Source organism: Loxodonta africana, chromosome 11, assembly GCF_030014295.1.
Source record: "Loxodonta africana isolate mLoxAfr1 chromosome 11, mLoxAfr1.hap2, whole genome shotgun sequence".
Classification (NCBI taxonomy): domain Eukaryota; kingdom Metazoa; phylum Chordata; class Mammalia; order Proboscidea; family Elephantidae; genus Loxodonta; species Loxodonta africana.
In genome coordinates, this window is record NC_087352.1 from 98,327,083 (window position 1) to 98,471,261 (window position 144,179).

Below are 144,179 nucleotides of genomic sequence, written 5' to 3' on the forward strand. Positions count from 1 at the left end.
AACTGAATTAGCTCTCTTAGGCAGCTTTTCCCAGTTGAGGGGGAATAAAAACTGTAATGTCCGAATCCTGAAGCAGTGAAGATGCCCAGAGCACTGAGAAATGGCTGTGCTACTACATTTCTCCTGTGAAGTTAGCACACTGAGCCTACACTCAAGGATAAATACGTTCATTTTGCCTGATCCTTGAAATCTTTGCTTACAGGGGTGCTCATATTCTTCTGAATTGGGCCTAGGAGCAGTTTTGGTCAGATGAAGGAGGCAACGCTAAGGTGGTGAGATAACTTCAGACGCAGAGTGGACATGAGGAGATCCAGTCTTTGAGTGGTTAGCTCAAGTCCCCTGGAAGGTATGTGGGGAGGGTAGTAGTGGGGACAGCTTCTAACAGCAGAGACCAATGCGTGTAGCCTATGTAGGACCACAGGCTTTCTACTCTTATCAGGAATGGAAAATCATCATCTGAGCCTCAGTGATGGAGGCAGCAGCAACAGTACCCTAAACAAAGGCATTTCCTGGCAGAATAACAAGTTCCAGGGTAATAGTGCACCCAGCTAAACGCCAAATCTTTTGAACTACCAGCCAGTCAAGTAACTCAGCATTAATGAACTTAATAAATGAAAACCTCTCACTTTTGTAGGGACTTAACATACTTAAATAAATTTAAATAGATAGTTTCATTTATTTAAAGCTTTTCCATCCAGCAGTCTTTCCCATGGATTTAAAGATTTACGTCTCTTAACACTCCTTAAAGACATATGTACATACTAGGCCTTTATCCTGCACGGGAGGGAAACATTGGGGTGAGCATCTTCATTTCTCCATTTCACCAGTAAAAGATTTTCAGTTAAAAGCAATTTCTGTTATATCAGATTCTCTCTCTGCCTTAATGTTTGATTACTGGAAATAGATGAGCCTCCAGGTTATTTAGACTGAAGCTTGGCACTGAATGATGAGTATTCCAAAAAAGAAAGGGAATGAGATAATAAAAAAAGAATCAAAATGAGGGATAAAAGAAAAAAACACAACGATAAATCAGTATAATCTGTAACATCAAGTAAGAGATTTTGACACCTTCTCCTGTCTTTACAATCCCGTAGAGAACAGCTTGAAAACCATCTCACCCCTTAAACTGGGGTAAACTGGTTATTTTAGAGCAGATTTTTTTTGAGGCTGAGAGTTTAGGAAAAGAGACAAAAAATTAATCTAGATTTTATTTAGAAGTTTAGAAAAGCAACAGCTCAAGGAATTTATTTTCTAGTTTTACAAAAACCTGAATATAAATTTACGTGAAAGGAGAAAAGATCGCTCATATAGAAAAGTGCTCAAGGTAGTTAATAGCAAATGAATTTTCAGCATGTGTACCTCTTTGTTAATGTGCGTGTCTATGCCTACCTTTGGTTCATTTGGTGAGCTGAAAAGTTACTTTTTTTTTTTAATTTTTAGATGCATGTCCTAAGTTCCTAGAATACCAGATTTCTGAAACTTACCATTGTGTTGTTTCATGGGTATTTGTTGGAGATGATTTTGAATTTCTCTAAAAACCACACACAAAGGAAACCAACAATCCCACATTAAACAATTCCACCAAAGAGGAAATACAAAGAGGAAGTCAGTTTAAGAGTGTGACAGGGCAAAAGTGATTTCAGCAGAACCAAGCTAAACCCGGTGCATCGGGTGGATTCCGACTCACAGCCATTGTATATGACGGGGTAGAACTGCTTTTTAGGGTTTCCCAGGAGTGGCTGGTGGATTCCAAGTGCTGACCTTTTTGGTTAACAGCTGAACGCTTAACCACTGCGGCACCAGACCCCAAAAGCTTCAATGTGCAGCCCGTTCCAACCTTGACTAACCCTTATCTTTATCTCAGTTTCTTCTGGGTCCTCCCCAGTTTCCTCCAGGGACTGACTATAGGCAAAGAGCAAAGATGATGGGATTCAGATGGACACGACTCTAGTTGTGGCTGTTCCAATTTCGAGGTCGCAGCCTCAGTTTCCACAGCTGTCAAACGGGGTAATAATATCATGTCCCAGCTCTCTCACTGGGTTGTTGTGAGAATCAGATAAGAAAACCCCCACTGCTAGGAGAGTCCTAACAGAAGTCAGCTTCGGCCCCCCTCCAGGAACGCCTGGTCGACCTACAGTCAACAGGAAGCTCCGGGGCAGGGACAGTCTGCCGGCCTCGGATGGAAGCCAGACTCGAACGTTTTTGGACGGCGATCAGGATGGTGTTAGTAACGCCCCCCTGGCTCCCGCGGCTGCGCTGAGATTTCACTATCAGCGACAAAGGGTGTGGAAGCACAGTACTGCAAAGCAAACAACCGACAGACACAAAACCCTCCACCCGTCCGTCCCCCCGAAAACAAACACAGCCCCCCGGCCCTCACACAGCGGGGCAAACGAGAGAGAAGGGCAGAAGGGGGCGGGATCCGCGCCCCGTTCACTCTCCCGCCGCAGCCCGGCCGGCCGCTCCGAGGCCCCCGGGGGCGCGCCTGGGGAGGGGGCGCTGTGGCTCGCTCTTCGGGGTGCAGAAGCGCCTCCTCCTCACGCCCCTCAACCTGCTCCGCCTCGGGAATCGGCCCCGGACCCCGCCGCCATGTTGGGTCGGGATCAGTGACTCGGACTCGCCGCCGACGGAGAGCGCGCCAGGGCGGCCGGGCCCCGAGGGGCGCAGGCAGCGCGCCGAGGCCGGAAAGGGCGCCGCGCCGGGCCCTGGGCGCCAGTTCCGGTAGACGGCCCGCCGCGCGCAGGTAGCCGGACCCCCGCCCGGCCCGCGAGCAGCGGAGGGGCGGAGCCGGGAGGGGGCGGAGGGCGAGGCCGGGGGCGGGGAGCCCGGGAGTTCCCTCCTCCTGAAGGAACGAGTCCGGGTCCGGCTCTGCCGCCGCCGCCGCCGCCGGGCGCCCCGGACGAGTGGCTGGAGGAGGGAGAGGGCCCCGCGGGCCCCGCCGCCGCCCGCCGCCCCCTCCTCCCCGCCCCGAGCCGCAGCAGCAGCGACTCAGGCGACGGCGGCGCGGGAGCAGGTAAGACCCGGCGGGCCCCCGCGGCGCGGCGAGGGGAGGCGGCCGACCCGGCCGGGACAGCGCTAGGCCCGGCGTCCGCCCACGCCCGGAGGCGCCGCCGCCGCTTCCCGCCCCCGCGGGCTCCCGGCCGGGAAGTTGGGGGAAACTTCTCCCCTCCCCCGGCCCGGCTCGCCCGGCGCTGCGCCCTCCCCCCGGCGGGCGTGTCTCCCTCCCGGGGCTACCTGCTCGCCCCCGGCGCGGTCTCCGCCCCGTCCCGCCCGAGTCCGACCGAAGGTCCTCGCGGCTTCGGACGGGGGCCCCGCTTCATGTCGTGGTCTGCTCGGCTAGGTGGGGGGAAAAAGCGGGTTTATTTTGGCTCCCACGACTCAGGTAGGGGACGAGGCAGGCGACCCCTTTCCGTCCCAAAGGTTGGGGACCTGTGTGTTGGCTGACACCGGGTGGCGACCGTGCTGGGAGAGAAGGCGAGGGTGTGGGGCGAGTGGCTGAGCCTCCCGCTTCGCTCGGTTTGATTGAAAGCCGCAACATGTTAAAGTTTCCCTTTGTTTTGGGTTGGGGGTTGGGGAGGAAATATGCCATTCAGGACCCACTTCTACGATGTTATGCTTCTCCGCCTCCTGTTTGGTTCGGTTCTCTGTGCACATGTGGTGGAGAAAATTGGTTGTGAAGTGTGTTTTTCTTTTTGGTGATTGCTCCCAGCTTTTGCTTCCTTGGTCATGTAGGCAGAGTTGTTTTAAAACGCTCTTCAGAAATCAAGTCTGATGTAGGGACTACTTTAGTATTTGTTTTGTAGGGAGTGGGGCACAACGTAGTTCGAATTTGGTTGAATTATTTCATGCAAAATTAATTGATAGAGGAATGGAATAGCATACAGTCTAGTAAATTACAAATTGTTGAAGAGTCCCTGGTAGAAGCACAAGTTTATGTACACGCCATTTATTAGGTTTATATGTCTCATTAGTGTCTGCTTTCCCATACCGGCGTATCTGTGCATTGTAACGGTAGGGTTACAGTGCCGAAGAAGTTTGATAATTCTGAGTGTTTTAACTATCCTGTTAAATTTCTATAGTTAAAATATACACTAGGGAAAATATTACTAAATGTGCACACGTGATTGTAGGTATTTAAGGCAAAGTAAATAGTGAGTCTAATATCTAAAGTAGCATAGTGCTTGACACACAGAGGACAGTAAACATTTTGAACGGACAGGTAATGGAGTGTCTCGCATCACATGTGATTTTCATCCACTGTATGGTTATGTGTATAACAAATGTGTGAGACTCTTTGCCTTAATTGACATTTAAGAAAATGAATTTTAATTTGGGAACATTAACTACAAATCAGTAGTGATTTTAAATGCTGATTGGCAATTCAGAGGGTCCTAAATTTTGAATAAAAATACATTGCCTTTAATCCGAATATAAATACAAGATACTTCATATCCCTATTTCCGGGATAAAAGAAAAAAGGACTCTTAAAATATGTACCCTGCTGTAACCACCATAATGTTGTTATAGCTTTAATTTTGCAGTATGTTTTTGCTGACTTCATAAACCACAAAATTGACTCCTTTCTGTTCAACCAAAGTGAAATTACAGCTTTGACTATTTTCCTGGGGTAGGTGGAATTTGTCTTATGGCTGAAGTATAATATTAATACATGGTTTAAGTTTTCTTAATTCAGGAAATTTGCAACCTGAAATATTAATGTCTCTGCAGATAAATCTGCATGATACGCAATGTTAAAAGAATAAGTGTTCTAAAAGAGCAACAGTGGCCCGTTAAAACTCAGTTATCAGCAACCCAGGGTGTAAGACTTGTTCGTGCAGAGTTCCAATTTGAATCTTTTCAGGCAGTGAATAATTTGTTAATATGGGTGATTTTTCTTCACAAATATATTTAGTTCTCAATCTAGTGAGTCTGTTCTGTGTAGGTATCATTACTTCCTATTAGCATTAACAGAGAAGCTTAATATTAAAGTTTTAAAGAGCAGTACAAAACTGTAGCATCTAGGAAAGCAAATTTCGGTGACAAAACTTTTAAAAAAAGTGGAAGAAAATGATTTCTATAAAAATACAAATATGAGAGGAGGGCAGAGATTGTGATTGGGGCAAACACATGGACCAGATTTCTGGAGTGGTGGCAAAGTTCTGTTTCTTAACCTGGTGGCAATTGCAAGGGTATTGGCCTTAGTATAATTCATTAGGCCATACATGTGTTTTGTGTGCCTCTCCGTATCTGAGTTTTATTTTCCATAGAATTATTTTATTAAAAAAGACCGTGAATAATAATGTACTGTTTAAGGTACTTTGTTTAAGAACTTAATATTTGGTAACTGTCTGGACTGCCCTTGCCAAACGGAATTGATTTATTTTTTATTACTGTGCTTTAGATGAAAGTTTACAGAACAAACTAGCTTCTCATTAAACAATTAGTACATACATCGTTTTGTGACATCAGTTACCAACCCCACAGCATGTCAACACCCTCCCTTCGGGACCTTGGGTTCCCTATTACCAGCTTTCCTGTCCCCTCCTGCCTTCTACTCCTTGCCCCAGGGCCGTTGTGCCGCTTTAGTCTCTTTTTGTTTTATGGGCCTGTCCATCTTTTGGCTGAGAGGTGAACCTCAGGAGTCACTTCATTACTGAGCAAAAAGGGTGTCCGGGGGCGATACTCTTGAGGTTTCTCCAGTCTCTTTCAGGCCAGTAAGACTGGTCTTTTTTTGTGAGTTAGAATTTTGTTGTACATTTCTCCAGCTCTGTCTGGGACCCTCTATTGTGACCCCTGTCAGAGTAATCAGAGGTGGTAGCTGGGCACCATCTAGTCATGCTGGACTCAGTCCAGTGGAGGCTGTGGTAGTTGTGGCCCATTACTTCCTTGAACTGTAGGATTAAGTCATAATTGTCATACCAGCTAGTGTATACAGCTACCTTGAAAATGTTAACATACTTCCAGATATGCAACAATTAAAGGATTTTGAAAAAATATTTCTAAGTGACTATTTAGGAATGTAAATAAATTTGTGCTTCATTTTCTTTAATACAGTAGTTAGTATTTTCAGGGAAGATATCAGGGTTTACATTCAGGTTTTAGAATCCTCTTCAGCTTGTTTCATGGTACCTGAGAAATAGTAGGTCATCAAAGTGTTTATTGGACTAATGGATGCTGTACTGTCATCGAGTATAAAATACATCCAGTTTCCAGAAAAGTATGTAACATGACAATTAAAACTAAAAACTGGCTTCAAGGGAGTAAGTTGACTTTTATCCATTTCCAATTTTCTAGAACAGTAATTTTTTTCTAGATCAGTGATTTCTTCTGGGGTTTTGATAGCCTTAAGGATATTATGAAACTCAGCGTAAAAGTAAGTTCCCATTTCCTTAAACTCCGTGAAGATGTGCTGTGTAGTACCTCAAGGAGGAACACATTTTATTTCAAAAGAAAGCAAATGACTGTGATGCTGGGGTTTTGAAAATGCTGAGAATCATTGTGTTGTGTTACTTGACCTGCCTTATATAATGGCTTCATGGTTTATTGATTTTTGATGTCGTTTTGCATTGTTGTAATGCAGAGCTGAAAAAGAGCACATCAGTGCCAATTCTTATCTCACAGGAATTTTCAATCATGTTATAAAGGTAATGTTTTGTGACACTGGCTTTTTTGTGTGAATATTTACAGGAAGTTTTAATAAGATCTTGCTTTGTTCAGAACCTTACATGGTTTAGGTCATCTTCAGTTCACACTTAAAGAGGTTTATAGTATAAATATGAGTTTCTCTAACGGGGCACAACTGCCTTCTTTAAAGAAAATAAATTGTGTGTGGCTGTGGTAGAGTATGTATTATCTCTTTTCTTCCTCTCAGCTGCTCCAGCACCACAATTAGGCTGAGTATTGCTCAGCTGCAGCTGCTGGGTGATTATGAACCACCCAGCTCCTGTCTAAGCTCAGAGGCAGATTTAGCAAAAGGAGCTATAGTAACAGCAGAGGGTGAAAGAGCAGAGCCGCTGCGGCTGCCAGTATCATTTTAACATGTCTGTGTGCCAGGAATCCTTGGCGGTCACAGCACTACTGTTGTGTTGGAGCTAGCCAACTCGATGGCAGCATACCCTGCTCTGGATTGGGATTACCTGGTGTTTTCTTTAGAATCTTGAAGCTCACTCTAGGAAAGAGAAAATCTTGTGTTCCAGAGTACAGGATCATGTACTGATGAGGTACTGTTGGACTGAATAATAAGACTCGACTCCTTTTTTTTCCTAGCCTGGTTTAACAGTTTGCCTTATTTGAACGTACAGTGAATGGCAAGACCACAGCTTTCCAGAAGCATGTACCATCTTGCTTTCAGATAGATCTCTCAGAAACACTGCTGCTGTTACTGTCGTCTGGGGGGTGGCAGGAGAGCTGATATGCGTGTTCTTTGAACTCTGTACTTTCTCCCAGGAAGCGGAAGGCCTTCAAGAGGATTATCTTAGAGTTAGCTACAGATTGCATGTCCCCTCTGGGGTCCCTAGGTTATTTTTCCTGTTGTTCTTTCTTTATTCCTGGCGTATGAGAAGATGGGTATTCACATATGCAGCTACAATATCAGCTATACATGGCAAGCTCCAGGATAGAAGCTGCCATGGGCAAATTTTGCTGCTTCTGAAGTGTTGCTCAGTGTGTAAACATGCCAACAAAGAGCAGCATCTTGCCCTCTCTTTTCTACCACTACTGGAAAATCTGCAGGGACAATTCCTTTTGCTAATCCTGGCTTTTGAATTTGGTGGTTCAGGATATGGCTCATTCGGGATGGGGGCTTTGTAGTATCGGGAGAAGCAATGTCCAAACTTGTGTAAGCAGTAGGAAGAGGTACAGGAAGACCATACACTTGAATCTTAACAAGCACACGTTGCCAGTGTGGCACAGACTTAGGAAGACTTTGATGTGGTGACCCCCATCTTTACTTCCAGAGAACCCTTACATCAGCGTGAACTTACTCATGCATTGTAATTATTTCTTTCCATGACTGTCTGTTATACTTGACCCTGTGCTCGCTGTGGCAAGGAGCTGTTTTATATTCGTCTTAGAGAACAGCTCCTAGCACGATAAATGCTTAATAAATTTTGAGCTGTGTACAGGGATGTGTGGCCCTGGTAGTGCAGTGGTTAAGCATTAGGCTGCTGACCAAAAAGTCAGCAGTTCCAAATCCACCAGTTGCTCCTTGGGAATCGTATGGGGCAGTTCTGCTCAGTCCTATAGGGTTGCAATGGGTCGGGATCAACTCAACAGCAGTGGGTTTTAATGAGTATACAGGAATGTGGGTCTGTGTCTGTTTGTATTACTTTGTAACTACAGAGTCCTCCTGGTACAGTGGATAAGAGCTACGGTTGCTAACCAAAAGGCCAGGAGTTCGAATCTACCAGCTGCTCCTTGGAAACCCTTCGGGGCAGTTCTGGTCTGTCCTGTAGGGTCCCTATGAGTCAGAATCAACTCGACAGCAACGGGTGTATTTTATAATTACAGACTTTTTTCCACATACAACACAATTTTTTATCACACTTTGTTGAAATTTTATGTAACTAGCTAAGTGCTTTTTAATAAGTTAAAGTTAAACTCTTTAGGTTTTTACCCTCAAGTATTTGCTCTAGAAAATAATTTTGTAAAACAATTTGAACACTTTTGTAAATATGAATTTAAAAGTCATTTTCCTAACATACACTGGAAACTCGTTGAAGTTAAACTGGTCTTTAGTAAGATTTATTTTAAGGAAATATTTTTCACTATATCAGTGAATATGTTGCTGTTGTTAGGTGCCATCGAGTCGGTTCCGACTCATAGGGACCCTGTGCACAACAGAACGAAACACTGTCCGGTCCTGAGCCATCCTTAAAATCTTTGTTATGCTTGACCTCATTGTTGCAGCTACTGTGTCAATCCACCTCCTTGAGGGTCTTCCTCTTTTCCGCTGATGCTGTACTCTGCCAAGCATGATGTCCTTCTCCAGGGACTGACCCTTCCTGACAACATGTCCAAAGTATGTAAGACGCAGTCTCGCCATGCTTGCCTCTAAGGAGCATTCTGGCCTCGCTTCTTCCAAGGCAGATTTGTTTGTTCTTTTGGCAGTCGATGCTATAGTCAATATTCTTCGCCAACACCACAATTCAAAGGCGCCAAGTCAACTCTTACTCGGTCTTCCTTATTCATTGTCTAGCTTTCACATGCATATGATGTGATTGAAAATACCATGGCTTGGGTCAGGCGCACCTTAGTCTTCAGGGTGACATCTTTGCTCTTCAGCACTTTGAAGAGGTCCTTTGCAGCAGATTTGCCCAACGCAATGCGTCTTTAGATTTCTTGACTGCGGCTTCCATGGCTGTTGATTGTGGATCCAAGTAAAATGAAATCCTTGACAACTTCAGTCTTTTCTCCGTTTATCATAATGTTGCTAATTGGTCCAGTTGCGAGGATTTTTGTTTTCTTTATGTTGAGGTGTAATCCATACTGAAGGCTGTGGTCTTTGATCTTCATCAGTAGGTGCTTCAAGTCCTCTTCACTTTCAGCAAGTAAGGTTGTGTCATCTGCATAACGCAGGTTGTTAATGAGTCTTCTTCCAATCCTGATGCCCCGTTCTTCTTCATATAGTCCAGCTTCTTGGATTATCTGTTCAGCATACAGATTAAATAGGTACGATGAAAGAATACAACCCTGGCAAACACCTTTCCTGACTTTAAACCAATCAGTATTCCCTTGTTCTGTCTGAACAACTGCCTCTTGATCTATGTACAGGTTCCTCATGAGCACAATTAAGTGTTCTGGAATTCCCATTCTTCACAGCGTTATCCATAGTTTGTTATGATCCACACAGTCGAATGCCTTTGCATAGTCCATAAAACACAGGTAAACATCCTTCTGGTATTCTCTGCTTTCAGCCAGGATCCATCTGACATCAGCAATATCCCTGGTTCCACGTCCTCTTCTGAAACCAGCCTGAATTTCTGGCAGTTCCCTGTTGATATACTGCTGCAGCCATTTTTGAATGATCTTCAGCAGAATTTTGCTTGCATGTGATATTAATATTTTTCTATAATTTCCACATTCAGTTTGATCACCTTTCTTGGAAATAGGCATAAATATGGATCTCTTCCAATCAGTTGGCCAGGAAGCCGTCTTTCATATTTCTTGGCATGGACAAGTGAGCACCTCCAGCACCGCATCTGTTTGTTGAAACATCTCAATTGATATTCTGTCAATTTCTGGAGCCTTGTTTTTCACCAATGCCTTCAGAGCAGCTTGGACTTCTTCCTTCAGTACCATTGGTTCCTGATCATATACCACCTCTTGAAATGGTTGAATATCAACATTCTTTGTGTTATAATGACTCTGTGTATTCCTTCCATCTTCTTTTGATGCTTCCTGCATCTTTAATATTTTCCCCATGGAATCCTTCACTATTGCAACTTGAGGCTTGAATTTTTTCTTCAGTTCTTTCAGCTTGAGAAACACGAAGCGTGTTTTTCCCTTTTGGTTTTCCATCTCCAGCTCTTTGCACATGTCATTATAATACTCTACTTTGTCTTCTCGAGAGGCCCTTTGAAATCTTCTGTTCAGTTCTTTTACTTCATCAATTCTTCCTTTTGCTTTAGCTGCTCGACGCTCAAGAACAAGTTTCAGGGTCTCCTCTGACATCCATCTTAGTCTTTTCTTTCTTTCCTGGCTTTCCAGTGACCTCTTGCTTTCTTCATGGACGATGTCTTTGATGTCATTCCACAACTCGTCTGGTCTACGGTCACTAGTGTTCAGTGCATCAAATCTATTCTTCAGATGGTCTCTAAATTCAGGTGGCATATACTCAAGGTCATATTTTGGCTCTCATGGACTTGCTCTCATTTTCTTCAGTTTCAGTTTGAAGTTGCATATGAGCAAATGATGGTCTGTTCCACAGTCGGCCCCTGGCCTTGTTCTGACTGATAATATTGAGCTTTTCCATCATCTCTTTCTACAGATGTAGTCAATTTGATTTCTGTGTGTTCCATCTGGAGAGGTCCATGTGTATAGTCGCCATTTATGTTGGTTAAAGAAGGTATTTGCAATGAAGAAGTTGTTGGTCTTGCAAAATTCTATCATTCGATCTCTGGCGTTGTTTCTGTCACCAAGGCCATATTTTACAGCTACTGATCCTTCTTCTTTGTTTCCAAATTTCGCATTCCAATCGTCAGTAATTATCAATGCATCTTGATTGCATATTCGATCAATTTCAGACTGCAGCAGCTGATAAAAATCTTCTATTTCTTTATCTTTGGCCCTAGTGGCTGGTGCGTAAATTTGAATAATAGTTGCATTAATTGGTCTCCCTTGTAGGCGTATGGATATTATCCTTTCACTGACAGCGTTGTACTTCAGGATAGATCTTGAAACATTCTTTTTGACAATGAATGCAACACCATTCCTATTCGAGTTGTCATTCCCAGCATAGTAGACTATGTGATCGTCCAATTCAAGATGGCTAGTACCAGTCCATTTCAGCTTACTAGTGCCTAGGATATCAATGTTTATGCATTCCATTTCATTTTTGACGATTTCCAATTTTCCCAGGTTCATACTTCGTACATTCCAGGTTCCGATTATTAATGGATGTTTGCAGCCATTCTTCTTATTTTGAGTCGTGCTACATCAGCAGATGAAGGTCCCAAAAGCTTTACTCCATCCACGTCATTAAGGTCGACTCTACTTTGAGGAGACAGCTCTTCCCCAGTCATCTTTTGAGTGCCTTCCAACCTGGGGGGCTTATCCTCCAGCACTATATCAGGCAGTGTTCTGCTGCTATTCATAACGTTTTCACTGGTTAATGCTTTTCAGAAGTAGACTGCCGGGTCCTTCTTCCTAGTCTGTCTTAGTCTGGAAGCTCAGCTGAAACCTGTCCTCCATGGGTGACCCTGCTGGTATCTGAATACCAGTGGCGTAGCTTCCAGCATCCCAGCAACACACAAGCCCCTACAGTAACACAAACGTGGGGGTCAGTGAATATAGAAATCTAGGATTTTTTTTTTTTTGGCATAATTTGGGCTTTCAGTGAATATAGAAAGCCCATATTATGCGAGAAAACAAAAAATCCTAGATTTTTCTGAAATAGTTTGGTAGTGTATGTATAGTGACAGTATTATAATTATGACATATTCACATCCTCTTAGGACAAAAAGAAAAAGATGGCCTGATTTTCTTGATGAAATACGTATAATATATAGTTCATAGGATATGTCTGCTGGGTTATTGAGGGTGGAGGAGTGGGGTCAGGAATTGCAGGAAGGGAAGAACTGACCGCTGAGACTTGGAGATTGTCTGGTTTTCAGCCTGGGTTCCTAGCCATGTGTGAACTTCAGGTGATCCTAAACTGGGTCCACAGGCAGTCCCTTCTCCAGTTCTCCACCGTAGCCTTCAGTTCCTTAGCACCGAGAGGCAGCTGGCGTGGGGTGGAGAAGCGTTGATGGCTTTTGCTGCGTTAAGTGGCAGGTTTATTGATTTTTATAACATTTGTTCTGACAGATATCATGCTAGTTTTGATGTTATAAAAATGAGCGTGGCATGATTGCTGCCCTGTGGGAAGTCACAGTTGGGGAGACTTGGCTGTGTTTGTAAGGCTGTTACACATTTTGTAGATTGGTAAATCTTCTTAGTGGACAATCCATTACAGTACTTCTGTGGCTTTTTATGCCAATAAGTGTGTGATATCTTTGAAACTTTAATAAATCCCTTTGTATTAGATATTTAGCCTCAAGTAAATTGATCCAATTCTCTAGGCAGGAAGGCTTGATTTAATGTTTTTTGGAACATTAGTTCATTTCAAATGTGACTCACATACTCTGGCTCCACAATGCTTATGTAGAAGTTTTATTATAAGAAGACACATTTGAAAGTGAAGATTTCTAGACATTTCAGATATGTTTTGCAGTAAAATTACAAAAGACATAATCTTTCTATTGATGCGTAATGTTGTGATGTCAGTTAGCAGGTTAATCATGGCTTTTGGATGACACTTTTGCCACGCTGTATCAGGAAAATAGCAACTATCATTAAAACTCACATTTGATTTTTTTTTTTTAATTGGCAGAGTGCAAACTAATTGTTCTAGGTATTTTTATTTAACACATGTAGTTAATATTTGGAGCCCTGGTGGTGCAGTGGTTGAGAGTTCAATTGCTAATCAAAAGGTTGACAGTTTGAATCCACCAAGCACACCTTGGAAAACCCTACGGGCAGTTCTGCTCTGTCCTGTAGGGTTGCTGTGAGTCGGAATTGACTCGACGGCAGCGTTTTTTTGTTGTTGTTGTTTTTAGTTAATATTTAGAACAAAACAAGTATGGACATTTGAAAGTAGCTAGCCTTTTAAGGTTTGCAAAATACAGTTTTCTTAAAAAACAAAATTATAAGTGGATTGTATTCCCCAAGTTTGTCAATCATTTCTTTGAAAATCAAAATCTGTTTTCCCCAAGTCTTTTCTGTATGGTAGGCCTTTTTGGTTAGATTTTTAGTCAGTGCATTAGCCTTAAGCTATAAAAACATAACAAGCAGATATAACAATGTTTCAGTGGTAAATGTATTCTAATTGATTTTCAACTTGTTATTTTGTTTTTTAAATCTCCTGAGCTCTTTGAGTGAATGAAATCTGTAGCTTACTAAATGCTCCAGTTATGAGATGGATGAACCCCTAGCCTTGCCTACTCACTTTCCCTTCCCACCTTCCCAGCTCCTCATTATTTAAAAAATCATTTTGTTGTGAGTTGCTTATTAGGATGCTGGGACACTCTCAGTGAATCTTGGCCTTAAGCTGAATTTAGGTACAGAAGCTTCACTAGTTTCTTCCAGCAGCTTGCTAGGCACTGTGAAACCTTCCTCTTCCCCTAAATCCTAAAAAAAAAAAAAAAAAACCCTAGAGGACAGTATAAGGGGATGGAAAACCCCAAGAGATTGAGAATGAGAAACTGAAATAAGGAAAGCAGGAAAGGGATTGGGAAAGTGAGGTGCAGACATAATGTGGAGTTTATAATTTTCCCTCTTGGCTTCCTTTTTTCTGTGTCCCAGCCGTTCACGCCTTCTCTTAGGCACTGCGTAAGGAAAGAACAAAGCCCGTTGTGTAACAGGTGCTCTCTGCTGCACTTTCATATGCATCATTACAGCTAATTTAAATCTTTGAAATGCCTTTCTTAAAAACATAGAAAAATTGTGAATGACACAGATATTTACTACACATGAAGAAACTGAGATGAGAAGGTATGTGTAATTTGCTTAAGGTCAAAACCAAAAACCAAACCCAGTGCCGTCGAGTCGATTCCGACTCATAATGACCCTATAGGACAGAGTAGAACTGCCACATAAGTTTCCAGGGAGCGCCTGGCGGATTTGAACTGCCAACCCTTTGGTTGGTAGCCATAGCACTTAACCACTATGCCACCAGAGTTTCCTGCTTAAGGTCACATGATAGTAATTGGGTAGCACTGAGGTTTGAATCTAGGCTGACTGACTACAAGCCTGTGCCCTATACTGTATGTTCCTTAGGGATAAGGAGCAGCGATGGAAAGAAGAGTTTCTTATCTTTCCCCTTCTTCCCTAAACTGTACGTTTGAATTGGAGAGGAGAATTTTCAGTTACTTTTTTTTTTTTTTAATGGAAATAGCATTGTAGTGTGTATTTCATAAAAGGTAGGTGTCAAGGTCTGGTTTTAATTATATTAGCTTAAAGTGATGGGTTATTATACTAAGTATAGCAAATACTGCCCTTTTGAGGTTTTGGGTTTGTAATGGAAAATTGATACGCTAATTCCAAAACATTCTTTATCATTCCATTAAATATAAATAAAATAGAATGTTCACCCCAGATTAACAGAGTTTTCCTAATCATATTTCTTTTTTCTACCTGAATACAGTTTATGAAAAAAACAAAGAATGATTGCTAGAGATACAGTATAAGATACAAAGAATAAAGAAAAAACAAAAAGACCCCAAACCCATTGGTGTTGAATTGATTCTGACTCCCAGTGACCCCAGGTGTTATAGAATAGAACTGCTCCATAGAGTCTCCTTGGCTGTAATCTTCCCGGAAGCAGATTGCCAAGCCAAGCCTTTCTTCTGTAGTGCCACTGGGTATGTTCAAGCCACCAACCTTCATGTTAGTAGTCAAGTGAAAACCACTTTTGCTACTCTGGGACTTCAAACAAACAAACAAAAACCCATTGCTGTCCAGTCGAATCCCGACTCATAGTGACCTTCTAGGAACTTAGAACACCCTTATTGTAGATGGGCAACTATCTGTATGCGTAGTTAAATACCTTTTGTACATCTTTAACGTCTACGAGTCACTGCCTCATCAAACCTCAGCATTTCCATCAGACTTTAGTTGAATGCTTATTTGAATTCCTCTTGAGCACTGATGTCTCTAATTTAGCTCTAGGCCTGCCACTCTAAGGAATCTTGAGTGAAACATCTGTGGTTACTGCATGAATTTTTAGTGAGGAGCTATTTAGAGCAGGAATGTCAGCTAAGTAGCACACATATCGTCATCCCTTCCTCCCATGCCCGTCAGCAGACTTTGCCAGCTGACTATTGGCACTTACCTACATTCAAAAGTATTTAATAAGTGCCTACTATGTGCCAAGCAGGAGTCCTGTGGCACAGTGGTTGAGCACTTAGCTGATAACCAAAAGGTCAGCAGTTGAAACCCACCAGCTGCTCTGTGGGAAAAAGATGTGACAGTCTGCTTCCGTAAAGGTTTATGGCCTTGGAAACCATATGGGGTAGTCAACAGCAACAGTATTGGTTGTTTTTTTTAGGTGCCAAGCATTGTTCTAGATGCTTGGGATAACCGTAATAACCAAAACAAAGATCCGCCTACCCTCACGGAGCTTATATTTAGTGGCAACCATTCCGTTCTTTTAGAGTTGGCATAACGCTTAAAATCTGGCTGCCAACCCTAACCCTAAAGACTTAATAAACATAGGCAGTGATGGATGTTGAGCTGATATGTGGAGTTGTATTGTATTTATCCTGTGTGGGATAGTATATGCTACAAAATCAAGCTAGTATTGCAACCAGAAAGCAATGCTCCAGGTTATTAGAGGAGAAAAAGGGTACATCCTTAAATACAATTGAAGACATAAAAGAAGGAAACCAAAGAAGAAAAGACTTCCAAGGTGGTGAAGGAAATCCTTGTCAGTGGAAGAACATGACACAGTGGCAGAAGGGTAGCAAACCTAATTTCCATTTGGAGCTCTGGATGAGACTCTTCATCCGGAGAGTGAAGAACTCATGTAACAGTAAAGAAGATTTATAGGAACAGGCCAGGATGGAATAATCTTCCTGTTTCCCCCAGGAGGAAGTGAAGTGGTAGTTGAGTTTGTACCAAAACCAAACCCAGTGCCGTCGAGTCAATTCCGACTCATAGAGACCCTTTGGGACAGAGTAGAACTACCCCATAGAGTTTCCAAGGAGCTCTCCTGGTGGATTCGAACTGCCGATCCTTTGGTTAGCAACCGTAGCACTTAAGCACTACGCCACCAGGGTTTCCAAGTTTGTACCAAGGGGTAGGAAATTGCCATCCTGCCAATGGGGCAGGTTAGAAAGAGTGCTCTGTGTCTGCAGCATGTGTATGAGATGTGATGGAGAACCATTTAGACAGCGCAGACCTTTCACCTGTTTCTACTCACTCATCTGGGAATAAATGATATCAGTAGTAGAATCAGTGTTGTAGAGTAGAAATTGATCCACCTTTTGAGTCCGCGTCTCATATCTTGAGTACAAGCTATATGTAATATGTACCCTGTAAGTAAGTCACTTAAATTGTTTAAGCCTCATTTTTGTTCATCTGTTTACTGCCCTACCTACTTTGCAGGGCCATTGTGAGTTCATTCATTCATGCATTCAAGTCAATTATTATTTATATAGTTTCTGATTTAGTCCAGGAGTACCTAGATCTGTCTACCTGTGCACAAGGTCCCTGTTCTTGTAGAGGTTTCACATAAAAGGGAAAGAAAACAAATAAGTGAATAAGAGCCCTTGGAGATAGGGAACATTACATCTTGGGTTTATGTTAATAGCAGGGAAGGGGATTCTAAAATCAGTAAGATTCTATGACTAAACATTCTAATGCACAGTACAACTCCTAAAGGAATAAGTAAAGGAATGGACGTCTAAAATTGCCTCAAACTTTTTAAAAGGAAAAGCCTGGGCATCACTCTGGCTAGGGAGGGATTGTGTCTGCATTTACATTGCAGTTTTAATGGCTAAAAACATACATTAATTAGCCATAACAAAGAATTCGGTGGAGGTGGTGACTGGTGGAAATTACAGTGGAGCCCGCATACTCTATACCTGACACTTCGCCCTCTCTGTCACCCCCACACCCTATCGGCCACTCCTACGGGAGCTCAGTTGTTTTTTTTAACGAATAAAATATAAGTCAGAGGAGGAATTAATAACAGACGTCAAGTAGAAGAGAGGGTCATGAACCTCTTAGGATATTGTCAAGGGATGAATAGAACTTTTAGAACGTATAAGGAGAAGAAAAATCTAATGGCAATATAGATGATTCTTAGAGATAAATTCACAGCTAGAGCACAAGGACGCCGTGGATCTACAACTTAGGAAAGCTGAAATAGGGAACAGAGAACACCTAGTATAGCTCCTTTTTATCTTCTAATTTCTGTAACAAGAGAATGTTCTTCAGTTGAGAAAAGGTAGAACAAAAAATAAGAAAATAGAAAGTGAAAGGGTAGCTAGCTTTAAATGAATTCTAGCCCGTAGGTCCAGAAGAATTATACCTTAAGGTTCTGAAAGACATTTCTGATATTCCCAGGGCTCCATCACTCATAGAGAAATCATGAAGACAGGTGGATATCTCAGAAGAAGAAATTATTAAACCATGCCTTTTAAAGGGTGAATTTTAGTAAATGTGAACACTAAAAGTTTCCTTTGATTCCTGGTAAAATTGCAGAACAGTTTAGTAAGCAGATAGTTTGTTGCCACTTATAAACAGTTCAAAGATTATAAAGAAGTAATTTTTAACAATTACACTCTTCCAGCAGTACCTCATTCAGTCATTGAAGCGCCTCTCTCTGGAGTTAGAGTAAATGCTGATCTCGATCCTCGCTCTGTCATTTGAGTCTTCTTTGTGTCGGTGAGCGGTCGGACCTGCTGAGCTTAGTTTCCGTCAAACAGTAAAGTTCGGTGATTCTTTTTCTACTTCACTCTCTTGTTTTATTTTCCCCTTTCCGTAATTAAGCCTTCTAATGACACGATTAGCATTGCTTTATCTTTTTGGTGGTTTTCAGAGCCAGAGCTATTAACAGGTTTAAAGCTCCATTTCCAGATTTTTTTTAAAGGAAGATTGAACTGGAATATATAAGCATGCTTGTTTATCCATAATAATTCTGAAAACATTGATGTGTTTTTATTTTTGTTATATATGTGAAATATATACATTTATTCTATATTTCACATATATAATTAACAAAAATAAAAGTAGAATAATGTTTGCAGAACTATTATGGATAATAATGTTATTGGATTTATTACATATTATTTTTATTAATCCATTATTGTGGATTGACACGATGGCAGCAACAGTGGACTCAAACATAGCAGTGATTGTGAGGACGAGGCGGTGTTTTGTTCTGTTGTACATAGAGTCACTATGAGTCGGAACCAACTCGACGGCACCTAACAACAACATATATGTGAATAAAAATACCTTAAAGTCATTTAATTTGCTTTTTCATTTGGAGGCTATGGCGCATTTTTCCATGTGTTCATAACCTTTGCCATTTTGTTCATAACCTTTTTTCATAAATTTGTTTATAGTTTTGCATAGTTTTGTTCATAACCTTTGCCAGTTTTGCAGTTGGGTCATTTGTCCTTTTCTTACTGATTTGTAGGGATGCTTCTTATAATACGAATAGCAAATCTTTTGTTTTACGTATTACAAACACTGTCCATATCTGTGCTTTTCTGTATTTTGTTTAATACCTTCCTTATATCTTTCATTAAAAAAGAAAATTTAAAATAAATTTCCTCGTATACCTTTGGAATTTTCATGTTTTGAGAATACTTTCCCTAACTGAAGATAATTTTTAAAATTCTACTTATAGGTTTCTGTTATGTTTTATGCTGTAAATCATTTAGTTCTTTACCCTGGAATATATAGCTAACCAGTGCTTATTTATTAAGTCCATCCTTTTCTACTTATTCAAAATGCCACCTTTAAAATTCATAAATTCATTCACTGTCAGGTCTGTTTCTGGGCTGTCTTCCTTGCCCAGGGATTTGGTTGTCTGTTCCTGTGCCAAAACCACATAAGTGGTGATCACAGCAACAACAGCACCAGCATTATATTGAGTATTTACTATACGCCAGTTACAGTCGTAAATAACTTATCTTCATTTCTCACAAAACCCTATAAGTTACATATTCTTGCTTTTTTTATTTTTGCAGATGAAGAAATGAGGCTTCAAGAGGTTAACTTATCCAAGTTACAATTGGGGACTGTAACCCAAGTCTGTCTCTAACTCCAGAGCCTGTACCCTTAACCACTAGGCTGTGATACCTGGTAGGACAAACACTTTCCCTCCCCACCCCCAAAGGAAGTTTGGCTATTCTTATGCATTTACTTTTCCATATGAACTTCGTTGTGATTTTGATGTTGATAATGTTAATTATGTAGATTTATTTAGGAAGAATAGACATCTTTATAATAATGAATCTTACCATCTGAGAAATGTGATATGTTTCCATTAATTGAGGCTGTCCTTTATATAGTCACAATTTTTTTTTTTCTTGATTTAGACAGAACATTTTTTTGTTAAGCTTATTCATAGGTATCATTTTGTGTGTGGTTTTTAAAAAACTTGTTATTGGAAAGAAGAGTGTTAAGAAAAAGCACCAAGAACTCCTGGACACGCCTCGCCCAGATTGACCAGTTGCTAACATCTTGCCACGTTTGCATTCTCATTCCTTCCTTGTGTACATGTGTATGTATTTTTTCGTGGACCACTTGAAAGTTAGTTGCAAACATTATGTCTCAGTATCCTTAAATATTTCCAAAAAACAAGGACATTCTCTTATACAACCGCGGTACAGTTATTGAATTCAGGAAATCTTGCATCACAGTCCATAATCAGATTTTCCCAGCTGTCCAAATAATGTCCTTTAGAACAAAAATCCCATATCCAATCCAGGAACACTTGTTGAAGTTAAATGTCACATCTCCTTAGTCTCCTCTAATCTGAACAGTTTCTCAGCCTTTATCTTTCACGACATTAATATTTTTGAAAAGGCACACAACTCGTTATATAAAATGTATGTCACTGGGGATTTGTCTGATGTTACCTTGTGATTAGATTCAGATTGTAAATTTGAGGCTGGAATACTACATAAAAGGTGTTGTGTTCTTCCTAGCTCATTAGGCACACTGTGTTAGTTTGTCCCATTATTGACAATACTAACTCTGATTGCTTAGTTAAGGTGATATCTGTCAGGTTTCTCCACTGTAAAGTTAGCATTCTTCTCTTTTTAACTATTAAGTGCTCTGTGGGGAAATAGTTTTAACTTCTATCGATGATTCTTACCTGCACTGATTATTGCAAAATAATGTTTTTCCAGTTCTGCTATTCCTTCTACATTTATTGGTTAGGATTCTGTAAGGAAGAACCTTCTGTTTTCCCCCATTTATTTATTATCACAGTAACTTACGGATTTTTTAAAACTGTGGTAAAATATGTATAATATAAATCTGCCATTTACCCTTTTTTTTAAAAATTGTTCTTTAGGTGAAAGTTTACAGAGCAAATTAATTTCTCATTAAACAATTAATACAGAAATTATTTTGCAGCATTGCTTGCCAACCCCACGATGTGTCAACACTCTCCCCTTCCCCGCCCTAGGTTCCTGTTTCCATTCGTCCAGTGTTCCTGTCTGTTCCTGCCTTCTCACCGTTGCTTTTTGGCTAGCGTACCTATTTAGTCTTGTGTGCCTGATTGAACTACAAAGCATGTTCCTCGCTTGTCTTATTGCTTGCTCTATAGACCTGTCTGATCATTAGCTGAAGGGTGAACCTCGAGAATGACTTCAGTACTGAGTTAAAAGGGTGTCTGGGGGGGGGCCATACTCTTGGGGTTTCTCCAGTCTCTGTCAGACTGGCAAGTCTGGTCTTTTTTTTGTGACTTTGACTTTTGTTCTACATTTTTCTCCCACTCTGTCCCGGAACCTCTATTGTAATCTCTGTCAGAGCAGTCAGTGGTGGTAGCCATCTAGTTGTTCTGGGCTCCGTCTGGCTGAGGTTGTGGTAATTGTGGCTTGTTACTCCTTTGGACTGGTCTTTCCATTGTCTTTGGTTTTCTTCATTCCTCTTTCTTCCCAGCCAGGGTGGGACAAGTAGATTCACCTCAGGTGGCTTTTCAAACCCCAGAAGCTTCTCATCACAGCCAGATGTGGGACATTTTCTTTATAAACTATGTTGTGCCAATTGAGTGAGATGTTCCCCTAAGACCATGGTCCCCAGCCCTCAGCCCAGTAATTTGGTCACTCAGAAAGTTTGGATGTGCCTTTGAAGCTTCTGTGACTTTGCCTTGGTCAAGATGTACTGAATTCGCCAGTATTGTGTACTGTCTTACCCTTCACCAAAGTCACCACTTATCAGGTATCTAGTTAGTGTTTTTCCCTACCCCTACCTCGTAACCATCAAACATGGTTTCTTTCTGTATATAAACCATTTCTTGAGTTTTTATAATAGTGGTCTCACAGGAATCGACTCGACGGCAGTGGTTTTTGTACGTTATTTGTCCCTTCATGATTGCCTTACTTCATGAAGCACAACATCTTCCAGTTTGATCCATCTTGTGAGATGTTTCGCAGATTCAGCATTGTTCTTTATTGTTGCATAATATTCCATTGTGTGTATGTACTATAGTTCGTTCATCCATTCATCTGTTGATGGACACTTGGGTTGTTTCCATCTTTTTGCCTTTGTGAATAATGCTGCAATTAGTGTGTGTTTGCTTATGTCTATTCTTGTGATGGAAACCCTGGTGGCGTAGTGGTTAAGAGCTATGATTGCTGACCCAAATGTCAGCAGTTGAGATCCACCAGGAGCTCCTTGGAAACTCTGTAGGGCAGTTCTACTCTGTCCTATAGGGTCACTATGAGTTGGAATCGACTCAACAGCAACGGGTTTTTTTTTTATTATTATTGTGATTATTATTGTGACAGCTCTTACATCTCTAGGATATATTCCTAGGAGTAGGATTGCTGAACCATATGGTATTTCTATTTCTAGCTTTTTAAGGAAGCATCATATTGTTTTCCAAAACAGTTGTACCATTTTGCATTCCCTCCAGCAGTGCATAAGAGTTCAGTCTCCCTGCAATTTCTTTCTGTTTTTTTATGTTTGTGCTAGTAATGTTGGGGTGAGATGGTATCTCATTGTAGGTTTGATTTCCATTTCTCTAATGTCTAATGATTGTGAGCATTTCCTTACGTGTCTGTTAGCCGCCTGAATGCCTTTCTTTGGTGAAGTGTGTGGTCATATCCTTTGCCCATTTTTTAACTGGATTGTCTTTTTGTTGTAGAGGTTTTGGATTTTCCAGTAGATTTTAGAGATTAGACCTTTTTTGGATATGTCAAAGACAGAAATTTTTTCCCAGTCCGTAGGTTGTCTTTTCACTCTTTTGGTAAAGTCTTTTGATAAGCATACTCATTGCCGTTGAGTTGATTCCGACTCATAGCTACCCCGTAGGACAGAGTAGAACTGCCCCATAGAGTTTCCAAGGAGCGCCTGGCAGATTCGAACTGCCGACCCTTCGGTTATCAGCCATAGCACATTAACCACCGTGCCACCAGGGTTTCTTTGATAAGCATAGTATTTAATTTTTAGAAGATCCCCGTTATCTGGCTTATCTTCTGGTGTTTGTGTATTGGTAGTAATGGTTTGTATCCTATTTATGCTGTACAGTTAGGGCTGCTAGCATTGACCTTATTTTTTCTTCTGTGATCTTCATAGTTTTTGTTTTGTATTTAGGTCTTTGATCCATTTTGAATTAGCTTTTGTATGTGGTGTGAAGTATGGATCTTCTTAATTTTTTTACAGATGGACATTCAGTTTTGCCAGCACCATTTGTTAAAAAGACTGTTTTTCCCCATGTAATACACTTCAGGCCTTTGTCGGAGATCAGGTGGCTATAGGTAGATGGATTTACATCTGAATTCTCGATTCTGTTCCATTGCTCAGTGTTTCTGTTGTTGTACCAGAACCAGGCTGTTCTGATAAGCATACCCATGGCCATTGAGTCGATTCCTACTCATTGCGACCCTGTAGGACAGAGTAGAACTTAGCTGTATAATCAGTTCTGAGGTCAGGAAGTGCGAGGCCTACTTTGTTGTTGTTCTTCAATGGTGCTTTACTTATCTGGGGCCTCTTTCCTTTCCGTATAAAGTTAATGATTAGTTTTTCCATTTTGTTAAAGAATGCTGTTGGTATTTGGATCGGAATTGCATTGTATTTGTAGATTGTTTTTGGTAAAATGGATATTTTCACAATGTTGAGTCTCCCTGTCCATGAACATGATATGCTTTTCCATTTATGTAGGTCTCTTTTGCTTTCTTGCAGTAGTGTTTTATAGTTTTCTTTGTATAGGTCTTCTATGTCTCTGGTTAGATTGATTCCTTAAGTATTTTTTTTTAGGGGCTATTATAAATGGTATCGTTTTCCTAATTTCCTTTTCATTGTTCTCTTTATTGGTATCTGGGAATCCAACTGATTTTTGTGTGTTTATCTTTTATCCTGCTACTCTGCTGGATCTTTCTCTTAGTTCCAGTAGTTTTCTTGTAAAGGTCTTTGGGTTCTCTAGGTATAGTATCATATCATCCACAAATAGATATAGTTTTACTTCTTCCTTACCAATTTGGTTGCCCTTTCTTTCTTTTTCTTGCCTTATTGGTCTAGCTAGGACTCCCAGCACAGTGTTAAATAGGAGTGGTGATAAAGGGCATCCTTGTCCTGTTCCCATTCTCAGGGGAAGTGTTTTCAGCCCTTCTCCACTGAAAATGATGTTGGCTGTTGGTTTTGTATAGATGTCCTTTATTATATTGAGTGATTTCCTTTGTGTTTTATTGAGAGTTTTTACAAGGAATGGGTGTTGGACTTTATTGAATGCCTTTTCTACATCAGTTGAGATGATCATGTGATTCTCGTTTTGTTTATGTGGATTACGTTGGGTGATTTTCTAATTTTGAACCAACCTTGCATACCTGGTATGAATCCCACATGGTTGTGGTATATTATTTTTTTTGATATGGTGCTGAATTCTGTTGGCTGCAATTTTGTTGAGAATTTTTGAGTATTTCATGAGAGACATTGGTCTGTAATTTTTTTTTTTTTTTTTGTGGTGTGTTTGCCTGGTTTTAGTGTCAGAGTTATGCTGGCCTCACAGAATGAATTTGAGAGTATCCCCCCTTCCCTGTTCTAGTCATTTACCCATTTTTACGGCTATAATTTAGCGACATTAATTATATTCCCAGTGTTGTACAGCCATTACCACTGTTTGTTCCCAACGCTTTTAATCATCCCAAATAGAAACTCTGGGTCCGTTAAAAATTAAGTCCCCATTTCCTCTTCCCCCAGCCCATAAAAAAAAAACTGCTAATCTGTTTCTTTGCATTTGTTTGTTTTATACATTCCATAGATACTCTGTCTAGAGTGTTGTAGGTATTTCGTGCAAGTAGGATTATACAATATTCATCCTTTTGTGTTTGATTTATTTCATTTAACATAGTGTTTTCAGGGTTCTTCCATGTCATAGCATGTATTAGAACTTCATTCCTTTCTCTTTTTGACGGAATAATATTCCATTGTATGTGTATACAGGTAGTCCCCGACTTATGACAGGGTTCTGTTCCAACAACTCCATTGTAAGTTGGTTCTGATGTAAGTCGACTGCCTTTTTTTTCGTTTGTTTCCATTATTGTTGCCTTTCATTATCAGTGTCTTTATAAATCTGATCTTTATTTGCCTTTGGGGGTTGGAAGCATTATGTATTAACTTACAGATATTTTTAATGCATACATACATAGGTAAAAAACAGACAAATCATAAAAATCTCCAATGAAGAAGAGTTGAACAATGTTGGCATTTTGTCAGTTGCAGTAATAACCCCATTTGTGGAAGATACTGGATCATCTGGATTATCCCTGAGAATGGGGATAGTGTTTCTAGTCAGAAAATTAGTGAGAGTTGTCTGTATGGTCCTTTTCTTTTTTCTGTATATATTTCATGGTAACATCTTACTGGTACCCAAATCTGCCTAATTTCTTTAGCAAAGTGATCAGCGCTTGGATCCATGTTTTCAAGCAACTAAAGCCCCTCATTTAGTTTAAAAAAAAAAAAAAATTCAGCTAATCCTTTCACTAAAATTTTTTGGTAACTTCTTTCCTTTTTCTTCTTCATTATTTCTTTATTCTTCAGTATTTCTTTCATCTTCAAAAGCCATTAAATCCTAATCCATCAATTCCCCTTCTTCGTGATCTATAAGCTGTTCCACATCGGCAATATCAAGTTCTGAATTCAGTGTTCTTGCCATATGGATGATTTTTGTCTTACCACCCTGATAAAATGCTTGGAGCATGTTCACATAACTCAGCAATTTTTTCCAAATTTCCTGCATGCATTTTCCCATAACTTCCTCCAAGAAAGATGCAGTGTTCCAAATACACTGAAGAAAAAATAGACAGTTGTAAGTGCAGTTCATCATAACTCAGGTATGTCATAAATCAGGGACTACCTGTACTACTTTCTCAAGCCGAAAGTACTGAGGGAAAAATTCATTTCTGGAGTTGCAGTACTGAAGGGTTCTATGGGCAAAATATTGGACAGTGCCGTAAGCATCAAAAGGAGATGGAAGGAATACACCAGTGGTATTGAAGGAAGCTGCACTAAAGCCATTGGCTAGAAGCAGGGCTCCAGGAATTGATGGAATACCAATTGAGATGTTTAAACAAACAGATGCATTGCTAAAGGTGCTCACTTGTATATGCCAAGAGATCCATATTTGTGCCCATTCCAAAGAAAGGTGATCCAACAGAATGTGGAAATTATCAAACAATGTCATTAATATCACACACAAATAAAATTTTGCTGAAGATACTTCAAAAGCAGTTGCAGCAGTACATTGACAGGGAACTGCCAGAAATTTAAGCTGGATTCAGAAGGAAACATGGAACATTGCTCATGTCAGATGGATCTTGGCTGGAAACAGAAAATACAAGAAAGATGTTTACCTGTGTTTTATTAACTATGCAAAGGCATTTGACTGTGTGAATCATAACAAATTATAGGTAACATTGCAAAGAATCAGAATTCCAGAACACTTAATTGTGCTCCCGTGCAAAACCTGTAATAGACCAAGCAGTAGTCATTTGAACAGAACGAGGGAATACTATGTGGTTTAAAATCAGGAAAGGTGTGCATCAGGGTTGTATCCTTTCACCATACTTATTCAGTCTGTATAGGGTCGATGAGTCAGAATTGACTCAACTGCAACGGGCAGGTAACAGGTATTCAATCTGTATGCTTAGCAAATAGTCTGAAAAGATGGACTATATGAAGAAGAACATGGCATCAGGATTGGTGAAAGACTCATTAACAACCTGTGACATGCAGATGATACAACCTTGCTTGCTGAAAGTGAAGACGACTAAGCAATTACTGATGAAGATCAAAAACTACAGCCTTCCGTGTGGATTACACCTCAATATAAAGAAAAAAAAAACCTTCACAACTGTATCACTAAGAAACATCATAATACACAGAAGAGATTGAAGTTGTGCAGGATTTCGTTTTACTTGGATCCACAATTAACACTCATAGAAGCGGCAGTCAAGAAATCAAACAGTGTATTGAATGGGACAAATCTGCTGTTAAAGACCTCTTTTAAGTGTTAGAAAGGAAAGATGTCACTTTGAAGTCTGAGGTGTGCCTAACCTAAGCCGTGATATTTTCAGTAGCCTCATATGCATATGAAAGCTGGAGAGTGAATAAGGAAGACCAAAGAAGAATTGATGCCTTTAAATTATGGTTTTGGCAAATAATGTTGAATATGCCATGGCCTGCCAGAAGAACGAACAAGCCTGTCTTGAAAGAAGTACAGCCAGAGTGCTCCTTGGAAGCAAGCATGACGAGACTTTATCTCACGTCCTTTGGACATGTTATTAGGAGGGATCATTCCCTGAAGAAGGACATCATACTTGGTGTAGTCGACTGTCAGTGAGAAAGAGGAAGACCCTCGACGAGATGGATTGACACAGTGGATGCAACCATGGGCTCAAACATACCGATGATTCTGTGGATGGCACAGAACTGGGCAATATTTCATTCCATTATGCATGTGGTCGCTATGAGTCAGAACCGACTGTATGGCACCTAACAACAACAACAACCTGTACTACATTTTGTGTACCCATTTATCTGTTGATGGACATTTGGGTTGTTTCCACCATTTCACTATCGTGAATAATATTGCAATGAACATTGGTGTACAGGTATCTGTGTGAGTCCCTGTGTTCAGTCCTTTTGGATACATACCTAGAAGTGGAATTGTTGGATCATTTGGTAATTCTATGTTTAACTTTTAGAGGGACCGCCACACTCTTGTCCACAGATGTTGGACCTTTTTATATTCCTGCCAACAATGGATGAAAGTTCCAATTTCTTCATATCCTTGCCAATATTTGTTGTTTTCCATTTTTCTGATAATAGCCATCTGGGTGGAGGTGAAGTGGTATTTCATTTTGGTTTTGATTCGCATTTCATTGAGCCTCTTTTTATGTGCTTCTTGGCCATTTCTATATCTTCTTTGGTGAAAAGTCTGTTCAAGTCCCTTGCCCATTTTTTGATGGATTTTGTTGTTGTTGAGTTGTAGGAATTATTTATATTACCTGGGCATTAAACTCTTATCAGGTATAAAACCCAGTATAGATTTCCAAATAATTTCTTCAATTCTGTGGGTTGTCTTTTCACTTTCTGCCCAAAGGTTTTTGATTTTGATGATGTCCAATTTGTCTTATTTTTTGTTGTTGTTTTGTTGTTATTTGTGCTTTTGGTATCGTATCTAAGAATTCATTGCCAAATACAAGGTCTTCTAAGAGTTTTATGGTTTTTAGCTCTTTTATTTAGGCTGTTGATCCATTTTGAGTTAATTTTTGTATATGGTGTGAGGTAGGGATCCAGTTTCATTCTTCTGCATGTGAAAATCCAGTTGTCCCAGCACCATTTGTCGAATAGACTGTTCTTTCCCCCGTTGAACATACTTGCACTCATGTTGAAAATTAATTAGCCGTAGATGTCTGGGTTTATTTCTGGACTCTAAGTTCTATTCCATTGGTCTATGTCTATTCTTATACTAGTGCCACACTGTTTTAATTATTGTAGCTTTGTAGTATGTTTTGGAATCTGGACATTTGAGTTCTTTTCCTTTGTTTTTTGTTTTTCTATCCTTCCCTACGATGTGTCAGCACTCTTCCCTTCTTGACCTTGGGTTTCCCATTACCGGCTTTCTTGTCCCCTCCCTCCTTCTCATCCTTGCCCCTGGGGCGGTGTGCCCATTTAGTCTTGTATTATGGGCCTGTTTAATCTTTGGCTGAAGGGTGAGCCTCAGGAGTCACTTCAGTACTGAGTTAAAAGGATGTCTGGGGGGCCATACTCTCAGGGTTTTTCTGTTAGGCCAGTAAGTCTGGTCTTCTTTTCTGTGTGTGTGAGTTAGAATTTATTCTATATTCTTGTGCAGCTATGTCTGGGAACCCGTATTGTGATCCCTGTTAGGGCAGTTGATGATGGTAGCTGGGCACCATCTAGTTGTGCTGGACTCAGTCTGGTGGAGGCTGTGGTAGTTGTGGTCCCTTAGTCATTTGGGTAAATCTTTCCCTTGTGTCTTTGGTTTTCTTCATTCTCCCTTGCTCCTGATGGGGTGAGACCAGTGGAGTATCTTAGATGGCTACTTACAGGCTTTTAAGACCCCAGACGCTTATCGCCAAAGTAAGATGTAGCCCATTTTCTTTATAAACTATGTTACGCCAGTCGAGCTAGATGTTCCCCTGAGACTCTGTGTCTATCATCATGTACCGTTCATCTTTCCTGTTTTTTTTTTTTTTAAATCTTGTTGTGGTAAATATATTTGAAAATCTTTTTAAATAAAATATTTTTTAAAAAATATTTTAACTATTTTTAAGGGCAAAATTCAGTGACAAATTACATTCACCATGTTGTGCAGCCATCACAACTCTCTATTTTCAGTAGTCTTATATCATCACAAACAAACTCAATACCCCTTAAGGAGTAACTTCTTGTTTATCCCTCCCCCCAGCTGCTGGTAACCACTAAAAAACTTTTGTCTCTATGAATTTGCATACTAGATTTTTTAGATTTTTTTTTTTGTGGTTACCATGGGGATAACATTTAACATTTTAATATATAACCTAGTTTAAATTGATACCAGCTTAATTTCAGTAACATACAAAAACTCTTACTATATGGTCTCCCCCATTTATGTTGTCACAAATTTTACATCTTTATGCATTGTTTAAGTTATATGTATACAATTTATATTTTATATATATATACACACACACACAAGGAGCCCTGGTGGCACAGTGGCTAAAGCGCTTGGCTGCTGACAAAAGGCGAGCAGTACAAACCCACCATCCGCTCTGCGGGAGAAAGATGTGGAAGTCAGCTTCCTTAAAGATTTCAGCCTTGGAAACCCTATGGGGCAGTTCTACCGTGTCCTATAGGGTTGCTGTGTCAGAATCAACTCGATGGCAGTAGGTTTAGTTTTTTGTATAGTATATCGTATATAAACAATCGGTATGAGTTGGAATCGACTCAACGGCAGTGGGTCGGGTATTGTATATAAATTGTATACATCAATTTATAATAATTATTTTTTATGCGTTTGTCTCTTTTATCATGCAACATAACAAGTAGAATTACAAACCAAAAGTACCACAAAACAGGCCTTTATATTTATCCATAAAATTACTTCTACTGTGGATCTCTTTTTTTTTTTTTTTTTTAATACAGCTTGGAGTTACTGTCTGGTGTATTTCATTTCAACCTGAAGGACTCTCTTTACCAATTCTTACAGGTCAGCTCTCATGGTGATGATTTCCCTAAGCTTTTGTTTATCTGGGAATGTCTTAATGTCACCCTAATTCTTCAAGGACAGATTTGCCAGTTCTTTTCTTTCAGCACTTTAAATATGTCATCCCACTGCCTTCTCGTCTTCATGGTTTCTGAGAAAAATTTTCACCATAAATCTTACTGAGAAACCCTTGTATGTGAAGATTTGTTTCTTTTTTGCGCTTTCAATATTCTCTCTTTGTATTTGGTTTTTGAGAGTTTGGTTCGAATGTGCCTCAGTGAGATTCTCTTTGCATTTGTCGTACTTGTGGTTTGTTGAGCTCCTTGTATATGTAGATTCTTATCTTTTATCAAATTTAGGACACTTTTGAGCATTATTTCTTCAAATATTTTTTGAGACCCTTTGTTTTTCCTCCTTCTGGGACTCCCGTAATGTGTATGTTGGTTCACTTGAATGGTATTTCACAAGTCCCTTAAGCTCTTTTCATTTTTTGTTTTTGCTCCTTAGACTTGATAATTCCAATTTTCCTGTCTTCACATTTCCTTATTCTTTTTTCTCCCAGCTCAAATCTCCCGTTGAACTCTTCCGGTGAAAATTTTATTTCCATAATTTTGCTTTTCAGCTCCAGTAAATTCTGTTTGGTTCCTTCCCCCCTCCCCACCACCCTGGGTGGAAGATCTTGAGTTTTATAGCAAACCCTATTGTATAGACCCAGGGCTTAGCCCCCCTGGATGCCCCACTGCCCCCCACCCATGCCAGGCTACCTTCTCCCCTTTCCCCAAGCAGCCTCATCCTTAAGCCTGTCACGATCCCTGTGTCCTGCTTCTCTCTGGCCTTCGGTCCACACAGCCACTCTGCCCTGTTTGGCTCCTTTTTATAATCTCTGTTTTTATATTGACATTCTTGTTTTGTTCATATATCACTTTCCTGATTTCTTTTCGTTGTTTGTCCATGTTTTCCTTCAGCTTTTTGAGCATATTTAATAATGTTTTAAAGCCATTGACTAATAAGACCATTATCTGGCCTTCTACTTGGATGGTTTATGTCACTTTATTTTGTTCTTCTGAATGGATCATCCCCTCCTGTTTTGTGCACACTTTGTGTATTTTTTGTTGAAACTGGGACATTTGAATGTTATAATGTGGTAACTCTGAAAATCAGGTTATTTTCCCTTCCCCAGGGTTTGCTGTTTTTTATTTAATTATTTAAGGCCTGTCTTAGTTATCTAGTGCTGCTATAACAGAAATACCACAAGCGAACGGCTTTAACAAGCAGAAATTTATTCTCTAACAGTCTAGGAGGATAGAAGTCTGAATCCAGGGTGCCAGCTCCAGGGGAAGGCTTTCTCTCTCTGTCGACTCTGGGGGAAGGTCCTTGTTATCAGCCTTCCCTGGTTGAGGAGCTTCTCAGAGCAGGGACTCTGGGTCCAAAGGACACATTATTCTCCTGGCTCTTACTTCTTGGTGGTATGAGGTCCCTTTTATATCTCAAAAGGGATTGACTTAAGATACAACCAAATCTTGTAGATTGAGTCTTACCTCATTTCCATAACGGCCTCTAATTCTGCCTCATTAGCATCATAGAGGTAGGATTTACAACACACAGAAAAATCACATCAGGTGACAGAATGGTGGGCAGTCACACAATACTGAGAATCACGGCCTAGCCAAGTTGACGCACGTTTTTGGGGGACACAGTTCAATCCATAACAAGACCATAGTTGACCATTTGTTTAGTGACTCCTCCGAACTATTTTTACAAAGAACACCTTTACTGGACATGTGTGAACACTGAATTTTCGGTTCCTTAGCTTGTAATTAGCTAGTTTTTTGGCAGACATTTGCTTCAATGCCGGGGACCAAAAAAACAAAAGCAAAAAAACTCTTCTAATCTTTGCAAATTGGTTGTTTGTCTGGGACTTCCTTCAGTACTTACCTAGGCTTGCACTGAGCTTAGGACTCAGTCAAAGGTGAAGGTGTAGGGCCTTCATGGGTAATGTCTGAGCATGCGTTTGCTCAGGGCATGTGTATGACTTCCTAATTCCCCTGTATATGTGATGCTTTTGAAAGCCTTAATTAAAAAAAAAAATTGTCCCTGGCTGCTGCTTCCAGTTTTTAGGTGCTTGTTGTATGCCTTAATCACACTCTTTGGTCCCAGGTTACTGTAGGTGGTTACAGCCTTGGGTTGTTGTCTTCTGTCCCTCAGCCCTGGCTCCAGGACTGGCCAAACTGAGATGAGCACCTTGCTTCAGCTCCCAGGCTCATCTAGTCCCTACCTTGCTCTAGCCTTGGCATCTGCCATCTGTCTTAAGGAACACTGGTTCCTTTTAGCAGGTGTGTGTAGTTTTGAATGATTTATTTTTTAATTATATTTTATAACTGGTTATTTTGGATATATAAAAAAGCTACTTTTATGTATGTTTTTGTAACTGCTCTACAGAAATCTCTTGTCTGATGGTTTTTCATTTAATTATCTTCATTTTTTTCCAATAAATAATCATGTTATTCAGAAATAATCATTATAATTCTGATTCATTTCCATTATCTGCCCGTCATATTTTGCTCTCATGTCTAATTACATTGGTTAGCATTTCAAGAACAGGTTAAATAATCGTTGCAGATTTTAATGAGACTATTTTTTGGGTTTGTCAGCCAGCCACTGATTTGAGCTTTAGCTTTAAATTTCTAATATCATGGAAGTGGTCTTCTGTTTTTATTTTCTTAGGGCTTTTATTTTTATTAAACAGGGATGAGTGCCGTTTTTTTTTTTTTTTTTTTTTTTAATTTTCTGGGCTTTTTTTAGTAAATGGTTTTTCTTGTCTTATCTTTTAATATGATGAGCTGATAATACTAACAGAATTTCTAGTACTAAATCATTCTAGCATTCTGAGAATGAGTTATATGTATTTTTAGCAGAAGAGCACAGAAGAGTGGTTATGAGCAGTGTTCAGTGCAGTAGTCACTAGCCATATGAGACTGGTGAGCGCTTTATATGTGGCTTGTCTGAATTGAGATGTGCTGTAAATTTAAAATACACACCAGATTTTGAAGGCAATATGAAAAACAACATAAAATATCTTAGTATTTTATATTGATTACGCATTGAAATGAAAATATTTTGGATATGTGAAGTTAAATAAGATGCATTATTAAAATTAATTTTACCTGCTAATTTTTTTTAAATGTGCCTGCTGGAAAATGACTCGCATTTGTGACTTAGACTGCATTTCTATTGACAGCATTGCTCCAGAGCCAGACTGCCTGACAGTATCTGTGCTCTTGGACAAGTTACATAGTCTCTCAGTGCCTCAGTTTCCTCATCTTTAAAAGGGAAGTTAAAATAACCCTTAAATCATTTGGTTGTTGTGAGGATTAAATGGGTTAACTTGTGCAGAGTACTTAGAAAAATGCTCAGCATAGGGTACCTACTCCCAGTTGCTATTCTGAATAAGAGTGCAAGTTGTGTGAGGGCTGGGACTTTGTTTTGTTCTCTGCTCTCTCTCCACTTTTGAGGCTCTCAATAAATATTTTTTGAATAAGTGAACGAATACAGAGAATTTTTTAGTAGCCTTGGTAATGGTTGGGAAGGAGGTTGCTTGATAACCTAGAATATCTGTTAAAAAGCACTGCAATTAGTGATCTAAGTGGTGGGAAGGAAGAGGCTGCTGCTGGTCGTTGCTGGTTATGGTGTATTGGGATCTTTAGTGTAGTTGCTTCCCCAGAAAAGCTGTCTAATTAGTCAGTCACTGATGAGCGCTGGTATTTGCTGTGGGTAGTTGTCCAGCAGAGAATTCCTAAGGGTAGGAAGAGAGATTAACCTGACCCAAACCGCTCCACTGTTATTTCCCTTTTTCTGTCAACTTCTTGGCTCCACGGAGACCCTAAACCATCTTTGTCAGGATTTAACTGTCAGCAAAGAATAGGAAGGAAGATTTGCCTTTCTTCTATGCCTTGAAAGAGATTAAAGAACGTTTAAAAAAAAAAAAAAAGTTGATGTGGAGTCAGTTCTGACTCATGGTAACCCCGCATGTGTCAGAGTAGAACTGTGCTCCATAGAATTTTCAGTGGCTGATTTTTCAAAAGTAGATTGCCAGACCTTTCTTCTGAGGTGCCTGTGGGTATACTAGAATCTCCAGTCCTTCAGTTAGCAACCAAGTACATTAACCTTTTACACCACCCAGGGACTCCTTAAAGAGCACAGACCGATTTATTCTTGAAAGTTTCAGATAATTTACCATGAAAATATATATACTTGTGCTTTTTAAATTATTTTCATGGTTATTCATTTAGGTCTTCTATCTATTAATTTTATCAATTTTTATTTTCCTAGAAAGTCTCTATTCCATCCAGTTGTTAAGTATTTATTAGCAGAGAGCCATACGGAGTTCTCAAAATCTTTTCAAATCTTCTGTGGCTTTCGTACTCTTTTGTCTTAATTAAAAGAAAAAATAATGAGTTAGAAACAACAGAAAAAGAAAACCCAGTATGATTTACAAATAAAAATCTTGTTTTGGGGCTTATTTTGTTTTTTTCTGAGTTCTGAATACTTAATTCATTTATTTCTTCTTAGTATTATGTGTAGAAGGCTACGGATTCTGCTTTGAATATAGCCTTTGCCATAGCTCATTAATTTGGTAGAAAGTTTTTTTTTTTGTTATCTTGCTTTGCTATTTTATAATTATAGTTTCTGTCCTCTTTGGCACAGTAATATTAGATCACAAAAAACTATGTGTTCATTTTATTTGCCTTTATAGCATATATTCTGTTGTCAACACTGAGTGCTAAAAACAACATGAAAAAATTGTTTTCTGTCAGAAGTAATTTATGCATGTATATGTAACTTAATGGAAACCCTGGTGGCGTAGTGGTTAAGTGCTATGCTGCTGACCAAGAGGTCAACAGTTCGAATCTGCCAGGCGCTCCTTGGAAACTCAGTGGGGCAGTTCTACTCTGTTATATAGGGTTGCTATGAGTTGGGATCGACTCGATGGCAGTGGGTTTGGTGTATGTAGCTTGCTTAATGGTGTTTTAAGTATTCATTCCCCAAACAAATACTATAAAATGTGGGCCATAATAATATGACAAATGTTGATATAATTGAGTTCAACAAACTTTTTTATATACTTCCCCTGAGCAAGCAAACACTGCTGAAACTGTTATAATATCTGATGAGAGCACAAAATAGTACCAGGATTATAAAAATTCTTAAATGAATTCTCACACAGTTTTGCACAGAGTATTTTTAGCTTTCTGGTTGGAAACTTTCAGTCCTTTCTATAATAAACTTTGAAAATCAAAATGTGTTCTTTTCAGTTTTTAAATGCTAGCTTATATACATAGGTATATGATTATTATGTACATGTTTTAAAATATTATTTCAGGGCTGAAATAGCATAGCATAGAAGTAAGGAACATTTCACAAACCCTGTTCCAATGTTCTGGCTTTAATTGTTAGATCATGCCCAGGAGCTAGAGACTGAGTGTACATTATGACTTCTAGCCCAGGGTAAAGGCTCTTCGTGTGTGATGGACCTAGAAAGAAAGGAAACATCAACTTTTCTTTGATAAAAAGTCATGTCTCCCTTTTTAAAAAAATTTTTCTTGTACTTTAGGTGAAGGTTTACAGAACAAACTAGTTTCTCACTAAACAGTACACATCGTTTTCTGACGTTGGTTAATAACCCCGTGACATGTCAGCACTCTCCCTTCTCAACCTTGGGCTCCCATCATGTCTCCTTTTTATGTGAGACCTTCATCAGACCAGAATAAAACCATTCATACTATTTCCACAGTAATTTTTTTTTTTTTAAATAATAGTGTTCTCACTGAAGGTTTACATAACAGTTAGATTCCCGTTCAACAATTTCTACACATCCACATTAATTTTTTTATTCCAGTGTGAAGCAAAAACCAAAGCAGGCAAATTCATACTGTGTGGAGATTTAAAAGGTAAATGGAATAACTTTCAGAACATGTCCCATGCAGATCTGTTTGACTTCATGGCATAGATAACCCTTGGAGTTGAGCTGTATAAAAATTTGTTATGTACCAAACCCCACTTTCCCATAAATTTTCATTTCTTCAAGTGTCTTTAAGATTCCTACCTACTTCTAAGGGGAAATAATAGTGGTTGCTAAGTAATAAGTAATACAAATTACTGTTCCTATCAATTGCTGTTGCCACCCTGAACAGGTGCAATGATGTCGAGTGGCTGGAAGTGTCCAGGATGCATTTTACCTCACATCCAGCTGCTGCCGCCTTGTCAGCTTCTGTTTGTGCCTTATGTTGACTGACGTTTGGAGGTGAGAGCAGTCATTGAAGTCGTAAGCATTATGAGGTCTTCACAGCTTAAAAGGAGATGTAGATAATTGGGAAGTTAATCTGACATATGGTAATCTGCTATAGACCGTTTTTACTTAAACGGCAATTTTTTATTTTATTACATTCTTTTTATCTCCTTTCTCCTCAGTTAAAGAACCCAGGTTTAAACTTTTAGGTTGAGTTCTAACTGTTGATGGGAAAAGAATCTGTAACCCAATTCTGCAAACTTTAATAAAAAAAAAAAAAGTTTATCTACACCATGCAAGGCACTGTGGTGTTAAAGCTTATCAGGAGCTTAAAGGAAACTTTGCCCTTTCACATTGATTAAGTATAACACTTCTTCAGATAACCTGAGAGAGATACACAACTGGAAGCGTTACGATGTTGAGTTTTGCACGGTGGTAAACCGCTGGAGCTCTGGGGTCTTAACTAACCAAAACCGATTGCCATCAAGTTGATTCTGACTCAATGGCAACCCTGTAGGACAGAGTAGAACTGCTCCAAAGGGTTTCCAAGGAGTGGCCAGTGGATTCGAACTGCTGACCTTTTGGTTAGCAGCCAGGCTCTTAACCACTGCGGTTTTTACTGCTTGACTGTAAAATCTTGCTTTGCAACTACTTGCTGTGTGAACTTGAATGAACTACTTAACCCTCTTTGCCTCAGGTTTTGCATTTGTAGACAGGGAAATTAAGTAACTGTTTCTTAAGGTTGTTTTGAGAATTAAGTGGTTAGCTGGATTATAGAAATAATCCAGCTAATGTACTGAGCACAGTGGCTGTCACATAGTAACTGGTCACTGAGTGTTAGCTGTTGTTTTTGTAGTCATCATTGTCATCACCTAATTAAAAGAAAAGTAACTTTTGTGCCAGATTATAGTTAGATTTATTAATTATTTTGCCGTACATGCTTAGTCAACTGGAAACCCTGGTGGTGTATCAGTTAAGTACTACAGCTGCTAAGCAAGAGATCAGCAGTTCAGACCCGCCAGGTGCTCCTTGGAAACTCTAGGGGACAGTTCTACTCTCTCCTGTAGGGTCGCTGTCAGTCGAAATCGACTCGACAGCAGTGGGTTTGGTTTTTTTGGGGGCTTGGTCAACTACTTCTTGGTATATTAACTTGTGTTTAGTCACTTCCTTTACTCATTCATTCTGAAACGTTTTTGAAATGCAATGAATGCATGATATTAAAAGCCAAAACCAAACCCAGTGCCATCGAGTCGATTCCGACTCATAGCGACCCTATAGAACAGAGTAGCACTGCCTGATAGTTTCCAAGGAGTGCCTGGCAGGTTCGAACTGTCCGCCCTTTGGTTAGCAGCCGTAGCACTTAACCACTACGCCACCAGGGTTTCCTGTGTGACATTACCAAAAAAAAAACCAAACCCAGAGCCATCGAGTTGATTCCAACTCATAGCGACCCTATAGGACAGAGTAGAAATGCCCCATAGAGTTTCCAAGGAGCGCCTGGTGGATTAGAACTGCCGACCCTTTGGTTAGCAGCTGTAGCACTTAACTACTACGCCACCAGGGTTTCCTGCATGACATTAGATATCTAAAAAGGTATGTCATAGCTACTTGCTCTCTAATTGCTCACAGTATTGGTTTTTGTTTTAGTAATAACTAAGTACAGGATCAGTAAACTCAGTTAATTCTATTTGGGGCAAAACAATTTAATGTAACAATTTAGTTGAATGAATTTGAATTCACTTACAAATGTAAAAATTGGTATAGAAATTGTCAGGGGGTTTTAATTAACTTAAAGATATAATTAACTTTAAAATAGCAAGAAGTTGTACTTTTTTGCCACTTTTTTAAAATTTGTTGTGCTTCGAGTGAAAGTTTACAAATCAAGTCAGTCTCTCATACAAAAAGTTACACATACCTTGCTGTGTACTCCCAGCTGCCCTCCCCCTAATGAGACAGCACATTCCTCCTCTCCACCCACTATTCCCTATGTCCATTCAACCAATTCCTGGCCCCCTCTTCTTTCTCATCTTGCCTCCAGAAAGGAGCTCATGTAGTGCCATATGTCTACTTGAGCCAAGAAGCTCACTCCTCACCAGTGTCATTTTCTATCTTATAGCCCAGTCCAATCCCTGTCTGAAGAGTTGGCTTTAGGAATGGTTTCAATCTTGGACTAACAAAGGATCCGGAGACCATGACCTCTGGGGTCCCTCTATTCTCAGTCAGACCATTAAGTCTGGCCTTTTTATGAGAATTTGAAACCTGCATCCTATTGTTCTCATGCTCCATCAGGGATTCTCTGTTGTGTTCCCTGTCAGGTCAGTCATAGGTGGTAGCCGGGCACCATCTAGTTCTTCGGGTCTCAGGCTAATGGAGTCTCTGATTTATGTGGCCCTTTCTGTCTCTTGGGCTCATCTTTACCGTATGTCTGTGGTGTTCTTCATTCTCCTTTGCTCCAGGTGGGTTGAGACCAGTTGATGCATCTTAAGACCCCAGATGCCTCTCACCAAAGTGGAATGCAGAACATTTTCTTAATATATTTTGTTATGCCAGTTGATCTAGATGTCCCCTGAAACCATGGTCTCCAACCCCCATCTCTGCTACTCTGGCCGTCCAAGCATTTGGTTGTATTCAGGAAACTTCTTTGCTTTTGGTTTAGTCCAATTGTGCTGACCTTTCCTGCATTATGTGTTGTCTTTCCAAGAAGTTGTACTTTTAAAAACATTTTAATAGTATACAGCATTTTAGATTTTTTTCTTTACAAGATCCATTATTAGAAAGAAATTTAACAGTGTATCACAGTTTTTAAAAAAACACATTTTTTGACCCAGGTAGAAGAAATATATATCCAAACCAAACCAAACCCAGTGCTGTTGAGTCGATTCCTACTCATAGTGACCCTGTAGGACAGAGTGGAACTGCCCCACAGTTTCCGGGGAGCACCTGGCGGATTCGAACTGCTGACCCTTTGGTTAGCAGCTGTAGCACTTAACCACTACACCACCAGGGTTTCCAGAAAAAATATATATATATATATGTATAGTAGTAAATGTTGCAGAATGCCTTCTGGACTAACTCTAACAATAGACAAAGATCCTATTTCAGGATTCTTTGTTTATCCTGCATCCATCACTTAAATTAAGCACTCATATAAAATACCCCTTCCCCTAACTCCAGGAAAAAAAAGGGAAAATGCCTCTGTATTTGGTGTTGTGATGAAGAAGGAAGTCACCCACTTACTCTCCCATCTTTGAATCCTAGTAATTTGGTTCATGGTGCGCTCTAGACCAGCTTCCTGTTGAATTCTCATTGAGGGGCATTTGAAGAACAGTCGCGTTTCAGAGTGTCATCTGGACAGGCTGGACATAGTGCCTACCACAGCCCAGTAACCAGGACTCAGACCTTTTACAGCTTTTCTCTCTCCTTTCAGCCACTTAGAACAAGAGCAGCTCACCTTGTTCCTCTCTCTCCCCCAAAGGCTAGTACTTCAGAAGCTCGATGAGGGAAGGAGATGATGATAACTCTTACTGGCTTGTTTCCTTTTAAGACACAGTAAGATGAATAAGTTGTTAACTCCATTGATTCAGTGACTTTGTTTTACTTCAAGAGATAAATTAGCAACGTTATGTTATTTAGTAGAGCCCTAGTGGCACAGTGGTTAAGAGCTCGACTGCTAAGCAAAAAGTCAGCAGCTTCTGTCCTATAGGATTGCTGTGAGTCAGAATTGACTCCACGGTAATGGGTTTCTGAATGGCTATGTTACTTAGTACACAGTTAGCTTTAAACTGTGATACATTTTTAACCAAAACATGTACAGTGTCTGAACCCTAACAGATCAGTATAACTTTTAGAGTATGTTGATTGCAAATAGGAGCACTGCGGTGGGCGGAATAATGGCTCCCCAAAGATGTTCACATTCCAATTCCTGGAACCGTGAATATGTTATTGGTGACATGGCCAAGGGGAATTAAGGTTGCCAATTTAAAGTTGACTTTAAAATTATCCTGGATTATCCAGGTGGGCCCAGTATAGTCACTAGGGTTCTTAAAAAGTGGAAGAGGAAGGCAGAAGAGTCAAAGAAAGAGATGTAATGACAGAAGCAGGGTCGGAGAGATACAACGTTGCCAGCTTTAAGATGGAGTCAGGTGTCCAGGAGCCGAGGAATGCAGGCACATAGATTCTCTCTTAGAGCCCCCAGAAGGGAGTGCAGCTCTGGCCAACACCTTGATTTTAGCCCGCTGCCACCTGTGTCGGACCTCTGAACTCCAGAACTGGAAGGTAATAAATTTGTGTCTCTTTAAGACACTAAGTGGAAACCCTGGTGGCGTAGTAGTTAAGTGCTACAGCTGCTAACCAAAGGGTCAGCAGTTCGAATCCGCCAGGTGCTCCTCGGAAACTCGATGGGGCAGTTCTACTCTGTCCTATAGGGTCTCTATGAGTCACTAAGTTTGTGGTAATTTGTTATGGCAGCAATAGAAAGTCAGCATAGGCACTGAGACCAACCCAAAACCAAACCAGTTGCTGTGAAGTCGATTTCAACTCATAGCGACCCTATAGGACAGAGTAGAACTGTCCCATAGGGTTTCCGAGGCCGAAATCTTTCCAGAAGCAGACTGCCACATTTCTCTGCCACTTAGCAGCTGGCGGATTCATACCACCTACCTTTTGGTTAGCAGCTGGGCACTTTAACCACTGCGCCACCAGGGCTCCCTGGCACTGAGACCAAAAAAAAAAAAAAAAAAATTTCACTGTCAGCTCCTGTCTCTGTCACTTACTAGTTTTGTGACAAAGTTTTTTAACTTCTTCATCCCAGTGTCCCCATGTATTCCTTGTAACAGTACACATCTTCAGTGGTTGTTGTTTGGATTAAATAAATCAGTGTGGGTCACGCATTTTTACTTTATGTACACTTTCTGTCTGTATTGCTTGAGGTTTAATACGCACATACATGAAATTTACAGTAAAAAAAGAAAAACCTATTTTTAACACAAGAAGGAACTGGAAATTATATTTAGTAAATGTCCTATGGACATTTAAAATTACAAGAAAAGTTTTGGCCATATATAGGGCAAAACATATCTTAAAATGGACTTTTTTTTTTGCCAATATGAAATTTAATTGTGAAGAGTCATTCAGTAATTCAGCATGCCTGTTTTGTTTAAAGTAAGAAAAATGGGTCATTATATTATCCTTTTTTTTTTTTTAATTATCCTTCAAAGATAAAGATATATAACTTTTAGAGTTAATTGCATATTACTAGTATTAATATCAGGTGAAAAATTAACCAGCTTGAAGGGGAGTAGATACATTAGCTTGGTTCTCATTTTTTTATCTGGTTTTCCCAGTTCAACTAAATTGAGTTTTCAGACCCAATTTTGTTATAACGTTGCATCTGTATTTATTGTTAAGAAGCTGTAAAAGGTTATATAATGATTTTTCCCAGTTTGTTTAAGGTTTTCTTTTCTGTTCATTTTTAAAAAGTCTTTTCGAGACCTTTTCCCAACTTTCTGCTTGGCTGTTTAGCTAAGTATGCTGTATAACTTTTAAACATTTTCTTAGAATATCCTCCAATCCTTTGTCTTTACGTTTTTTTAACCTTGTGTAGTAGTCTGTTTTGTAGCATTAGCCATTGAGATCAGAAGCTCGGGAAGTTAAAATTAAAAAGGAAAATAATACTTTTTACATGCCTTATGTTGATGGCACACATTTCCCTTCATATAAAATTTAAAATCATAGAAGTGTAACTTTAGACTTGCAAGTAATTACTAGTACTTTCTTATTGTAACTAGTTCACTTAAGTAAAATAATTGTCTTAAAATATTGCTGGATTTTATTAATGAATGGAGTAGTGAACCCTAGATGTTTTGATTGCTTAAACTCTTATTTTCTAGGACCTTTTCTTATCATCTGTATGGTTAAAGTGTGACCTGCCATGTTCAGATAGTGACCACCCCTTTTGGCTAGAGATGATTGACCCAGAGGCACGCATCTGACCCAAGTTGGCCAGAGTCCTTTAGGAATTTGAAGCTGATACTTAGAGTCCCTAAGTTGAGCTGCTCTTTAAAGTGGTGATTCTAACTTTGGAACTATTGGTAGCTGAATTCTACCACATGAAATAAAAAGCAGAAAAAGCCATTCTGCTGCAGGAGTGAAGAATGAAGCTGATGAACAGAGCAGTAGAGGTGAAAGATTAAGAGAGACTGAGACACTACACAAAGAACTAAGCTTGCAAGCTGCCACCCAAGGCACAACAATTGGTCTCCATTCACCTGGAACAACAGAGGAAGGAGAATCAGGAATAGGAGGAGGATACACAATGTGCGGCTAACTGCCTTCCTGAACAACTGCCTCCTTTGCCATGAGCCCAGAACTGGATGGTGCCCAGCTACCATTACTGAACATTTTGATCAAATATTCCATAGAAGATTTCTGATCAAAAGGGGGAAAACGGAGAATGAAATTTCAAATTCTCACGGACTCCAGACTTCCTGGATCCATGAAGTTTGAATGAACCCCTGAAACTGTTACCCTAAGATAATCTTTAAACCTTAAGCCAATGATATCTCCTAAAGTCTTCTTAAAATCAAACAACAGTTTAGCTTAACTAGTAAAAAATGTCTGCCTTGAGCTCTTTTAAGAACTGTGTGGGATCAAATTGACAACAACTCCAAAGGTGAGATAGGAACCTTAGGGGGCAGTGAGTTTATGTTAATGTAGGAAGAACAATTCAGAAAAGGAAGGTGAGAATGGTTACACAGCTTGAAGACTGTAATCAGTGTCACTAAATGGTACATGTAGAAACTGTTCTGTTGGTATGTGTTTTGCTGTATATATTCTCAACAACAATAAAATAACATTATATTCAGAAATGCTATGATCATATGCATACCAAAAAAAGAGAGAGAGACTTAGACAAGTAGTGGAGAAGGGCAGAGGAGATAAGGAAAGAGGGAGTGACAGAAAGAATAAACAACTGCAGTGTGATTGATTACTTTTGTGTGACCTTTCTGGCTGTGGACTTGTAACTCCCACCCAGAATATTAGTTGGGACTGTGTGATAAGGTAATTGTAGCCCACCAAGGGTATTGGTCAGTTTTGCTTTAAAAGAGAGCTATTTCCAGAACAGAGAGGAGGATCCTACCACCACCAAGGAAGAACAGCCAGAAGCAGAGAACACGTCCTTTGGACCCAGGGTCTCTGTGTTGAGAAGCTTCTGAGAAAGGGGGAGAGAGAGAGAAGGAGGGAGAAAGGGAGAAGAGGCGAGAGAGAGACCGAGCAGCAGGAGATGGTGTAGTGGGCTTTCCGGCCCATGGAGAGAGAAAGCTGAGCGCCTTTGGGGAGAGGCTGAGTGCCAGGGAGAGGATTGGTCTGTGAGTTCTGTTTGACCATTGCAATGAATTATCGAACCCAGCAGAGATGTAGAGTATGCTTTGTGAGGGATGGTTGGTGTCAGAATTAGGAAAGATGGCGAAGAGAGGAGGCTTCTCTAGCCTCCACCTCATGGGAGTCAGCTTTGCGCTGTTGAACTTGGTTCTCTTTCCCCCTCGTGGGGTTGGAGGAGGTCAAACACTGCCCCACCCATGCCATTTTTATAACCAACTTTAAGCTCTCTGTAGTACTTAGGTTCCTGGTTCTAGTTTTCTTTTATAACTTGAATTCAGTGGATACTCCTGTAACCTTTATAAAAAGTTCCTCTTCTTGCTTAAGCTGCCTCTGGTCAGGTTCTGTCCTTGCAGCCAAAAGAGTCTTAACAACAGTGAACACTCGCTTCTGTTAGGTTATGTACTAGCTGCTTTACATCTGATATCAGTTAATTCTCATAACAACCTTGCGAGGAAAAAAATGAGGAAACTCAGGCTTAAGAGAGACTAAGTAATTTGATCAAGAATCACAGCTAGTAAGTGACAGAACCAGGATTGAAATACAGGTCTAACTCCAAAGTTGGTTCTTACTCATTCTCATTTAAAGTATTTATTAGGTATCTGCTATGGGCCAAATTTATTTATTAACATTTATGCACCAACCACTGAGGCCACAGATGAAGAACTTAAAGATTTATGCCAACTTCTGCAGTCTGAAATTGACTGAATATGCAGTCAGGGTGCATTGATAATTACTAGCAATTGGAATGCAAAAGTTGGAAACAAAAAAGAAGGATCAGTAGTTGGAAAATAGAGCCTTGGTGATAGAAACAATGCCAGAGATTGCATGATAGAATTTTAGAAGACCAATTACTTCTTCATTGCAAATACTATTTTTCACCAATGTAAATGGCAGCTATACACGTGAACCTTGCCAGATGGATACACAGAAATCAAATTGAGTACATCTGTGGAAAGAGATGATGGAAAAGCTCAATGTTATCAGTCAGAACAAGGCCGGGGGTCGACTGCAGAGGAGATCATCAATTTCTCATATGCAAGTTCAAGCTGAAACTGAAGAAAATTAGAACAAATCCACAAGAGCCCAAATTGAAGCCTTAAAAATAGCCCACCTGAATTTAGAGACCATTACATGAATAGATTTGATGTGTTGAACACTGGTGACAGAAGAACAGACAAATTGTGGAATGATGTCAGGGACATCATAAGTGAAGAAAGCAAGAGGTCGTTAAAAAGACAGGGAAGAAAGAAAAGACCAAAATAGATGTCAGAAGAGACTTTGAAACTTGTTCTTGAACTTCGAGTAGCTAAAGGAAGAAGTGATGAAGTAAAAGAGCTGAACAAAAGATTTCAAAGGGCGTCTTGAGAAGATAAAGTATTATAATGACATGTGCAAAGACCTGGAGATAGAAAACCGAGAGGGAAGAACATGCTCGACATTTCTCAAGCTGAAAAAACTGAAGAAAAAATTCAAGCCTCGAGTTGTAATAGTGAAGGATTCTACGGGGAAAATATTAAATGACTCAGGAAGCATCAAAAGAAGATGGAAGGAATACACAGAGTCACTATACCAAAAAGAATTGGTTGACATTCAGCCATTTCAGGAAGTATCATATGATCAGGAACCGATGGTACTGAAGGAAGAAATCCAAGCTGCACTGAAGGCATTGGAGAAGAACAAGGCTCCAGGAATTGACAGAATATCAATTGAGATGTTTCAACAAAGGGATGCAGTGCTGGAAATGCTCACTTGTCTATGCCAAGAAATATGGAAGACCGACTGGAAGAGATCCATCTTTATGCCTATTCCCAAGAAAGGTGATCCAACTGAATGCAGAAATTATCGAATAATATCATTAATATCACATGCAAGTAAAATTTTGCTGAAGATTATTCAAAAGCAGCATAGCAGTATATTGACAGGGAACTGCCAAAAGTTCAAGCCAGATTCCGAGGAGGATGTGGAACCAGGGATATCATTGCTGATGTCAGAAGGATTTTGGCTGAAAGCAGAGAATACCAGAAGGATGTTTACTTGTGCTTTATGTGTCTATGCAAAGACATTTACTATGCGGATCACAGCAAATCATGCATAATGTTGGGAAGAATGGGAATTCCAGAACACTTAATCATGCTCATGATGGAACCTGTATGTGGATCAAGAGACAGTTGTTTGAACAGAGCAAGGGGATTCTGATTGGTTTAAAGTCAGGAAAGGTATGTGCCTGAGTTGTACCCTTTCACCATACCAGTTCAGTCTGTATGCTGAGCAAATAATCTGAGAAGCTGGACTCTGAAGAAGAAAGGGGTATCAAGATTGGAGGAAGACTCGTTAACAACGTTTGTTATGCTGATGACACAACCTTGCTTGCTGAAAGTGAACAGGATTTGAAGTACTTACTGATGAAGATCAGAGACCACAGCCTTCAGTATGGATTACAGCTCAACTTAAAGAAAACAAAAATCCTCATATCTGGACCAATAAGCAACATCATGATCAACGGAGAAAAGATTGTTAAGTTGTCAAGGATTTCATTTTACTTGGATCCACAACCAGTACCCATGGAAGCGGCAGTCAAGAAATCAAAAGATGCATACTTTGCAGGGCAGAGTAGCGGGGTCAGGGGTCTGGGGACCATGGTTTCAGGGAACATCTGGATCAGTTGGCATAACAAAGTTTATTAAGAAAATTTTCTGCCTCCCACTTTGGTGAGTGGCATCTGGGGTCTTAAAAGCTTTCGAGCAGCCATCTAAGATGCATCAATTGGTCCCAAGCCACCTGGAGCAAAAGAGAATGAACAACACCAAAGACACAAGGAAAATATGAGCCCGAGAGACAGAAAAGGCCACATAAACCAGAGACTCCATCAGCCTGAGACCAGAAGTACTAGACGATGCCCAGCTACCACCAGTGACCGTCCTGACAGGGAACACAACACGGAGTCCCTGAAGGAGCAGGAGAAAAGCAGGGTGCGGAACTCAAATTCTAGTATGAAGATCAGACTTAATGGAGGACATGGATCCTGGACTCTCTGTTAAGCATTCCCAAAGCCAACTCTTCAGACAAAGATTAAACTGGACCATAAGACATAAAATGATACTCATGAAGAATGCGCTTCCTAGTTCAAGTAGATACATGAGACTAAATGGGCAGCTTCTGTCTGGAGGCAAGATGAGAAGGCTGAAAGGGACAGGAGCTGGTTGAATGGAGTGGGAAATCTGGGGTGGAAAGGAGTATGCTGTCATATTAGAAAGCAGCATAAAAATGTGTGTATAAATTTTCGCCTGAGAAAGTCACTTGAGCTATAAACTTTCACTTAAACAATTTAAAGAAAAAAAGATGCATTGCATTGAGCAAATCTGCTCCAAAAGATCTCTTTAAAGTGTTGAAAAGCAAAGTCGTCACCTTGAAGACTGAGGTTCACCTGACCCAATCCATGGTGTTTTCAGTAGCTACATATGCATGTGAAAGCTGGACAGTGAGTAAGACAGACCGAAGAATTGACGCCTTTGAAATGTGTTGTTGGGGTAGAATATTGAATATACCACAGACTGCTAAAAGAACGAACAAATCTGTCTTGGAAGAAGTACAACCAGAACGCTCCTTAGAAGCAACGATGGCAAGCCTGCGTCTCACAAACTTCGGACATGTTATGAGGCGGGATCAGTCCCTGGAGAATGACATCATGTAAAGTAGGTAGAGTGTCAGCAAAAGAGAGGAAGACCCTCAACAAGATGGACCGACACAGTGGCTGCAACAGTGGGCTCAAGCGTTAACGATTGTGCGGATGGCTCAGGATGGGGTGGTGTTCCGTTGTCTTGTACATAGGGTCACTATGAGTCAGAACCGACTCAGCAGCACCTAACAACAACAACGATGGGCCAGCTTCTCGGCTAAGTTAAAATATAAACAGAAGCCTTGCTGCCCCAAAGCTTGCAGTTCCGAGAAGGATAGAGACAAGCAGGCTGTAACAGTTCAGTGTAGTAATGCTGTAGGGAGGGAATAAAATGTGCTCAGAGGAGCTCATGGGAGGTCAGGGAAGATTCCTTTAACATTTAAGCTAAGACCTGAAGGTTGAGTAGTCTAGAAGCCAAGCATAAGAAAAGAGGTAAGTTGTGCCAAGCATTTGTGAGAAGAATATTGTGTATTTGAGTGTCTAAAGGAATTCAGTGTGCCAGGAACATAGAATGCAAGGAAGTGAATGGAAGGAGATGAGCCAGGAGAAGGAAATAAAGAAAATCATGCAGGGCCTTTTATTTCTTATTAAAGAGTTTCAACTTTATATTGGAAACAGCGGGGGTCTGGGCCACTGAAGGCTTGTAACCAGGTTTTCTTTCTAGAAAAAAAATAAACATTCTCCACAATACAGCCAGAAGAGATTGGAGAAACTGTAAGACCAGAGACACAGAGGTCAGTTAGGTGGCACTTGGAACAATCCAGACAGTAAACGGTTGGTAGCCAAGGGAAGTAGTAATTAGCTGAGGGAGAAGTGGAAGAATTTTAGAGATTGTTGTTGTGTGTAAGCGAGTCTATTCTGTCCTACTGGGTTTTCTAGGCTATAATCTTTACGGCAGCAGATTGCCACATCTTTCTTCCATGGAGCAGCTCGTGGGTGTGAATTGCTGGCCTCTCAGTTAGCAGCCAAGTACTTAAGCGGTGTACCACCCGGCTCCTTTTTATAGAGATTAGAGGGTGGAATTGTAAATCATGGTGATTGATTGGCTCTGTGGAGCATGGGAGGGGTAGGAGTTAAGAAGGACTCTCAGGTTTCTGACTAAAGCGGGAACACTGTGTTTACCATTGGCCAAGACGTCAGCGACAGAGAAGGAAGAATGGATCTGAGTGGGAAGGATGACAGGTCTTATTTTCGTTATGGTAAATTTGACATTCCTGGAAGATAGCCCAGTGGATGCCCAGTAGACAGCTGTACTGGCTATGAGAGCCTCCTGTAGATACTGTATATTTTGACATAACGAGAACTCATCTTTCATCTTCTCCCTTTTGGTTTCTGGAAGAGAATTCCTGTAACTGTCGTATAGGTTCTGATGTTTTAGAAGATCTGACTTTTCCTTTTTTCCATTAATTTAAAAAGTAAGGTCATGTTCTTTTCTAACAAATTGCTAGAAAATCTTTGCTTATCCGTTGTACTCTATAATTACTATTCTGTAGAGTTTTATTTTTAGAAAACAAGCTATTTTAAAAAGCAAAATTGGCACTTTACATATCCATTTACGAGTAGATACCCATGGAAATATACTGGCATGGATTTTGAATGAAACGAAAGCTAAGAAATTTGAGTAATAAACATTAATACTAAGTACCTAGTGTATGCCAAAACTGTGTAGCTTTTTTATTTATCAATAACAAGACTGCATACTCTTACTGAAAGTTAAAAATTGAAATAAAAAGATTTTTAATATATTTGGCAATTAAAATTTTGAAACAGACATTTTAAAACTTTGCATTAAACTCTAACCAAATCAAAATAAACTGTTTACTTCATTTTTTAATAGAACATCTTGCTTGAGAAGGGATATTAGCAAAATAATCATAAAGAACAATATTTTTAAAAAGTGGATATAACACTTTTATAAATCTGGAATTATTTTAAAATAAAATTTTTTAAATGGATAAAAAGTTAAAAAAAATTTTTTTAATTGTATTTATCTTGTTGCTGTTGAGAATATACACAGCAAAGCATACACCAATTCAACAGTTTCTACGTGTACAGTTCAGTGACACTGATTACATTCTTCAAGGTGTGCAACCATTCTCACCCTCCTTTTCTGAGTTGTTCCTCCCACATTAACGTAAACTCACTGGCCCCTAAGGTTCCTGTCTAAACTTTTGAGTTGGTGTTGTCAGTTTGATCCCAGATAGATAGTTCTTAGAAGAGCATAATGCTCAAGGCAGACATTTTTTACTAGTTAAGCTAAACAAGTATTTGGTTTTCAGAAGACTTCAGAGGATATCTTTGGCTTGAGGTTTAAAGATTATCTCAGGGCAATAGTTTCAGAGGTTCATTCAGCCTCTAAGGAAGTGATTTTAAATGTGTATAATATGCTCAAGTTACAATTAAATGTTGGATACCAATCAAATTTATTTTTAAGAACTTTTTTATTTATTACTAGAAAAATTAGATTGAAGATAGGAGAGGATTAAGGCCAGGAAGATTCCTAGTCTCTGAGAACTGTAACAGAATAACCTGATTGACTTCTTGCCTTGCTTCCCCAAACTCACCTTCAGCCATGCTCACCATCATGCGCTTATTTTGTTTTCTGAAACACACCTGGCTATTTCTTGCTTATTACTTCTGTTGCCTAATCCTCCTTGCTGCCAGATCTGCTGCATTAATTTTGTTTACAGTTGTATACATTTGATTACTATATTATTAACTGAATCTTATTAAGTCTTAAATCTGTTAAATAAAATATACATTAAAACTCAGGGATTTGGCGACAGCACCAACAATATGGCCAAAAAAATGAATTACGGTCACATACATACGTATACAGGTGTACGGGTACATACAGATGTATGCATATGTATGCACAGATAGAAGTATTTATATGTACGTGGTGTAAGCACATTTATTCATAGGAGACACAATTACAAACACTTCTCAGGCATAGCCAAACACCTCACAAGATTGCCTTTCTAGGTTTGAAGGCTTAGAACCTTAGTCTTATGACTTGTTGGCATAATATAGTTCACAAAGTTCATGTTCTACATTCTAGCAAAGTGAGTAGTGTCTGGGGTCTTAAAATTTTGCCAACAACCATCTAAGATTCAGCTATTTGGTCTCTACTCGTCAGGAGCAAAAAAAGTCAGAAAGAAACCAAAGTCTCAGAGAGGAAACAAGTCTACAGGGCCAAGAGCCTACTCAAGCCACAGCCTGGTCTACCCTGAGACCAGAAGAGCTAGATGGTGCCCCGCTACCACTGCTGGCCATTCTGACGGCTCGCGATAGGTGGTCTCAAATAGAATGGGAGAAAAGTGTAGAACAGAACTCAAATTCTTAAGGCCAGACTTACTGGACCATTTGAGACTAGAGGACTCCGTGAGACTGTCACCTGGAGATACTCTTTAAACCATAAAAAAAAAAAAATTTTTTATACCAAAACTATCTCCTGTGATCACCTTTTAGCGAAATAATAGAGTGGCACACAAAATAAGGGATATTACCCATAAATATGGTGTTCTACTAAAAAAACATCTATATGAGACCATAAGGTCAACATTTACTCTAAAGCAGAGAAGATACGGGAGCAGGGAAACTAGAGTACTGGAAACGGAACAGTCGGAACACAATTAAAGAGAAGACACGTTGTGGAAAATGTAACTAATGTCACTGAATAGTTTGTGTAGAAACTGTCAGATGGGAACCTAATCTACTGTGTAAAGTTTCATCAAAACACAACAAAGTGTTATTTGAAAATATAACAAAAAAGTAAAGGAAGTGCAATAATCACCTGAGTTTTGCAAGAAAATGTTAACTCACTTTGGTTTGGGCCAAAAATATGAGAAGTTTCTTTGAAATGTATAAAGTTTTTAGTATTTTGAAATGTGTTCTTATAAAAAAATAGATAGCTTTATGAGGAAAAAACTCAGGCTACTGTCACAGCAAAAGGATGGTGGAAATAAATACTCAGGAATTTGGGAAAAACTAAAGGGTTTTGGGCCAGTTTTATAAACTAATGTTTCCAAAAAAATGTGTGTATACCTAATTTCTCCTGTGCTTTAGTCTTACTAAAGAAATAAAAAGCAGAAGGGACATGCACTGTTTTAATGAAACAGTTGCATTGTATGTTTTTAAGATTTAAAACCCCAGTAAAGAAGAGTTTGTACAGTAGTTTGAGGAGCATTTAATTTACATGAGACTTGAAAGTAGAATCTAATTGTTTAATTTGGTGGTCAGAAATCTTGACAAAGGGTAAGAGATAAGGTATGAATATCTGAGAGGATAAAAATTCTTAAGCTAGGTATAAAATCTGCTTTAGAGATTAAGAGACTAAATTTGCAGAGAGAATGATACCTAATAAATAGTTTACAGGTGCCTTTGTACCAACAACCCAAAAGGCCAGTAGTTTGAATCCACCAGCTGCGCCTTGGAAACCCTATGGGGCAGTTCTACTCTCTCCTGTAGGTTGGCTGTGAGTCAGAATCGACTCGACGGCAAAGGGTTGGGGTTGGGTTGGTTTCTACCAGCAAGCTGTTTTAGTAATTGCCTAAGGTGGCTAAAGGTGATTAACTTTTACCTGGGATCATCATAATTCATATCTGTTCTATGTTGAATTTAATAAGTTTTAAAATATCTTGAGGCTTTACATTAATTTGTAAGTTATTTTTATTATAATTTATAACATACAGAACTTGTCAGCATTCTTTACAGTTTTTTAAGTATTCCTGATATCAGGTCCTTCTCATAGACTGATCGTATGCCAGAGTTCCTTAAAGAAACTGTGGGTATCAGGAATTTTAAATGAGTTGGCTTATTTTTTCTAATGTCAAAGGCTTGTATACCTCAACTGAAAAATAAAAAGGAACAAGATGGCGGAAAATCGCCATCACCAGGGAGCACTGCAGGCTCAGTTTCCATTGCTCACATTTTCTATTCTCCTTTGGCTCTTGGAAAATTAAGTTCTTTGTTTGCTTTTACAAGTCAGAGTTCACGCCCTTTATTAGTCTGCTGTTTCCTCCTCTCTGCCTGTGTTTTCTGTTCTTTCCTGGCCCTTCCTATCCTTTGTGCTTGAGGCTAAAGGGAGTGGATTAAAAGTGAAAGTTAGAGAAAAATGCTTATGTTCATGGCTGTAGAGCACTGTGACCTATGAGACTGTTGATTTCATATCTTATGTAATTAAGTCTATAAATTATATCTCTAGGATTTCTTAAAGGTTTAAGACCCAGAGTGGTAAATTGGAGCCATGTGGGCAATGCTAAATCAGGGCCTCCCCCACCTCTCACCCCCAGTTGGATGTAGTATATAATGTCACAGTTGGCTAGCTTTCTAGAGTTAATTTATAGAAGTAATGTACATTTAAGTGTTTTTTTTTAGAAGTTCAAAAGTACATTAAATCATTTGGGATTTTTTGATTAACTATTACGGTGGAGCGGGGTAGGACACTATTTTCAAAGTTAGTAGATTTGTGTCCTAAGTCTAGCAGTGAAGCTGACTGCCAATAGTGTTATCATTGTAATGTTTTCTAAAGGGCTAATATTTAGAAACTTAGCAGTGAACAGAAGATGTTATAACAAGACTTCATAAGAGGCTGTATGGTGGAAAGAACGTAGGATAGAAATCAGAAAACCTGGGTCCCTAGTTGTGTTCTCTTTTAGCCTCATCTCCTTGAGCAAGTCAGTTAACCTCCCTAGGCTGCAAGTTCTTCAGATACAAGAAGTGGAAAATAATACCTACTCTTCTTCTGGTAGTGTATTAGGATTACTGTGGGATCAAATTAAATCATAATAGTAAAATACTTTGGAAACATAAAGCACTATCAAACTGTAAAATATTATTAAAATCAAATACTTCAACACATTATATAAAGTAATAATGTATTATCTGCTTATGATTGAGTTAGATGCATTATTTCAAATTTGTTTCAGCTCTGCTAAATATACTGTCATAAAGTGGATTCTGATACACAGTGTAAGTAATTCTGATATATGACCACCTGATATAAAGTTGAAAAACTTATCTGACGGAATTGATAAGTTAGGAAATAGTTGGATAACTTAACAGTTGTTGGTAGAACTCTTGCTGTGCTCGACTTTTGGGGGAGATGTAAATGTTAGGTGCATTGGTGGGTAGAATTAATCAGGATTGAATTGAAATTCATTCTTTCAACAAAAATTAAATGAATGCTCATACATATAAAGCAAATTATGTTAAGTAGAAGTAAATATATAAGATCTTTTGTAGCGTAGGCTTTGTCTCCTGCTGCTGTCTATTCCAGCCTCCATCTTTCCCCTTCTTAGTCTTTCACGTTGTACTTCACCAACACTGAACTACATATAGTTGTAAAAATAATTTGCATAGTTAAAATCTAAATGACTGTTTAGTCTTCCCTAACCCCAAATCCGTGTTTTGGAAGGAGAATGGTGTTGATAGGGAAAGTAAATTGGAGAAATTAACTTGGAATATCCAGTTAAGGAATTGGGATTTTATTCTGTAGGTAGTAGGAAGCCATTGAAAGATTTATCCTGAAGAGTGTTATAGACAGAGCTCTACTTTATAAAGTTTATTAGGTAGTCAGCATATTAGAGCTGCCTTGGATTGGATTAAGGAGCCCTGGTGGTGTAGTAGTTAAGCACTTGGCTGCTAACTGAAGGGTCGGTGGTTCGAACCTACCAGCTGTTCTGTGGGAGAAAGATGGGGCAGTCTGCTTCTGTGAAGGTAACAGCCTTAGAAACCCTGGGGGGCAGTTCTGCTCTGTCCTGCAGGGTCACTGTGAGTCTGAATTGAGTCAGTGGCAGTGGATTTAGTTGGTTTTGGGTGAGTTGGATTGGAGGTTGAGAATTAATAGTCAGATTATGAGGCGAAATTATGGAAATGGGATGATTAAAGTCTGAAGGAAAGCAGAGTAAGCAGTCATTTAAAAAATATTTATCGGTGATTATTATGTTCCAAGCCCTTTTGTGAGGTCTGGGGATACTGGAGTGAAGAGGAAAAAAATCCCGCTTATCGGTACTTAGAAAATAGAAAGAATGCCTTATAAACCAATAAGAAAAAAACAGTTCTGTAGAAAAATGAGCAAATGTCTTGAACAGGCATTTCACAAAAGAGAATGACCAATAAACATATATAAAAGTGTTCATTAATAATTATGAACATAAAATTAAAATCATGAGAAACCACTGCACACTCAGCTAGGAGAGGTAAGTTTAAAATATTGAAAAAAACTATCTGGGAAGATGTGAAGCAAGGCTTTGAATCTGTTCATTCCAATTTGAACCCCTACTGAGAATTTACATTTCTAACAGGTTCCCTGCTGAGAATTTGTATTTCCACCCCAGATACACTGAATCAGATTCTACATTTTAACAAGATCCCCTGGTGATTCTTATGTATAACTTCTTGGGAACTTGTTAGAAATGCAGGTTTGAATGAACTGGTTTGAAGCCCTGACATGAAGCAGTGGTAACTCTCATCCTCTACTGGTGAGAGTACAAACAGGTACACCTGCTTTGGAAAACTGTTGAGCAGTGCATACTGTGACCCAGCAATTCTACTTCAGAGTGTATTTCCAGCAGAATGCATGTATGTGTATACCAAGAGATAGTTCAGGAGTATTCCTTACCATCATCATAGTAATATTAAGCAAAATACTGAAAACAGCTCAAATTCTTTACCAGTGGAATGAATAAATAACTGATGGTACATTTATATAAAGAAATGCTATATGACAGTGAAAATGAACAAAGTATACCTCACAACAGTATGGATGAGTCTTACAGACATAGTAAGTAAAAGAAGCCAAACACAAAAAAATTGCATGGTTTATGATTACATTTATAAGAAGCCTTAAAAACAGGCAAAACTCAACTGTAGTGTTTGAAGTCAAGATGATGATGTTGTTAGTTGCCGACAAGGTGATTCCAACGCATGGCGACCCTGTGTGTATAGAGCAGAAATGCTCCATAGGGTTTTCAAGGCTGTTTAACGTTTCAGAAGCAGATTGCCAGGCCTGTCTTCCAAGGTGCCTCTCCAGACCCGTTGCTGTCGAGTCGATTCCAACTCATAGCGACCCTATAGGACAGTAGAACTGCCCCGTAGAGTTTCCAAGAAGCACCTGGTGGATTCAAACTGCTGACCTTTTGGTGAGCAGCCATAGTTCTTAACCACTATGCCACCAGGGTTTCCAAGGTTCCTCTAGGTGGGTTTGAACCACCAACCTTTCGGCTAGTAATCGAGCGCTTAACCATTTGTGCTACCCAGGGAGCTCCAAGATTAGAGAACTTCGTATAAGAGATGAGGCTGATAATGAAATGTTTTCTTGCATGTAAAATTACAATGTAGAATGGTAAGCTTTATATAAATTAAAACCACAGAGAGATATCTCTACACACCTATGAAGATGACTAAAAATAATACTATAATAAGTATTTGAGAAAGTGCAGAGCAACTGAAATGCTTGGTTTGATGATAGAAATGGAAAATATTAAAACTGCTTTGGAAAAGTTTGCTAGTTTCATATAAAGTTACACATACACTTTTCATACAACTCAGTAGTTTTGTTCCTGTGCATTTATTCAAGTGAAATGAAAGCATATGTTTACAGAAGAACCTGAATGTGTATGTTCATAGTAGCTCTACTTTTGATTTTCAAAAAGTGGAACCAGCCCACATGTCTCTCAACTGGAGAATGGTTAAACAAGCTGGTATATGCATACACTGGAATACTAGTCAGCAACGAAAAGAAAGGAACTGCTGATGCTCGCAGAAATGTAGCTGGATCTCAGAGACGTTATGCTAAGTGAAAGAAGCCAGGCTCAAAAAGCTTCATACTGGATGATTTCAACGATAGGGCATTTGGAAAAGGCAGAACTGTAAAAACAGAAAATAGATCAGTCATTGCCTGAGGTTAAGAGGGGAAAAAAGAGGAGAGGTTGACTGTAAAAGCACACGGCAATTTTGAGAGTGATAAAATTGTTGTTTTCTCTTCATTGAGGTGGTTGCACAACCATATGCATTTGTCAAAACATGCAGACCTGCACACTAGTAAGGGTGAATTATTAATTTTTTTTAAATTTTTTTACATTGTACTTTAGATGAAGGTTTGCAGAGCAAACTAGTTTCTTGTTAAACAATACACGTACTGTTTTGTGACATTGGTTGCCAACCCTACAACATGTCAACACTCTCCCTTTTTTGACCTTGGGCTCCCCATTACCAGTCCTTGCTCCTGGGCTGGTGTGCCCCTTTAGTCTCATTTTGTTTTATGGGCCTGTCTAATCTTTGGCTGAAGGGTGAACCTGAGGAGTGACTTCATTACTGAGGTATAAGGGTGTCCAGGGGCCCTACTCTCACAGTTCCTCCAGTCTCTGTCAGACCAGTAAGTCTGGTCTTTTTTTGTGAGTTATAATTTTGTTCTCATTTTTCTCCAGCTCTATCCAGGACCCTCTATTGTGATCCCTCTCAGAGTAGTCAGTGGTGGTAGCTGGGTAGTATCTAGTTGTACTGGACTCAGTCTGGTGGAGGCTCTGGTACTTGTGGTCCATTAGTCCTTTGGACTACTCTTTCCCGTGTGTCTTTGGTTTTCTTCGTTTTCTCTTGCTCCAGGTGGGGTGAGACCAGTGGAGTATCTTAGATGGCTGCTCACAAGCTTTTAAGATCCCAGATGCTACTCACCACAGAAGAGTGTAGACCATTTTCTTTATAAACTATGTTATGCCACTTGAGCTAGATGTTTGCCAAGACCATGGTCCCTACAGCCGTCAGCCCAGTAATTCGGACCCTCAGGGAGTTTGGATGTGTCCATGGAGCTTCTGTGACTTTGCCTTGGTCAAGTTGTGCAGACTCCCTTAGTATCGTGTACTGTCTTACTTATAAGGGTGAATTTTACTGTTTGTAAATTATAACTTTTTAAAATGGAATTTAAGAAAAACAGTGAGAAATTGATACATCGAAGTATTATAAACCAAAAAACCAAACCCGTTGCTGTCGAGTCGATTCTGACTCATAGTGACTGTATAGTACAGAGTAGAACTGCTCCATAGAGTTTCCAAGGAGCACCTGGTGGATTTGAACTGCTGAACTTTGGGTTAGCAGCCGTAGCATTTAACCACTATGCCACTAGGGTTTCCTGAAGCATTATAGATATGAGAAAATCTTTATGATGTCTTAGTAATTATGTAATCTTAGGTTGCCATTGAATCTAACCTAAATGTAGAAATGATATTTGAGGATAAGTTGCATTTATTAGAAGACTGGGAAGGTTGGACAGATTTTCAAATATCAATTGGGCTTTCATATTTCTTTTTGTGATTTGCCTTTTAATAGGCATTCCTAATTTTCTCTGAGCTTCCCCCCAATATGTAAGAGTTGTCTATATTAAGAAGGTCAACCAATTTTTATATGTGTATGCGGAGAGAGCGAGTTAAAGCATTAACGAATTCAAAGCTATTTTCCGTATTTGGCATGTCTTTAGCTTCACTCAAGTGTTCTTGTCTCCACACCTGCCCCTCATTTGGAATAATAATAGTTAGATCTATTAGTTGTTGTTTTAATTTATGTCATGCTTGAAAAGACTTCTTCCAACCGAAGACCGTGAAATGATTCCCCTTTAGTTTCTTCTAATGCTTTCAGAAGCAGTTGCTTGTGTCTATTTAGTTTACGTTCCCTCACGTTGTTTTCAGCGTGTATTTAAATTTCAGGTCCTCCCAGTTGTGTTTTGATGCTTGCACTTAAGTGTTGTATTTTTAGAATGTACCCTTTAAGGTGGTGATCTGAAGATGTTCCAGCTCTGAGATTCTGAGAGTATATCTATTTTAATATTTATAGCTATATTTTAAACTAATATCATGTAGCCAAGGTTGTAACTGTTCAATCTGAGGCACTCATCTGATTCACCTACTTCCCTTTTGAATGTCATAGGAAGGGATGAAATAGACAAATAAGAATGAACTTTAAAAATAAGTGAATTAATGAAATCTACATTAATGCTTCTGCAGAAAGTGAATAGAATAGTGCAGATTTTGTAGTGTTAGTAAACCTACTGTCTTCCAGTCACATTGGTAGGCAGTACAGTGGATAAGAGATGAGTCAAGCACAACGCTTGCTTTTGAGAAATGTATTGCCAGTAGCTTGGTGGTGGGTTGGAAATTAGACTGGAGTCTTAGTTATCTAGTGCTGCTGTAACAGAAATACCGCAAGTGGATGGCTTTAACAAAGAGAAATTTATCCTCTCAGTTTAGTAGGCTAGAAGTCCAAATTAGGGCATCAGCTCCGAGGGAAGGCTTTCTCTCTGTAGGCTCTGGAAGAAAGTCCTTATTATTAATCCTCTGTGGTTTAGGAGCTTCTCAGCACAGGGACCCTGAGTCCGAGGATGCACTGTGCTCCTGGCACTACTTTCTTGATGGTATGAGATCCCTCTATCTCTCTGCTTGATTCTTTCTTTTATATCTCAAAAGAGATTGACTTAATATAGTCTAGTCTTGTAGATCTAGTGTTGCCTCATTAGCATAACTACCTCTAACCCTGCCTCATTAACATCATAGAGATAGGATTTACAACACATAGGAAAATCACATCAGATGACAAAATGGTGGTCAGTCATGCATTGCTGGGAATCACGCAGTGCTGGGAATCAAGTTGACACACGTTTTGGGGGGACACAATTCAGTCCATAACATTCCACTCTCTGGCCCCCCAAAATTCATGTCCTTGCCACATGTAAAACACAGTTACTCCGTCATGTCATAGCAGAAGTCTTACTTCAACTACAAGTCCAAAATCCAAAAATTTCTCTTCATCGGTGAAACCTAGAATACAAGTTATCTGATTCCTGGTTCCTTGGCCCCTTGGCCCCTCAGGCATCTCTGCCCACGTCTGCCCTGCTAGGGCAAATATTCCAAAGCCCTTTAGCTCCACTGATAAGTTCCCCACTCCTCTGTAAACTTCGGCTGGAAGGCACTCAACTCTCTCGCTGTGTGAGTCAGATCAGCAAGCCTACCACCACTGATAAGTGCCTGGATGCGTCGCACTCCACCAGGAACCCTCCTGTACAAAGGCACGCAGCGCTCTCACTCCGTGGGTTGGCTCCAGTGCTGTCTGGCACTGGTCTCTTGGTTCTGCAGCTGCCATTTCTCTGCTGCTGTCAGTACTCTGTTGCTGCTTCTTGCTGTCTGTGCCATCTCCAGTGTGACAGCTCTCCTCACTTCCTTTTGAGTCCTCACCAGAATTGTCTTTGATGTCTGTAATCCCACCAACAGTTTCTTCAAAGCAACAGTCTAGGCTTTTACCTTTAAACCTGTTGCCATCGAGTTGAGTCTACTCATGGCGACCGTATGGGATAGAGTAGAGCTGCCCCACAGGGTTTCCAAGGAGTGCCTGGTGGATTCGAACTGCTGACCTTTTAGTTAGCAGCTATAGCTCTTAACCACTATGCCACCAGGGTTTCCAGGCTTTTACTATTAAGCACTTTAAAACTCCTCCATCCTTTACCCATTCACAGCTTCAAAACTGCCTCCATATTGTAGGTATCTGTTAGAGCGGTACTTCACTCTCCCAGCACCAAATTCTGTCTGTCTTAATCTAGTGCTGCTGTAACAAATACCACAAGTGGCTGACTTTAACAAGGTGAAGTTTATTCTGTCACATTTTATGAGGGTCAAAGTCTGAATTCAGGGCTGCAGCAGCAGGGAAGGATTTGACCTTCCCCCAGAGTCAACAAGAGAGGGAAACCCTTCCCCTGGAGCTGGCACCCTGAATTCAGACTTTTAGCCTCATAAACTGTGAAAGAATAAATTTCTCTTTGTTAAAGCCATCCACTTGTGGTATTTCTGTTGTAGCAGCACAAGATAACTAAGACAGATAGTAAGCAAAAAACAAGATATGAAATAGAATAAGCTGAGAATCTCATACAAAAATCTCCCTAAACGTACATTGGAGGCTTCAAGGAAAATGATTTTTACCAATTACAGGGAAAGCCTAAATGGAAAAGTAATGTTTGTGATAACCATCAGTGAACAGACAGGATCTTAGCAGGTAGAGATGTGGGGAGAGTATTATGGACAGAAGCAATTAGAGGAGGAGAAAAATAGGGAAGCTCGGAGCATATGTATTTGAGGAACAGGTGTTTTTTTTTTTTTTTTCTTGAGAGCCTAAGTGTGAGAAAGTAGGAGCTAACTTTGGAGAGATAGAACACTAGGGTGAGAATTGTGCTTAATTCTGCAAGCACTGAGGTTGTGTCTGTTGATGGTAGCTGCCCTCGAATCGGCTCCAACTCACAGCACCCCCGTGTACAATGGAGCAGAGCGCTGCCTGGTCCTGCCCCATCCTGTGATCTGTTGTGGAGTGGACCTTTGTGATCCATGAGATTTTCACTGGCTGATTTTTCTTGGTTCGTCTTAGTCTGGAAGCTATGCTGAAACCTGTTCAGCATTGTAGCAGCATGCAAGCCGCCGCAGACAGAGGGGGCGGCTGTGCGTGAGTGCGTCAGCCAGGAATCCAACCTGGTTCTCCCAAGTGGAAGTTGAGAGTTCTACCTCTGAACTACCAACTCCTCCCATGTCTGTTGTTAGGATAGAGAAACGGCGTGGTGCTACACTGTCCCGTATGGTAGCCAGCAGCCACATACAGTCACTGAGACCTTGAAATGTGGCTGGTCCAATTTGAGATGTGCTGTAAAACCCACACTGGATTTCTAAGACAGTACAAAAAAAGAAGGTAACATCTCACTAACAGTGTTTATATTACGTGTTGAAATGATTATATTTTGGATATATTGAGTTATAAATAAAACATTATTAAAATTAATTTCACCTGTTGCCTTTTTACTTTTTTTTAATATGGCTGCTAGAAAATTTAAAATTATATATGCAGCTTGCATTTGTGGCTTGCACTATGTTTTTGTTGTACAGTGCTTGTATAGATAGAAGGAATAGGATCAGTGTTTGTTAGCACCTACTATGTGCCAGATGTTGTCTAGTACTTGTAATGAAGTTAATCCTCACAGGAAGCCTATGTCATTTTCCAAATTAAAACTGTCTCCTCTAGGTTAATTAAAATGTGAAAATTCTTTGAATTGGCTAATTTCATCTATCTTAAGTAAATGAACATTCTTGGCCAGAAAATGTTTGTGAGAATATACAAAACAGAAATGGTAGGTGATATTATCCCCATTTTTTAAGTTACTGAGGTGAAGAGAGGATAAGCAACATACTTGAAATTACTCTGGTAGTAAGTAGAAAGCCAGGACTCAAACTTGGGCCTCTCTGACTTCAGAGCCCATAGTTTCCCCAGCACATTGCGGCCGATAGTTTCCCCAGCACACTGTGGCATATTGTCATTGAGCCAGTGAAAGTGGTTGAGCTGGAGGGTGACATGATTGGAGCAGTGCTTTAGCAGAATTGGAATGAAGATACATGTGGGGGGAAGTTATGGCTTAATGTGTACAGAATTTCTGTTTGGGGTGATGAAAAGTAATAGTAATTTATGAATATAATGCCACTGAATTGTACACTTAAAAAAAGGTTAAAATGGCAGATTTCATGTTACATATATTTAACCACAATAAAAAAATTGAAGTTACATTAGTTGTAACAAATCGGAATAAATAATATGGCTAGTCATTTTAATCAGTTCAGCATGCAAGAGTGTGCAGTAAGGGGCCACCAGTTACAATGCCACCTGGGTGCAAACCACCCGGAGCCGTACTTGCAGAGTTGCCACCATCATTGCCTACTAGACTCTCACCTTGATGACTGTGTTGGTGAATATCATCTGTCTGTAGCCTCAGGGTTCAAAAATGGCTCTTTTGGTTATTTACTGCAAGACTTGGTATGTGCTTCCAGAGGTTTCTACATAGTCGTGGGACATTTATGATCCTAACTCCCGACCCCTTCCAAGATAAACCCATCTGACGTCTCTGTTTGCCGATGTTGGTTCCTGGTCCCACCCAACTAAACGGTGATGCTCACCTCCTGCACTGTTGCTCTCTGTGCCAGTCAACAACAGGATACCGTTAAAGAGCTATTCCTCAGGAGAATCTGGCGCACTGCGAAAGGAAGGGCATCTTGGTACTTCAGTTGTAAATCCTCTATAAATCTTACTGTAGCTGATCACATCATGGTTGTTTAGGATTCCAGCTGTATGAAACCTGACTCTAAAATTGATAAACTTGCTCTGTACCAGACTCTTAGGCCTGCTCTTTACCTCTACACATTTAAAGTTGACGTAGTGGGATCTGACACTGAAGAAAGGGGACAAGACATGTCTGAGATCCGTGAGCTGTGGATTCACTGAGGACTGGATGCTGCCTTAGGGGCAGGCCCTGCTTCCCCAGTGGAGGAGATTTGGTTCTGTAGATTCTAGCAAACATTTTCTGGTCAAGAATGGTCATTTACTTAAGACACATGGAAATACATGCTTTAATTAACCTAGAGGAGAGATTTTTAATTTGGGAAATGACATTGTTTGTAAAAAAAAGTCTTTGATTCTTTAATTGCAAACCATGAATTGACAATTCAGTGCTACTTTTTCAAAAAAGTGTGAATAAAGTACTTCACATTAAAAAAAAAAAAAGATAAGGGAAGGGAAGAGACTTCATTTTTAGCCTTTTGGTTTTTTTGTTTTGTTAATGATACTTTTTGCAGAGAAAAATGCCTTGTCTACTTTTGAGTTGAATCTTTTGAAGTATCCTGTATGTTAACGGCTTTCTCAAAATATTTACCTTATTGCTTTTGTAGATTTTATAATGGGCTGCATTAAAAGTAAAGAGAGTAAAAGTCCAGCCGTATATAGAACTGAAAATACTCCAGAGCCTGTCAGTACAAGTGCCAGCCACTATGGAGCAGAGCACACTTCAGTGGCACCATCGTCTTCAGCCAAGGGGACATCTGTTAATTTTAGCAGTCTTTCCATGACACCGTTTGGAGGTTCCTCAGGTGTGACACCTTTTGGAGGAACGTCTTCCTCATTCTCAGTGGTGCCAAGTTCATATCCTACTAGTTTAACAGGTGAGATTTCAACAGACAGTTCTGTTTTCAGTTTGAGAACATGACTTTGGGCAATACCTACATAAGGTTTGTTGTAAGAAAAATAACTTTCTTGGGGACTTTTAAAGTAATTATATGTGAAAATTATAGGCTCTAACAAAAATTGAAGTCTTATTGTATACATAATTGTTGTTCTGGGAGATTTGGTGATAATCAGATGATGATTATGTAATGGGTTATATTATTTTCTATTTCATTAATTCCTTATTCAAATGTTTATTGCATCTACTGTGTGGCAGGCTCTGGGGATATAAAAATTAAAAACATACCCCTCCCTCAAAAATCTTACAACTTCTCAGAATTGTAAAATGCTATCCACTATTAAAACATTATAGTAATCACTTAATAAATATTAATTAAATGGCAGTGTACTGATGATAATACAATTTTTCCACCAGATACTACTGATTTAAAAAAAAAAAAAATCGTGAGGCCTGGACAGTTTAAATTTTTTTTTTTTCTTTTTTTTGGAGTCACAAATAATAAACAGTAGAGTTTAGATTTGATGTCCTAGTCTAGAACTTCATTTATTATAACATCTTTTCAGAGAACAGGAAGAAGGAATAGCTGACAGCCTTTCATGGAGACAGAAATGCTGTAAAAACTAGGTTCAGAAACTTTAAAATAGAGCAAGAGAGCCACACTCTTTTGTAAAGGATCCCATATCAGCATGCTTTTCCCTGAAAGAAACAAAACTCAAGTGGCTTAAACAATAACTTAGGGTGAGTGCCAGGATTCCTTGATACAGCAGCTCCGTGATGTCAGTAGAGACTCAAGTTTCTTCCTCGTCTCTCCTGCAGTCCTTGGAGTGTCAGCTTTATCCTTTGGCTTGGCAAAACATTTACCACCATCAAACTGAGCAGCATGTGCCCTTATTAACAACCAGTAGGGCAAAAGAGAAGTCTCTTGTCCAAGCATGGACTAAAAGTTTTCCCTTCAGTCTGCCCACCCTTGGACCAGTGGCGGTAGCCAGAGGAATGCCATACCCTGATTATATTAGACTGTTCATTTGGGAGTTAAGATTGTAATCAACTGCTTGATGTCTGTAACACATAATTCCAGCCCCCAACCTGAAAGTGGTGAAGCCTTGGTGGCATTGTGGTTAAGAGCTTGGCTGCCAACCAAAAGTTCGGCAGTTTAAATCCACCACCTGCTCCTTGGAAAACCCTATGGGGCAGTTCTACTCTGCCCTGTAGGGTCACTGTGAGTTGGAATAGTCTTGATGGCAATTTTTTTTTTTTTTTTTTAACTCTAAGGTGGTTAAGCACTGGACTGCTAACCAGAAGGTTGACTGTTCTAACCCACCAGCTGCTCCACAGGAGAAAGAAGCAGCAGTCTGATTCCGTAAAGATTTACAGCCTTGGAAACCCTACGGGATGATTCTGCTCTATCCTGTAGGGTTGCTGTGAGTTGGAACTCGACTTGGTGGCAGTGGGTTAGGTTTGTTTATGGTTTAACTCTACCTCAGTAATAGATAGGTATCCATGATGATATTCTTCAGTCATTAGCAAAAGTTTAAATTATTTTCAGGATTATATTTTTGGGAAAGAGAATCATCCAAAATGGTTAAAGTTCATGTTGATACTTAAAGATATACTTCATTTACCTAAAGCAGTTTATTTATGTGAAATACTACACTGACAGGTATTCATTTATTAATTCAGCGAACATGGAGTATCTGTGTGCCAGGTGTAGAGAGGTGAGCAAGACAGACAAGGTTTCTGCCCTAATGAGGTTTACTTTATAATGAGGGTCTGGCAGCAGTTACCAAGTAAACAGCTTAACCGGATGGTTAATCATTCTTAAATGCTATGAAGGAACTACCTAGAGTGATCGGTGAAGGCCCTTTAGGTGACCAGGGAAAGGCACATTGAGGAGGAATCATTTGAGCTGAGGTTTGTTGATGAGAATGGCCTAGCCATGTGCAAAGCTGGGAAAAGAGCATCCTAGGGAGAAGGAATAACGTGTAATAGTCCAGGAGGTACGGGGGGCTCGGAAGTTTTGAGGACTAGTGGATAGGCCAGTGTGAGCAGAGAGAAAGGTATGATGGGGGACCGAAAGGTTCAGCAGAAGCCCAGGATTCCTCAGGACCCTGTAGACTTTGGTAAGAAGCCAGGGTTTATTCAGAGCCAGAAAGAAGCTCTTGAAGAGTTTTAATCGCAGATGTGCATGATTGAATTTCCTTTCTTTAAAACTGGCAGCTGTGTGGAGAATGAATGTTAGGAGTTAGAAGGCTGCTACTCCCAGCAGCCCCAGCGAGAGATGACAAGGACCTTTGGACTAAAGTGGCAGCGAGGAAATGGAACGAAGTAGATAAATAATGTATTTTAAAAGTAGAACTGACAGTCCTAGTAATGGGCTTGGCTTAAGCAACTGATACTAATGTCGTTTGTTTAGGTGGGAAGATGGAGGTAAGTACAGGTTAGGGGAGAAAAATCGAGAGTTTTGTAGCTAACAAGTTTTAAATTAGACATTCAAGTAGGTATGTCAAATAGGCACTTGATACATGGCTGTGGAACTCAGAGGAGAGGCCAAATAAATGAGAAAAACTGTGCGTGATTATATTTTTACCTTTGATTTTCTGTAACTTTGTATTTGGAACACCAAGTTTTATATTTCACAGCATTTTTACTTGTTAGTGTTCTTTGTAGTTTTACTACCTGCCTTTTATTCTACCGTTTTTTAAAAATACTGATGGATATTTTGAAAACTAATCATTGATTTGACAAGTTAATGGAATTGTAATGAGTAGAGCATGTAGACGTTCAGATTAAGAATGTCAGTATATTATGGGATGTTTTAACATGCCTTGAATAATTTTTAACGCTGAAATGCCATGCATATTGTATAAATCTGTTCTCTTCTTACTTTGTTTGCAAAGAATAGTTTGACTGTTCAGTGTGCTGATCGCTGAAGCATCTGCATGTAATGCTAACTGTGACACAGTTCTGTTTAGAATATGTACTTTATAATTTGTGTATCAGCCGTGCCGTTTAGTTTGTAAAGAAAAACTTGCCATTTTTACCTTTGTGTTAAACATGTAATAAATAATCTTACAAAAACTCAGTTATTACTGTTAATGATTAGTCTTATGAACAAAAACGTTCAGCCATTCATTGTCTGTAGGACATTGGGCAGGTCAACACCAAGAGTTTATAATACTCATTAGTGCTTTTTCTGCCAGAGAATTGATTTGAAATCTGTCTTCCCAAGTCAGAGATGTTGCTACTTTGAATCAAAATTAAATTTGTTTCTGTGGGTCTACAGAATTTTGGAATTTGTGGAGCACAAGTAGTTTCATGGAATGTGTCAAAAGAACATCTTATAAACTTGAAAACTTCGGCTGCCCAGAGCCCCAACTTCTAAAAAATGGATTCTGGAAACTAGGAGAAAACTATCCTTAAGTTTTTTCTTTTTTTTCCTGACAGTAGTGTTCTATTTCTTCTTTGTTACCAATTTACCATGGCTGCTTCTTTTTCTCCAATAGGTGGCGTTACTATATTTGTGGCCTTATATGATTATGAAGCTAGAACTACAGAAGACCTTTCATTTAAGAAGGGTGAAAGATTTCAAATAATTAACAATACGTAAGTGTTCTGAGTGTTTTTTGAGGGAGAAACACAGAGAAAACCTGGTCTTCACGCTGAAACAGCTGGGCTGGTTGGTTGTTTTTGCTCACTGGTCAGGCAGTGCGCTTGGTTTCCTCAGATATGTGGCGAGTACGAACGCCCCAGCCAGAAGCCACTGCTGCCCCAGGTTGTGCTGCTGCGGTTCTGCCGCAGACGGTGGAGACTTAAGGGGCAAGGTCATTGACGGGTTATATGCAAATAGGTACATTACTTTTTCAAAAAAATCTTCATAAAGAGAATTTTATGTTCTATTGATCTAAGTACAGATGATTGAAGATCTTACCTGTTTTCTGTTAAAAAAAAAAAAAAAAAGGAAAAAGCCTGAGTAAAACACTCCTGTACTCTAAAACTGACCATATTAAGTTGCTTTTTCCTTATGTGACTCTTGGAGTTTTTGTCATTTCAGTGGCCCATCATAGAAAATTTGTTGTTTGTTATGGAAAATAGATTCCATAATTTTGTTGATAGGCATAAGAAATCACTTTATAACTTCTGGAATAATGTATCTGTTGTCTCTTGTTTCCAGTCATGTTTTCTTCCATCCCTAGTCCCCATCTGCTACCAGTTGTTGTTCCTGAACATAAAACATGATCATGCCTCTCTGCTTTAAATTTCTTCAGTAGCTACCAGTTGTCTCCAAGATAGAACAGAAGCAACAGCGGTCATAGCCACCTTTCACTGCGAATTTACTGTCTGCCCCTTTCCTTTCTCACTCCACTGCCCAGCCACACTGAGGCGTTTGCACTGGGGTTTCTCATCATCTCCATACCGTCACACATACCAGTTATTTTTCCTGGAATGTGACTTCTTATCTCTCACTCCATTTCCTTCCTTTATCTCGCTAACCTCATTCATCCTTTCAAAAAAGTAGTTCATATATCCTTTCTCAAGGAAACCTTTCCAGTCTTCTTCCCCATTCTGTCGGGCCCAGCCCCCACCCTTGCTTGATAGATTTCCCTCTTTTGTGTTTATATATAGCACCACCCTGTGCAAACCTCAGCCATAGCTCTTAATACAACTTTGAGTTATAATTTGTCACTTGTCATTGTCTTAGACCAGTGATTCTCAACTAGAGGCTGTCACCCAGGGGACATTTGGCAATGGCTGGAGACATTTTTGATTGTCACAGACCAGGAGGCTGCTACTGCCATTGAGTGGGTAGAGGCCAGGGATGAAGTTAAATATCTTGTAATATATGGGACAGCCCCCCACAACAAGTAATTATCCAGACCAAAGTGACAGTCGTGTTGAAGTTGAAAAGCCATGCTCTCAGGTCGTCCTTGAGGGCGAGGACTGTCTTTTTACCTGTTTATAGCACACACTATCATAGTCTGTCACTTAATTGGTATTGTAATAAGTATTTGAATGAACCAGTAACTGGGTTTTGTGTGCCATCAAATCAATTGCAACTCATAGTGACGCTGTATGACAGAGTAGAACTGCCCCAGTGGGGTGTTTCAGGCTGTAATCTTTACAGAGACAGATTGCCAGGACTTTTCTCCCTCGGAGCAGCTGGTGGGTACAAACCACTGACCTTTTGGTCAGCAGCCAAGTGCTTAACCATCGTGCCACCAGGGCCCCTTAACAATTGCTTAGCAGGATCAAATGCAAAGTTTTCAGTTTGCATATCTGAAAGTGCTTAATATATACTACCCCTTGCCAATGACTCAGTTCTGACGCATAGCGACTCTACAGGACAGTAGGGCAGTGTAGAACGGCCCCGTAAGGTCTCCACAGAGCAGCTGGTGGATTCAGACTGCTCACCTTTTGATTAGCAGTGGAGCCCTTAACCACTGCACCACCAGGGCTCCAAATATATACTAACCGAAACCAAACCTGTTGCCATTGAGTTGATTCCAACTAATACCGACCCTATAGGACAGAGTAGAACTGTTCCATAGAGTTTCCAAGGAGCACCTGGTGGATTTGAACTGCTGACCTTTTGGTTAGCAGCTATAGCGCTTAACCACTGTGCCACGAGTGTTTCCTAATGTATACCAGGAGACTGCAATTCTAAGAGACTACAAACTGAGGTATGAGTTTATAAATATTTGAATTACCAAAGAATTTTCTTTTCATTTTCTAGGGAGCAACTTCACCTCACGTATTTGTAAGAGGAGCCGTGGTGGCATAGTGGTTTAAGTGCTCAGCTGCTCACTGAAAGGTCAGCAGTTTGAATCCACCAGCTGCTAAAATATCAGTTTAGACAGTATGTTTTCAGGGCTTATCACTAGTAAAGCAAAACACGCACTTAATCTTTAGTAGTTGACTGTAAATATCTCGTCCTCACTAAAGACTGATAATATTTGCTCTTTTCACATTAATTTTGAAAAATTAGGACTTACATATTACTCACATATAGTTCTCAGGCCCTGAGAACTATTTAATTTTAGTCTTATTTGGACAATATTTTTGTAAATATACTTTATTCCAGGAATTCAGTTTTTTAGCATCACTGCCCATTGTTAATATTTTGGCTATAGGAGTGCTAGGGCACCCTGACTTTTTTTCTAAAATGACTTTTAAAAAATTTACAATTTTATGTACTGTTAAAAAGAAAAATATTTGTCAGTAAAAAAAGAATGAAGTACCAGTATGTGCTACGATATAGGTGAACCTTGAAAAAATTTCACTACGTGAAAGAAGGCAGTCACAAAAGACCACATCTTGTATGATATCATTTATATGAAGTGTCCAGATAGACAAATCCATACAGAGAGAAAGTAGATGATTAGTGGTTGCCGGGGCTGTGGGGAGGGGATGGATGGGAAGTGACTGCTAACGGGTACTGGGTTTCTTTTTGGGATGACGAAAATGTTCTAAAATTGATTGGGTGGATGGTTACACAACACTGTGAATATACTAAAAACCACTAAATTGTACACCTTAAATGTGTGAGTTTTATGGCACGCAAGTTATATCAATAAAACTTTCAAAAGGAAGCATTCGGTCAAAAACTGAGTAACTGGAAAGATTTACCTCCCAAATTGCTTTATTTGGTATGGTATATCATTTTAGGTTGAAAGAATTATTATAAAAAAGAGATCTTATGACTGAAGTTAAAATGTGATTTTTTTTGTTGTTATTTGGAGATGTATGCAATTATGCTTTGCTTCTTATTCTCTTAATTCATGTAACCTATTTTTGAATATTCTTTGAGCCTAATTCTTGGTTAAATTAATGTATCAATAAGACCTGGAAATAATACCTCTTGTCTACTTCAGGTACAAGACAAAGCTGCAGTATGTTGTGTCGTGGGAAGTATCCTGTGTTGTGGTAATTGTTGTTTGGTGTGTTGCAGGGAAGGAGACTGGTGGGAAGCAAGATCAATTGCCACAGGAAAGAATGGTTACATCCCTAGCAATTACGTAGCGCCTGCAGATTCCATTCAGGCAGAAGAGTATGGCATTACTTCATATTTTATTAATTATTTTGATTTTTAAAATGTTTTAATGCCCATCATACTTGGCCACACTTTACACACACACGCTCACGCACTCGTCTTAACACGGCTAATGTATCGTATTAATAGGAGATGTTACTTGGAAATTAATAACTAAGGCATGGCGTCCACTTAGAGGAAGATCTTAATGAATCTGCATTAATAACAGTACAAGTTGTACCTGGTCTCTGTTCTTTATTATTCCGCTTGTTTTTTAAAATTCCGTGAACGTTTTCGCGTCCTGCAGATTTTCTCACTTCAGATTTGACCTTCAGTTACGGTATTAGATCAGCGGTGACTGGTGGTGGTTGTGGTTATGTGGGAGAGTTGTCCTTGTCTTTCAGGAGGTACACACTGAAGTAGTTAGGGGTAATGATTCAACATTCTTGCAACTTAATTGGTTGAGAAAAGATACACACATGTATGTACACAACCCACGTGTATGTACACATAGAGAGAATATGACAGTAGAATGTTGACAATTGGGGAACCTGGGTGAAGCATATGTGGGAGTTCTGTGTACTATTCTTACATCTTTTCTGTAAGTTTGAATTTATTAAAACAAAAAAAGTTAAAAGTTCACGTTCAGTGACAAATCTTACTTCTAGGTCAAACCAGGTTCATCCAGGATCCATAAATACCACTTCATTTTCATATCACAACACTTAACACAGTGCTCTGTACGTACTAGGTGCTCTTTCAATATTTGTTTGCTTTTATTAATGATATCGTGTAATTTGCCTCCGTAATGTTCTGTTCTACTATGGCACTAGTTTTCTGTTTTGTTCTTTTGTCTTCGCTATTACCTGAGCTTCTTAAAAGCAGAGACTGTCATTTTTATTCACAAAATTTATTAAATCAAACCCAAACTAATTTAGGATTCCTGATAATTTGGGTATGGTACACATGGGGCCACCATGAGTCTGAAGCAATTTGATGGCAGGGGGTTTTGTTTTTGTTTGTTTTTTAATACTGGCATCTTATTGAACACAGATTATCACATTGTTGCCAGCGAACCACTTCGATTCTTCCTGTTGTAGTCTTGCTGTTTCCATCTTCATGACAGGAAAGATCTGTCTGTTACTGCTGCCTTGCCTTCTGCGCTTACTATTCCTGTGACTGACAGGGAAAGTTCAAGAAACATGTTCAGTAGTCAGTACATGGAAATAGTATGACAGAATATCCTGCCTCAGGTTTTTTTTTAATATTCTTATTTAATAAATAAAAATCTTTAATTGTGCTTCATTATATTTTAAACTATGTCCCATAACAGCTAAAAATTTTACTTAGCATTCTAAATCTGTTCTTTGTCATCCTCCCTACCCTACTCCGTTCTTTGATACTGCTGTATAACTTTTTTGGCCCTTACACCTTTCCAACTGAAAACACTTCATTTTTTCCAGATGGTATTTTGGCAAAATGGGTAGAAAAGATGCTGAAAGATTACTTCTGAATCCTGGGAACCAACGAGGTATTTTCCTAGTAAGAGAGAGTGAAACTACTAAAGGTACGACTATTGTTACACTAACATAAATATAACAATTTCCTTGGGCAGTATTTTGAGAAAGATATAGTAAAAGTAGTCATTTTTCCTCATAGGTGCTTATTCCCTCTCTATTCGTGATTGGGATGAGGTAAGGGGTGACAATGTAAAACACTACAAAATTAGGAAACTTGACAATGGTGGATACTATATCACAACCAGAGCACAGTTTGAGACTCTGCAGAAATTGGTGAAACACTACACAGGTAAGTGAATACTTCAGAGGTAACAATCATTTCCTTCTGTTTAGGAGGACAGAATCCATCTCTTCTTACCTCTTAATGTTTAGCACAGTACTTCACACACACTATACGCTCAGTAAATGTCTTTTGGAGGAACAAATGTAAGGAACATAACGAAAATAAGGAACAAGTATACTTGATTTATAACCTGAATTGTGTTCTTGGTTGATGTGTTGAAATCAGGCAGTCATCATTTGAGTCCTCATATCTTATTGGCATAGTGTTTTGGAGTTCCATTTCATAACACAGAAATACCAAGATAGATGGTGAACATAAATTTAAGAAGAGCAAAGCAAGTATTTTATTTATGTATACTTATTAAATTTGTAAAACTAAACATTTAACATAAAAAGCTATGTCAGATGTCCCTTGGGTCTCCTTCCCTTGACAGACTAGAGCATATAAGAATTCCTGAAGACCAAATCCACTGAAATTTGGTCTGAAGATGCATTTTCCTGATGAATTACCCTGTGGCAATTACAGACATCCCTGGTAATGTCTTCTTCAGTGACACCTGACTTTACACTGAGTCTGTCAGGTCTCTGCAGTCTCAACGTTGATCAAAAGCGTTACCAAGCAGTGCCATCATTTTGTAATGGCACTGATTAGAATGTGAATTTTTGTGATTACTTAATGAGAATGGGAGGGAAGGTGTCTTATTTACAATAAGAAAGTAAAAGCAGAATTTGCAAGTCAACCCATTATGAATGCAAGATTCCCTATCTTCGTGTCTCTTTTATTTAAAAATTAATCCCCTAACCTGGAAGGCATTATGCTGAGTGAAATTAGTTGCAAAAGGACAAATACTGTATAAGACCACTAGTATAAGAACTTGAGAAATAGTTTAAACTGAGAAGAAAACATTCTTTTGTGGTTAGGAGAGGGGGGAGGGAGGGAGGGTGGGAGAGGGACATTCACTACTTAGATAGTAGATAGGAACTACTTCAGGTGAAGGGAAAGACAGCACACAATACAGGGGAGGTCAGCACAACTGGACTAAACCAAAAACAAAGAAGTTTCCTGAATAAACTGAATGCTTCAAAGGCCGGCGTGGCAGGGGTCTGGGGACCATGGTTTCAGGGGACATCAAAGTCAATTGGCATAATAAAATCTATCAAGAAAACATTCTGCATCCCACTTTGAAGAGTGGCGTCTGGGGTCTTATACGCTAGCAAGCAGCCACCTAAGATGCATCAATTGGCCTCAACCCACCGGGATCAAAGAAGAATGAAGAGCACCAAGGACACAAGGTGATTACAAGCCCAAGAGGCAAAAGGGGCCACATGACCAGAGACTACATCATCCTGAGACCAGAAGAACTAGATGGTGCCTGGCTACAACCGATGACTGCCCTGACAGGGAACACAACAGAGAACCCCTGAGGGAGCAGGAGAGCAGTGGGATGCAGACCCCAAATTCTCATAAGACCAGACTTAGTGGCCTGACTGAGACTGGAAGGACCCTGGTGGTCATGGCCCCCAGACCTTCTGTTGGCCCAGGAGAGGAACCATTCCCGAAGCCAACTCTTCAGACATGGATTGGACTAGACAATGGGTTGGAGAGGGATGCTGGTGAGGAGTGAGCTTCATGGATCAGGTGGACACTTGAGGCTATGTTGGCATCTCCTGCCTGGAGGGGAGATAAGAGGGTGGAGGGGGTTAGAAGCTGGTGAAACGGACACGAAAAGAGAGTGGAGGGAGAGAGCGGGCTGTCTCATTGGGGGAGAGTAATTGGGGGTGTGTAGCAAGGTGTATATGGGTTTTTGTGTGAGAGACTGACTTGATTTGTAAACTTTCACTTAAAGCACAATAAAAATTATATAAAAAAATTAATCCCATAAATAAAGGACATTTTCCTTGATCTTTGCCATGCCTCTTAAAGGGCAGTGGTTATTAGAAATAACAATTGATGGTAGCATTCTCTTTGGGAAGAAATGAAGCAGAGTGGTTAAAAGCACAACTTTGGACTGAGGTTTGAGAATCAGCTCCATCACCTACTAGCTGTGTGTGACCTCAGGAAAGTTGCTTTACTTTTCAAACTCTCATTTATATTAGATATTTGTTAAGTGCTGAATTAGCATAGTAACTGGAACATAAGTATTCAGTAAAGAATAACTTTAAAAACATATTTAGCAAGTGTTATTTTTTTTAATTTTTTATTGTGCTTTAAGTGAAAGTTTACAAATCTAGTCAGTCTCTCATACAAAAATTTATATACACCTTGCTATATACACCTATACTCCTAGTTTCTTTCCTTCTAATGAGACAGCACACTCCTTCTCTCCATCCTCAATTTCCTTGTCCATTCAGCCAGCTTCTGTCCCCCGCTCCCTTCTCATCTCCCCTCCAGACAGGAGCTGCCCACATAGTCTAATGTGTCTACTTGATCCAAGAAGCTCACTCCTCACTAATACCATTTTCTGTCTTATACTCCAGTCCAATCCCTGTCTGAAGAGGTGGCTTTGGAAATGGTTCCAGTCTTGGGCTAACAAAAGGTCTGGGGACAGTGACCTCCGGGGTCCTTCTAGTTTCATTCAGACCGTTAAGTCTAGTCTTTTTATGAGAATTTAAGGCCTGCATCCCACTGCTCTCCTGCTTCGACAGGGGCTCTTTGTTGTGTTCCCTGTCAGGGCAGTCATTGGTTGTAGCCGGGCACCATTTAGTTCTTCTGGTCTCAGGCTGATGTAGTCTCTGGTTTATGTGGCCCTTTTTGTCTCTTGAGCTCATAATTACCCTAGTGTCTCTTGTGTTCTTCATTCTCCTTTGCTCCAGGTGGGTTGAGACCAATTGATGCATCTTAGATGGCTGCATGCTAGCGTTTAAGACCCCAGACGCCACTCTGCAAAGTGGGATGCAGATTGTTTTCTTAATAGATTTTATTATGCCAATTGACTTAGATGTCACCTGAAACTATGGTGCCCATATCCCCGCCCATGTTATGCTGGCCTTCGAAGCATTCAGTTATATTCAGGAAACTTCTTTGGTTTTAGTTTAGTCCAGTTGTGCTGACCTCTCCTGTATTTTGTGCTGTCTTTCCCTTCACCTAAAGTAGTTCTTGTCTACTATCTAATTAGTAAATACCCCTCTGCCTCCCTCTCTCCCCACACTCTTAACCATCAAGTATTTTCTTCTGTATTTAAACTGTTTCTTGAGTTCTTCTAATAGTGGTCTCATACAATATTTGTCCTTTTGCAACTAATTTCACTCAGCACAATGCCTTCCAGATTCCTCCATGTTATGAAATCTTTCACGCATTTATCATTGTTCTTTATTGATGCGTAGTATTCCATTGTGTGAATATACCATAATTTATCCAGTCATCCGTTGATGGGCACCTTGGTTGCTTCCATCTTCTTGCTGTTGTAAACGGTGCTGCAATAAACGTGTGTGCATATATCTGTTTGTGTAAAGGCTCTTATTTCTCTAGGATATATTCCAAAGAGTGGGATTGCTGGACCGTAAGATAGTTCTATTTCTAGCTTTATACGGAAGCGCCAAATCGATTCCCAGAGTGTTTGTACCATTTTACATTCCCACCAGCAGTGTCTAAGTGTTGCAGTCTCTCCACAACCTCTCCAACATTTATTATTGTGTTTTCTGGATTAACGCTAGGCTTGTTGGCGTGAGATGGAATCTCATTGTAGTTTTGATTTGTATTTCTCTAATGCCTAATGATCGTGAGCATTTCCTCATGTATCTGTTAGCTACCTGAATGTCTTCTTTAGTGAAGTGCCTGTGCATACCCTTTGCCCATTTTTTAATTGGGTTATTTGTCTTTTTGTAGTTGAGTTTTTGCAGTATCATGTAGATTTTAGAGATCAGACAATGACCAGAAATGTTCTAGCTAAAAACTTTTTCCCAGTCTGTAGGTAACCTTTTTACTCTTGTGGTGAAGTCCTTGGATGAGCATAGGTGTTTCATTTTTAGGAGCTCCCAGTTATCTAGTTTCTCTTCTGCATCGTTAGTAATGTTCTGTATACTGTTTATACCATGTATTAGGGCTCCTAGCGTTGTCCCTGTATTTTCTTCCATGATCTTTATCATTTTAGATTTTATATTTAGGTCTTTGATCCATTTTGAGTTAGTTTTTGGGAATGGTGTGAGGTATGGGTCTTGTTTCTTTTTTTTTTTTTCCAGAAGGATATGCAGTTATGCCAGCACCATTCATTAAAGAGACTGTCTTTTCCCCGTTTAACTGACTTTGGGCCTTTGTCAAATGTCACCTGCTCATACGTGGATGGATTTATGTCTGGATTCTCAATTCTGTTCCATTGATGTATGTATCTGTTGTACTAGTACCAGGCTGTTTTGACTACTATGGTGGTATAATAGGTTCTAAAATCAGGAAATGTGAGGCCTCCCACTTTGTTCTTCTTTTTCAGTAATGCTTTACTTATTTACCTGGGGCCTTTTTCTTTCCATATGAAGTTGGTGATTTGTTTCTGCATCTCATTAAAAAATGTTTTTGGAATTTGGATCAGAATTTCGTTGTATCGACAGATCGCTGTTGGTAGAATAGACATTTTTACAATGTTAAGTCTTCTTGTCCATGTGCGAGGTATGTTTTCCCACTTATGTGGGTCTCTTTTGGTTTCTTGCAGTAGTGTTTTGTAGTTTTCTTTGTATAGGTGTTTACATCTCTGGTAAGATGTATTCCTAAGTATTTTGTCTTCTTGGAAAACTAAAAAAAAAAAAAAACAAACCCAGTGCCATCGAGTCAATTCTGACTCCTAGCGACCCTATAGGACAGAGTAGAACTGCCCCATAGAGTTTCCAAGGAGCACCTGGCGGATTCGAACTGCCAGCCCTTTGGTTAGCAGCCATCGCATTTAACCACTACGCCACTAGGGTTTCGTATCTTCTTGGGGGCTACTGTAAATGGTGATGATTTGATGATTTCCTCTTCGATGTTCTTTTTGTTGGTGTAGAGGAATCCAACTGATTTTTGTATGTTTATCTTGTATCCTGATACTCTGCTGAACTCTTCTATTAGTTTCAGTAGTTTTCTCGAGGATTCCTTAGGGTTTTTTGTATATGAAGTCATCTGCAAATGGCAGTACTTTTACTTCTTCCTTACCAATCTGGATGACCTTTATTTCTTAATCTAGCCTAATTGCTCTGGCTAGGACCTCCAGTACAATGTTGAGTAAGAGTGGTGATAAAGACCATCCTTGTCTGGTTCCCATTCTCAAGGGGAATGTTTTCAGACTGTCTGAATTTAGGCTGATGTTAGCTGTTGGCTTTGTATAAATACCCTTTATTATGTTGTGGAATTTTCCTTCTATTCCTTTTTTGCTGAGAGTTTTTTATCATAAATGGGTGTTGAACTTCGTCAAATGCCTTTTCTGCATCAATTGATAAGATCATGCGGTTCTTTTGTTTTATTAATATAATGGATTACTTTGTTTTTCTAATGTTGAACCTTCTCTGCATACCTCCTATGAATCCTACTTACTCATGGTGAATTATTTTTTTTGATATGTTGTTGAGTTCTGTTGGCTAGAATTTTATTCAGGATATAGGTGTGTAATTTTCTTTTTTGTGGAGTGTTTACCTGGTTTTGGTATCAGGAGTATGCTGACTTCATAGAATGAGATTGGGAGTATTCCGTCCTTTTCTATGCTCTGAAATACCTTTTGTAGCAGTGGTGTTAACTCTTCTCTGAAAATTTGGTAGAACTCTGCAGTGAAGCTATCTGGGCCAGGGCTTTTTTTTGTTGTTGTTGGGAGTTTTTTGATTTCCTTTTCAATCTCTTCTTCTGTTATGGATATATTTAGTCGTTCTACCTCCATTGTGTTAGTTTAGGTAGGTAGTGTGTTTCTAGAAATTCATCCATATCGGTTTTCAAATTTGTTATAGTTTTTCACAGTAGTGTAATATGATTGTTTTAATTTCAGTTGGGTCTGTTGTAATATTGCCCAATTTCTTATTCAGGTTATTTGCTTCCTCTCGTGTTTTTCTGTTGGCAGTTTGGCCAATGGTTTATCAGTTCTGTTAATTTTTTCAAAGAACCAGCTTTTGGTCTTTCTCTATTTCATTTAATTCTGCTCTAATTTTCATTGTTTGCTTTCTTCTGGTGCCTGGGGGTTTCTTTTGTTGATTGCTCTTTGTTCAAGTTGTAGGGATAGTTCTTTGATTTTGGCCCTTTCTTCTTTTTGTATGTATTCATTTCTTGATATAAGTTGACCTCTGAGCACTGCTTTAACTTTGTCCCAAAGGCTCTGATAGGAAGTGTTTTCATTCTCATTGGATTCTGTGAATTTCTTTATTCCATCCTTGATGTCTTCTATAACCCAGTCATTTTGGAGCAGTGTATTGTTCGGTTCCACGTGTTTGATTTCTTTTCTCTGCTTTTTCTGTTATTGATTTCTACTTTCCTGGCTTTATGGTCAGAGAAGATGCTTTGTAATATTTCAATGGTTTGGATTCTGCTAGGGCTTGTTTTATGACCTAATATGTGGTCTATTCTAGAGAATGTTCCACGTGCACTAGAAAAGAAAGTATACTTGACTGCTGTTGTTTGGCGTGTTCTGTATATGTCTGTGAGGTCAAGTTGGTTGATTGTTGCATTTAGATCTTCCGTGCCTTTATCGAGCTTGTTTCTGGATCTTCTGTCCTTCACCGAAAGTGCAGTTTTGAAGTCTTCTAATATAATTGTGGAGCTGCCTATCTAACTTTTCAGTGCTGTTAGAGTTTGTTTTATGTATCTTGCAGCCCTGTCACTGGGTGTATAAATATTCAATATGGTTATGTCCTCCTATTATATTGTCCCTTTAATCATTATGTAGTGTCCTTCCTATCCTTTGTGGTGGATTTAACTTTAAAATCTGTTTTGTCAGAAATTAATGTTGCCGTTCCTGCTCTTTTTTGATTGTTGTTTGCTTGATATATTTTTTTCCATCCTTTGAGTTTTAGTTTGTTTTTGTCTCTAAGTCTGTGGTGTGTCTCTTGTAGGCAGCATATAGACAGATCGTGTTTTTTAATCCGTTCGTCCTCTCTCTGTCTTTTTATTGGTGCATTTAGTCCATTTACATTCAGCATAAATACGGATAGATATTAGTGCTGTCATTTTGATGTCTTTTTTTGTGTGTTATTGACAGTTTCTTTTTCCCACTTAATTTTTTGTGCTGAGTAGTTTATAGATTGTCTTTTTCTCTTATCCGTTGTTGATTTTGTTTTTGCTGAGTCTTCATTTTTTTCTTGTATTTTATTTTGATGGGTAGGATTATTAGTCTCCTTTGTGGTTACCTTAATATTTACCCCTATTTTTCTAAGTTTAAACCTAACTTTTATTTCTTTATATTGCCTTTACTTCCTCTCCATGTGAAAGATCTGTGACGACATTTCTTAGTCCCACTTTATCGTTTCAACGTTATCTTCTTTTACATGATGACATCGCTGTTTCCCTGTTTTGAGCCTTTTTTTAATCTCGGTTTATTTTTGTGATTTCCCTGTCTGGATTGACATCTGGTTACTCTGCTCTGTGTTCTGGTCTTCGGTTGATATCAGATAAATTACTGATTTTCTTACCAGAGATCTCCCTTTAGAATTTTAGTTTTGGTTTGATTTTTATGAATTCCGTAAACTTTTGTCTATCTGGAAATGTCCTAATTTTGCCTTCATTATTGAGAGACAGTTTTGCTGGATATATGATTCTTGGCTGGCAGTTTTTTCCTTCAGTGCTTTATATTAGTCACTCCACTGCGTTCTTGCCTGCGTGGTTTTTGCCAAGTAGTCCGAGCTTATTCTTACTGGCTCTCCTTTGCAGGTGACTTTTCGTTTATCCCTAGCTGCTCTTAAAATTTTCTCCATTTCTTTGGTTTTGGCAAATGTGATGATAATAAGTCTTGGTGACTTTCTTTTAGGAATCTACCTTACGTGGAGTTTGATGAGTACCTTTGATAGATATCTTCTCATCTTTGATGATACCGGGGAAGTTTTCTGCCTAGAAATCTTCAATAATCCTGTCTGTATTTTCTGTTATCCCTCCGTGTTCTGGTACTTCAGTCTCTCGTAGGTTATTTCTTTTGATAGAGCCCCCCATGATTCTTAGGGTTTCTTCAATTTTTAAAATTGTTTCAACTTATTTTTCTTTGAATTTATTGGTGCCAAGTGTTTTTTCTTCAGTCTCACTAATTCTGCCTTCCACTTCCTCAGTTCTGTTCCTTTCTATTGAGTCATCTAATTCTGTAATTTTATTGTTAATCTTCTGAATTTCTGATTGCTGTCTCTCTTTGGATTCTTGCAGCTTATTAAATTTTTCATTATGTTCTTGAATAATCTTTTTAATTTCTTCAGCTACTTTATCTGTGTTCCTTGGCTTGTTCTGCGTTTTGCTTGATCTCATTCCTGATGTCTTGAAGAGTTCTGTGTATTAATCTTTTATATTCTGCATCTGGTAGTTCCTCGAAGACACCTTCATCCAGAAGATACCTTGACACTTTTTTTTGAGAGTTTTTTGTAGCAGCCATGGTCAGCTTCTTTATATGATTTGATATTTACTGTTGTCTCCGAGCCATCTATAAGTTATTGTATTAATTTATTTTATGCTTGCTTACTGTATCCTAGCTTCTTGCTTTGTTTTGTTTTGATATGCCCAAATAGGCTGCTTGAGTGAGCTATCTTGATTATTTTCGCCTTTGATGCTCTACCATCTTGTCACCAGATGGCTAGAGCTGTTTCCAGATATATGAGCCTAGGAGTCCATTCACTTTTCTTGTATCGATTCAGCTCAGGTTTCTAGGTAGCTCATCATCAAGTGTGTGGTACAGGCTCTGTCCTACAGTCTTAGAGGGGCAGGGGTGATTGGTATAGGTATAGGTATCTGGTTGTAGCTGGAGGCCACGCTCTGAACAAGGAAGGGGCTAACAACCATCCCCCGAGTGTCTGAGAGAAAAGCGTGTTCTTGTTCCCTAGAGCACACAGGTGGGTGGGTTCTGCAGGTGGACTATAGGCACCCAGTGATTTTGGTTGTAAGGACTGGAAGGTACCACTTATCATTGAACCACTGTCACTGGTGGCTAGGTGACATGGGTGAAGCCACCAGTACTTAGGCCCTTGACGTGGGCAGGCAAGGAGTCTGTTTTCTTGGCAAAGTGGCGTCAAACGTAAAACACCCACCTCTCCACCGCACAGCTGAAACAGTTGCGTTTTGCCAACAAGGGTCTGTTCTTCTGAAATGGGCATACACAGGTCTATGCAGGATTGAAAACTCTTCGAAGTCTGCAGACTGTACCTGGACAGGAACTGCTTCTGTCCTGAGCACCCCAGCTTAGTGGAGCTGGCAGATTACCTTTTCTCGCAATTGTGAATTTATTCCTTCTCCATGGCAGGGAGAGTGGCTCAGGGCGCGCAGCAGGACCAATCTCAAGCCCAGAGAAATTGACAGGCGCTGAAGCCAGCTTGGGGGCTGGGGGTGTGGTAAAATAAACACAAGTACTTATCTTTTGCTGAGTGCACCGTTCCTCTCTGGTTTCCGAGGTGTGAGTTAGCTGTGCAGCTTGCTGTCTTACTCTGAGGAAACCACGTCTGAAATGCTACTGCCAACCCTGCTGAGGTCGCTACAGGGAACGGTGCCTGAGGGTTCCTGGCAATTCATGTCCAGCAACTCCTTGCCGCTTCTGAACAGTCTTTCCCTCCCCCTGCCACTCTGTCCATTTTCTAAGTTTGCCTTTGATGTTTAGGGCTACTGGCTTGTCATATATATAATCGTTTCACTTGTTTTTTCGGGTCTTTGCTGTAAGAGGGACCACTGGAAGCGTTCGACTACTGTGCCATCTTGGCCCCGCCTGCACAAATTTTATTTTTTACCTACATTTCATATATTTTGCTTCTTATATACAGCATCCTTTTTGTGTATGTGCTTTTAAAGTAAAACTGATAGCACATTATGTTTTTTATTTTAAGTTCTGCAAGTTAAACTTTTTAAAACATTGATACATGTACCTTAATTTTTATAAGTAATTAATTTTAAAATGTGGCTTATTCATTTATCTAGAACATGCTGATGGTTTATGTCATAAGTTAACAACTGTGTGTCCAACTGTGAAACCCCAGACTCAAGGTTTAGCAAAAGATGCTTGGGAAATCCCTCGAGAATCTTTGCGACTAGAGGTTAAATTAGGACAAGGATGTTTTGGTGAAGTATGGATGGGTAAGAAGCCTGAATTTTTATTTTTTGTTATTCAGTCATAAAGTAAAATGCCACAATTTTTGTTAAAATAAAATATGTCTAAATATTTAAAGTAACAGCTGTTCACTGAAGTTTGGTCAAAAATCTGCTAAAATGAAGATTAAGTATAGAATTTGTTGTTTCTTTAGGAACGTGGAATGGAACCACAAAAGTAGCAATCAAGACACTAAAACCAGGTACAATGATGCCAGAAGCTTTTCTTCAGGAGGCTCAGATCATGAAGAAATTAAGACATGATAAACTTGTGCCACTGTATGCTGTCGTTTCTGAAGAGCCAATTTACATTGTCACTGAATTTATGTCAAAAGGTACATGTATATTCCTCAACGTCTTTGTAACTCTTAGGGTATTTATGTTGATAGATTTTTTTTTTAAACAAGTCTTCATTTCTGTGTGCATGTACATGTTTATTGTATGGTGATTTCTAATTTAAGATTTTTATGTAAACATTTGAAAAGAGAAAAATCTGACACTTTGTTTAATGTAATAGTGATTAGTTCCAGTTATTGAGAGGATAATAAAAAGTTTAAAAGGAAAATTAGGTGGGCAGAATTTATTTGGAATATAGATTTGACTAAAGGAAATTGAATAGGTAGGAAGTAAAAAAGAAAAATAATACTTGTACAAATTGAATTAAAATAATGCAATCAGATACTTGTATCTTTAGTACTATAGCTATCAGGTAAAGTTAAGGAAATTAATTTGATCTCACTTTTATATAGACATAACCCCTGGTGGTTCAGTGGTTAAGCATTTCACTGCTAACCCAAAGATGGCTGTTTAAATCCATTCGGTGCTCCTTCGAAACCCTCTGGGGTAGTTCTACTCTATCCTGTAAGGTCACTATGAGTCGGAATCGACTCGACAGTAATGGGTTTGGTTTTTTGGTTTTGGAATCCCTATACTCAAGACTCTAGAAAATTCTCTTTTCCACTACTGTCAATTGAAATGTCTCCATTCCCGTAAACTTCAGATGCCACGGTGGGATCTTCAGTAATAGGGTTGATTAGGGCCAGGATTTTAAAAAAAAAGAAGTTTAATTGCTCTTTCTTGTTTTTCCCTATGCTAATGGATGCTTTAGAAGAGGAGCCAGTAAGTCCTGGCAGTCACATTTCCTGATATTCTTCCTTGGTTCTTTTTCTAATTGTCCTATATACCAATTCTTAATTCACCATGTGGTTAATGTTGAGTGGCTTGGATTGACTAATTCTTTGGTTAATTGGCCCTATGTTGAGATCCTAGCTGAATACTTGGCAGGCATAGTTAAAAGCAATTACTCACCCACAGTCCAAGTGCTTTTATAGAGCAAACATTTGATGAGTGGTCATTATACACTGTGTCCTGTACTGGATGTTGGCATAGAAGGGTAAGGCACTCTTCTTACCTTCAAGGAGCTTATTTTTTGATTGTCCTCTGAGCCCCCACCACAACAGTAAGTTTCCATGGTGTGGGTTAAGCCACAGAAGATCTGTGTCCACTGGTTTCAAATGAAGGTCTGCACACAGTATTTCCCTCTTATTATGAACACTCAATTTCTTGTCAGTCACTTGTGTTTCTAAAATTAACAAATATGCTGATAGGAATGCTTTTCACCTATCTTGAATTTTTTTTAGTTTTTGTTTTTTTGAGTGTGTGGTGAAAATAAACACAACAAAACGTTCCTTCATTCAACAGTTTCTCGATGACTTTTTCAGTGACATAGATGACATACTTCATGTTCCATGCTCCCCAAACGGAAATTCCCCCCTTCTCCCCTTCCCACACCTACTGATGATAATAATCTTTGGTTTCTAAATATTTGCTTATTTCATATAAGTGAGATCATGTGATATTAGTCCTTTCGTGGCTGGTTTATTTCCCTCAGCGTAGTGTTTTCGGGGCTCATCCATGTTGTGGCATGCATTAGGACTTTTTTCTCTTTATGGCTGAGTAATAGTCCATTGCATGTATATACCGCATTTTGCTTATGCAGTCATCTGTTGATGGATTGATATTTCAGTTGTTTCCACCTTTTGGCTATTGTGAAAAGCACTGCAATGGACATTGGTGTACAGGTTTCTGTTTGCTTTCCGGCTTTGTCTTCTGTGCATATACCTAGGGTTGGGATTGCTGGGTCGTATGGCAGTTCTATGTTCTATCTTCAGTTTTATCTGTTTTCTTTTCCAAATAGCTTAAACTCTGTAGTTTAAGCCACAGACTTATGTCACCCTGTCCAGTAATCCTGGTGACATAGTGGTTAAGTGCTATGGCTGCTAACCAAAGGGTAGGCAATTTGAATCCACCAGGCACTCCTTGGAAACTCTATTGAGCAGTTGTACTCTGCCTTATGGGGTCGCTATGAGTCAGAATTGACTCAATGGCAGTGGCTTTGGGTGTTTTTTGTTGTTGTTGTTGTTCTCCAGTAATCCACCTTGGTCAGTGATGTAGTTCCACCTAGTGGTGACAAGGGTAACTACAGGCTACACATTTGCTATGGAAAATCATTTTCTCCCCCGAAATGGATTGGAACCAAAAGTTAAGAACTGATAATACGGGCTATTAATTGATAGTTAAAACATACCTAAAGCCCCAAAGTACATGACACTTTTGGGAGGGATTTCAGCTGATAAATAATACCACTTCAAAGGGTGCAGTGGGTGAACTAGAGTAGGAAGGGAGAAAAGGGACAAGGAGTAAGTTGGAATCAGAATATTGGTTGCAGAAGAAATATAATGTAGATGAAGCCAATCATTCATTATCTTTGTTTATTGCAAAGTTATTTAATGAGGGAACATGGGAGAATTCTGTGTTGTCAGATCCCTGGGCTAGGTGATTTCCTGATGGGAGATTAAGAATGCAAGATCATAAAAGTCCCTTCTAGTTTTAAAACTGTTGATTGCCCATCTCGGTATTCAAGTACTTAGCAACCAGCCCTCTATAATCCACTCAAACTCATTGCTTCATGTGCCGCAATATAAGCCCACTCTTCTGGCCAGGTGGGTCTTCTTCTTATTGCTCTTTGTTTCCATGATCTTGTTCATGTTATTTCCTTCATCTGGAATTTGGTTTCCCTGATTCTTGACCAACCTACCAACTACACTTCCTTCAAATTCTATTTAAGTCAAGTGTTAGAAGCCTTCCATTAATATCCCAATCCATTGTGATCATCGTATCTTGTTAAATCTTTACGATCAGACTCTTCTAGAAGTTATTATCGGCCAACATATATTGAATGCTTTTAATATACAAGGCTTCCTGCTAGGTATAAGGTGTCAAAGAAATAAAGCCACCTGAATAGCTTACGTCGAATCTGGAGAGAAAAGACCTATGCTTCTGAAGAATTTTTAGCATAATAGTTAATAACAGTTCACTATAACCCCCCCCCCACCCGAAGCTACAGGTAATTAATTACCAGGTATTTCATACATTCAGTAGATACAATAGAAATTGAGAAAGAAATCACACATGCTGGAATAAATTGAGAAAATTGGTGGAAAAGGCAGTGCCACAGAAGAAAGGCCCGTCAGTCTGCTTCCATAAAGATTACAGCCAAGAAAACCCTATGGAGCAGTTCTGCTCTGTAACACATGGGATTAACGTCAGTCGGAATCAACTAGATGGCAGCAGGAAGACTACTATAGAAACTTAATATTCCTTTTGTGCAGTTTTGACCTGCTACCCTAACTTCACTCCTCAAATTACTCTTGGATTGATTGCTTTCTCAGCATAAATCAGATCATATTGCTTCTCAGCATAAAACACTGTGTATCTTGGCTGGAAGCAGAGAATACCAGAAAGATGTTTACCTGCATTTTATTGACGATACAAAGGCATTCAACTCTGTGGATCCTAACAAATTATGGATAACATTGAATGGGAATTCCAGAACACTTAATTGTGCTCATAGAGCTTGTACGTAGATCAAGAGGCAGTCGTTGGAATAGAACAAAGGGATACTGCATGGTTTAAAATTGGAAAGGTGTGTGTCAGGGTCGTATCCTTGCTTGATCTGTATGCTGAGCAAATAATCCGAGAGGCTGGACTGCTGGAAGAAGAGCAGGGCATTAGGACTGGAGGAAGACTCATTAACAACCTGTGATATGCAAATGACACAACCTTGTTTGCTTAAAGTGCAGAGTACTTGAAGCACTTACTGATGAAGATCAAAGACTACAGCCTTTGGTATGGATTACCCCTCGACATAAAGAAAACAGGAATCCTCACATCTGGGTCCATAGGCAATGTGATGATAAACAGAAAAGATTGAAGTTGTCAAAGATTTCATTTTACTTGGATCCATAATCAACACCCATGGAAGCAGCAGTCAAGAAATCAAATGACGTGTTGCGTTTGGTAAATCTGCTGCAAAAGACCTCTTTAAAGCGTTGAAAAGCAGAGATGTCACTTTGAGGACTAAGGTCCGCCTGAGCCAAGCATGGTGTTTTTAGTTGCCTCATATGCATGCAAAAGCTGGACGATAAATAAGGAAGATGGAAGAAGAATTGATACCTTTGAATTACGGTGTTAGCGAAGAATTGAAAATACCATGGACTGCCCCAAGAAAAAACACTTCTGTGTCAGAATAAGTACAGCCAGAATGCTCCTTAGAAGCGAGAGACCAGTTCCTGGAGAAGGACATCATGCTTGCTGAAGTAGAGGCTCAGAGAAAGTGAGGAAGACCGTCAGTGAGGTGGATTGACACGGCAGCTGCCACAGTGGGCTCAAGCATAGCAACGATGGTGAGGACGGCAGAGGACCAGGCAGTGTTTAGTTCTATTGCACATAAGGTTACTATGAGTTGAACCAACTTAATGGCACCTAACAACAACACACAAAGGATAAAGTCCATTTACGCATTGTTGTCTGTGTTCTGTTTCCTTCCTCTGCGGCCTCATTCTCATCAGTTCCCATCTGTGTACGCTGTGTTCCTGTGTTGGAAGGACTGCCTTCAGTTCCTGGAATTTACATGCATTACTACCTTTGTACTTACTGCTCTGTCTTCCCGGAGCTTCCTGTCTGCCTCCGTTTTTCTTTAAGATGCATCTCCTCTATGAAGCCTTTTCTGACTTCTTCACAGAGTTAACCACATTGTGTACCCACTGTAGTTTGTACAGTAACTGTTCTAGAACACCCACTGTATAATCTTTTCAAGGACAGGAACTGTGTCTTAGTTACTTTGTATCTCCTGTACCTTTTACAGTGCCTCACACATAGCAGACCTCCATGTTTGAATAGGCAAATAGGTGGACAAATGCAGTAACGTGTTTCCCTGGGGTAGGTCGACAGACCAGAAGAAGGATATTCTCTGACTAGGAATCTATAAATGAAGAGAATTATTCTGTCAACATGGAGAGTTTTTTTGTTTTTTAACTTATTATTTTGACATAATTTCAAACTTACAGAAATGTTGCAAAATTAACACAAAGAACTCCTGTTTACCTTTCAGCCAGATTTACCAATTCTGAACTATATATATATCTGTTAGTATATAAGATATGATGGTTTTTACCTGAACTGTTTGCGACTGTGTTGCAGACATCATGCTCCTTTTACCCCTAAATACTTCAGTGTATGTTTCATAAAGGCGAGGACGTTTTCTTAACCACAGTACAATCAGTGATCAAATTCAGGAAGTGAGTACAATCCTGTTACCTAATACGCAGTCCATATTCAGATTTCACCTGTTCTACCAGTGAGGTTCTTAATTATTACAATGTTTTCTCTGATGCTATACCCAATCCATGGTCAGAAATTGCATTTAGTTGTCCTTTTTCTTTAGTCTCCTTTAATCTGGAGGAGTTCCTCAGTTTGTCTTTTATAAGGTATTTTAAGAGAACACCGCAGTTATTTTACAAAATGTGCTTTATTTCGGGTTTGGCTGATATTTTCTCTTGATTAAATTCAGGTAAATGGTAAGTTTTTAACCACTATTAGAAGAGAAGCAACCAGATTTTCTCTTCTTTCTCTCTGTTACTGTTGATGCTTTGCTGTTCCATGGTATCTGAAATTGAGAGAAGTTGGTTGAGCCAGCACTTCACTGCAACTCATTTAACCACCTAGATTTAGTTTTATGTACCCCAAGATAGTCCCAGTTGTTTGAATTCTTGATTTAGATTGAATTTAAAGTATACAAGTATCTAATACTACTTTTTGGATCAAAATTGGGACCACTGATCTTGACTAAAGCAAAGAAAGAATGCCTTTAATCTGGTGAGGTTACTGCCTTTTTCCTGTTTTTATATATTTATTATGAGGAGAAGTTTTACAGTTTTCAGGGACCTCTTTTAAAATCTTGGAAGGTATTATTCAGAAATTCCAACCTGCAAAAAATATTAAAGAATGAAAGCTAAAATGTTTTGTTACGGTTTGGTGGTGTATTTGGGGGTGGGAAATTATTTCAGTCCTAACTTAGGATCTGCTTGTTTTCCATGAATATCTTGCTTTGTCTTACAGGAAGCTTATTAGACTTCCTTAAGGAGGGGGATGGAAAGTATTTGAAGCTCCCACAGCTGGTTGATATGGCTGCTCAGGTACTTGTACATCAGTCAATTTTAATTAAAAGTATACATTAAAGATGTAGAATAATCTTAGTAGAGTATTGTAGTTTGTATAGTGAAATCATGGAGTTTTAGAAATGGAAGGAACATCTGATTTCCTTAGGCTAGAGGTAATACAGTATCTGAAAACCAGAGGTATCTGAAAGTCACATAACTTGTTAGTAGCAGAAGCAGTATTAGAGCCAGACATATAACTCCCAGTTGAATGCTGTCCTATATTATATGGCCTTTCAGAAAGCATACACATCTAACATATAAAATGTATATGTATTTATATTTCAACAGGTAAGTGTTAAGAAAGTGAGTGGTTGTTATTGCAAAGGAAATATTGGGAATCTAAGGTATATGCTGAATTTTTAAATTTAATATACAGTCCAAAAACAGGAATTAAGATAGCAATATATAGTTAAAAATTGACAAGTGGGATATTTTTACCTTTCCGAATTTTTGTTTTTAAATATAAAGTGAAAACTATTAAAAGTTGCTATTCTATGGTAGGTATTTGAGGGGATTTTTATTGGCTTTGGTTGACATGTTGGTTCTAGGATGCCTGTCTCTCAGTAGATATCTAAAATCCACAGAATCTGCCTATTGAGAGAAACTTTATAATGAGAAACTGTACATACGAGACTTTAGCATATGCCAGGCCTGGTTCATGTTCCTGAGTTCAAGACTCTTAGACACTCTGTGGTAGGAGGTGGCACACCATTTTTGTAAAGGGCCAGATAAATAAATACTTAAGGCTTTGTGGTCACACACTGTTTCTGTTGTATATTATTATTAATTTTTTTTCCTTATTTCATCCTCCTTTCTTCTTTCTTCTTCCTTCATTATTCTTTCTGTTCCCATCATCTTCCTTCTTTCTTTAAAAATGTAGAAATCACTTTTAGTTCCAGCCTATACAAAAACAAGCTGCAGACCAGATTTGGCCAGCAAGCTTTTGTTTGCTGACCTCCTACTCTGTGGTTAAGATCGTTATCACTAGGACATCTTGGATCTGTGTCTGATGTGGACCTTTATGGGCTTGTATTCAGAGGCACTAAATAACCCTGTGGCTTATCTCTTTTAACTACTCACAAAAGAAGACACTAGTTCATTATACCCCAAATGGTGACTGAGTGTGACGCCTGGTTGAAAATCTTGGCCTTTCAGTTTTTGAAATCTGAATTTAACCTTTACCCCTTTTTTTTTTTTTACAATGTTTACGGTTTCTTCCATTATTTGCTAGAGACTAAGCCCTCTTACATTATCTCCTTTCAAGATACAGGATTTTTCAGTAATCTGACTTAACATTAACTAAACTTGTCTTTTCCCTGTTTTTCTTTGTATCATTTTTTTTCTTTCCAAGATTGCAGATGGTATGGCATATATTGAAAGAATGAACTATATTCACCGAGACCTTCGGGCTGCTAACATTCTTGTAGGAGAAAATCTTGTGTGTAAAATTGCAGATTTTGGTTTAGCAAGGTTAATTGAAGACAATGAATATACTGCAAGACAAGGTAAAATGACTTTTAAGTAAATGCGTGTAACCTGATGTTCTATGGATTTTTTTTAGCACTCTTGAATATACAGAGTTTTATAGAATAAGACTAGTTCTAGGTCCCTGCAGAAGTCACAAAAACATTGATTTTGTTCATAGAATTATGTACAGTAAATAATACCATGGCTTTTTCTGATAGATATTTCGTCCAAGGAAGAACTTGCTGGGTGTTCTTTGCATTATAGGTATAGCAAGTAGTACACTGCTCTTACACTTCATTTGGCATACCAACAAATAAACATTTTTTAATTCCACTCATAACAAATTTCGTGAACCACCCAGATTTTACTACACTAAGGACCAGAAAAGGTACATTTGAAGCCAGTGTAGTAAATTGTTTACAGGGGGTGGAGCTAAGATGGTGGACTAGTCAGACTCACCAAGACATCCCTCTGCAACAAAGATCCAAAAAACCAAGTAGAACAGATACAGAAGTCAGTCCTGGAACCCTGAACTTTAAATGACAGGATGAAGTATTAGATTGGAAGCTGCTAAGAAGAAGAAACTGATCAAAAACAGCAAGTGAGTAGAGATAGGGAGCAGCAGATACCTACCAACTGGCACAGCACAGTGCAGCCATCTTGAGATAAAGCCAACAACCCTATGTGAGGAGCACAGAAAGGCATCTTCGTGGAACTCCCGATAGGACATAAAGGAACTGTGCAGATACACCCAGAGTGAAGTAAGGTCCTTTTTGCTAGCTACAGCTCAAGGAAGTACCCAGATGCTCTCACCCAGTAACCAGAGGAGCATGCTCCTCCAGCTCCCACCCTTCTGGCGAGTAGTGGCATGAACTGCCCTATCCCAGCAGCCCTTGACTACCAAGGACCATAGTACAAACTCCTCCTATTGTTCCCCCTTCCCCCCTTCCTGCCAGCCACACCCCACTGCACTGCAGCTGAGCAGCCAGGTCCTGAGCCTGTCCCTTCCCACCAGCCCCATTCTGGTGTGTCACAGTGGAATGACCAGGTGCCACACCCCTCCCTCCCTACCGGCCCTATCCAGCTGCAGCACAGCTGAGTGACTTGGCCCCACACCCGTCCATCCCCACCAGCCCTACCCTGGTGCAACGCAGCAGAGCGATGTGGCCCCATGACCCTCTCTTCCCAAGGGCCCTGCCTAACTGGGCCACAGCTGAGCAATCAGGCCTCATGCTCCTCTCCCACAGGTCCTGCACAGCTTTGTTGCAGCTGAGCGACCCAGCACCATACTTCTCCCCTTCTGCCAGCGCCACCCCTCATGGCCATCTTGAAACTCAGCCAGCAGCGATCCTGGACAGGGAGTACAGGAAGGCAGCTTCACAGAGCTTCCAACAGGAGACAGAGCACCTGGTAACCAGAGACACACTTACGAGCACTTCACACTTCTACGCTGTATGCCTTCCCTCCGCCCCAGTGCCCCGCAATGCATCAACATGGCTAGAGCACCCCCTGTGCTCCAGCCCATTGCTGCACTGAGCCTGTACCGGTCCCACCCCTCTTGTCACTCAACCAGCTGCAGAAGGATACCATACCACACTCCCCCTCCACCATCCCCACCCATCTGATGAGGGGCTGTGAATGCTTCCGCGCCACTGGACCGACATCGACAGTCCACCCTCAGCCACCTTGCCAAACCAGTGTGTGGCACAGCAGACTCATCTTGCCTGCTGCTGCCCTGCCCACACAGACAAGGTATTCACAGCTGTGCCGTCAGACAAGCAAGCAGCAAAGCATGTCTGGCCCACCCACCCTGACATACCAAAATGAAACAAAAAAGCAGGTCAAAACAAATAAATGTACAATCAATAAATACAGGAAAAAAATACTTTAATGTCTTGTAGACAGCAGACAATATCAAAACATACAAAAAGCAGGACAAGCTGGCCTCAGTAAGTGACCAAAATAAAGAATCAGATAACCTTCCTGTAGAAGAAAAGACATTGAAGTTACCTGATATGGAATTCAGAAGTCTAATATTCAGGACCCTCCAAGAGATTAGGAAAGAGATCAAGGGAAAAATAGACAAAATGGTGGCAAACATTGGCAAAATCAATAAAAAGAGTTAAAATCAAGGAAAACAGACAAAGCAATAGAAGAATTCAGGAAAACAATACAAAAACAAAACATCAAAATAAATAATTGGAAATCATACAAAAATAGCAACTGCATATCTAAAAGATAACAAAATTTCAGAAATGAAAAACTCAATAGAAGGTTTTAGGAGCAAATTTGAAACTATGAAAGACAGAATCACCAAAATTGAAGACAAAACCATTCACGCGACTTTGTGTTGAGGAAATGAAGATAACCTAAGAATTACGTGGGACACAATCAAGAGCAAAACTTTGCGTGTGATCAGAGTTTCAGAAGAGGGGGAGAAAATGAAAAACATAGAATTGTTGAAGATTTGCTGGCAGAAAACTTCCCCAGTATCATGAAAAATGAAAAGCTGACCATCCAAGAAGCTCAACAAGTCCAGTATAGGATAGACCCCAAAAGAAAGTCACCAACTCATATCGTAATCACACTTGCCAAAACCAAAGACAGAATCCTGAGAGTAGCTTGAGAAAAACAGAAAGTCACATACAAAGGGGAAACAATAGGACTAAACTCAGATTTCTCGGCAAGAAATTACGCAAGCAAAGAGGCAATGGGATGACATACATAAAGCCTTGAAAGAAAAAAACTGCCAATCAAAAATAATACATCCTGCAAAACTCTCTCTCAGATACAGTGGTGAAATTAGGGCATTTCCAGATAAAAAGTAATTAAGGAAATTTGTAAAAACCAAACTTATAAGAAATATTAAAGGGCGTCCTTCAGTTGGAGAACTAACAAAATCAGACAAAAACCTGTGTCTAGGATGCAGGACTGCATCAACCAGATATCAACCCATATAAAGAACTCTAAATAATAAAACAAAGTTAAAACATTTAAAACAGGGAAACAGACATCAGTCTGTAAATGACAAGAATGTCAAAACAATAAAAGGGGGAATAAATGGTGTAGGTATAGAACTTTCAAATGGAGAGGAAGTCAAGACTACATCAAGTAATAAAAGACTGGTTCAAACTTAGAAATATAAGCATAAATTTCAAGGTAACCGCAAACAATGTTAACAACCTACGCATCAAAATAAAAAGACTCAGTAAACAAATCTATAATAAGGAAAGAAAACGCACAAACAAAACTCACCACAGGAAAGTGAAAGAAACAAAGAAAATGTCAGCATCACAAAAAAAAAGCATAATATGACAGCAATAAACTCCTACATATTGATAATCACAGTAATGTAAATGGCTTAAATGCACCCGTAAAGAGAGAGTGACAGAATGCATAAAAAAACAGAAGCCATCAATAGCTGCCTTACAAGAGAACACCTTAGTCAGAAAAATATAAATAATTAAAAAATCAAAGGATGGGAAAACGTAACGGTAGCCAAAAAAGTACAGGAGTGGCAATACCGATCTCAGGTAGAATAGACTTGAAGGCAAAATCCATGGTAAAAGACAAGGAAAGACATTATATAGTGATTAAGGGGACAATCCACTGAGAAGACATAACCGTAATAAATACCCACGCACCCAACGAGAGAGCTCCAAAATACATAAAACAAACTCTTAATAGCGCTGAAAAGAGAAATAGACAGCTCCACAATAATAGTAGGAGACTTCTACACACCACTCTTGGTAAAGGACAGAACATCTAGAAAGAAACAAAGATACAGAAGAACTAAAGGCCACAATCAACCAACGTGAGCTCACAGACATATGGAACACTCTACCGAACAAATGTGCAGAGCACACATTTTTCAGTGCACATGGAACATCCTTTAGAATAGGCCTCATTTTAGGCCACAAAGCTAACCTCAACAGAATACAAAAAATTGAGATAATACAAAGCATCTCTGATCACACCACCATAAAAGTGGAAATTCATGACATGAAAAGCAAGGGAAAAAAGTCAAATACATAGAAACTGAACACCTTGCTTTAAAACTACGGGGTAACAGAAGAAATCAAAGATGGAATCAAAAAATTCCTAGAACCAAATGAGAAAGAAAGCACATCATACCAAAACCTCTGGGACACTGCAAAGGCAGTGCTCAGAAATCAATGTATAGCAATAAATACACATCAAAAAATGACGAAGGACTAAAATCAAAATGTTAGCCCTGCAACTTGAACAAATACAGAACAGCAAAATAAGCCCACAGTCACCAGAAAAAAAAGAAATAATAAAGATCAAAGTAGAAATAGAGAACAGAAAAACAATAGAATCAACAGGACCAAAAATGGGTTCTTTGAAAGATCATCAAAATCGACAAATTGGTCAGAAGGACAAAAGAAAAACAGGAGAGGAACCAGATAATCCAAATAAGAAGATCAGAAACATTACAGCAGACCCAACTTAAATTAAAAGGGTCATAACATAATACTATGAAAAATTGTACTCCTACAAATTTGAGAACCTAGAGGAAATGGACAAATTTTTAGAAACACACTGCCTACTTAAATTAACACAAACTGAGGTAGAAAATCTGAACAGACCCATACAAGATAAGAGATTTAAGAGGTAAAAAAAAAAAAAAAAGAAAAACTAGCCGCAACAAAAAAACTCCTGGCCTGACAGCTTCAGTGGAGAATTCCACCAAACATTCAGAGAAGAGCTCACATCAATACTACCCAAAACTATTTCAGAGCATAGAAAAGGAAGGAATACTCTTAAATTCATTCTGTGAAGCCAGCCAGCATAACCCTGACACCAAAGCCAGGCAAAGACGCCATGAAAGAAGAAAATTACAGACCCATATCTCGCATAAATATAGATGCAAAAATTCTCAACAAAGTTCTAGGCAATAGAATTCAGCATCATATCAAAAAGATAGTTCACCACAACCAAGTGGAATTCATACTGGGTATGTAAGGATGGTTCAACATTAGAAAATCAACATAAGCCACCACATAAATAAAAGATCATCTCAGTCGACACAGGAAAGACATTTGACAAAGTCCAACACCCATTCCTGATTTAAAAAAAAACTGTCAATAAAATAGATATAGAAGGGAAATTCCTCAAAATAATAAAAAGCATCTGTACAAAACCAACAGCAAACATCGTTCTCAACGGAGAGAAGCTGAAAGCAATCCCCCTAAGAATGGGAGGAAGACAAGCATGCCATTTATCACCACTCCTGTTCAGCACTGTGGTGGAAGTGTTCGCTAGAGAAATGAGGCAAGAAAGGGCATCCAGATCGTTAAGAAGTAAAACTATCCCTAGTCACAGATGATATGATACTACACATAGAAAACTCAGGAGAGTCCACAAGAAAACTACTGAAACTAGTAGATTCAGCAGAGTAGCTCGATTCAAGGTCAGTATACGAAAATGGTTGCCTATACGTCAACAGAGAGAACTTCAAAGAGGAAACTAGGGAAACAATATAAAAGCCCCTAAAATGATAAAATACTTAAGAATAAGTCTAACCAAAGATGTAAAAGACCTGTACAAAGAAAACTATAAAACACTGCTGCAAGAAACCAACCAAAAGAAACCTACACAGATAGAGAACCGTACCATGCTGTCTTAGCCACCTAGTGCTGCTATAACAAGAATGCCACAAGTGGATGGCTTTAACAAAGAGAAATTCATCATCTCACAGTTTAGGAGGCTGTAAGTCCAGATTCAGTGTGCCAGCTCTAAGGGAAGGTTTTCTCTCTCTGTTGGCTCTGGGGGAATGTCCTTGTCATCAATCTTCCCAGGTCAAGGAGCTTCTCAGCATAGGATGCTCTTCTCCTGGCTCTTGTTTCTTGGTGATACGAGGTCACCATGTCTCTCTGCTGAGACTGACTTAAGTAACAACCTGATCTTGTAGATTGAGTCCTGCCTCATTAACTGCCGCTAATCCTGCCTCATTAACATCAGAGAGGTGGAATTTACAACACATAGGAAAATCACATCAGATGACAAAATGGTGGACAACCACACAATACGGGGAATCATGGACTACCCAGGTTGACACACACCTGGGGGAAACAGTTCAGTCCATAACATGTTAATGGATAGGAATACTCAACATTGTGAAAATGTCAATACTACCCAAGGCGATCTACAGTTACAGTGCAGTCCTGATCCAAATACCAACAGCGTTCTTTAACTCGATTAGAAAGCTGATCACCAGCTCTATGAGGGAAGGAAAGAGGCCCTGTATAAGCAAGGCATTATAGAAGAAAAAGAACAAAGTAAGAGGCTTCACACTACCTGATCTGAGAACCAACCATACAGCAACCGTAGTCAAAACAGCCTGGTATTGGTACAGTGATATATACATAGATCAGTGGAGCAGAATCAAGAACCCACATATAAATCCATCCACCTCTAGTTAGCTAATCTTTGAAAAAGGGCCAAAGTTCATTAAATGGGGAAAAGACAGTCTTTAATAAATGGTGCTAGCAAAACTGAATGTCCATGTGTAAAAAAAAATGAAACAGGTCCCCGTACCTCATACCATACACAAAAACTAACTCAATATGCATCAAAGACCTAAATATAAAATCTAAAACTGTAAAGATCAAAGAAGAAAAAATAGGGACAATGCTAGGGGCCCTAATATATGGCATTAATGGAATACAAACCATAACTAACAATGCACAAACACCAAAAGATAGATAGCTGGGACCTCCTAAAAATTACACACCTTAAGTTCATCAAAAGACTTCACCAAAAGAGTAAAAACAACTCACAGATGAGGAAAAAAATTGTGGCTACAACATATCCAACAAGGATCTAATTTGTAAAAAACTTGAACGTTTCGACAGCAAAAAGACAATCCAGTTAAAAAATGGGCAAAGGATATGAACTGACACTTCACCAAAGAAGACATTCATGCTGCTAACAGGCACGTGAGGAAATGCTCCTGATCACTAGCCAGTTGAGAAATGCAAATCAAAAGTATGAGATACCATCTCACCCCAACATTACTGGCACTGATCAAGAAAAGAAAAAAATAACATGTTGGAGAGGTTATGGGGAGCTTGGAAGTCTTACGTACTACTGGTGGGAATGTAAAACAGTACAACCATTATGGAAAACGATATGGTGCTTCCTTAAAAAACTAGAAATAGAAATACCATATGACCCAGCAATCCCATTCCTAGGAATATATCCTAGAGAAATAAGAGCCATCACACGAATAGACATAATGCACACCCATCTTCGTGGCAGCATTATTCACAATAGCAAAAAGATGGAAACAACCTAAGTGCCCATCAACAGATGAAAGGATAAATTATGGTTGGTATACACAATGGAATGTATTACACAATGGTAAAGAGCAATGATGAACTTACCAGACATCTCACAACATGAATGAATCTGGAGGGCATTATGCTGAGTGAAGTAAGTCAATCACAAAAGCACAAATATTATATGAGACCACTATTATAAAAACCCAAGATTTACATGCAGAAAGAAATAACCTTTGATGATGTCAGTGGAGGGGAGGGGTGGGGAGGGGAAATCACTAACTAGATAGTAGACAAATTTTAACTTTGGTTAAGGGAATGACAATACACAGTATAGGGAAAGTCAGTACAACTTGACCAAGGCAGAGTCATAGAAGCTTCCTCGATACATCTAAAAACTTTGATGGACTGAGTTACTGGGGACCGTGGTCTCGGGGGGACATCTAGGTCAATTGGCATAACATAGTTCATAAAGAAAATGTTCTGTGTCCTACTTTGGTGAGTAGCTTCTGGGGTCATAAAAGCTTGTGGGCTGCCATCTATACTTCTGTTGGTCCCATCTCATCTGGAACAAAGGAGACTGGAAAAAAGCAAAGGCAGAAGGAAAATACAAGTCAAAGGATTAATAGACCACTTGAACCACAGCCTCCACCATCCTGAGCTCAGAAGAACTAGATGGTGCCCAGCTACCACCACTGACGGCTCTGACAAGGATCATAGTAGAGGGTCCCGGACAGAGCGGGAGAAAAATCTAGAACAAAATTCATACTCATGAAAACAAGACCAGACCGACTGGTCTGACAGAAAGAAGCTGGAGGAACTATGGCCCCTGGGCACCGTGCTATGAGAACTGAAGCCACTCCTTTCAGCTAAAGATGAGACAGGCCTCTAAAACAAGCAGTAACACAAGTGAGGAACATGATTCTTAATCAAGTAGATGAGACTAAATGGGCAACACCTGCCCAAAAGCAAAGACAAGAAGGCAGGGAGAGGCAGGAAGACTGGGCTAATGAACACGGGGAATCCAGGGTAGCACGGTGGAGAGTGTTGACACATTGTGGGCATTGCAACCAATGTCACAAAGCAATTTGTACATAAATTTTTGAAGGAGAAACTAGTTTTCTCTGTAAACTTTCACCTAAAGCACAATAAAAAAAAATTTTTTAAAGCCATACAAGCTCATTGTCAGATACTTTAAGTGTGTGTAAATAAGAGCATGCAAATCAGCTACCATCTAATACCCAGAGATCAGCCATGGTGACGTTTTTGGTCAGCCTTGATTTTCACTCTTGCACTGCCCCTTACCAACCTGACACCTCTTTGAATGTTGCCTCCCATCCGAGAACTAGCAATAATACCTACCTTAAGAACTAAATGTAAAATGAAGGAGACGGTATGCAAAATCTTTGGCAAATAATAGATCCCAATTAAATATAAGTTCACTCAGTGATGCCATTGAAAGGCATAGGAGGTGAGTGGGTAGTAGGGAAAAAAAAATCTCTGTTCCTCCCCCCCCCCCGCCCCGTTTTAAGTTTTGCCATTAAATTCCTTTGAAACAGGTAAAATAGAGACAGAAAACAGATCAGTGGCTGTCCGGGACTAGCAATGAAAGATGGGTGGATCACAAAGGGGCAAGAGGAAATTTTGGAGATGTTCAAACTGTTCTATATCTTGATTGTGATGATTGCTGTACACCTGGATTGTCAGAACTCATAAAACTATACACTAAAAGGGTAATTTTATTGTATATAAATTATACTTAAATGGCTTTTTAAAGAATTTAATACAAAGTTTTAAATCTCTTCATTGATTTTGAATTGGCCCTTCCAGTTCCTCTCAGCCTTCCCCCTCCAGCTCACTTCTTTTCTAGACACTTGAGGCTTTTTACCTTCCTGATGGCATTTTCAGTGCTTACTTAGCTCTCCTGTAAATTGTTTCCTGTCTCCCAATTTAACTGCATATTTTATTTCCATCTTTTGAATTGACACTCTGTTGGGCTAATCTCAGCTGTGCTCAGAGAACGAAATGTAGGGCTGCTTCACTTGTTCTTCTTGTGCCAGTAGAGGTCTGATCAGGGCAACTAGTTAATTATAATGAGTGAGATAGGAGAAAAAGTTGATCCTGAGTCCTTGTATCAGTGGTTAAATAGAAGTCCTTTAGAATCTTCTGGATTGTTCCTTCTGCCGTGAACAAAGGACTTGGAATAGTGGGTGGTTATTAAGGGGTACTGGGTTTCTGTTCAGGTGGGTAAAAAAAAAAAATAGTGGCGGTGATTACACAGCATGGTGCATGTTGTAATCAAGGTCACTGAACTGTACACATAGAAGCAGTTGAAATGGAAAATGTTTTCTTATATATTATATAAAAAAATTTTAAAAAGGAGATAGGGAAGAATGAAGGAAAAAAATGGTTTATAGTATTATAAAGGCTTTGGAAACCACGTCTACTCCAGATTTATAATAAGTCTTTATTATATATAAAATTGTGCTGAAAACATTGGAAGATTGACACTGTAAAGAATGAGTGAACATGGGTTGGCTTTTCCATTTGGTCTGTCTGTAATACTCATTTGCTACACAGTTAATGAACAGATATAATACATGAGGGCTACATTGCATATGGAAAGAGTATGGACTTTTGAATCTCAGTCCATCTGTTATTAGCCGAGAGATCTCACCCAAGTTAACTAAGCTTTCTGACTGAGCCTCTGTATCCTCACCTATGAAGACTAGATGGTAATACCTACTTTCCAAGATTGTTGTAAAACTTTAATAAAGGATGTTTAGAGCCTAACAGTGCCTGCCTGGCACATAGTAGATGCTCAGTAAATGTTAGCTACAATTACAGTTTAAAAGCCACTAGAGACTAAGTTGCTTGTACCAGAAAAACAGAGATGAATAACACAGAGTATCTGCCCCCAAAGGCACTTACATTTTAATGGGCAAGGTAAATCTATATATAAATAATTGTCATAGATTGAATTGTGTCCCCCCAAAATATGTGTCAACTTGGTTAGGCCATGATTCCCAGTATTGTGTGGTTGTTCCCCACTTTTGTGACTGTAATTTTATTTAAAGAGAATTAGCGTGGGCTTATAACACCCTTACCCAGGTCATGTCCCTGATCCAACGTAAAGGGAGTTTCCCTGGGGTGTGGCCTGCACCACCTTTTATCTCTCAAGAGATAAAAAGGAAAGGAAAGTGAGAACAGAGAGATGGGGGGACCTCATACCACCAAGAAAGCAGTGCTGGGAGCAGAGCCTGTCCTTCAGACCCAGGGTCCCCGCATAGAGGAGCTCTTCATCCAGGGGATGATTGTCAAGGAGACTGATAGAGAAAAGTCTTCCACTAGAGGTGATGGCCTGAATTTGGCCTACTAGACTATGAGAAAATAAATTTCTCTTTGTTAAAGCCATCCACTTGTAGTATTTCTGTTACAGCAGCACTGGATGACTAAGACGACAACTATAAATAACTATCAAGATAGTTATAAAGCATTGTGTGGTTAATGGCTCAAGAGGAGTATATGAAAAGTACTTTGGGAAAGCAGAGAAAACCAGAAATGCTTTGAAGGAAGTGTGTAACTCTGACAGGGAGAGATTCAGTGAAGTCCAATATAAGTCACCACATGAGTTGTCCATCCTGCAGGAAACCTTCAGTGACCCTCCACACCAATAGAAAAGATACCTTGGCTTTCAGGGTCTCCTACCGTGGTCCCAGCTTACCTTTCACAAACACTTGTGTCCCTGCGTAAGCTAGGTATTAGGGCAGGGCTGTAAGAAGGCCTGGTTTCTGCTCTCAAGGAGCTCACTGATCAATGTCCGAGACAGAATTGTAAACAAATTATTTCGATACCTTATAATAAGCCCGATGTAGAGGCTAGTGAAGGTTCAAAAAAAGATCAGCTGTCTTCTATTACCATTACTTCATAAAAGAAAAATAGTATTTTAACACCACACAAGTAGGATGGACATAATCTCAGAAAAAAAGGACATAACCTATCTGCTAATAATTTTTGCTTTATGAATTGATACATGATCCTTTTTCTCTTTTTGCAGTAGACTGGTGACTTTTTGTCACTGACCACATTGGTACACAAGCCTCTTTCTCAACCAGGAGCAATATTGCCCTCTAGGAGACATTTGGCAATGTCTACTCTGCCCTATAGGGTCGCTGTGAGTTGGAATTGACTCAACGACAGTGGGTTTGGTTTTGGTTTGGAGACATTTTTGGCTATCACAATTTGGAGGCTACTACTACTTAGTTTTTTTTTTACTAGCATCTAGTGGGTAGAGGCCAGGTATACTGCAAAATGTTTAGGATGCCCCCTAAAGAATTATCTGACCCAGAATGTCAAGTAGTGCCAAGGTTGAGAAAGCCCTACCTTAGACACATTGTTTTCTTTTCACGCCATACCTTTGTGCAGCTCCGTTCAGCTGGAATATCTTCCTATTCTATAATCTTCACCTGTAAAAGCTCTGACCATTCTTTAAGACTTAAGATAGCTGCTACTTTTTTTTTAATGAAACCTTTTGTGATTGTGCCAGTGAAAATTAATCTTTGCTCAAACATCTAATGAACTTTATTTGAAAATACTTGTCATGTTATTTGTATGTGGTGTGTATGTAAAATACCTATAATATTATTTCCAAAGAAGTGTATAAACTTCAGGAAGACATTGTTTTTATATCACCTATAATGATTAGGGAAACCCTGGTGGCGTAGTGGTTAAGCACTAGGGCTGCTAACCAAAGGGTAGGCAGTTCGAATCTGCCAGGCGCTCCTTGGAAACTCTACGGGGCAGTTGTACTCTTTCATATAAGGTCGCTATGAGTCGGAATCGACTAGATGGCACTGGGTTTGGTTTTGGGGTTTTATAATGATTAGGGAGCCCTGGTGGTGCAGTGTTTAAGAGATCGGCTGCTAACCAAAAGGTTGGCAGTTCCAGTCCCCCAGCCGCTCCTTGGAAGCGCTATGGGGCAGCTCTGCTCTGTCCTGTAGGGCTGATATGAGTCGGAATCGACTCGATGGTAGCAGGTTTGGGTTTTTGTTTTTGTTTTTTTTAGTAACGATGAGCTTAATGCCTTGTACATAGGACACATACACTAGATAACTGAGTAAATTAATATGGACTTTTAAAAATGATAGTACAATGAAATTTTCTGAAAGAGATCATAAAATAGAAAGGAGATTGTGGTCAAAAACCAGTAGACATTAGAACCTATAGAATATACCCTCGTCAACCCATAGTTAACTAGCAACTAGGTGCTAGACTGTACTTAAAAAGGTAAAAAAAAAAAAAGGGTACCGATCTTATAATCCCCATTTTTGGCTGGCGCTTACGATAACCTCACCTCTATTTTCTTGAATGATTTTCTGTCCCCACCATCAACTCTCTTTTTTATAACACTATATTGTGAGGAAGAAATATAGTTTATTTTAATACAAATATTAAAAATTAAAGAATTTTTACCCATATATCTTGTACTTTTGAAGATTTTGACATTGGTACACACAATAGGGATACTGACAAGATCAGCTCTGCATATACCGTATTTACATAAATAGATTTTATGTTTTTGTTCTGTTTTTAATTAAGCACGAGTTTCAATATTGTTTTAGGTGCAAAATTTCCAATCAAATGGACAGCTCCTGAGGCTGCACTGTATGGTCGATTTACAATAAAGTCTGATGTATGGTCCTTTGGAATTCTACAGACAGAACTAGTAACAAAGGGCAGAGTGCCATATCCAGGTAAGTTTGCATTCCATTAGCTCTTGGTTATCCTATCAGTGACTTTAACCGGGGGTGATTAGGAGCAAGAATGGGGGGGGGGGCGGTTATTTCTTTCCTCTCTGTCTTTTTCTGTTTTTTAATTATTTGGCATTAGGTGGACACAGCCAGTGACAGCCACAGATAGGGCAGGCACGTGAAATGTGTCTCAAGTTCCCCTCAGCGTTCTCCCATAGGACATTATCCAAAAGGGCCTTTTATCTCTACTAATCTATTAGTAAATATCCTGGGCCACCGCCCCCCCACACCAATAATTGTTCATTTTTGTTAGTGTGACTGGTGTATTTTGTAAATACATGTTTTCTTCGATAGAATATTTTCTTTTGAGAAGAACTCTTTCACTTTTTATTTCTCCTAGCACAGCATATTTACAGATCATTAAGAAATTTATCTGCCATTAATAGAGAAAAACAATAAACATGTTTTCCTCTCAAAAATAAGAGATATTTTTTAGCTTCTAGGGTAAGGAAATTTGAAATTTGAAATTCAGCTACAATTGGTATTTTTTTATTCTTATACTTCTCAAACTTTTCCCTAAAGTTATCCGTAGTAGTTGAAGAGTGAAAGCATATAAAACCCAATCTTCCAGAAAAATGTTATGCTAAATCTATAGTTTTGCGTATTATTTAGCATATCCTTCCTCCTTAAATACCACCAGCTTTGAATCTGATGTCATCAAGTTTTATCACTTGCTGATACTCAACATTCAAGTTCCCCTCGATGATGATTTACCATCACGTTTTCTGGTACTACTCCTACCTTAATTCGTGGTCATTTTAATATAAGTTTTGGTTTTCCATTACTGTCCTCTTTAAAGCTTGGTTATTGTCCTCCAGTGATCTTATCTGCCACCCTACCTAAGCCAGTCTTCCCGTGTTCATGCCCTAAACCAGTAGCTGCAGACCTTCCGTAATCTGATGTTTATGCATCTAATCTCTGACCGCTTCTTCCCATCTTGCCAGCCAACCCAACCCAAGTAATTTCTTGACACCACCAGGATCATCAATTTGTTGATTCTGTTATGGTTTTATGTCCCTCATTCCTTTCATGAAACCCTCCATTCCTTAACCACTTTAAAGTCTTTGGTCAAGCAGTATAATCATTCCTTGCATTTATGCTTGCCCTTTGTTGTCATGAGGTGCCCTGGAGTTGATTTCGACTCATAGCGACCCCATGTGACTGAGTAGAACTGCCCTTTATCCTTATTTCATCATTCTTGCTTAGCAGAATCACATAACTAATTAAATCCGACTCTGCCTACTCCACACCTGTACTCATGTTGCTAAACATGGCTGAAGACAAAAAATACAACCGTGTTAAGTAGTTTCACTTTAAATTTTTAACCATGAGGAACTTCCAGTTTTAGCCATGATGGAATGGCTAGTATCCAACTTACTATCCCACTACAAACAACTGCAAAAATTAAAATCTGTAAAACAACTGCTTTGGCATTGTACAGCAAACATAGAGGGTTGCAGTCCTTGAGACAGGGCAAGCACATGAGATGGACCCTACATTTACCTCAGCTTTCTCCCTGAAGGCATTTTCTAGACAGTATAGGGCACTAAAGCCCAAGAGGAAAATAGCAGTCTCACTGGGCAAATGAGACAGAGATCTGTGTTCAGCGCTGCCAGGGTGCTGAGATCTGGAGAGCAGAGCCCCAGAGAGGAAGGAGTGCAAAATTTTGCTTAAAAATTACCCTCAGCGGGAGGGAGGTGGAAGGGAGGGGTTAATGGTGATGGAAAAATCACATTGATTAAGGGTAGGGTTGCACAGCCGATTATTGTAATTGCTGTCCATAAGTTGTACACCTGTAGAAAGTTGAATTGACAAAGGTTGTATGATAGATATATTTATAACAACAAAGTACATTTATGTATATTTAAATATATATATTTATATATATATATAAAAGAGCTGCTGAGGCTGCTTATGTACAACCAAACACTTCATGGGATTTGATTCCTTGGTTTGGAAGTTTAGGGTCATGGTTTCATGGGACATCCCAGTTAATTGGCTTAATAATGTGTTTAGTGCTTCTGTTCTACCACCTAGTTCATTTTGTAGTGCCTGTGGTCTTAAAAGCTTACAGGCTGCCATCCAAGGCACGGCAGTTGGTCTGTATTCACCCAGAGCAACAGAGGGAAAAGGAGCATCAGGAATAGGAGGATGATATGGAATGTGTGGCTAACTGCCTCCATGAACAACTGCCCCCTTTGCCACGAGACCTGAAGAACTGGATGGTGCCCAGCTACCATTACTGAATATTTTTATCGACGATTCTGTGGAAGAATCTTGATCAAAGGGGGGAAAATGCAAAACAGAATTGCAAATTATCATGGACTCTAGATTTTGTGGAGCCATGGGGGCTAGATGAACTCCTGAAACTATTGCCCTGAGATAATCTTTAAACCATAAACAAAAAATATCCCCTGAAGTCATCTTAAAACCAAACAATAGTTTAGTTTAATTAGTAAAAAAGGCCTGCCTTGAGCATTAATGCTCTTTTAAGAGCTATCTATACACAGATTGACAGCACCACCTCAAAAGATTAGATAGCAATCTTACAGGGAGTGCGTTTATATTAATGAGGGAGGAATAACTTAGCAAAGGAGGGTGAGAATGGTCGTACAACTCTGAGAACGTGGTCAATGTCAGTAAATTGTACATGTAGAAACTTTTGAATTGGTATATGTTTTGGTCTGTATATTCTCAACAACAACAACAATAAATAAAATTCAGGGGGAAAAATAGATTAAAGTCACCACATAAAGCCCCCCTACCCCACCGCCCCCCCCCCCCCAAAATTCCCCTCAGGTCCTTGGTTAACTCCTAATGTGTACGTGCACAGGGTGAGACTCTAGGAGGCCTAACAGAGAATAGCCACCAGGAGGCTCGAGGGTGGGGCAGAGTTCACAAGCTGCAGAGTGCTGGGGTGTTCTTGTCCAGCCAAAGTGGTGAGACCTTGGTGCATAGACTTTTTTTAGACCCCCAGAAAGGCCATGCTCTAGGAAAAAAGGAAAAACTAAAATAGACTTTCAAGAACAAAATCTACAATCAAGCTTTGACAAGATCTAGGTGATGTGCTAGTTATTTAATTCCCTGATGGAATAAAACTTAGCATTCTTTAGAGAAAAATAACATGATCCAGGTAATCTACAATGTGTGATTTATGTTTAGAACAAAATAAAAAACTACTAGACACTGAAGAAGAGGGGAGATAACTTACCATCAAGAGTTAAGTCAGTAGTAGCAGATCAAGATGATCAAGATCTTGCAGTTAGCAGGCAAGGACTTTATCAATATTTAAATAGAAGAAAAGTTTGTCAAAGGAGATGAAAAATGGAGAATATCAGCAGAATTGGAATCTGTAAAGAATCAAATGGAAATTCTGGAACTGCAAAGCACAGTATATGAAATTAAGAACTCATTAGATGGACACATCAGAAGATAAGATTAGTGGATTCAAAGACACGTTAATAGAAAACATCCAAAGTAATGCACAGAGAAAAAAGGATGGAAAAAAATCTATAACTAATAAGAGTCTATAATATCTAAATATATACCAGACTTCTCCAACTTAACAAAAAGACAGATAACCCAGTCAAAACCTGGGCAAATGATATGAACAAACACATCACCAAAGAAAATAGTCAATTGCCAACAGACATATGAAAAGATGCTCAATGTAATTAACCATCAGAAAAATGCAAATCAAAACCACAATGAGATACCATTTCACTCCCAGTAGGATGGCCGAGATTTTTTTCAAAAAAGGAAAAGTGTTGGAAGGAATGTGGAGAAATTGGAACCCTTACCCATTGCTGGTAGGAATGCAAAATGGTATAGTTGTGGAAAACAGTGTGGCAGTTTCTCAAAAGAGGTATGCCATATGACCCAGCAATTCCACTCCTAGGTATATACCGTAGGGATCTCCTGGTAGTGACATGAACAGACATGCACACCCATATTCATCACAGCACTATTCACAATATCAAAAAGATGGAAACAGCCTAAGCGCCCATCAACGAATGAATAGATAAGTAAATAGAGTACATACATGCAGTAGAATACTACTCGGAGATAAAGAAAAATGAGCTCCTAAAACATCATGGAACAGAAGAGGTCATTATGTTGAACAAAATAAGTCAGTCACAAAAACAAAAACATATTGTATATTCTCACTTTTATGAAATTACACGGACAAGTAAATAACACAGAAAGTAATGATCATTAGTGGTTACTAGGGTTGGGAGGAGGGGGATTCACTCTCTACGTAGTTAACCCACTGCCATCAAATTGATTTCAACTCATAGTGACCCCAGAGGGTTTCCAAAGCTGTAAACCTCTATGGAAGCAGACTGCCACATCTTTCTCCTGTGGAGCTGCTGGTAGTTTCAAACTGCCAACCTTTCAGTTAGCACTCAATCATTTTAACCACTGTGCCACAAGGGTTTGTTGTTTTTGGTGACAGGAAAGTTAACACCAAACAAGGGTAAAGTGTACAGTTTAATGAAGGTAAACGATGTCATTAAAAAGTACACAAGAAAAAGCACCTGTTGGTAATTGCTACAGCTTACATAATTTTGAAACAATAGTAAAAACCAAAAACATGCAGGTAAATAAGTATGTATGTGTATGGGTACGTATATATGTGTGTGTCTATATAGGTGTGTGCGTATGTATATATATCTATGTGACGCTATGTACATTGTCTTAGTCATCTAGTGCTGCTATAACAAAAATACCACAAGTAGATGGCTTTAATAAGAGAAATTTATTTCTTCACAGTAACGTAGACTAAAAGTCCAAATTCAGGGCGTCAGCTCCGGGGAACTTTTTCTCTCTGTCAGCCTTCTCATCAATCTTCCCCCAGACTAGGAGCTTCTACGTGCAGGGACTGGACCCCGGGTTCAACTCTGCTCCTGGCACTGCTTTCTTGGGGGTATGAGGTCCCCGATTCTCTGCTTGCTTCCCTCTCTTTTTATCTCTTTTAAGATAAAAGGTGTTGTAGGCCACACCCCAGAGAAACTCCCTTTACATTGGGTCAGGGATATGACCTGAGCAAGGTTGTTATATCCCACCCTAATCTTCTTTAACCATAGGCAGAGATTATGATTTATAACGGACAGGAAAGTCACAAAATGGAGGACAGCCACACAATATTGGGAATCATGGCCTAACCAAGTTGACACATATTTTGGGGGTACACAATTCAATCCATGACACACATATATTCATATATATAATAAAGCACATAAGGGACACAGTTACTCATACTTCTTAGACATAATCAATCACCTGGTGGGATTGGGTTTCTGTTGTACATTTTAGTTTGGTGAGTAGAGTCTGGGGTCTTCAAAGCTTGTGAGCAGCCATGTAAGGTACAATTATTGGTCTCTACTCGTCTGGAGCAAAAAAGAAAGAAGGAAACCAAAGATTCAAAGACGAAACTAGTCTACAGGACAAACAGTCTACACAAACCATGGCCTCGTCAACCCTTAGGCCAGAAGAACTAGATGGTGCCTTACTACCATTACCAACCATTCTAATCAGGGCCCCAATAGATGGACTCTAATGAACCAGAAACCAAACCCTTTGCCGTCGAGTCGATTCCAACTCATAGCAACCCAATAGGACAGAGTAGAACTGCCCGTTAGGGCTTTCGAGGAGTTGTTGGATTCCAACTGCTGACCTTTTGGTTAGATACTGTAGCTCTTAACCACTGCACCACCAGGGCTCTAGATCCTAATAGCATGAGAAAAAAAAATTGCAACAGAACCTTAAATTAAAAAACAAAAAACAGACCTGCTGGACTGATTGCAACTACAGGACTCCCCAAGACTGTTGCCTTGAGATAGTCTTTAAACCTTGAATGAAACTACCCTCTGAGGTCACCTGGTAGCTAAAGGACAAATTGATTCTAAAAATAATGATTATCTTCTGTAAGTACTGTGCTCCTTTAAAAAATCACCTGCATGAAACCAGTCAACAATTACTTTAAAACAAAGATGGGAAGTTAAGGGGACAGGGAAACTAAATTAATGGAAACAGAAAAGCCAGAACAGAAATAATGAGAATGTTCACGCAATGTGAAGAATGTAACCAATGTCATTGAACAACTGTCGTAGAAATTGTTGAATGGGAACCTAAACTGCTGTGTAAATTTTTACCAAAAATACTTTTATATTATTATAAGTAAATAAAAAATTTTTACAAGCAGCCAGAGGGAGGAGCAACAGTTGCTTCGCAGGAGCAAGAGTTAGACTGACAGCTAACTTTTCGACAGGATGTGGAAGTGAGAAAAATGAAATGATGTCTTTAAAGTGCTGGGGGAAAAGCTGTTGATTTAGCATCCTATGTTCTTGATAAATGAAGGGAAAATAAAGATACTCTCAGATTTTTTTTTAAATCTAAAGAATTTGTAACGAAGGAACCTACAAGAAACACGAAAGGGAATTCTTCAAGCTGAAAGGAAATGATCTTATATGGAAGCACAGAACTGCCGAAAGGAATGAGAAGCACCAGCTGGAGTAAATATAAATGAATATTGACTATTTGAAACGCTATCAATAAAAATGTCTTAGCAAATTTATAACGTATATAAAAGTAAACTATGACAACAGGGAGTAAGAAAGCAACTGGTAAACTGTTCTCAATTTCTTTCATTGTTTGGGAAGTGGTAAAAGTACTTAAAAGTATAATAAGTCAAAGGACAATATTGTAAGGTCAAGGATAGGTACTAAACGAATCATAAAAGAGCTTAAACTAAAAGCACTACTGAGGAGAGACACAAAAAGGAATAATAAAAAAAATACCTGATTAATAAAAATGAAAGGAATAAGGAACAGATGAGGCCATTACTATCTAAAAAATAAGATGGTAGAGTTAAACCAGCTGTATGCATAATTGGAATCCTTGGGTGGAGCAAATGGTTAACACAGTTGGCTGCTAACCAAAAAGTTCATGGTTCAAGTCCACTCAGGCACCTCACAAGAAAGGCCTGATAATCTGCTTACGAAAAACCAGCCATTGAAAACCCTGTGGAGCACGGTTCTACTCTGACACACATGGGGTCGCCATGAGTTAACAACAACTGGTTTTGGTTTTATACCCATAATGACATTACACGTAAATGCACTAAACACTCTAGTTAAAAGACGGAGGAGTGGGCCTTAAACACACACACAAATGGTAAAATGCTATTTATAAGAGACACATTTTAATTATAAACCTATTGCCATTGAGTCAATTCCAACTTACAGCTGCCTTATAGGACAAAGTAGAACTGCCCCATAAGGTTTCCAAGGCTGTTAATCTTTACAGAAGCAAACTGCCACATCTTTCTCCTGCAGAGTGGCTGATGGGTTCAAACTGCCAACTTTTCAGTTAGCAACCAAGCACTTTAACCATTTCACCACCAGGGCTCCTTATTTTAAGTATAATAACACAAAAAGGTTGAAATTAAAAGGATGGAAAAAATACACTATACCAATGCTAACCCAAAGAAAGCCTGTTTGGGGGAGGAGAGGGTGTCACACTCTAGATAGTAGAGACTTATTATTTTTGGTGATAGGTAAAGTGGCACCAAAAGTGGGTGTAGTGAGCATAGCTTGACCAAAGTAAATGGTGTCGCTGAGAAGCACTCAAGAGAAAAGGATACTTGTACTAAAGAATCTGACACATATAATTTGGCAAAAACTCCAACAAAGACCAAAAAGAGTGTTTGGTCACACGTGTACATGTACTGAAATCGAGGTATACGGATAGGTACATATGTGTGCGCAGACAGAAGTGTCTGTATATACGTGTAACTACAGATATGTATGTACAGGCACATATAGAAGACACAACTACAGATACTGCTCAGACATAATCAAACACCTTCCAAGAGGCAGGGCCAAGATTGCGGAGTAGTGAGACACTTCCAGTGGTCCCTCTTACAACAAAGACCTGAAAACACAAGCAAATTGATTATATATGACAATCTAGGAGCCCTAAACATCAAAGGCAAAGTTGAGAATTGGACTGAGTGGCAGGGGGAGGAAGAGACGGTTCAGAAGCAGCAAGGAGTTGCCAGATCTGACCCAGTAGGAACCAACACCCTGCAGGCCAGATCAGCTGGTGTGCACAGCGAGGCAAGCAGTGGCGTTTGGGTCGCATTTTCTACATCAGGAGAAACTGAGTGGTGGAGAGTACTCAAATATCCAGAACCAGTGAAAAGTAGCGCTTAATCAGCAAAAGATAAGTACATGCATCTAACATACTGCACGAGTCAAAAAACACCCCATTTAGGAAGAACCTGTCTCCTATTTACCTACTTCCTCCCAGCACTGCACCGGATCGTGGGCCAGCTTCAGCGATTACCGATTGCTGCTCCCCTGGGCCGGAAGTAGGACCCATCACACGCTCTGAGTCATTCTCCCGGCCTTGGTGAGAGAACACATTAACAGGAGAAAATAATCTGCCAGCTCCCCTAGGCGAGGAACTCAGGGCAGGCATAGCTCCTTTGCCTAGGCACAGGCATAAGGGGTCCATGGACTTTGAACGCCTTTCACCCCTGCATAGACTTGTGTGGGCCCATTTCAGCAGTGTAGGCCCTCTTTGACACAGTGTGATAGGGTATATACCTGAAGCCTAACTTCTCTGTATCAGTTGTATGGTGGAGTGGCAGGTTCGTGACATTTGACACCACTCTGTCCGTTAAGCAAGGGCCTCACCTAGCCACAACAGGATTCTGAGAACTGGTGGCTGCACCTGTGCCACCTAGCCAACTGCAACAGGGGTCCAGGAATAAGTCGTGGGTCCCCGTCCTTATAGCCAACAGCATTGGGTGTCCATAGTCCAGCTGCAAAACCCACCAACCTGTGCACTCTAGGAAACAGGGACATGCTTTCCTCCCAGACACGCAGGGGCAGCTGTCAGCCCCCCACCTTGCTCAGCACGTGACCCCTCTACAGCAGCCAAATACCTGAGCCTACTCCAATCACCCCTGCCCCTCTAGGACTGTAGGTGAGAGCCTGCACCACACACTTGGTGACCGATGAGCTGGACATCTGAGTTGAATCCACACAAGAAAATGGACTCTTGGGCCTACATACCTAGTGATCTAACCACCTGGTGACAGGATGTTAGAGCTTCAGAAATGCCAGTACTCAAACTAGCTCACACAAGCAGCCTATCTGGGTATATCAAAACAAAACAAGAAGCTAGGACACAGTAAACAAACATAAAATAAATCAACATAATAACTTATTGATGGCTTAGAGACAACAGTTAATATCAGATCATGTAAAGAGGCAGAACATGATGCCTTCAGCAAGCTCCCGAAACAATCAGGAAATCTTCCAGAGGAAGATAACTTCTTGGAATTACCGGAGGTAGAATACAAAAAATAAATATACAGAACTCTTCAAGAGATAAGGCAAAACGCAGAACAAGCCAAGGGACACCCAGACAAAACAATAGAGGAACTTAAGAAGATGATAGAAGAGCATAATGACAATTTTAATAGGCTGCAAGAATCCATAGACAGCAAACAGAAATCCAGAAAATTAACAATAAAAATTCAGAATTAGATATTTCAATAGAAAGTCATAGGAGCAGAACTGAGGCAATGAAAGTCAGAATTAGTAAGATTGAAGATAAAACACTTGACACCAACTTATTCGAGGAAAAACCAGATAAAAGAATTAAAAAAATAAGCCATAAGAATTATGTAGGACTCTATCGAGGCATAACTTATGAGTGATTGGAGTACCGGAACAGGGAAGGATAACAGAAAATACAGAGAGAATTGAAGATTTGTTGGCAGAAAACTTGCCTGATAATCATGAAAGATGAGAAGATATCTATCCAAGATGCTCATCGAACTCCACACAATGTAGATCCCAAATGAAAGTCACCAAAACATAAACTTGCCAAAACCAAAGATAAAGAGAATTTTAAGAGCGGCCAGGGATAAACGAAAAGTTACCTACAAAGGAGAGTCAATAAGAGTAAGCTCAGACTACTAGCAGAGACCATGCAGGCAAGAAGGTAATGGGATGACTTATAGAAAGCCTTGAAGGGAAAAATTGCCAGCCAAGAATTATATATTCAGCAAGACTCTCTCAAATATGGTGAAATTAGGACATTTCTAAATAAACAGAAATTTAGGGAATCTGCAAAAACCAAACCAAAATTACAGGAAATACTATAGGGAGTCCTCTGGTTAGAAAATAACATCAGATAACAACCCAGGAGTAGAACACAGGACAGAGCAAACAGATACAAACCCAGATAGGGAAGTCGCAAAAGTAAATCAAAGCTAAGTCGCTGAAAATAGGGAAACAGAGACAGCAATATGTAAAAGATGACAACATTAAAACAAAAAAGAGGGACTGGAAAATGTAGTCATAAATTTTTCACATGAAGGGAATATAAAGAAATAAAAGATTTGTTTAAACTTAGAAAAATAAGGGTAAATATTAAGGTAACCACAAAGGAAACTAACAATCGTACATATCAAAATAAAAAAGAAAAACTCAGCAAATACAAAATCAACAACAATGAAAAAGATGAAAAGAAAGATGACTCAGCACAGAAAATGAAGTGAAACAAACTGTCAGCAACACGAACACCTTCCAAGACTGGTTTTCTAGGTTTGAAGGCTTAGGATCTTAAGTCTTACGGGACAACTCGGTCAATTGGCATAATATGGTTCACGAAGTTCTTGTTCTACATCCTGTTTTGGTGAGTAGTGTCAGGCGTCTTAAATGCTGTGAGTGGCCATCTAGGATACAGCTTTTGGTCTCTACTCATCAGGAGCAAAGGAGAAGGAAGTCAAAGTCTTAGAGAAAAAAATATGCTAACAATCTACACGAGCCATGGCCTCATCTACCCTGAGACCAGAAGAAAGCCAGACTAACTGGACCAGCTGAGACCAGAGCATCGCCTGAAACTGTCTTCTTGAGACACTCTTTAAACCTTGACCAGAACTTTCCCTTGACATCACCTTTTAGTGAGACAACAGAGTGGCACACAAAGAATATTACTCATAAATACGGAGCTCTACTAAAAAACCATCTGTATGAGACCAAAAGGTCAATAATTGCTCTAAAGCAAAGATGAGAATTTAAGGGGGCAGTGAAACTAGACTGTTGGAGATGGAACAACCAGAACAAAGAGAATGTTGACACATTGTGAAAAATGTAACTAATGTCACTGAACAATTTATATAGAAATTGTCAAATGGAACCTAATTTACTGTGTAAACTTTCACCAGAAACACAGCTATATATGTAAAGCCTGTTTAACAGTAGACATTAAGGGAAGAATATTACTGGACACAAAGAGGAACATTTCATAATGTCAAAGGGGCAGTTCAACATGGAAACACAAAGATCAAACGTTTGTTCCTGACTACATAGCTTCAACTCATAGAAAACAAAAATTAATAGGATTGAGATGTTCTAGTTATTCAGATGAGTCAGAATATAAACAATTTGTAGACTGCCAGTTTTTTAAAAGAACTAGAAGATATATAAACAGAATTGTCTTCAGTGATTTCAAGAGGATTCTGAAAGAACTTTACACATGTAGCAAAAAACCATCAGCTACAGTGTGGCCTCACAGCAGGCCATCCGTTTCAAAGCAGCAGCAATCTGTTTACTAGTCTTATTTTGGGACAGTAACAAAGCTTGGCAGATTCAAACAGGTACGCAGTGTTTAAATTTTTTGATAGAGTGCTAAGTATTTATCATGTGATTTTAAGTATGGACAATCTTAGAATTGATCTCCTTCTCTTCTGGGGCATAGAGGAGAGAAACCTGACTTTCTGCTGTGCTAAGAACATTGTAGTATCTTATTTTGAAGGTCAGAAATTTCCTTAATAATTAGTTCACTTTAGGATAACTTCTCATCCTGAAGGTATAGAGTACTTCTACTAGTACATTTCTGCCATATTTTAATTTCATAACTATTGGCATAAAATAATAGTTCTGATTATCAAATTTTGATAATTAGAAGTTACTTTTGTCAGGTTTAGGCCTATTTAGATTAATCTTAACGATCAATTAAAATAATAGAAAAGCATAACATAAAGGTTATGAACAAAAGAGTGAAAAATAAAAGTACCTCCATTATAGTAAATCGTCATTGACTGTTAATTCCCTTGCTGCTCTTTGCTTGTCCCTGACAACATCTGATTATATTTCTGTGGTTGTAAAATGTACTAGATTTCACTTATAAGGATGATACTACCCACTTACATGAAGATTTCAAGTATTGGGCCCCAAAGTAATAGTCACGTAGTTTCCTTTTGTAGTAAATATGTATTTCTCAGAACATGTCATAACTAAAAATACAAGTAGTGATTTAACCCCATTACATTGGCTTGAGGGAATCATAGTCAATGAAAAAAATCATTGATGGTTGATTCAAGATTGTGGGAGAGAGGAGGAGTGGCTCTGACTTGTTGACAGGCAGCAAAGTTGGTGTGGGAGATGGGAAGAGTGGGGTTGAGGCCTCCATGATAACAGTATAGGAAAGAAAATTTTGGTGGCCCGTGATAACATAGGGTAAGATGCCGATGAGCAGGGGGAATGGGGAAAATTACAAAAGAATAAAGAGGGAACTTTTTCAGGAAGGTGACTCGATACAAAGTTATATGGTTAGTATATTTGGGAAAGCAGGACTAGGACTCTGTTCTGAATTCCTGCTTGAAAGTTCTTTCAGACACTGTCTTGCCACCCTTCCTCATTAGTCCAATTTTGGTTTTCGTAAGTCTTTCTTGATATACTTTGCCTTTTAAAATTTATGGCTTCTAACCACCCTCGTAGCTACAAGCACCTCTGCACAAGTCTATCCTAAGGCCTAAAAGAGGTTAGAAAAATCCCCGGTGGAAAAGCGCCAGGATGATCCTGCCCCCTCCACACAGTGAGCCCTGAGTCACCCACAGCCACAGTTCCACGGACACACAAAGAGGGTACGCAGCAGGCACTTGGTGTGTGTGGCTTAGTCGAGGACACATTCAGCCAGAGCAGTCTTAGATAAGTGCATCCAAAGCAGCCCTGGAATGCAAAATGTGAAGTGTCTGGACAGCAGTGGCAGGAACACAGAACCTGGACCGCTCCACATACAAGGCAGTACAAGCGATGAAAGGGTTGTTCACATACCCTCTTCGGGCCACAACTTCTTCACATATAAAAGTAAAAGCCGTCATTTTACTCATGAGGCTGTCTTAGGATCAGATGAGATAAATTGTTTGAGCCAGTGTTTTGGCTTAAAAATATTAAGGGAATTTGGATTTTGTTCTTTAATCAATGTTTTTTTTAATAAAAAAAAGATTACTGCTTTGTTGAAAGAATCATTTCACTAAACCAACTTACTACGAATCAGCTAGTGGCTGGGAGGTTTGTCCTGTTTCGCTGGTGCTGGTGGTTGTGGTCACTGTTTTTAACGTTTGAATCTCGTGTGTTAGGTATGGTGAACCGGGAAGTGCTGGAACAGGTGGAACGTGGATATAGGATGCCTTGTCCTCAGGGCTGTCCAGAGTCCCTGCATGAATTGATGAATCTTTGCTGGAAGAAGGACCCTGATGAAAGGCCAACATTTGAATATATTCAGTCTTTCTTGGAAGACTACTTCACTGCTACAGAGCCACAGTACCAGCCAGGAGAAAATTTATAAGTAACCTGTTTTATATGCACAAATCTGCCAAAATGGAAAGAACTTGCGTAGAGTTCCTCACTTATGTACAGGAGTCAAAAGAAGAAAACCTTTTTTACTCTGCATGTTTTTTATGGTAAACTGGAATTCCAGACATGGTTGCACAAAACCACTTTTGTTTTCTCCCCAAGTGTTAAACTCTAAAGTACCAATGATGAATTCCCAGTTTATTTCAGGGTCCAAAGAAAGTATAGCTGAGACCTTGACGACAGTGCGAATGACAGCATGACAGTGAAGAACAGCAAGGCTACTGTTTCTTCCCCACCTCAGAATTGTTTAGGGAAATTATCATTATAGACAGAACTTGGGAGACAAAAAGTTATAAAAAAAAAAAAAACCCGTTGCCATCAAGTCAATTCTGACTAATAGCAACGCCATAGGACAGGGTAGAACTGCCCCATAGGGTTTCCAGAGAGCAGCTGGTGGATTTGAACTGCTGACCTTTTGGTTAGCCAACTGAGTTCTTAACCACTACGCCACCAGGGCTCCATACCGTAATAAAACCTAAAATTAAGTAATTTCATGGGACCAAACAATTCTATTCCAGTTTTTAAAAATTTCTTGCATCCATTATTCTCAAAAGTTTTTTCTAAGTTGAACAGTTAATATGCAGCTTTAATATATGCCTTGTTTTGCATGGAAATGGGCCAAGTTTTACAGAAGCAAAAAGGAATATAAACAGCATCTAAAACTTGATTAAATGTTAGACCTCAGCAGTGGAATTTGAAAGTATAATACATTGTGTTAATACTCATATTCATGGAATGGAAAGTAGAATAAGAAAATGTTCACTTTAATATTTTCTGAATAGTTCAATTTAGAATCATGAAGGTAATTAAAAAGTGAGCTGACCTTTTATAAGGTTGCATGGATTGAAACAAACAAAAGCCGATATATAACTGAAATTTTACTACCCAACCCAAGGGGGAAACTTTCAATCTTTAGATAGCATGAAAAATAAGACCCACCATTTTAAACACTCCTTTTAAAAAAAAAAAAAAAAAGACTTGGTACTGTGAGATGTTGCTAATATGCCCGTATGGTGATGGGTGCCACAGATACAAACAGCACTAGATCAGGGACTTGGATGCACTTTTGCTCTTACTGAATATAAACTAACAGAGAGGAAAATGTATTTAAAAGAAGTATGAGGAAAGTTTTACAGGTTGAGGGATGGAATGGAAGGTTTAATGTTGATATCATAGAGTGATAAAATGGCTTTGCTGGCATTCAGAGCTCCTCATTTATGTTTTAAGACTAAGAGTTACAAGGTAAAAATATAGAACTAACTTTTCCTAATGTTTACACTGAGTGTTACATCCTCAAAATAGTGGAGTTTTCACACTTACTACAGTGATACAGCTTTTACTCAGCATTTTTAGAACTCCAGTTTTCAAATTCCTGTTTGAATCTACATTCACTTTTTAAATATGCTTACTGGTGGCCATTTTTTCCCTTTTAGGATATAGTTGGTTTGGGGAAGAAAACTGACTCAGTAACAGATAGTTTTTGCCCATTTAAAGTGCAGAAGTGAAACAAAGACTGATTTTTATGACTAACTCAGAAAGAAATTCCAACATAGAATTTGAATAATAGCATTACTGGTTTCAGTGACCAGCAAAGGAAGAACTGAGTCTGATAAATAAAAGTTTGATACTTATGTTTTTAAATATTCTATTTTATAGTCACACTTAAATAAAGCAATAACATCTGGTCCCCATATTTTAGGAATGTAATTTTTATCTGCCATCACTTACCTGATTTAATCATAAAATTGAAAATTCTGTGCCATGGTATTTATGTTGAAACTCAGACCATTTTAAAATGTGACAAATGAATTCCGTGCACGTTGGCAGCAATTCTGGTACTAAAAATTGTGGTCGTTTCTTACGTTTACATAACCTGCTTAGTATTGAATCCCTCTACCAAGAGGATCTTCCTCAGGAGAGTGGCCATCATTATTTACCCTTAACATCTACAGCGTGTGACGTCAGATTTTTAAAGGGCTTTATGTGAATTGATATCATTTTTCTAAGCATTTTAAAAAAGGTGACAAAATTATGTTTATGTACTAATGCTGTTAAGAAAAATAAGCCATGAAAAGTTGATGGTGTTCATTAGGTTTGAAATGAATGGCACAGTTCCTTGTAATAACAATTGTGTAGTAAGGAAATAAAACACTAACTTACGTGTATTGCGTTTAAGTGGTTATGTATTTTTAAATTGCCAAGAAAAATAAACAACTTTGTACATTTGAAGATTTTTTTGAACAGCTTTTCATCTCCAATATCTTAATGTGGAACTTAACCCTTACCAAAAATGGAAGTTGGCAAAAAAAAACCTTCTAGCACACTTTTTTAAATGAATAATGGTAGCCTAAAACTTAATATTTTTATAAAGTATTGTAATATTGTTTTGTGGATAACTGAAATAAAAATTCTCATTGAATGCACTTATTTATCTTTTTAGTTGCTATTCATACTTTCTCATCCCATTAAACCTGTTGCTGTCGAGTGGATTCTGACAACCCTATAGGACAGGGTAGAACTGCCCCAAAGGGTTTCCAAGGACTGGCTGGTGGATTTGAACTGCCAGCCTTTTAGTTAGCAGCTGAGCTCTTAACCACTGTGGCACCGGGCCTCCCTTTCTCATCAGCATCTTAAAAATTGGAATTAAACCAGAGTATATTATGAATTCTTATTTTTCCGTTGATAAAAATGTTCAGTTGTTTCTAGTTAAATCAGTTCTTTATTAAATTTAGAACATTATTGAACTCATTCTGTGTGGTTAATATTCCATGTCAGGTGAGTGATATTTTTCAGTTTTTTTAAGTTATACCAGCAACTACAGTTAGTGTATTATATAGAGAAACCTAAGTGATTTGGGTCAAGCTATTCACGGAGATTCTAAGTGAAAGATACAAGATTGAATGACCACTTTTGATATTAACATTTAATTTTTGAGAAATGTATGGGCCTTAATTCTGTGTGTGTGCGTTTTACACCTCTTCTGTTATAAGTATAATGAAAATAAAATGATCTAATACTAAATTATGAATGACTAACCAAAATCATTTGCTGTTTTCAATAAGGTAATAGTATTGCCTTTTAATAGTATATCATCTAGAATTGTTGCTACCCTAATTTTTCTTGATGACTTCATAAAAATAACATTTAATCATTAGACACTTCATTTAATAAACATTATTTTTATACATTGTAGTAACAGTTCCTCAATGTAAGAATGTTTTTCTAGTTTTTGCCTTTTAATTTTGTGTGTAATTTTTTGACATTTAAGTTGTACATTTGTATGTTGTCAAATCTATTTGATGCTTTTCTGTTTTACACTTGATTTGGATGTTATTTGGGAATAAAATGTGATGTAAGGATCTAGCACGATTTTTTTTTTCCCCCCATATAATCTTCCCACCACCTTTTATTGATTAGTCTATTCCCACCCCATTGGTTTGGGTTCCTTCCTTTCATTATGCATATATCTACATCTGTGTGTTTTGTCCAGTTGACTTGTCATTTCTTCCATCAGCATAACACTGTTTCAATTATTATCACATTATAATGTATTTTAATCACCAAGAGGGTAAGTTTACTCTTCCTTTTTTTAAGCTTGGTATTCTGGAAAACTCTTCCTGAAGTTTAGACTTTATTTTTCAAGTTACCAAAAAATTCAACTGAGGCTTTGGTTGGGATTGCATTATACTTATAATTTGTAAGAATTATCATCTTTCAAGTTAGTCCTCCCATCCCATTTATGAAATCATCACTTAGAGCTCTTAAGAAGTTCTCAGAGTCTGTTCCCTATGGAGTTGGAAGATGAGTCTTTTGTCTGACTACATGGCTCTAAGGATACCATCCCAGAGCTGCTAGACACTACGTTTCCACTTTGTTACAAAGGAAGGCAATCTACAGAGATGAGGAAGTGTGTGTACCAGTGGCATTTATTTCTCTAAAATCAATTTCTCCTTTGTATCAGTAGAAAATAGGAAACGCTTATTAATAGATGTAATGTCTCAATTTTGATTATAGATATAAATTGACAATCAAATATTGGGTATTATAGTTAATCAAATATTCTGTTTAATGGGGTCATAACCATATATGGCTTACCAGTTTTTTTAAATAGAAGTGTAAATGAAAAAGATTCCAGTTTTTAAACTAAAGTTTTGAATATTCTCAAGATCTGATATGTTCTCTCCACTGTCCAGTTAATAGGTCTTCTACTGAAACCACTCCATCGCAGTTTCCCACCCTCCACCGTAGCCCTCCAAGCGAAGGTTTCTAACTGCAGCTTGGCCTGACTGAGCTGCGGCCGCAGTTTGAATTTGGCGCCGGAGTCCCGCACATGGGCAAACCAAGATCTTGACACATGCATGGGATCTGAAGAGGCGTGGCCCTGAACTTGACCCTGGACCTGAACTTTACTGGAGAGGAAGATGTTCTCCAGCACACAGCTGCACCCGAGCCCATTTGAAAAGCAAAGGGTCCCTTTGTTTGCAACATGACTCAGCATCTGGATCTCCAAATATGGGCATAGGAGGGATCGAGGTGTCGGATTTGGGTGCCTATCCCTGCCTCTTGGGCACTGGAAGGCATAAAAGCTCCAAGCTCCCCTAGGGTGGGGAGCTTGTGGTCTTTTGGCTACTAGGCTCCATGTTGCTTCTTGTTTACACAAACAATAAAGTTCCACTTTGTTTCCTTTGAAACTGGTGGTGTGGTGTCTGCGTCTTTCTTCAGTCGGCTAATAGGACAGGGCAAGATCCCACTTTTGGTTACAGTATTTTATATTTAATAGAATATTGTGTGTTGCTACTGTACTGAAAACATTACTGTTTTATATGAACTCGCTTTGATATACCCCCCCATCAGCCTTTTGCTTTAGAAGCTTCTGTTTGTTTACAAACAAAAAGCTTTAGAAAGTTATTTCTAAGAGGAAGGCATCATCTATCCTTTTTGGCCAGAGGGAGCAATCATTCATCACCTTTTGTTTCCTAATAAATTCTAAAACTATCTTACTCCTCGTTACCCTTTTCTTTCCCAAGGAACGACTGAAAAGGCATACATCCGCTTCCGTGGAAACAGCAGCTCTTTGTATCTCCCTTTTGGAAATCTGTGTAAGCTTGAAAGTTGCTTTGTCAGCACATGTGCTCCTTGATTAACTAGGGCTGAGCTTTTCAGTTCTTCCCAGGACTCAGGCAAAGGTGATTAGCCTGTCGGATAGAATTTCCTTACCACTATTTCTAGGGTTCTCCCCATACGTGTTCTGAGAGTACCTCCTGGGAAAATGGTAAGGGGATCCTGTTTACCTGTTACTAAAACTATGCTAAATACATTTGATGGTTTAAGCTTCACTTTAGGCTTTTGTGTCTCAGAATCATTACAAGTATTAGTAATCATTGAATTATAGATGGTGTAGTGAGGAGAAAAAATATTCTAAGAGCTCACTATGTAATTCCTTGTGGAGAACTCTGTTCAGAAATATATTTTAATGGATTTGTTTGCATATACTTCCTACAGAAGGACTTAGATGAGACTGTTACTGTTAGGTGCCGTCGAGTTGGTTCTGACTCATGGTGACCTCATGTACAACGGAACGAAACACTGCTCTGTCCTGTGCCGTCTTCACAATCGTTATGTTTGAGCCCATCGTTGCAGCCAGTGTATCAATCCATCTTGTTGAGGGTCCTCTATCAAGCATGATGTCATTCTCCAGGGACTGGTCCCTCCTGATAACATGTCCAAAGTTTGTGAGACAAAGTCTTGCCATCCTTGCTTCTAATGAGCATCCTGGCTGTACTTCTTCCAAGACAGACTTATCCATTCTTCTGGCAGTCCATGGTATATTCAATATTCTTCACCAACACCATAATTCAAAGGCATCAATTCTTCCATCTTCCTTATTCATCCTTCAGTTTTCCCATGTATAAGAGGTGATTGAAAATATCTTGGCTTGGATCAGGCTCATCTTAGTCCTGAAAGTGACATCTTTGCTTTTTAACACTTTTAAGAGGTCTTTGGCAGCTGATTGGCCCAATGCAGTATGTCTTTGATTTCCTGACTGCTGCTGCCATGGGGTTGATGGTGGATCCAAGTAAAATGAAATCCTTGACAATGTCAATCCTCGTCTCCATTTATCATATTGCTTATTGGTCCAGTTGTGAGGATTTTTTTTCTTTATATTGAGGTGCAATCCATACTGAAAGCTGTAGTCTAATTTTCATCGGTAAGTGCTTCAAGTCTCCTCATTTTAAGCAAGCAAAGTTGTGTCATCTCCATATCCAAGGTTGTTAATTAGTGTTCCACCAATCCTGATGCCACATTCTTCTTCGTATAGTCCAGCTTCTTGGATTATTTGCTCAGCATACAGATTGAATAAGTATGGTGAAAGGATGCAACCCTGACGCTCACCTTTCTTGGTTTTAAACCATGCAGTATCCCCTTGCTCTGTTAGAACAACCACCTGTTGATATATGTACAGGTTCCTCATGAGCACAATTAAGTGTTCCAGAATTCCCATTCTTTGCAATGTTATCTGTAATTAGTTGCAATCTACACCATAGAATGCCTTTGCACAGTCAATAAAACACAGGTAAACATCTTTCTGATATTCTCTTCTTTCAGCCATGATCCATCTGACATCAGCAACGATATCCCTTGTTTTGCATCCTCTTCTAAATCCAGCTTGAATTTATAGCAGTCCCCTGTCAATGTACTGCTACAGCCACTTTTGAATGATCTTGAGCAAAATTTTACTTGTATGTGATATTAATGATATTGTTCAATAATTTCCACATTCTGTTGGATGACCTTTCTCGGGGATGGGCAAAAATATGGATCTCTTCAGTCAGTTGGCCGGGTAGCTGTCTTCCAAATTTCTTGGCATAGAAAACTGAGCACCTCCAGTGCTGCATCCATTTGTTGAAACATCTCAATTGGTATTCCCCCAATTCCTGGAGTCTTTTTTTTTTTTTTTTTTTTTTTTGCAGCTTGGACTTCTTCCTTTAGTACCACTGGTTCTTGATTATGTGATACCTCCTGAAATGGTTGAATGTCAATCAATTCTTTTTGGTGCTGTGACTCTATATTCCTTCCATTTGCTTTAATGCTACCTGCACCATTCAATATTTTGCCCATAGAATCCTTCAAAGTTGCAACTCGAGGCTTGAATTTTTCCTTCAGTTCTTTCATTTTGAGAAATGTCAAGCGTGTTCTTCCCTTTTGGTTTCCTAACTCCAGGTCTTTGCACATTTCATTATAAAATTTTACTTTGTCTTCTCAAGCTGCCCTTTGAGGTCTTCTGTTCAGCTCTTTTGCTTCATCATTTCTTCCATCACTTTAGCTACTTGATGTTTAAGAGCAAGTTTCAGAGTCTCTTCTGACACTCATTTTGGTCTTTTCTTTCTTTCCTGTCTTTTTAATGACCTTTTGCTTTCTTCATGTATGAGATGAGACTATTAGATAGTTAAACTTCTTTGCCTTGTATAAAAACAACAAAATGAATAGAAATGAGGGGTGGAGATCCTGAGCTAACTGAGGATCCAGAAGAGAAAGAAGGTATCCAGAACATGGGTAAAACAATGGACGCTAAGCTAAATAGATGTGTGACATAAAGTCGACTCTGATTCACAGAGGGCCCTAAGACAGAACAGAACTGCCCCATAGGGTTTCCTGTAATCTTTACAGGAGCAGATCACCAAGTCTCTTCTCTCATGGAGACCCTGGTGGGTTCTGGGTTCAAACCATCGACCTTTTGGTTGGCAGTCAAGCACTTAACCTTTGCAGCACAAGCGCTCTTAAGTTAAATAGATAATGCATGAAAATTTCCCAGTGGCAGGAATGGCCCCAAAACCTTTAAGAAGCACCTGTCTAATACTCAATTTAAGATGCATGCTGCCACTCATACTCCCAATGTTCCTTCAATTGTGTGACACACTGCCTTGGGTCAGTGGCAATAGGGAAGTAAAATGATTGGGATAATGTCCGGAAGATTTGACAAGGTACAAAACAGGGAGAGCGTGGATTTCACATGTAAAAAGTTAAATGCAGAGGAAATCAAGAATTCTGCAAATACAGAATCTTGGCAGGTATGTAGGAGGTAAGTCCACCAAGTAGTTCCGGAGATACTGAGAGGGGCACTAGATTTCCCAAGATCATGGAACAGGGGTTCAATCTTAAATCTTAGCATCTTAAATTTTAAACGTTAAGTTAACCTGAGCTAGCCGGGAGACTTAGAATCCAAAGCAAAAAATTGCCTCTGGCTGGCCTAAATGGCAATATAGATGAGAGAAATAAAAAGCAAAGCTCTGTAGCTGGCCAAAAAAGGACAGAGAGGTCCTATAAAAAAAAACTGAATTCCTCAAAGTGGTGTTTCCCTTAAGGGTTATCAAATTCCTTTTACTCACTTCAGTTTTAATTCCACTGTTTTGAAGAAAGGACTTGTCTCCTAAAACATTGAGAGACTATATTGAGGAACTAGGCAGCAAACTGAATACGTGCATTCAGGTACGGATTACTCGATACGCAAAGTAAGCATGTGCTTAGGGCATCAACAAAACGGGCACCAGTTGTCCAAAGCAAAGACCCGTAGATACTCAGCAGGCAAGACACAAGGAAAAGTGAGTGTGGCAGTGAAGGGAACCGGTAGGCCATTAAATAAAATTGATACCAGCTTCAGTGTGTGAGAATGTGCTAACTGGAAATACAGTTCATGCAGGGTCACATGGGCACCTATAGGCAAGGTTGTTTAAGCTATGAGGCCCCAACCACTTCAACACCTTCACTGACACCTGTCTCCTATGGTCCCCTCCCATGCAATTGAAATTCTTTATTTCAGGAGATCTCTTGGGAGTATGATATTTCTTTCTAATAAACAAGAGGCGGGGGTGGGCTGTCGAGTCTAACTTGTTACATTCATCCAATATGCAACTGGATCCAACATGAGCTGCTACTGGGCAAGGATGGATTGTATTGATAGATAACAGGCCTCTGATCTGTTTTGAGAGAACCATCTTGTACATCCGTGTATGCTGATACAACAACTCCAGCCAGAAAGGCCAGCAATATCTGTGTGTATGTGTGCATGTGTGTATAACTCGCATATCCCTTTTGAATGTGGGAGTAAGCAGTGGAGGGGCCCCCACATGCCTTAATCCAGCCCTGCATGCATTTATGTCTCCTCCTATCCTAAACCCCTTGAAATGATATGGGTGGTTGGCTAGTTGGCTTTTGTAATCCTTACCAATGCTAGAAAATTAGAAAGGTTGCCATCAGTGCAGCAGAATTTTTCAGAAGCTCCTGGAACCAGTCTAAAACAAATACAAGGGCAGAGTTTTAAATGCAATTCCAGGGAGAGTTCAAACTTAAAATTAACAAATAGAAAGAGAAGGAGGGGCCCCAAAGCAACATTTTATGTTTTATTCAAGGATAATTTATATACAATAAAATTTACCATTTTAAGTGCACAATTAGAGTTTTAACAAATGTTTACAGTCCTGAAACCACTACTACAGCAGTGTTATAGAACATTTTTGTCTTCACAAAAAGTTCCATCGTGCCATTTGCAGTCAATCCCCTCCTTTCATCCCTGGCCCCTGGCAACCAGAGTGCTTTCTGTCATTATAATTTTGCATTTTTAAGGATTTCATATAAATGAAATCATACAATATGTAGTCATTTACGTCTGGCTTTTTTCACTTAGCATAAAGCTTTTGAGATTCATCATGTTACATGTATCAGTAGTTTGTTCCATTTTATGGCTGAGTAATATTCTATTGTGTGGATATACCACAGTTTGGTTTTGTCCACTTACTAGTTGATGGACATTTGGGTTTTTTCCAGTTAGCGCTATCGTGAATAACACTGCTTTGAACATTTGAGTACAAGTCTTTAGTGTGACTATAGGTTTCAATTTTCTTGAATTAAAATTAAGTCATATGGTGTATGTACATTTAACTTTCTAAGAAACTGCCAACCTGTTTTCCAAAAAAGCTATACTGTTTTGTGCTCCAACAGCAATGTATGAGAGCTCCATTTGCTTCATATCCTTGCCAACACTTAGTATTGTCAGTAAGTTTAATTGGAGCCATTCCAGTGGGTGTTAGTAGTATCTCATTGTGGTTCTAGTATACATTTCCCTAATGACTAGTGATGTTAAGAGTCTTTTCATAAGCTTGTTTCAAAGTCGTATATCTTAGGTGAACTGTCTATTAAAATCCTTTCTTCTGTTTGTTTGTATTGAGTTCTTTGTCTTCTTATTGGGTTGTAATTCTTTCTAATTCAGAATTCAAATCCTTTATCAGATATGTGTTTTGCAAATATTTTTCTCCCAATCTGTAGCTTTCTTTTTCATTTCCATAATGGCGTCTATTGAAGAGAGCTATTTTTAATTTTGATGAAGCCCAGTTTATCTTTTTTTTTCTTTTATGACTCATGCATTTTGTGTCCTAAGAAAATCTGCCTTACCCAAGTTCACAAAGATTTTCTCCTATGTTTTGTAGGAGTTTTATAATTTTAGCTCTTATATTTAGGTCTATGTTACAAATTTGAGATAATGTTTGTGTAATGGTAAGCCTTGAGGGTTGTTGTTTTGTTTTTTTCATATGGATATTCAGCTGTTCCATTTGTTAAAAGACTATCTTTTCTCTACTGAATTTTCTTGTCACCTGTAGGGTTTTATTTTAAAATAAGTTGAGAAATACTCAGGTTTGTCATGCATAAACTCATTTTGTTTATTGTAAGGTAGTAATTCATGGCAAGGCATGCAAGTAAGAGCAAGGCACCCACGTAAGACCTCAAGTAATTCATTTAGAACTAGAGAATCAAAATTTACAATTACAATTAAAATTACAATATTAGTTCAATGGTTAGAGTCCAATTCTTTAGACTTCAGGCATTTACCTTTAATAAGAGCTCTTGGGAAGAAGGTTTGACTCAACTAGAGTCTGAGATCGGCAACAGTGTGCAGAATCTCAGCAGGTTCCTGGTCTTGGTAAGAGACTATACAGAGATCCCTCTGGCTTCCCTCCCTGAGTGACCAATCACATATGGTTTATATATAATTTTTTCAGTGTGGCTTCACAGAATAAGGGCCAGTGTGATATTGAAGACCAGTGTGTTACATCTTCTCTCTAAGGTTAGATATCTGCCAAGTGTTGCATCTTTTCTTCAATGTTAGAGATTAGCTGAATGTTGCATCTCCAAGGCTGGAGATCAGGGAGGTTGTTTACAACTTACTATGTCTCAAGACTAGCTTACAAAGATTAAGTATATGTTGTATTGTCTTTTATCACAGCATGCAAGGACAGAGTTAACTTAAAGATTGTTTACCACATTATTCATATACTTCTGTTTTTCTATTTCTAGTGTTAGAAATTTTCTGAACTTTCTAACAACTTACAGGTTTCTAATGACTTATAGTTAATAGAGAGCCTCACAAAGGTAAACATATTTTTATTCTAAGTTCATATTAACCTACCCATCTGTCAGTTTGTCATACTGTAGTGGCTTGTGTGTTGCTGTGATGCTGGAAGCTATGCCACCAGTATTTCAAAGACCAACAGGGTCACCCATGTTGGAGCTTCCAGACTAAGACAGACTAGGAAGAAGGACCTGGCAATCTACTTCTGAAGAAGCTGATCAGTGAAAACCTTATGAACAGCACTAGAACACTGTCCAGTATACTGCCTGAAGATAAGCCCCTCAGGTTGGAAGGCACTCAAAAGACACCTGGGGAAGAGCTGCCTCCTCAAAGTAGAATTGGCCTTAATGACGTGGATACAGTCAAGCTTTCAGGACCTTCATTTGCTGAAGTGGCGTGACTTAAAATAAGAAGAAACAGCTGCAAACATCCATTAATAATCAGAACATGGAATGTACAAAGTGTGAATCTATGAAAATTGACATCATCAAAAATGAAACGGACTGCATAAAGATCGATATCCTAGGTATTAGTGAGCTGAAATAGACTGGTATTGGTCATTTTGAATTGGACAATCACATGGTCTGCTCTGCCTGAAATGACAAATTGAAGAGGAATGACATCACATTCATCATCAAAAAGAACATTTCAAGATCTATGCTGAAGTACAATGCTGTCACTGACAGGATAATATCCGTATGTCTAAAAGGAAGACCAGATAATGCAACTATTATTCAAATTTTCACACCAACCACGAATGCCAAAACCCATTGCCATCAAGTCAATTCTGACTCATAGTGACCCTAGAGGACAGGGTAGAACTGCCCCATAGGGTTTCCAAGGAGCGCCTGGTGTATCTGAACTGCAGACCTTTTGGTTAACAGCTATAGCACTTAATCACTACACCATCAAGATGTCCACTAATGCCAAAGATGAGGAAATTGAAGATTTTTACCAACTTCTGCAGTCTGAATTGATCAAACATGCAAACAAGATGCATTAGTAATTACTGGTGACTGGAATGTAAAAGTTGGAAACAGTGTAGAAGGACTGATAGTTGGAAAATATGGCCTTGGAAGTAGAAATGAGACCAGAGATCGAATGATAGACTTTTGCAAGGCCAATGACTTCATTGCAAATACCTTTTCTCAGCAACATAAACAATGACTACACAACTGGACCTCACCAGATGGAATATACAGGAATCAAATCGACTTCATCTGTGGAAAGACACAAGGGTGAAGCTCAATATCATCAGTCAGAACAAGGCCAGGGACTGACTGTGGAACAGACCATCAATTGTTCACATACAAGTTCAAGTTAAAGCTGAAGAAAATTACAGTAAGTGCATGAAAGCCAAAATAAGACCTTGAGTATATCCCACCTGAATTTAGAAACCTTCTCAAGAAGAGATTTGACACAGTGAACACTAATTACCAAAGACCAGATAAGTTGTGAAATGACATCAAGGACATCATACACAAAGAAAGCAAAAAATCATTAAAAAGACAGGAAAGAAAGAAAAGGCCAAAATGGATGTCAGAAGAGACTCTGAAACTTGCTCTTGAACATCAAGTAGCTAAAGGAAATGGAAGAAATGATGAAGCAAAACAGCTGAATAGAAAATTTCAAAGAGTGGCTCAAGAAAACAAAGTAAAGTATTATAATGAAACTGTAGAAAGACCTGGAGTTGAGCAACCAAAAGGGAAGAACACGCTTAGCATTTCTCAAGCTGAAAGAACTGAAAAAAAAAAAAAAAATTCAGGCCTCTCATTGCAGTACTGAGGGATTCTAAGGAAAATACTGAATGACACAGGAACCATTAAAAGAAGATGAAAGGAATACGCGGAGTCACTGTATCAAAAAGAATTGGTCAACGTTCAACTATTTAAAGAGGTAGCATATGATTAAGAACCAAAGGTACTGAAGGAGGAAGTCCAAGTTGCACTAAGCAAATGGCAAAAAACAAGGCCTCAGGGATTGGCAAAATACCAATTGAGATATTTCAACAAACAGATGCAGCACTGGAGGTGTTCCGTTGTCTATGTCAAGAAACTTGGAAGAAGGCTTCCTTGCCAACTCACTGGAAGAGATCTCTATTTATGCCCACTCCAAAGAAAGGTCATCCAACAGAATGTGGAAATAATATCACACACAAGTAAAATTTTGCTGAAGATCATTCAAAAGTGGTTGTAGCAGTACATCGACAAGGAACTGCCACAAAATTTCAAGCTGGATTCAGAAGAGGACATGAAACAAAGGATATCATTGCTGATGTCAGATGGATCATGGCTGAAAGAAGAGAATATCAGAAAGATGTTTACCTGTGTTTTATTGACTGTGCAAAAGCATTCTACTGTGTGGATCATAACAAATTACAGATAACATTGCAAAGAATGGGAATTCCAGAATACTTAATTGTGCCCATGAGGAACCTCCACATATACCAACAAGCAGTTGTTCTAACAGAGCAAGGGGGTACTGCATAGTTTAAAATCAAGAAAGGTGTGCATCAGGTTCGCATCCTTTCACCATACTTATTCAATCTGTATGCTGAGCTAATAATCCAGGAAGCTGGACTATATGAAGAAGAATGGGGTATCAGGATTGGAGGAAGACTCACTAACAACCTGCAATATGCAGATGACACAACCTTGCTTGCTGAAAGTGAAAAGGACTTGAAGCACTTACTAATGAAGATCAAAGACTGCAGCCTTCAGTATGGATTGTGCCTCAACAAAAAGAAAACAAAAATCCTCACAACTGGACCAATAAACAACATCATGATAAACAGAGAAAAGATTGAAGTTGTCAAAGATTTCATTTTACTTGGATCCACAGTCAATGCCCATGGAAGCAGCAGTCAAGAAATCCAACGAGTGGGACCAAGATGGCTGACTAGGTAGAAGTTTCCACTGATCCCTCTTGCAACAAAGACTTGAAAAAACAAGTGAATCAATTACATACATGACAATCTATGAACACTGACCATCAAACACAGAACTAAGGAGTTGACCTGAGTGACAGGGGAGCAAAAAGCCATGTGCTGAACCAGCAACTGCTTCTGGAGCCAGTGTGCCATGCCACAGCCTTGAGCCCTTGCAGTTCCTTGGAGCCAGAGTGGTGGGGATGATAGCGGCTTACTGAGATGGGGGAAGCACAGGACACAGCCCTAACCCCCTGGAGCAACCTCGGTGGGGACCCAGCCAGCACATGCAGGCTGCACACTGACGTGGCTCACAGGGGAACGAGAAACCACGGGGAAGAAGCGACTGGTTTCAGAGTGTGGAGCACAGAATCCCAGCCAGGAGGCTTTGGTTCTGGGCTATGGAATAAGCACGGCGGGGCTTATCGTGGCTTTCTGAGAGGGAGCAAGGACAGGATGCAGCCCTAATCCCCTGGAGCAATCTCAGCGGGGACCCAGCCAGCTCATGAAGGCTACACACCCCTCTGGAATCTCACAGAAAACAGTCCTCACCAAACAAGATAAGTAACTTTGTCTATCTTGCCTTGCTACTCTTTCCTATCTATCTGATCCCTCCCCTCCCTGCCCCAGACAGCTTCATTAACATTAGAATTCCCTGGGCCAGAGAGTGAAGTGCTCTGTGGGTTTTTTTTTCTTTCTAACCCATTATCCTGGCCTGAGAAAAGCAGCAATTAACAATCGGGAGAAAAATCCTTCCCTGACTTCCCTGAACTGGAATAACAATACAGAACCGGCTCCAGCCAAGCGTAAGAGATCCACAGTCTTTGGCTTTCACCCCTACAGGGAACCAGGTGACTATTATAATGCAAAGACACTTCTGATAGCGATCCGACTGTAATTGTTTTAGCTGAGCAGCGGAAAGGCAAGTTTTGGAGGTGAGATACCTCTCTACCTATTAAACAGAGCCCTCACTGATCCACAGCAGGGAGCTGAGGGCTGAGGCTCCATCCACACCACCTACCACCTGCTAAAGGGGTCTGAGAATAGTGACGCCTACGAGTCTTTAGAGGTACAAGCATTGGGTGCCTAAGGTACAGCTGCAGAGCCCACCCACCAGAGTGCTGTAGAGAATAGAGACACTCTTACCTCACTGGCACTTGGGGGAAGGCTGTCAGCATCCTGCCCTCCTCGGAGTGTGACCCCCTGCTGCTACTAGAAACTGGTGCATACAACCATCACCACCAGTCCTCTAGTAGGTGACAGCCTACACCATACACTAGGTGACCTCCTATCAGGACACCTAACTGATTCTATTCAAGAACAGCGAATGGACTCAAAGGCTCATATACCTGGTAACAGCTCAAACCAGCTGATAACAGGACATAAGTGATTCAAAGACTACACCAATCAAGTTAGCACAAGCTAGTAGCCCATCTGGTTGTATTGAAACAAAACAAAACTAGAAGACTCAGTGAGCAAATATAAAATAAATCATTACGATATCTTATAGATGGCTCGTAGACAGCAGTCGATATCAAATCACATAAAGAAGCAGACCATGATTGCTTCTACAAACCCTCAAATCAAAGAATCAAAATCATTCCCGGATGAAGATATATTCCTGGAATTGCCAGGTGTAGAATATAAAAAAACTACTATACAGAATGCTTCAAGACATCAGGGATGACCTCAGAAATGAAATAAGACAATCTACAGAACACACAGATAAAGCAGTTGAAGAAATCAAAAAGATTATTCAAGAATATAGTGAAAAATTTAATAAGCTGCAAGAATCCATAGAGAGATAGCATTCAGAAATTCAAAAGATTAACAATAAAATTTCAGAATTAGACAACTCAGTAGGAAATCAGAGGAGTAGAATAGAGGAACTGGAATGTAGAGTTGGGGAGATGGAGGATAAGGCAATTGACACCAATATATTTGAAGAAAAATCAGACAAAAGAATTTAAAAAAATGAAGAAAACTCAAGAATCATGTGGGACTCTATCAAGGAGAATAACTTGCATGTGATTGGACTTCCAGAACAGGGACGGATAACAAAATACAGAGAGAATAGTTGGAGATCTGATGGCAGAAAACTTCCCTGGCATTGTGAAAGATGAAAGGATATGTATCCAAGATGCTCATCGAACCCCATACAAGATAGATTCCAAAAGAAAATCATCAAACTTGCCAAAACCAAAAATAAAGAGAAAATTCAAAAAGCAGCCAGGGATAAACGAAAAGTCACATACAAAGAAGAATCAAGAAGAATAAGTTTGGACTACTCGGCAGAAACCATGCAGGCAAGAAGGAAATGGGATGACATATATAGAGCACTGAAGGAGAAAAACTGCCAGCCAAGAATCATATATCTAGCAAAACTCTCTCTCAGATATGAAGGTGATATTAAGACATTTACAGATAAACACAAACTTAGAGAATTTGCAAAAACCAAATCAAAGCTACAAGAATTACTAAAGGAAGTTCTTTGGTCAGAAAATCGATAATATCTGATATCAACACAACACAAGGTCACAGAACACAACATCCTGATATCAACTCAGATAGGGAAATCACAAAAACAAAATAAGATTAATTTTAAAAAAATGCTCAAAACAGGCAATAATTGATGTCATTATGTAAAAGACTAAAATAATCAAAATAGAGGGACTAAATACAGGAGGCATAGATCTTCCATATGGAGAGGAAACCAAGGCAATACAGGGCAATACGAGTTAGGTTTTTACTTAGAAAAATAGGGGTAAATATTAAGGTAACCAGAAAGAGGTCTAACAATTCCATACTTCAAAATAAAAACTGAGATAAACATAATGACTCAGCAAAAATAAATTCAAGTACTATCATAACAAGGAACAAAAAATTTACAAAGAAAAACTTCTCAGCACAAAAAAGTAAGTGGAAAAATGAAATTGTCAACAACACACAAAAAAGGCATTGAAATGACAGCACTAAACTCATTCTTATCTATAATTACCCTGAATGTAAATGGCCCAAATGCACCACTAAAGAGACAGAGAGTTGCAGATTGGATTGAAAAAACACAATCTGTCTATATGCTGCCTACAAGAGACACACCTTAGACTTAAAAAACTAAAACTCAAAGGATGGAAAAAAAATATATCAAGCAGACAACAATCAAAAAAGAGCAGGAGTGGCAATATTAGTTTCAGACAAAATAGACTTTAAAATTAAATCCACGACAAAGGATAAAGGACATGACATAATGATTAAAGGGACAATTTAGCAGGAGGATATAACCATATTAAATATTTATGCACCCAAAGACAGGGCTGCAAAATACATAAAACACACTTTAACAGAATTAAAAAGTGAGATAGACACCTCCACAATTATCATAGGAGACTTCAACACAACACTTTCTGTGAAGGATAGGATGTCCAGTAAGAAGCTCAGTGGAGACATGGAAGATTTGATTGGTACAATCAACCAACTTGAGCTCATAGACTTATACAGCACACTGCACCGAACAGCTGCAAAGTCTACTTTCTTTTCTAGTGCACATGGAACATTCTCTAGAAGAGATCACATGTTAGGTAATAACACAAGCCTTTGCAGAATCCAAAACATAGAAATATTACAAAGCATCTTCTCAGACCATAAGCCATAAAAGTAGAAATCAATAATAGAAAAACCAGGGAAAAGAAATCGAATACTTGGAAACTGAACAATACCCTGCTCAAAAAAGACTGGGTTATAGAAGACACTAAGGAGGGAATAAAGAAATTCATAGAATGCAACGAGACTGAAAACACTTCCTATCCAAACCTCTGGGACACAGCAAAAGCAGTGCTCAGAGGTCAATTGATATCAATAAATGCACACATACATAAAGAAGAAAGCCGAAATCAAAGAACTGTCCCTACAACTTGAACAAATAGAAATAGAGCAACAGAAGAAACCATCGGGCACCAGAAGAAAATAAATAATAAAAATTAGAGCAGAATTAAAATAATTAGAGAACAGAAAAAACAATTGAAAGAGTGAACAAAGCCAACAGCTGGTTCTTTGAAAACATTAACAAAACTGATAAACCAGTGGCCAGACTGACTAAAGAAATACAGGAAAGGAAACAAATAACCTGAATAGGAAATGAGAGGGGCCATATCACAACAGGCCCAACTGAAATTAAAAGAATCATATCAGATTACTTTGAAAAATTGTACTCTAACAAATTTGAAAACCTAGAAGAAATGGATGAAATCCTAGAAACACACTACCTACCTAAACTAACACAAACAGAAGTAGAACAACTAAATAGACCCATAACAAAAAAGAGATTGAAAAGGTAATCAAAAAACTCCCAACAACAACAACAAAAAACCCCTGACCAGGACAGCTTCACTGCAGAGTTCTACCAAACTTTCAGAGAAGAGTTAACACCACTACTACTAAAGGTATCTCAGAGCATAGAAATGGATGGAATACTCTTTAACTCATTCTATGAACCCAGCATATCCCTGATAAGAAAACCAGGTAAAGACACCACAAAAAAGAAAATTACAGACCTATATCCCTCATGAACATAGATGTAAAAATCCTCAACAAAATTCTAGCAAAGAAAATTCAAAAACAAATCAAAAAAATAAAATCCACCATGACCAAGTGGGATTTATACCAGGTATGCAAGGATGGTTCAATATTAGAAAAACATTTAATGTAATCCACTGTATAAATAAAATCAAAGACAAAAACCACATGATTTTATCAAATGATTCAGAAAAGGCATTTGACAAAGTGCAACACCCATTCATGATAAAAACTCTCAGCAAAATAGGAATAGAAGGAAAATCCCTCAACATAATAAAGGGCATTTATACAAAGCCAATAGCCAGCATCACCCTAAATGGAGAGAGCCTGAAAGCATTTCTCTTGAGAATGGGTACCAGGCAAAGATGCCCCTTAGCACCGCTCTTATTAAAATTGTGCTGGAGGTCCTAGCCAGAGCAATTAGGCTAGACAAAGATATAAAGGGTATCCAGATTGGCAAGGAAGAAGTAAAAGTATCTCTGTTTGCAGATGACATAATCTTATACACAGAAAACCCTAAGGAATCCTCAAGAAAACTACTGAAACTAATAGAAGAGTTTGGCAGAGTCTCAGGTTACAAGATAAACATACAAATATCAGTTGGATTCCTCTACATGAACAAAAAGAACATCGAAGAGGAAATCATCAAATCAATACCATTCACAGTAGCCCCCAAGAAGATAAAATACTTAGGAATAAATCTTACCAGAGATGTAAAAGACCTATACAAAGAAAACTGCAAGGTACTACTGCAAGAAACCAAAAGGGACCTACATAAGCGGAAAAACATGCCTTGCTCATGGATAGGAAAACTTAGCATTGTAAAAATGTCTATTCTACCAAAAGCCATCTATATATACAATGCAATTTCCATTCAAATTCCAACGACATTTTTTAATGAGGTGGAGAATCAAATCACCAACCTCATATAGAAGGGAAAGAAGACCTGGGTAAGTAAAACATTACTGAAAAAGAACAAAGTGGGAGGCCTCACTCTACCTAATTTTAGAGCCTATTATACTGCCCTAGTAGTCAAAACAGCCTGGTACTGGTACAACAACAGGCACATAGACCAATGGAACAGAATTGAGAATCCAGATATAAATCCAGCCGCATATGAGCAGCTGATATTTGACAAAGGCCCAGTGTCAGTTAATTGGGGAAAAGATAGTCTTTTTAACAAATGGTGCTGGCATAACTGGATATCCATCTGCAAAAAAATGAAACAGGGCCCATACCTCACACCATACACAAAAACTAACTCCAAATGGATCAAAGACTTAAACACAAAATCTAAAACAAGAAAGATCATGGAAGAAAAAATAGGGACAACATTAGGAGCCCTAATACATGGCATAAACAGAAAACAAAACATTACGAAAAATGCCAAAGAGAAACCAAATAACTGGGAGCTCCTAAAAATCAAACATCTATGCTCATCTAAAGACTTCACCAAAAGAGTAAAAAGACCACCTACAGACTGGGAAAGAATTTTCAGCTATGGCATCTCCGACCAGCACCGGATCTCTAAAATGTACATGACTCTGCTAAAACTCAACCAGAAAAGGACAAACAGCCCAATTAAAGAATGGGCAAAGGATATGAACAGGCACTTCGCTAAAGAAGACATTCAGGTAGCTAACAGATACATGAAGAAATGTTCTCGATCATTAACCTTTAGAGAAATGCAAGTCAAAGCTACCATGAGATTCCATCTCACTCCAACGAGGCTGGCATTAATCCAAAAAACACAAAATAATAAATGTTGGAGAGGCTGTGGAGAGATTGGAACACTTATACACTGCTGGTGGGAATGTAAAATGGTACAACCACTTTGGACATCCATTTGGCGCTTCCTTAAAAAGCTAGAAATAGAACTACCATATGTCCCAGCAACCCCACTCCTTGGAATATATCCTAGAGAAATAAGAGCCTTTACAAGAACAGATATATGCACACCAATGCTTACTGTAGCACTGTTTACAATAGCAAAAAATGGAAGCAACCAAGGTGCCCATCAAGGGATGAATGGATAAATTATGGTATATTCACACAATGGAATACTACGCATTGATAAAGAACAGTGATGAATCTATGAAACATTTCATAATATGGATGAACCTGGAAGGCATTTTGCTGAGTGAAATTAGTCAGCTGCAAAAGGACAAATAAGATAGAATCTTAGATTATTAATATGAGATCTTTTCTAATAGGAGCATTGAATGCTATAAATTTGCCTTTAAATACTGTTTTTACTGCATTCCACGAATTTTGATGTCTTGTGCTTTTGTCATAGTTCAGTACAAAATAATTTCACACTTTCCTTTTCTATTCTGACCCACTATTTATATGCATGCAATTTAATTGTTAAATATTTAGAGATTCTCCAGATATCTTTCTTTTATTAATTTCTAGCTTAACTCTGTTTTGGTCAGAGAACATACTTTGTATGCTGTCTGTCTTAAATGCATTAAAATTTGTTTTATGGCACAGAGTATGTTCTGCCTTGAAGAATGTTCTGTGTGTACTTGGAAAAACATATGCATTCTATTATTGTCAGCTAGAGTGTTCTATAAATGTCAATTCAGTTGAATTCTTGATAGTGTCGCTCAATTTTCTATATTCTTACTGCTTTCCTATCTACTTTTTCTATCAATTGCTGACAGAGAAATGTTGAAAACTTCAACTATTATTACAGATTTTTCTATTTCTCCTTTTAATTCTATCTTTTTTTATCACATATTATGAAGCTCAGTTATTAGGTAAATATATGCTGAAGATAGTTATGTATTCTTGATGAATTGACTCCTTTATAATTATTAAATGTCTGTCTTTATCCCTGGTAATGTTCCTTTTTTCATTCCTCTGTGTAAATTCAAATTTCCATCTGGTATCATTTTCCTTCTGCCTGAAGAGCTTCCTTTAATATTTCTTGTTGTGAGTTCTAGTTAAGATGGTGGCTTAGATAGATGCACCATAATATTCCCCTACAACAAAGACTTGAGAAACTAAGTAAAACAGACACAAATAGTGACCTTGGGCCCCTGGACATCAAACGGAGACTTGAAGAATCAAACTGAAGCACTGACTGGAAGGAGATGCAGAACAAAACTGGCAGGAATGCAGAGGTTCACAGATCATCTGCACCCTGCCTACTGGCCCAGTGCAGCATAGCCATTTTGGGATGGCAGCAAGCAACCTCTCCAGGTGAGGAGTCCAGGAAGGGAACTTCACAAAAAACACTTCCAGAGACAGAAATAATGTGTAAACAAATCTGGAAAGAAACAAGGTGAATAGGACACTTACTGGGTCTGAACATGCCTAAGAGGGTGATGGGCAGGATTGGCATAGCTTTCAAACTAGGGAAACACAGGAAGTGCTACTGGAGCAAAGTGAGGCAGTCTGATCTTCAGAGCCTCAGGATGGGCGATAGATAGGAAGGGAGTGCACATCTGCAGAGGGGCAAAGAAAAATTACAGGAGGGTGGGTGGGAGACCCAGTGTTCCCTGGCAAGTGCAGAGAAGGGAGAGAGCTAGGAACTAAAATCAGGGTTGCTTGTCAGTGGCATTGCCCTTCCATTTGGTTAGGACACACCCATTAAATAGTAACCCACAGAGTAATAACTAGAAGCCCCCCCAACTGACCCCATACCACGTGCCCCTTCCCCTCCCATTGTGTGGATCCCATCTTGCCATGCAGGCTGGCAGCACCACCATGCCACTCCCAGGAGCTGTCTTGCTCTCCGGGAGCCACACTAACTGCTTGAGTTGACACGGAGGAACATCATTATCCCACAAGAGCTGTGAAGAAATCCTGACCTTCCAACACCTGGTGCCTCACATTAGGGAAGGGACCTGCTCTCACACCTCCATGCAATCCTGTAAGGGAAGATATATGTGCCTAATGACATAGAAGCCTCATGTGTGTGAAACCTGCCGTATCCACCAGTGAGTGGAAAGCACACCCAGTCAACTGGCAGCACCAAAGTCATACATAGAACAATAACACAAAACAAAAACAATTGAAACAAAGGAAAGGAAGCAATCCACAGAGAAAGGGAAGAGGCTAAGCTCTTGATATATCAAAACAAAAATAAACATACTATATATTTTTATATATATATTTATATATATATATATTTTTGCTTTATATTATATATATATAAAATAAAATCTTAATGCCTCAAAGACAGCAATCAATTACAAATCATATGAAGAGATAGGAAAAAATGGCTCAAGCAAATGAACAAAATACAGGAATAGAAAAAGTCCCTGAGGAAGAACAGATAGTGGAACTACCAGGTAAAGACTTCAAAAAACTAGTATTAAGTCTCCTCAAAGAGATCAAGGGAAACACACAAAAAACTCTAGAAGAATACAGGAAAACAATACAAGTACAAAATTATAAATCCAATAAAGAAATAAAATTCTTAAAAAAAAAACAACAACTAGAAATTCAGAACCTTAACAACAAAATAACAGATATAAACAACTTTAGGGAAGGACACAGAGGTAGAATGGAAACAATGGAGGAAAGAATCAGTGAAATAGAGGACAAAACATTTGATATTACTCAGTATGAGTAACAAACAGAAAAAAGATTGAAGAAAAACTAATAAAGTCTACAGGTTATGTGGGACACCATCAAGAGGAAAAATATACATATGTTAGAAATTTCAGAAGAGGAAGAGGTTTAAAAAAAGCATAGAGAAAATTTTTGAAGAAATAATGGCATAAAACTTCCCAAATATCATGAAAGACAAGATTTTCATCCAAGTAGCTCAACGAACTCTATATAGGATAGATCCCAAGAGAAATTTACCAAGACATATCATAATCAATCTTTCCAGATCCAAAAACAAAGAATTTTGAGAGCAGCACAAGAAAAGTGAAATATCACCTACAAAGGGGCCTCAATAAGATTGTGCTGATTTCTCATTAGAAATTGTGCAGGCAAGAAGGCAATAAGATAATAGAATAACTGTCAACCAAGAATTATATAATCAACAAAATTGTCATTCAAAGATGAGGGTGAAATTAGGACATTCCAAATAAACAGAAATCAAAGAAATTTGTAACCACCAGACTACCCCTACAAGAAATATTAAAGGGGTTCCTTCAGAAAGAAAACAAACAACCACCAGAGTTAAAGACACATAACAGCCACCTGAATACATATGACAGTGCAATAAAGTTAAAACTTATCATGGAAAATCCAAGATACAAAGTTGTAATTGATGACAACATCTAAACAAAAGGGGGACTGAGTGGTGTAGATAGAGGGTTTCCAAGATATTTCAAGATATAATAGATTGGTATATGAAAACCTCATGGTAAACACAAAGAAAATTAATAAATCTACTCATCAAAATAAAGAAGAAAAACAAAAAGACTCAGTAAACACAAAAACAACAATAATAAATGAAAGGAAAAGAAAGTCCATATATTAAAAAGAACTCAGCACAAGCAGTAAAGAAGAACAAAGAGACCATTAACACCACAAAAATAAAATAAGGTAGCAAAATGGCTGAAGTAAATCCTCTCCTACTGATTATCATACTGAATGTAAAAGAATTAAATGCTCCAGTCAAGAGACAGAGAGTAATAGAATGGATAAAAGCATGACCTTTCCATATGTTGTCTACAAGAGGCTCACTTTAGGTACAAAGACATAAATAGATTAAAAGTTAAAGAACAGAGAAAAATATACCAAGCAAACAGTAACCAAAAAAGAGCAGGAGTGGCAGTATTAATATCTGAGCAAATAGACTTTAAGTCAGAATTCATTATAAGAGACTGTTGAATTGGTGTATGTTTTGCTGTGTATATTCTCAACAACAACAACAAAACAAATTTTTAAAAGTCAAAACAAATCCATTATCAGAGACAAAGAACACTATATAATGATAAAAGGGTCAATTCACCAAGAAGACATAACTACTACAAATATTTATGCAGCCAGTGTCAGAGCCCCTAAATTTATGAAGCAAACTCTAACAGGAAGTAAAGAGAAAAATAGACAGATCTACAATAATAGTAGGAAATTTAAAAACACCACTTTCAATGATGGATACAACAACTAAGAAGAAAGTCAATAAAAAAATAGAAGGCCTGAATAAGACTATTAACCAACTGGACCTAACACACACACACACACACACACACACACACACACACACACACATATATAACACACCACTCAACGGCAGCCTAATACAAATTTTTCTTCAAAGCACATGGAACGTTCTCCAAAATAGGCCATATTTTAGGACATAAAGAAAACTTCAATAAATTTAAAAAGACTGAAATCATCCAAAGCTTCTCTGACCATAACGATATGAAGCTAGATATCAATAGCAGGAAGAATGGGGTGGGGAGGGGGGAATGGAAACTAAATAAAATACTACTAAAAAACTATTGGTTCATAGAAGAAATCAAGAGTGAGATTAAAAAATATTTAGAAATCAAGAGAAAATGAAAACACAACATACCAAAACCTTTGGGACACAGCAAAAGCAGTGCTCAGAGGGAAATTCATAGCAAGAAATGTCTTGTTATGGACTGAATTGTGTCCTCCCCCAAATAAGTATTGTAAATCCTAATCTCTTTGTTTGTGATTATAATCCCATTTGGGAATGGATGTCTTTATTGTACTAATGAGGCAGGATTAGTGTAGGGTATGTCTTGAATCAATCTCTTAAAAGATGCAAAAAAGTGATTAAACAAGCAAGTAAGCAGAGATGGGAAAAGCCACGTGGATATCTCCAAGGAACCAAGAAACAGAAGCTGAAAATACAAGGACCTTCTCCCAGAGCAGAGAGAGAAAGAAAGCCTTCCCCTAGAGCTGGCACCCTGAATTCAGACTTCTAGCCTCCTAAACTGTGAGAAAATAAATTCCTGTTTGTTAAAACCATCCACTTGTATATAGTAGCACTGAATAACTGACAGATCCCAAATCAATAACTTAACAAGAAAACTTGAACAAATAGAAAAGAGCAAAAGAAGCCCAAAGCCACCAGAAGAAAGGAAACAATAAATATCAGAGTAGAAATAAATGAAATAGAAAAAAGAAAAAGAATACACAAGACCAGAAGTTGGTTCTTTGAAGGAATCGATAAAATAGACAAACCACTGCCTAGAATGACAAAGGGGAAAAAAAGTCAAGATTTAAATAACCAAAATAAAAAATGAAATAGGAACAGCTGTATATACAGAGACCAATGTTTATTACTGCTTACCAGTGCAGGCAGGGTGACAGGGAGAGGGGTATTCATCCTAGAGACAGAAGTCCCTTTTTACTTATGGTGATGGAAAAGGTAGCATCAAATATGGGAGAAGTGTGCACAGCCTAACTAAGATAACCAATGCCACTAGGTGGTACACACACACACACACAGGCACACACACACACAGGCACACACACAAAGATGTTTAGGTAAATGCTATGTTATATATAATTTGCAACCAGAACAACAACCAAAATACATGTGTGCATGTTTATATGTATACATAAAAAAAAAAAAAACCAAACCCAGGGCTGTCGAGTCGATTCCGACTCATAGCGATGCCATAGGACAGAGTAGAACTGCCCCTTAGAGTTTCCAAGGAGGGCCTGGTGGATTTGAACTGCTGACCCTTTGGTTAGCAGCCATAGCACTTAACCACTATGCCACCAGGGTTTCCATATATAGGTGTATAAATATGTGTGTGTGTGTATAATAAAACAAATAAGAGAGAAACTGATATTTCTTAGACATAACCAATCACTTAATGGTGATTAGTTTTCTTAGTTTGAAGACTTAGGGTTATAGTCTCATGGGATAATATGGTCAATTGGCAAAATACAGTTCATAAATTTATGTT

General features: G+C 39.1%; 1 protein-coding gene across 2 annotated transcripts; it reads left to right on the forward strand.

Annotated features, from left to right (window-relative positions):
* Positions 1 to 2,931: 2,931 nt before the first annotated feature.
* YES1 (YES proto-oncogene 1, Src family tyrosine kinase) lies at positions 2,932 to 119,583 on the forward strand. 2 transcript variants are annotated; one of them, XM_064294700.1, is made up of 12 exons: positions 2,932 to 3,013; positions 63,228 to 63,497; positions 67,024 to 67,123; positions 70,467 to 70,565; positions 72,011 to 72,114; positions 72,207 to 72,356; positions 82,389 to 82,544; positions 82,712 to 82,891; positions 89,016 to 89,092; positions 90,468 to 90,621; positions 103,509 to 103,640; positions 117,142 to 119,583. In XM_064294700.1, exons 2-12 carry the CDS (start codon positions 63,236 to 63,238, stop codon positions 117,348 to 117,350), a joined length of 1,623 nt encoding a protein of 540 aa, XP_064150770.1. In that variant the 5' UTR covers positions 2,932 to 3,013; positions 63,228 to 63,235; the 3' UTR covers positions 117,351 to 119,583. The 2 variants fall into 2 exon arrangements, with proteins under 2 accessions (XP_064150770.1, XP_003406426.1); XM_003406378.4 differs by lacking the exon at positions 2,932 to 3,013 and adding an exon at positions 19,457 to 19,575.
* The last annotated feature ends 24,596 nt before the right edge of the window (positions 119,584 to 144,179 follow it).

Coding starts and splice junctions, on each gene's coding strand:
- YES1 (XM_064294700.1), top strand. CDS start 63,236: ATGGGCTGCATTAAAAGTAAAGAGAGTAAAAGTCCAGCCGTATATAGA. Junction 72,115..72,206: donor AGAGAGTGAAACTACTAAAG/GTACGACTATTG, acceptor TTTTCCTCATAG/GTGCTTATTCCCTCTCTATT. Junction 89,093..90,467: donor TGGTTGATATGGCTGCTCAG/GTACTTGTACAT, acceptor TTTCTTTCCAAG/ATTGCAGATGGTATGGCATA.